This window comes from Ascaphus truei, chromosome 4 (genome assembly GCF_040206685.1).
Source record: "Ascaphus truei isolate aAscTru1 chromosome 4, aAscTru1.hap1, whole genome shotgun sequence".
Classification (NCBI taxonomy): domain Eukaryota; kingdom Metazoa; phylum Chordata; class Amphibia; order Anura; family Ascaphidae; genus Ascaphus; species Ascaphus truei.
In genome coordinates, this window is record NC_134486.1 from 84,588,123 (window position 1) to 84,704,653 (window position 116,531).

Here is a 116,531-nt window from a genome sequence, read left to right on the forward strand (position 1 = left end):
CATATCTGGATAATAGTAATTTTGACCATTATTGTACTGTATGTGTTAGGGGGTGGGGGGAGGGGGTGTATTAATTTGAAAGTATTAGCTATTGTGTTTTATTAGGCACAGGATTAGTACCGCAGGCCAGCGGGGACACTGGACACCCGCAGGGATCACCTGAGGGCCCCGGACTTCCGTGGGATCACCCAAGGGCCCCGGACACCTGCAGAGATCACCCGAGGGCCCCAGACTCCAGCGGGGATCACCTGTGGTCCCCAGACTGCCGTGGGGATCACCCGTGGACCCCAGACTCCCGCGGTGATCACCCGGTGACACCCGCCAGCCTGTTGTATTAATTGTGTGGCGAAAAAAATGTAAACAATGATTTTCTTTATGGCTCCATTTCTTTTGCGCCAGCCTTTAGCTGATGCAAAAATCTGGCGTACTTATCACTGCTTAGTGAATCACGCTGACTGGCAAAAAACGGTCGCGTTTGCTGTTTTTTGCCTGATCGGACGTATTTTTTTTCCCTGGCTGAAAAAATGCCTTTTACGGCCGATAAATCACTGTTATCGCTACTTAGTGAATCGCGCAGCCGGTAGTATCGGTCTTAAAAGGCATTTATCGTACTTAAAAGCAGTTATCACTGCTTAGTGAGCCGCCCCCAATGAATCTGAAAGCCAGCCTCTTTCTTTCCATTTCCTCCCCTACCTGTTTATTTAGCCACATTGGTTTAGACTTGTTTCTGTTATATTAATTACCCAAAAGTATACACTGATAAGTGTGCTTTTCTAACAATGTTTTAAAGAAGCAGTCCAAGCTGCCGTTTTTTTTTTACATTTTCTTCCCCCCCCCGTTAATATGTGCATCAATACAATCCACACAATGATAAGTAATTAGCTAAGTTGCCGATCGATCCATTCTCCTGTGATCGATCGGCGAAGATTCGGCTCGGGGGTTCACTAAATGACTGCAGAGGAGTATTGACTCAGTATCTGTGACTTTGTAAATGGTTGCTATAGAAACAAAAAAGGCTTGTTACATTATAATACATTACAAATGTAATTCAGAGAAAATGCTATACTGTAAGTATTTTCTCATAGTACAGAAGTGATTTATTTAAAAAAACACAGATGTAGATATTGATTGGTCTGCAGCTTTAAAGACTGCCTATTTATCGCCCACATTGTCCCCTGCAAAAACGTCAACCCAATTTATTCCTTGTAAATTATTCCTCAATTTATTAAAATCTGCCTTTCTTAAATATAGTCTTTGTTGAACCCATATAATATGGTTTTTCATCATTTATTTCAAATGAGACCATGTTATGATCACCGTTACCCAAATGTTCCCGGACTTGAATATTTGTTATTACTTCTATATTGTTTGATATTGCCAAATCCAGCAATGCCCCTCTCCAGATTAGTTCCTCAATAATTTGGGTCATTTAACTGTATTTTAGCCCGGCCAAAAACATGTTTCCTTTCGTTGTAATGCTAATCTCATTGCCCCAGTCTATGTCTGGATAATTAAAATTGCTGATAATGCAAACATGACCCATTTTTGATGCCTTCACCATTTGCAAAAGTATTTTAGCTTCCTCCATCTCACAGATATTTGGTGGTTTGTGGCATATCCCCACAAACATTTTCTTTATACTTTTACCTCCACTGCTTATTTCTATCCACAAGGTCTCTACATTTTCATAATTCCCTTCATAAACATCATCCCTAATAATAGGTTTTAGATCTGGTTTACCATATAAACATACCACACCTCCTTTTCTATTTGACCGATCTCTCCGTATAAAGGGAATGCCCCTCTAAATGAACTGCCCAGTCATGAGTTTCATTGCACCATGTTTCAGTAATGACTATATCATACTGCTCCCTTGTAGCTATAAATTCAAGCTCCCCCATTTTATCTGGCAGGCTTCTTGCATTAGCAAGCATGCATTGCAGGTTTTTTACCGTCTCTGTTATTGTTATCTTATCTGCTCCTACCTTTCTACTCCAATTGGATTTAATCTAGAAATGTTCTAGTATTATCTATATTTAATATAGCTATTTCCCCATTCCTATCAATTCCGTCTAGTTCATTATCTGTTTCTTGTCCTTCCCCCTCCTTTCATAAATCTGATGCAGTGTTTTTGTCCCAATTTTGTAGCCGGCAGATTTTGATAAATAACTTGCAACATGCAGGTAAAACATAAAAAGTTGTTGCCACAATCTAATTATAATGGACAAAACAGTGCAGGAATGAACATCACAGAACCAGCAATAAATATATTTTACTTAAAAAAATAAAAACTATGAATTAACCATTAACGAATGCTGGGCAGTGGAAATACTTGTTTACTAACTAATAGGAGCACCAGACTTGAGGTGTTGGGAAAGTACCATAGGAGGAGTATGAGCTGGTTAGATTGGTGGAATCCCATGGAGTCCAAATGTAAAAAAATAATAATCTATGCACCGTCATTACTTCCTCAACTGTCCTCAGGGGCTAGCAATGGGACACGTTTTCAGGGTTTCTCTAACTAACATGATTAACCAACTAACCTTTTCTAATGATCATTAACACAACTTGCCTTGAAACCATAGCCTGTTGGTACCCCACAAGGGCCGACTTAAGATCTTTCCGCGTTAATGAACAGCAGAGACATAAAAACTCGCAAATAATAATTGCGGGCCACGTCTGATAGGACAACACCTACAGATGTTCAACAGATCATAGATGACCACTTTACAGCTAGAAGTCCCTGTCCCTCTAGCGGTAAAGGTGTCACCCTACGTCTCCCTAAAATATACATGAACTGAATAAAACTGTACAGCTCTCACTAGATATCATTTAGTTTACCTTTGTATAGTACATTCTTCAAAAGCAGACTACTAGCACTGACCGCTAACTGTGACTAGGGTTTAACAAAACACACATTGCCGATTTTACAGCTTTGGGAAGGGGGGGGTAAATATGTGTGCAGTATTATGCTAGGAAGCGGCTATTAAAATAAACAAGCTGTTTATAGCAACCCACCTACCAGCTTATTACTAAATAGAGGTGTGATGTGATTTACGTCCACTTCTTCCACCATCACGTCAACATATTTCATTTGATCTTGTTTACTAGGAAAAGTCATAAACGTGTTTATAAAGCCCATCTAACTCTGAGTTACATGCATTGGCTGAAGACCATATATACATGATGTTTCTATTAACTTTTTATATCGCTATAAAAAGTTCTTTATATACTAAAGGGAAGCTCTTCGATTAATTTAACACCTATGGGGCTGGATTAGAACCTCGTGTGGCAAAGGAGTTTGATCACCAGTACAATGTACTTACAATGTCACTGATTGGTGAGAAACATTTTAGCAGTCTAACCATTTGCTGTCAAAGACACCTCTGGCAGCAATGGGGGGGGGGGGGGGGGTAAATATTTTGAATTACAAATGTCAATTTAGTTGACATGAAGGGCAAAAGTGGCACACAAAAAAAAATCAGATTTATCAAAGGATAATTCCATTGAAAGAATGGAATTCTTTTTTCCCCTTAAAGCTAGCATGATTTTTGTCCCCCAAAGACTGCCTGTTGTTTTTTTAGAATTGCATCGTACCTCGCTTTCCATTATTATCTTCCATTTTTTAAACCCGCGTAGCTTTTCTCCTTTAGTATTTCTCTGTTTCTGATTCTGCGGAGAGGCTGCACCCACTACTACAGATGGGCAAATCCGCCGAAATCCGTTTCCCCGGATTTTCTCGCATTTTCAACCCAAATTCCGTTTCGTGGTGTCAAATCCTCAAATTTGGTTGGTTTTATCCCGCACGGATTCAGAAAGAAATAAAATGCCATTGGACAGTACCTGTGGACAGATTTTGTATCATCCGATCCGTGGATTCAGCAATCCGTTGGTGGATTGTGGAATCTGTGGAGTGTATTGGTAATAATAATAACAAATCCGCAAAACGGGAATCGCCCTTTTTGAGATTGATCCGCTGAAATCCGCGGACCAAAGTAACCGGCAGATCGGCCGCGGATCCAAATCCGTCAAAAAAAATGTGCCCATCTCGTCCCACTACCTATGAAGTAAAATAAAGACCTGAGTGTTCACCTCCATCAAATTGCAGTGTGGGGCTCTGTGTCTGGCATGCCTACTCCTCGTGCCTACTCCTCGTGCCTACTCCTCGTGTCTACTCCTCATGCCAACTACTCAGAATTTTTTTTTCCCTTGTTCCTTATACCAGCGTTTCCCAAATGGGGTTCTGTGGAGCAGTCCCAGGGGTTCCGCCTACGGACCTACTTTTAAAAATGTATTGGGGCGGTGGGTTTTTTTTAAAATGTATTGGGGCCGTGGGGGTCTTTTAAAATGTATAGGGGCAGTGGGGGTCTTCTAAAAATGATCTTGAACCAAGAAAAATTGCGGCGCATTCCTTGTTTTTTCATGTGCTACGCTAAAAATATTTAAGGGGTTCCAGTCTGTTTTACAAAATATAAAAGGGTTCCACGACTAAATTTAATTGGGAAACACAGTACATACCGTTGAAGTAATTTATATCATATTCTTCCACCTGTTGATGAGAGAATTAATACAGAGTAGACAAATCCTGAAATGTACCCTACTTTCTTTTTACAGATCTACAGAGCAATAAAATAACACCAGGTCAATTAGGGTGTAACAATATCTCTGTGGTATTTCACCCTTATGAATAGAAAGCATGCCACACACTGGCTTGCCACACACTGGCAAGCTTGACACTGGCAACCCTTTTCCAACCATTCAGATCTCCTCTACACTGAAGAATAGCCAGGGTCTTTAGGGAAGGACTATGAAACATGGCAGGTTCCAATTACATTAGTTAATACTACCAAAAGTGTTTTACTTGGCTACTCATGGTGCACATGAAGAAGAGAGTGGTGAGATTTTGAAATCCTTGCATATTATATTTTATCTTTGAATAATTCGAATATTAGTCCAATAAGATATCACAACCTATAATAATTGCACCCTTCTCCAGGACTTGTATAGCTACTAGAATCTTGTGCTCACTAGATCATGGGTCCCCAATGCGGTGCCCCGCTGGCACTATGGTGCCCGTCAAGCTTTTCGTGGGTGCCCGCGATTGCTGACCAACCAGTTTATAATACGGTGTAGATCAGGGGTCTCCAACACGTTGATTGTGAGCTACCGGTAGCTCGTCGGCTGCCAGTGAGTATCTCGCCGCAGTGCCGCCAACAGCTGCTGCGTGCATCTCTCTCGTATCGGTCCTCGCCGGAAGTCGGGCCCCTCTGGAATTCAGGCCTAAATTCCGTATCCGCCAGCGGAACCAGCACCGCACTGGAGGCCTCCCCCTAAGGTAAATGTATTTTGTGTGCGCGTGTGTGTATTAATTGGTTGGTGCCTGACGCTCTCCTGAACTCTTAAGTGTGCCCTTGGGCACATAAAGGTTGGGGACCCTTACACTAGATTTTACAAACAAAAGGATATTTTGGTTGGGGTCCATACAAATGTACAAATCTAAGGCTAAGAAATTGGAGGGCTAACCTATAGGTTTGTCAAAGGATCTTCTTGAGATTTGTCCATTTTATTGGCGTTCTGCGTTCTTTCTGTGATAGAAATGAAATACCGGGGATATCTCTCCTAATTCTGGACCCAGCCATATACAGACCTGCTCTCATCCTTGCCTCCCTGCCACCTCCTCCCTTGCTAACGGTGTTAACCTATCTGATTGATCTAATACTGACTAACCTTAAAACTGACCTGCACTCATGGCTACTTTCCCACACCCACAGTCACTCCTACCACCCATTGTGACCAAGCGCTGCCTTCTACTGCAGTTATTCCCCACCTGCTGTCTCTGTAAGTCTGAACAAAGGAACATAGGGCACAACGGATTTAGCATATCCAAACCCATTTATTGAGCCAACACAACGTTTCGACCATGATGGTCTTTATCAAGTGACAATGGCCATTGTCACTTGATAAAGACCATCATGGTCGAAACGTTGTGTTGGCTCAATAAATGAGTTTGGATAAGCTAAATCCGTTGTGTCCTATGTTCCTTTGTTCATATATCCAGGACTGATTGCAGGCTTTCGTTCTAACACTGGAGCACCGGTAACTGTATCAATTTTTTCTATTTTGAGGTGTGCAGCATTTCTCTCTATTGTCTCTGTAAGTCTCCCATCATACCACTTAGATTGTAAGCTCTTCGGGGCAGGGATTTCCTTTCCTGTTGTCTGATTTTGCTGCGCTTATTGTATTATTATAATTCCCTGTACTGTATTCTTTATGAAGCGCCGAGTACACTTGTGGCGCTATATAAATAAAGATAGACCTACATACAAATACAGCTCTCTTTCCATTATTCAATATGGCGGGAAGTGGGGTAGCACACCGTTAATAATTAGCTTTCACTTGCTTACGTAGAAGTGTATGCATCATTAACTGAACTTCACATTAACCTTTCTCTCAACATACTAAATAGGAGCCTCTGTCTTTTTCTTAGTGACCCAGTTCAGATAGGAGAATAGACATAAATGGGGGAAGGAAGATAAGACTTGTCTTCAAAGCCTGCAAATTATAGGCTGGCTGTGAAACACACATTCTCGGGATATAGACGCTTAAATATTTGAATATATTGTAAAGAACAAGAGAATAGTTACATTGCACACCACAAATACAGCGTGCTTCAAACCTCCTTTTTAGACCGTTGTAATGTGAAGTACAAGTTGGTGTCCTGTGTGCACGGTGAGGCTCATTATCGCTTGCTTGTTAACATCTGTTCAATCAGGGGAATCTCCTTGCTTCCATCAAATGTTATGGGAGGCATAAAAACTCCCACATTGATGGAATCAATCTTCCTCCTCACAAATTATCACACTGAGCTCCTGCTGGTTACAGGCTGAGATCTGTATTCCGTTGCACTATTGTCATGAACAGAGAACTCACTATGCATGTCCCTCGTTTCTTATTTCAACTATTTGGTGATGTTTCTATATCTATACAACAAATATGCAGGTTCTACATCCGGTGCGGGGAGAGTGAGCCTCTCGATCACAGTAGATCCCGCGAAGATCCGTCTGCAATGCTGGTGTTTGAGATTTATCTCATACACTGGCGACACACTTTATTCGAGCTCGGCTAGTCCCACGAATTCGGGTATACCCGGGTGTATTGAAGTTTGTGACTGTTTTCTGCCCGAGTGCATTGAGGTATTTTCCAGGCAGGGATTGAAGCATTTTATTCCCGCTGGCTGCAATACTGCACAGTATATATATATATACTGCATTACAATTCATGAATTTATGCCATCTGGTAGACACGCGAAGCATTGCAGCCTATTAAATCCTAATCATTATCATTTAACAGATCAGCCGCCCGTCAGCCAGGCATGAACCCAGGCTGGGAAGGCAAACTCAACGGGGCTTGTCAGAGGTGAGGAGCGGCGCATTCCAGGTATCTGCCAGGTACATACTGGGTATTTGCTCGAATAAAGTGTGTCGGTGCAGTAACTGCTTATGGTCAAGATGCGTTTGTGAGTGTGCATTTTTAATGTGTCCAGTCCCATAACATTGTTTTAACTTTATTACACTAGGAGTGTGCCTGTTTCTTTTGATTTTGTCTGTAGATATCTATGAGGGATTGGTGATTCCTGTATCCAAGCTGCAAAGACTCCGGAGGATTGTGCATTGGAACTGTTTTTTTTTTACTATTTTTCTACAATTTGTTATATATTTTCATTTTATTATTTTAGGATATTTTGTTGGTATTTGTGTATTGTTACATTGTGTCAATTGTAGTGTTTTAGTATATCACTTGCTCCATTGTAGACTATTTAGTTAGTAATATTGATACTAGTCACTTTAACATTTAATTATAGTAGTCTTTAACATTCAGTTATAGTATAGTTCAATATCATATTGCATGGGGTACAAATAGGCGCTTGTTCGTTTTTTCGTTTTGTTACATGCTAACCACCAATTGAATTTAGCTGCCTTAAATAGCACCTTTATGCAATAGTTTAGTATTGTCAATTAATTGAAGGATTGTAGTATTGTAATATTTAGTATATACTGATAGTACTATTTTGGTATTAAGATGATGAAAAGCTGTGAAGAAAGACTTGCTAGAAGGAACACGTTTGCATCGATTGTAGATACAGATCCTGTAGCAGTTTTGGAGAATGACATAGATTTAAAAAACAATTTAAAAAAAATTGAGAGCCTGGCGAAAGATGAAATGCGTAATTGGTGGGATCTACTTTCTCTCCAAGAATATTTGGAGAAAAAGTTAGTAACGAGAGGACTAAGAATAATTAAAAAACCTACATTTGAGACCAATGAGCTATTTACCACCAATTGGAATAATGCATTGGAAACTTGTTCTTACTCTTAGATCAAGCTTTTGATCACATATAGGGAGGATAAATGAAAGGTTTTGGCAAGTGAGATTGAATTCATTCTGGATATTATCAAGCCATTTATAGAGACAGAGGAGTTCATTGAGTTGGACGATATAGTCAATAAGAGAAAGTATAGGGGCCTATGCAGTAAGTGTTCATAAGTCACTTATCAAGCACTTATCACCCTAAATGCCTACTGCTATTCAGTAAGCGGTGATAAAAGACTGAATTGCCCCCAAAAAATTGCTCATAAAAAAAATCCCTGAGGCAGCGGTGATAAGCCACTTATCGCCGGTTTTCGGCATGTTCATAAACTCGCGCAATTCTACTGTAGTAGCAGTGATTAGGCTATGAACGCCTATCGCCACTCTAGAATGGTGATTTTATAACAAAATCCTCACGCCAGAAAAAGTTGGCGTAAAGGTGTTGGAAACCTGCAGAGAAGCGGCGAGATGGGACTTGGAAAAAAAATGCATTTTTCCTGCATTGGATTGATGCCCGGAATCTCTGGAGCTGATATCCATTAATATTAGCACCACAGACCCCTGGCAGGAATCGTATGCAATAAAAATGCATTTATAGTAAACTTCATTACCATAGCGAGATACGGGCCCCCTTATGGGGTGCCGGTATCTCCTATGAATTTAAATGTCCACGTCACGTGACCATGGGAATAAAATGCATAGGAGATTCCGGCACCCTATAACGGGGCCTGTATCTCAGGAAGTAGGGGTCCCCTAGGCTGAAACCAATGCGTTTCAGCTCAGTATATCCCCTGCTCATCTAAACGATTAACAAAATAAAAATGTATACACATACATTTCGGGCGAGATTTGCACAGGGAGAGGCGGCTCTCTCAGAGTAGCTCTCTCTGCAGCAGATACAACTCGCCGGGTTAGGCCTTTTTAGAGGGTCGTTCATCAGATCACCGGCTAATCGCCTGTTTTGTGAATTTTGCTATGACAGGTAATGAAGGCTTTCTGAATACCGTGATAGCAACGCTCATAAAAAGGGTGATTTAAATGGCCCGGCAATTTTTTTTATGAACCTTTAGTGCATAGGTCCCATAGAGTTTGAGAAGGAGATTATTGGATGGAAGAAGAACAAATATGCCCTGGACAAAGATGATTATGCCAACAATAAAGTTAGGGATTGGAGAAGAAATAGGGATAACTATCAGCCCCGTAAATATAGTCCCTTTAGGGGTGAAAATTTACATCCTAATTATAGGGAGAATAGTAAGGATTATAAATATCAGAATAGATTTAAATTAAATGATAAAAATGACAAAGCTAATGGGGGAACAAAACATGTGGAGAGGGATAAAGATCAAGTTTAGGATTTGAAGAAACAAAATACAACTCCTTCTGCACTTTTTCACCTCAAACCGCTATTCTGCTTTGCAGGATCAGCATGACGAGGACTGTAATGGTTCCGAACAAAATGCAGAAGGACAAGCAGAGGGAGCAAGACCCAAAACCCACTTCAAGGGTAACTATGAACAGCAAAATGTTTCAATATCTAAAGGTACCAAATAATTTTCTTTTTTAGAGAAAAGTTCCCATCAAAAAAACAAAGAGAAGGGAAAACAGTATCCATTATGGGACAGACAACCGAGCCAACCATCACAGACTACATACCAAAGAAAAAGAGATTCAGAGGGGTCAGAGGAGGGAAACATAAGCAAAGACAGAAGAAGAATAGACTGATGGTGGCCATGCCGGTAAAACATGGTTTATACAATCTATCATCACATATCCTGACACCATATCATATCTCTCTACTTGCCAAGGGACTTTCATTTTCCCCGAGTAGTCTACCGAACAAATTTGCTCTGTTCGTAGATCTAAATCGGTATATTCGGAAACTCACCTTGATGAGGCACTATGCACTTAAGGACAGGGCGGATTTTGCCGAACCAGAATTCAATACACAAGAGAGGGAGTGCATTAATGCACTAACATTATTCCTGACTCCTGAGGAAGCCGTTCACCACTCAACGGCGAAATGCGTAGAGCGTGGCTCTGAGGCAATTTGTGTGAGAGAGGGAGCATCAGAGGCATTCCCGAGGTGTCATGTATGCAGCGGTGTCGCGGCGACCAGAAGTGACGGAGAGGACACAGACGGATGCGGAAGACAGTGTCAGCACGCGAGACGGGGCAACCGAGCGGTGAGATCGCTACTCACCTGTACCCCTTGCATACTGCTTTTGTGCCTGTTTTTCATCTCTATTGTGTAAGCCTCCACTTGTGAGTTTGTTTTATTGGTATAAATTGTGTTTGACCCGCACTATGGTCTGCCCTCTCTTTTTCCGAGACTGCTGAGACTTTCTACCCATTTCAACAAGTGCCACTTCCAGCACTTGGTTGATTCATCACCTATCTCGGCTACACCACTCCTGTATATCCAGGGATACCACCAGCATTGACTGGTACACTGCTCTTCTCATTCCACGTTATTGTGAGTAGGAATTTGGGAGCCTTTCATACCTATCACCATTAGTTATAGCTTTTTGCACTATATATATATATATATATATATTTTTTTTTCTTTCCTACATGACTTCCTCGCTCCCCTGAGATTTGGAGAATCTATACCTACCCAGACTTTGGAAACAGTCTATCTTATAGGGTTGAGAGAAGTTGTATTTTGTTTTATTCACTGATTCACATATCACATTATTTGAATTATTTAAGATTTTTTCACTGTGTATCAATTTTCACTGTATTCACTGATTTATTTTCACTGAGCACCTTTGGGTATAGATAGAGCGCCATCCAGTGTCTTTTCTATATATCATTCCTGATCAAACCAGGGGAGACCAATGTTAATTGGACCAGTACTCAAGATCCTACAAAATCAAATATTCTTTTGGGTCCTTTGAATAGAACACCTATTCGAGAATCAGAGTTGGAAAGGAATTCTCTGTCTGATTTAACATTGTATTCAGAGATATATGATCCATTAGTCGACTTTACTATGAATTTGGGTAGTACTAACTCCACAAGTGCAGATTTGGTATATAAATATTATCATTCTCCATTTGCACTGAAATCCACGTATTTCCCATACCAGTCTAAAGGGAACTTTATTGAAACATTTAATACGGTGGTCCTTAGGGACCTTGAATAGTTATGTCAGAATACTACCATTATGGGTAATAATAAAAACTTAACCAAAGAAGAAGTGATGGCATTTAAAAACATTAGGGACAAGGACGATCTCATTGCCAGGCAGATAAGGGGGGAGCAATTGTCCTGCAGGATCGACAGGAATATATATCTGAGGCGGACCGTCTCCTGCAGGACACTTCATCCTACTGAAAATGAGATCAGGATCCGGTAATTGATTTTCAATTGGAGTTCAAAAATAGGCTATGCAAATGGAATCCGTGAATCACGTTTCTCCGGTGTTGTAGAAACTGTGTGCTCAAGGCCCGTGATGTTCGCCCAATATATTGTAGGTCGCATTGGCATGATACCAGATACACAACATATGCGCTCAGACAATCAATTTAGCCATTGACTTCATATGTTGTGCCATTTGCAAAAGGTACATTTATTGGTCCTGGTAATGTGCTTGCATTTTATGCATCAACTCCTCCCACAACTGAAATTACCCTTGACGTTTCTGACAGTAGTTGAAGCTTCCATTGTCTTAATAGATTTGAGCTTGCTAGGGGCCAACATTGTTTTAATACTCCTAGCCTTCCTAAACACAATTGGAGCTTTAAGAGGCAATTTATTACCTATAGTTTGATCATTCCGCATAATATTCCAATGCCGATTGAATACATTCTTAATCTGATTGGCAGATTTATTATATTGGGTAATGAATTTTAGAGCTGACTGACCAACATTGCCCCCACAAGCTGTAGTATTAACCTTTTTGAGCAACATTTTAGGGTGCTATTAACCTCTTCCCCACTATGGCTGCCAGTAAAGCATTACCATACAATGCATTGTTGACTCCTCTAGCAGAAACGGGTTAAGATAAAAACATACTTTAGTAATGTTGCTTGCAAATGCATATTTTTCTTTTATTTGTTTTGAAGAGAAATATTTTCTCACAGCTGGAAGCTGCAAATACACTCATGGTATATTTTCTCCGTTCAAATAAGATCTAGCAGCTCCACCCTGTGACCAAATGTGTTGACGATGCTCAATTGAAACTACTGCAGATTTGGCCATTTTAACATCTACAAAGACATGCTAAGATGCTTCACAGGTTGGGATACCTTTTTAAAGGACCAACATGCCAATTGTACATCTGATGGAGACTTCTGCAGTCTCAAAACTTATGCACAGAAAACTTTATACGATCGATATGTTGGTCCATTAAAGATATCTTACTCTTTCTGGAACCAATACAGCTACTAGCACTTTCTAACACACACTACAAATTCACTGCAATATTTACCAACTTCTTCACTACTAAAGGGTCCTACCACCTATTTCATGTCTCTTCAACACCCAAGCTTGCCCTGTGCTAAAGCAATGCTCATGCTGTTTTGTCAGCACCGTGATAAATTGATGCAAATAAATAATGCAACCGTTTTCTAAGTCTGACGTTCCCTTGATCAACGTTGGAGTAACAGCGTGTTTTAGTGCATTTTAAAAACAGCCACACTTTTATGATCTTTTGTTTTAGGTTTTGTCACATTTGTATCCATATTTATGTACATTTTACCATGCCTTATTCAGTTTACCATTGTGTACACCGCCTTCGTTTCATTTCTGGCCCCAGAACAACTTATGAAAAATTCTGATAAATAACATTTATTTTAAACTCCACTATTTTAACATTTTAAAATGATGCTCAATTATTTATTGGTTCATTAGAGCAGCATGACATCAAAAGTTAACGCTTTGTCTCTTTCAGAAGCTCCTGCAAAGCATTACCTGCACACTACATATGCATATTGCCTGTTTCTTGCCTTGCTTGTGAGAGTAGCAGCCCTGGATTTGTAGCCCCCTTATTGGTGAAGGGAGTGGAAGAAGCTAGTGTGGATGTTATATGATGGACTAAGGCCTGGATTCACTAAGCTGCCATTGACTTGAACTCCAATACCACCAATTCCAGCCACACTGCTGCCTTCTCTGCCACCCACACCACAGGTACTGACTGAGGGAGGAGAGTGCGAGAAGGGGAAAGGAGTGAGAGAGGAGGTGAGTGAGATAGGTTTGAGGAGAGCAAGGAGTAAGTGAGCAGATTGATGAGGGAAAGAGAGATAAAGGAGGGAGGAGAGAGGAGATATAATTAAAAGAGAAGGGGGAGAATGTGAGAAAGGGAGGCAGAGTAAGGGGAGGTAAGCGAGAGTAGGGGAAATGAAGGTGGCGAGGTGAGCTTTGGAAAGTTTTGCGGGCCACAGACAATGTAGATTCTACATTGTATGGCTCGTAATGCTTAGCAAAGCTGGTCAAATGGCCCTCCAGTCAAAATAATTGCCTACCCTTGATCTGCAACTCTGCTGTGCAATTATGGGGTAAGGCAGGTTTGTGGACCGGTCTCGGACATGTAAACGTGATAAGTGTTCATCATCATTGCTATACCCAGTACCGTGGAGGGTTTTTGTCATTTGTACTCCCATAATTTACTTGTGTACCTGCTGTCTAGCAACGACCAGTTTCACAAAGCCAGCAACCATCCTCACACTGATAAAACCCAAAAAGTTGAAACAGCTGTCGGTAAGTTTACTGGCCATGCACTTCTTTAACCCAGTGCTTAAAACCCATGTAAAAGAGCAGGCATAAGCTTGTAGGGGTCCATATTAAAGTGGATAAGTAGCAAAAAGCGTCCCACGGAGGGGCAGATCCCCAAAACGATGCCAAGCTTCACAATTTGCTTTCAAACAAATGTGAGTAAAGGCGTGCTAAAGCTTAGCATCCTTTTGTGGATCTGGGCCCAAGTGCTCATTTCTATGTCTTTACCCACTTTTTTGTGAAGTGACGCGCCTGAACATTAATGGTGCTGTATAATGCGGCTATCCGAATAACTCTACAAACTCTGTTCCCAAAGCTGCTTATAAAAAAAAAATATTGACTTTAGCAACAATTTCATTGTTGATCCCTACATCCCAGAGGTCAGCAAAGCATTTTGATATGTGTATGAGGACACGGTTTATTTTTAGTGCTGGTTAAAGCACCAATAACCATTCTAATTTTCCAATTATCCTTCCTTTTCTTGCACAGCTGCCCCCACGTATTTTCCTGCATGAGCAAATATTTACACTTTGTCTTTTCATTTTTGTATGATGTCCATCAACAGCTGCAAGAATTCAGATGAACAGCAAACCAATAAGCAACGTCAATGTCTTTAGGATGTGCCCAAAGATCAAAATGCAGATGCATTACACTAAAGTGTCATAGTTTACCATGCCTTTTTTTTTGCAGCATGAATACACCATGGGGTGAAAAAGTCAAGCAGAGTTTTTGGTTTCTGCAGCAAAAACAACACACACACACACACACACACACACACACACACACACACACACACACACACACACACACACACACACACACACACACACACACACACACACACACACACACACACACACACACCAGCATTGAATAAGACGAATTAAAGCAGAAGTCCGTACTGATTGCAGTTTATTATGCATTTTTGTGTTAAACTCATTTGCCCCTTACATGGGATGTTTTTATCTTTTCTTTTAAATTCGATGCTTTCATTCAGGAGATATGAGCAGCTGAGTGACCAGCAAGGTAAAAATGGATGTCTCCCCAGGACAGTCTGAGCTTGCCCAAATAGCACGAAACCTACATTTATGTTCTACTTCCAAGATATCAACAAGCACATCACGCCTGAAAGAATGCTACACTGAAAAGGCAGCAGCCTGGCGATGGAGAGACACGACACTTGTAGATATGGAAACTAGAAATAGTCAATATAAAAATGGACTGAATTAATGAAGACCGCTTTAGCCCATGGTCAATTTTATACATTTGCAAATTGTCATGTGGTTATATTAGATATTAGATATCCCAGGGTGCTTTCTCCCCCACCCCCTCCCTCCCCAACCCCCTCCCTCCCCAGGTTGAATATAAATATGACTGTCTTTTTACGTGAAAAATACTTCAATAATGTTTTTTCCAAGTAGCTTTTAAAGTGTCTATAACAAGAGCAGCTGCATAATGTGCTAAAGATAAAAACCCTCAGGAAAAAAACACCACAAGTTATTTTAAATTATTTTATTTCTGTGTAAGCTAAAAGAAAATGTACACGCTTACATTTCAAAAGAACTTGGGCATGCACGTGGACCTCGTTGTTACAGATCAATCTCGTTTTTTTCCATAGGAATTTCCCCAAACATTTACATCCCAAAGTCTTCCCTGTATGTACAGCCTAAACCATAGCGACCTATGATTATACCTCTTTACACTGTGCAAAATCAGAAGGATAGTGGTACAACAGACAATAACAAAAACAAGCTAAATTATAACAGTATTTTTAGATAAAGACATTCATATTAGTTTGGTCCTTCTTAACCCAAATCAAGCGGATTATAACCAGATCTTTTCATAAGCCCCATATCATCTGTTCTTTAAAATAATTTTAATTTGCAACACAGAAAAAAAAAAAAAAAGTGGAGCGAGAGAGTCGAAGAGCAAGTTATGGTTGAATCCTAAAAACACAGCAAAGGGTCACTGAAATGGCCCGCTGTAGCTGAAGAGGACGTAACCCTTTTGCCGCCAGATGGGCCTGCACCGAATTGCAGTGAAGGGGTTAAGCAGATTTCAGGAAACCTTTAGCTCCAAATTAAACACACGGAAATCAACAACACTTTGAACATTTAAATGTAACAGTTGGCTAAATTCAATACAACTGGAAAAACTAAAAAAAAAAAAAAAGGACATTCATTTCAATTAAACCTGAAAACAGGATTTCACAGGCAGTGAAGGTTTGAATGTTCACATTTTGTCTGCTTTTGATTTCATAAGAAAGGATCCACCAGTGTATGTACCCCCAACACATCAAAAAAGTTCACCCTTGCAATTATGTACAATTGTTTTGTAATTTCTCATATAAATGAAGTACTTCAGTGTTGAAATATACATTCAAATGTATATCCTCCTAGTTCTGCTTGCCAACAAATCACCCGAACTGTCGATTTTATTTAAAAGCAAGAATGCTTTGTTACGTCTTAAAAAGTTAGGATATAAAACGCATTTCGTGTTATTTTTTTTGAATGGGATTTTTCTAATCAGTGTACATGGTCTTGAGAACTTGTCGAAGGAGTTAATGTGGCTGGAAACATCAACACCTTGGCATGCATGAAAGATAGGTCGGGGAGGCTGGCAATGACCTTGGCAGACTCTTCGCTAAGATTCTCATCCCTTCTAGGCTTCCTGTGAAGAAGTAAAAACGGAAGTGTGTTAGTACAGAACAGAGGAGAGCAATGGAAACAGCAAAACCGAACGGGGAGGGCAAAAAAAAAAAAGCATTTGTTCGTTTAATTCCGGTTTTTAAATTGGGAATAGAGCCATGTTGGTTTTTTTACACTGGTATAGTTAGACTGGAACCATCATCCAGAATAGATTTTCCTGCATTTGTATCATACAGTATATGCTTCCTTCATGTTCTAAAGCGTTTGTCATTTTTACAAGCCTGTGGAAAAAAGCTCTTGGTGCCATTTACCGTGTGAGGACGGGATGTATGGATTACCATCTCATCATAAGATTCTCTCTACTTGTGCTATTTCTTACTCTCCTTGCAAGTGTGCCTAGATGTTTTTTTTAATCTTTTGTATTAATACATTTTAAACAGATGTACGCTGTGCGGTACGTGCCTTTTCTCTTCCTTTTCTTTTAGATACTCTTTGGATGTGTTTCATCCTTTTATAAAGTTGTGGAATTGCCACCGCCATCATATGCTTCATTGAACTCTTAGGCTGCACTTATAGTGCCGGCGACTGCAACACGATGGCGCCATCGCGTCAAAACAAATGCATTGTCGCCGTCGCGTGCGCTTATAGTGCACGCGACGGTGACAGAGCAACAGTGCTACCAAAAATGTGGTAGTCACGGTTATTTGATTTTTTTTCGGCGACAGTCTCCCCTTGCGGCCAATCAGGAGCTTCTCTGTGCCTCTGCCCGCCCCTTTTATGACGTCACTGGCCTTGCAACCAGTGCGGCCTTAGGCAGAGCTTGTACTACCTGCGCACACACTCCTGCAGCCCAAGCGATATGTGAACTAGGCTGCAGGAGATTGGGGAGGCGTGGTGGACGCATCACAAATCTGGTTCGCCCTCATTGGCTGAACCAGCTCACGCGACGCTGACATCACATGGCAGCTGCCTGAAAAGACAAAATGTATTGTCTCCTCAAAAACGCTGCCACGTCAACGCGCCTCTTCGCCGGCAGGCGCGCATGCAGATTGATAACACATATGCCAAAACAGTGAGTGCTTGTCATGCATGCATGCATGCACGCAGCAACTCGGTAAGTATGAGCTCGGCCTCACACGTCAAAGGACACATTCGGGATTATTCAAGGACATCATATATCACTGGTTTGAATTTTTTTGCCTACTACAACATTTTCAACCTTCTTATGGCTGTCACCTTTGTATCATTTTCTATGTACATTTTCTATGTTTACAATCTTGTGAATGGCACATTTGTTATTAATTCCATTTTTCTTTATTTAACATTGGGCATATCTTATTAGCGCTATTTCCTTAGTATGCATCTAATGTTAATTTCAGCTAACGTTATGTTAAATAGCCTAACAAAATGTAGTGCATCAGGGCCAATGACCGCAGGGTAACTTTTAGCAACCCAAGCCAATGGAAATATCCCCCACCCATGATATAGAAAGATATATATTTAAAGGCACAGGACACAGTTCACCACATTGCACTTTGTTGTGGACAGTTCAACAGGAATCTGATCATGGTTAAAAAAAAAAAGCATCGTCTTTAAAAAAGACGACTTACCAATATGGAAGAGCCACAATACTTTTATATGGGACACGGAGTAATACAGGTATTCCTCGCTATCCAACGTTTCACTTTACAACGAATGGCATATCAAACGCTTTACAATTCAACTCTATGGGACGTTTTTCGACACCGGAATGCGTTATCCAACGCTCACCGCCACTGATTAACATGGGACTCACTTTCCAACGCTACTTCCAGAAGGGATTCCGTTGGATAACTGAGGACTGCCTGTAATTATGGCCACACAATGGAGCTCTATATAGGAGTGTTTGACTGATATTTTTTTTTTAATAAGTTGGGGGATTTAAATTTGTGCATGTAAAATAGACATTTTTTTTGCAATTACACTTCCTGTCTGTTACAATTATTTTTGAGGGGTCTACAGCCTCATGCTTTGTCTTAAAAATATATGTATTTTCAAATTCAATGAGGGAGCAGTGCTTTATAATGAAGAGGTGAAGTCACTCAAACTCCCTGTGTCTTAGTAACCATCATTCAACTAGAAGCTCTACAGGGCAGCGACTCATCATGGCCTCATGCCCATTTGAGTAAAGAATACTGAATGGATGCCATACTGATTAGGTTATAAAGCCGTTTTCAGAAAGTCGCACTGCTGACCAGTTTTTAAAAGTCCAGAAAAAAATATAACAATATTTTACAGAGAGAAAGACACAACTGGAACTTCAATGTCCTTACTAATAGCTTGAGGTCATTAGGACCAAATTAAACGAATGGCAGTGGCCTGTCCACAAGGTTAAATGCAGGTGGCCGACACCATTTTAAATAAATAAGACCAAGTATTCAATAATTGTTTTAACAATGTCTCCCTAGTAACCAAATGCTTTGGAGTTTGTTTGATTTTCCCCACCTAATCGCTTTTGCGATAACACCATTGTATATGCAGGGAGATTGCTCATCCATAGCCTTCCCATTGTGTGGTTTGCCTGGGTAATTGCTGCGGCATAATTAGTTCAAATGGATAATGGTAAAGAATAATAATTACAAAAGAGATCCAAAGAATATAGAAGAATTCAACCCTCCCCACCTCAAATAAATAGAATAAGTTTCTAAGGAGGCAAATTACTAAGGGTGTTATCAGCACGAATGGTTTATAAATACAGTACTTGTTTTTCTATATGTAGCCGAAGTTACCCAGATGTTCACAGTAAAAATAGAGCTGCTTTTGTTTCTTTGAAAGTAAAGGGAAAGTCTGGCCTAGAATTAAAGTGAACGAAGGACAGTGGCATATTTAATAGGACGGAGTTTTTGTTTTTTTACTGCAAATCTTTCATGGTAAACAAAGGCTTGTGATAGTTTTTACAATATTTATGAAGTCATAATTAGAACATTGATCAGTTACTTTAAAAAACAAAACAAAAAGCAGAACAAAAAACACTTTTACGGTTACGTTGGACTGCCCCGTTTAGCAAGTACTGTATCACTTTCTCCAAAACCTCTGAACGGAAGAAAGTTTTTCCAAACAATTATTTACACTTAAGTAACCCTAGCCAACCTTGTCCTTAGAGAGCCAAGATAAGGTAAGTGGGGGAAGATAGTGTTTGAAATAAGAGTTTGCACAGGCAAAAAAAACAATTATACTTCTAGGTGTTTGATTTTAATAAAAATGTACAATTATGCATATTTAACCCCTTAAACATGATGCTGCCATTGGTTCATTTTAGCAGGGACTGCATCTTTAAAACCAATCCGTTATATACACGCATCAAAATTGGAATATATATATACATATACATACATACATGCACACAATTCCTGTAAAAGGTATGAGGACCTGGTTATACAAAAATATATCATTTGAATTTTGTACATTATTCATAGAAAACGGTCAGCAGCTGCAAATCTGTGAAAATGCAGCCAATGGAACAGCTCCCATCATGAATAAAGCTAAGGCCAATCAATATACTGTACATGTACAGGAGTTCAATGAAAATCGCCAGAGAACTGGATTCTGTTGGCTCCAAACGCAGTGTGTTCTCGGCAAAAATATGGCTTTACATGGTAGACCATCACTTGCCATTTTAATTAGCAGTGTCTCCATGGAAGCTAGATTCAGAGCGCGACATATGCAGCACAAATTTGGTGGTACTATACTTTACCTTGCCGATGTGCTTGTCGTCTCCGCGGTGGACATGAGTCTCGCAAATGCATCCGTCACTTTGCTGCTTGAGCTGGAGCATTCCAGCTTTGAGGTGGTCAACTCATACAACTCTGGATCCACACCTTATGTTATAAAATCATAAAATCAGTGATGGCATGGTGTGATGCGGACACATCATTACTTCGGTTCACTACAAAAAGTTAAGAACTCTTACTTCTTTAAACATCTGAGCCACACAACATCAGGTCGGACATTTTAAATATACTGGGACTAGGAGAGACCTGAAAATGGAACCCCCCCCCATAAAATAGGTACGTAGTTCTCACTAGAATGACATCTGTACATTTTATGTACTACATTTTATGTAGTAAAATGCTGATTTAAGATCTTACTTCCTTAACTCCAATATGGGAAAGATACAAATCTGAATTATAATGTAATTAAACCAAATACAAAAAGGTAAATGTTTATAAATTGTTCCCATGATTCGTAAATCCTGTGCAATTAAAATGGTATGCAAGGGGCATAATATTACCTATATCCTATATTATAAATTTGAATTAAAACAAATGTAAAAATGTGGCAGAGGTGTAAAAATAAATAGTTTAAAGCAATAGCTTTTTTTTTTTTTTTAATTCCAAGCCTGAATTGATAGTAAATTACATTTTACAAATGTTTTTTATATATTGTGCACAAAAATGAAAGTAATGTGCCTTGTGTTCCGTACGTGTAAAAAAAAAAAAAAAACTACAAATGCAAGTTATATGCAAAATCCCTAATAAAGTTGAAATTAAAGTATTTGCCTTACTTATTGATATTCTTGTATTTTAAAACAAGGTGTCAGAAAATGTTAGGTTTTACAGGTTACATCTTACAAATGTCCAGAAAACTTCATTTACTAGACCCAGATGTTTACAGAAATATGCAGAAAACACAGAAAACTTTAGATTTCACACTAGCAGCAAGCTTGCTGAAGCATAGATACCATTAGGAGATGCACAAATATTGTACCAAATGTTCTGGCTAAAGGAGGTTTCCCAAAAAAAAAAAAAATCCAAGCAGTAAATTATTTTGCTTTTTTAAAGCTATATAGATATACATTATTTTTTTAAATTTGCTTTACTAGGTATTTAAGGATTTTTTTTTTAAGTTGTAAAAATATGCACCTAAATGGTGATAGGTTTAGATGCCCTGGACAGACTAAATGACTTCTGTAAATCCCTCATCCTGCCCCCCAAAAAGTGAATTCCTCGCTTCGTAAAAAAACAAAAAGTTACAGCAAATAAAAATACCACTTGTGAGCACATTCACGTCTCAGACAGCTCTGCAAGCTTATCCTTCCCTATTGTTCCTTAGCATACAACCTCTGTTCTCACAGACAAGAAAACAAGGCTCTTAAAACCTTCCTCCTGCTTGTTCTGTTAATAGTAATTAGAACATAAACGGACATTGTCTGTTTTATACACTATTGACTCTATATTTACGACACAATGTTCTCTGCACCGATTCTGTAAACAGTCATGTTTGATTTTGAAACAGCATAGATGAAGCTGTATTTTTTTCTTCTTTGTTTCCCGTGAAAAAACAATCCCATTCTATTTTCTTTGGGTCTGTGTAATTCTAATCTTATCCTTATTAGCACTTTGGCCAACGAAGACCGCATTATCAGTTTGCACAAAACAAAAAATGGATTCAAAATGTGCCTACAGTACGTATACAAGACTTTACCTCATATTTCATGATAAAACTATTGGCAATGCTTATAAGAACACCTAGAGGATTTAATTAGTATTGAAACATTAAAAATGTAAAAACATTAAAAAAAATATTCTTTAGGAAGTTATCAAATCTATTTAAAGGTATTGAAATGCCCCAACCATTGGTTCACTGGAGAGACTGCCCCCTTAAACAAGAGCTGTACAAGCCATGCGGTAAGCACTGCGTTCAAGGCCCCTCCACCAGCAAGTGTTACAAACTCAGCTCTAACCCATACAGGAAGTGAGCTGGAACATTTAGTTTACAACTAAAAATGTAGAAGTACTTTCTTACATAACTCAAAGCTGAGCTACAGTGATAGCATCATTGGCCGGCTACAAACCATTTGTACACAAGAAAAGAAACCCACGCCCAAATGTTCAGCACGCTCCGACCTGTGACTTTCCCAGAAACAAGTAAGAAGTTACTGTTGGCTGTTCTATCAAAGTGACATCCACAGTGACTTTCTTTTTTTTTTCAGGTCACTTGATATGAATGCAACAATGAAAAAAAATTATATCCATAAGGCTTTTTTTTTAATATTAAAATATTTATTTAATTAGTATGTGTACATGAGGGGACGGGGGGGCGGACAATAAAGGATTAAGAATTTAAATCCTGTATCGCTACTCCACACAATTGTTATACACACCTGCGTACTAATAAAGTACAACGTACCAGATGCCTCATGCTTTTTTTTATTTAAAGATCTCATTTGTAATGGAAGGGAAAGTGAGTTTTGCCACAGGACAGAAAAGCAGTCAAAATGCATTTAAAGCAACAATTCACCCGAAAATCAAGTGTTTATTTTTTACCTTATATGAACCTGGGGGTCCCCAGACCTAAACCTCTGCACTCAACGCTCTGGGGAGCTCCTGATTGCGGAGATACAAAATGTTGTAATTTTGACCACACTTGCAATTTTTTTTTTTAATAAATAAAAATGGCTGTGGTATCACCATTGGAAGCTGCAATGTCATCTCATGATGGTGTCACAGCTTTCTTTTGGCTGCCACAGTGAGGCTGACCCCAGTGACCTTATTGTTTCTCCTGAGCAAGAATTATTGTAAGGGAATTTCAAAATTAAATATCTCAGTAAGTGGTGGGTCCTTGTAGCTTGGAGTGCTGCCGTTGGACTCCAGGAGACCACTTCCTTTAAAGGATGGATACATACACATGTTGACTAAGCCCTCAATTATGACTTGTTCATTCTAATGCACCCAGGCAAGTTTTATTGTTACAAAAAACAAAACAAAAAGCAGCACGGATTGTGGTCTTAATTTGAAGTATTGAAGGAAGAGATACTTAATGTGGGAATCTGGGATACAAGTCACCACATGCTAAAGACACATTTGAGTTGCCTGTGTGTCTGTACTATAACTTGCAATATATCTGCCAAGTTGAAAGCCGCAATACGCGCTGCTCGCAATTTTCAGGGTAAACTGGGGGTGCCAGAGGAGTTGATTCAGGGATCTTCCAGTTGCAAGACATTTTGTCTAGTATACCTGTCCAGTGGACACAAAATGGCCGTGGGGTAAGCCTTGCTTCAGTCTGCCAAGTCGTGGGTCTATTGGTAACACTGGCAGCCATGTTTGAATTATTATTTTTTTGCTTCTTTTTCGAAAACTAGAAAAAAAAATAAAGGTCAAACATGTCGTTTGGTTGGCAGGAAGTCGGGGTAACACAGATCAGCTGAAAGACCCTCCAGTTCAGGCAAGCTATAAAAAAAATATTGGGGGGTGGGGAGAATGGGGATATTGCTGCTTTAAAATAATATTTGACACCATGAATTACAATGCTCTGCATATCACCTTTCCAGAGCTGATGCTGGGTCACTTGATCCAACTATATCTCTTAATATCAACTCTAGAAATATCACATTTCAAAAATATAGAAGCACCTTCAACTGGCAAATCAAACAGAAGTGATTAATAGAAGTGTAGCTAACAACTGTACAATTCATAGAGTGCGTGTGTGCATGTACAGTTAAAAATAATATAACAGATTTGTTTACAAAGCTATTAAAGATAAAATGTCAAGTGTCCTTTACTCATCACCAAATAATGCAAGTACTGTATAGAGAAAAATGCAAAAAAAAAAAGTCTGCTTTGTATGTTCAACTAATTAAGTTAAAATGTCAAAGTGACTGGTAAGAGGACAAATTACAATATAGCAATAATGATGTACTTGGTTGCATCTCTTTATTATTGTTTGATAAAACATATATAGAATATGATTTTAAACAAATGAAATGCATTTCCCAAAACATTTTTTGCAGACTATTTTAACGCACATCTTAAACATGGTTTCTACTTTTAAGCATGACCGGACCAAATTGTCTTTAGTGATTGAACACATTCAGCTCTGAAAAGATGAGCAGTGCATTGAAGACCACTCCAGTGCTAAATGTGGTCCCTTAAATGTGCTCACAACACTGGTTGAACATTTCACATACAGAAGGATTACAGGCAGGAGACAAAAGCCTGTGAAAGTGCAAAACAAACCCGGTTTCTTGTTTATAGGAAAGCCACAGTGATGTGCTCATGCTTTCTAAGCAAACTGATAGAAGTCTAATTTGCGGTTTCACCACTCAGCTGACCTGGGATTGTGGTGGTGCTGTTAGAGCCACTGTCATCCACGGGCCCAAAGAAATCAAGGTTCAGAAGAGTGGAACCTCCACTAGCTTGAAATTCAGTGACCGTGTTGTAGGCAGCCATAAAGAAGGTAAGCCAAAGGAAGGGGGTGGTGTGTAAAAATGGGTAAGACACACACTTCAACATGCAAGTTAACACTAGTAGGCATTGCACAGTTAAAATAAATACTGACATCAGAAAAAAGCTTACATTATTAGTTATAATGGTTAAGACATTCAATTTTGTGTGCATTTCCCACCTATACAATCCATACATTCACATCAGAAATGTATTTAGTAGACATACAGTATATGTCTGCTGAATTGCAGGTATTTAGGAAAGAGAAAGAACAAAAAGATAACACTACTGTTTAAAGGGAAACAATTCAGTTTGTGTGCAAAGTGAGTAAGCCTCGGATAGTATTTTAATACTAAAAAGCAAAAAATGTAATATGTAGTTCTCCTTTGACTAACACTCGTAAAAGTGTAGTTTGGGATTTTGAGTAGTTGATTTTATACACAGGTTTTTTTTGGTGTTTTTTTTTTTAACAGTTCTTAATTCTCACTTAAAACGAGTTTCATCATTGAATGCAAAACCACTACTTCTATAGTCAGAAACTGCAGGTATATTTCAAATTGGCCACAAAACCTTAATACATACAGAAAATGAAAAGCACCATATAAAATATATATATATATATATATATATATATATATATATATATATATATACACAAATACAACTGTATGCTCAGTGTATATATAATCACTGTAGGAGATGCAATAAGATTGGTACAGAATAAGGGCATAATTAATCCCTTTCACACAAAATAGGGTATGAATGAAATGCTGTCTAAAATGCAACGTGAAGATTCATCCTTGAGACTAAAACTGAATTGTTCCCGTTTAATATGCTAAAAGTAAATAAATCTAACATAGGATGCATTTCTTTAAGAAGAAAGAAAAAAAAAAAAAAGGTTTGGCTGAAGTTACGTGTCACCAGACAACAGCAATAAACAAATCTAAAACAATCCAGGCTTTCCTTCCTTAATCTGACAAAGGATCATTTTTTGTTTTGCAGGTACATGCCTAGGGGTGAGCACATTTTCAGTGGTGTTTTTCACTGAAAGATCTGCAGATACATTAGATGTCAGTGCATAGGACTTGGTGGATTAAGCGAACAGAATCCATGGACGATGAAATGTGAAAATCTAGATACTGTATTCTCTAAAGTACAATAAAAGACTTTCCATGAACTGTGATCATAACCAAATTTTCTATGTGGATATAGATATATATATATCCCTATCCATAGCAGTATGTGAGATAGGGCCATATTTAAACTGTGTAAAGCCATAAGGTACATAATGATAATGGCCCATTTACCTGAATGGGATGTAGGGTGCCTTGCAGCTTAGCAAATATGGCCAGTAATACTGACTTGGAGCAAAAAGAGGGAGGAATTACTATAGAAGGGTGTAGTTGGAAATGTAGGAAAACAACGCAAGATATAAAAAGGCACCAATCGTAAACGGTTCATAACATACCTGGTTCTTCATTGTGTAATACAAGAAAGAAAAAAAAAGAAAAAAAACAAAAAACTTTCCATATATAAAGGTGTCTCTCAAAATACGTTTACTAATCGCTTTGTAATATTAAAAGTGTTTGAGAGATGTATATGAAAAGTTCCCACAGAAAACTTCCACTTTCGTACTGTAAATGTAATGTAAAATAGCTAGATAAGAAAATTCAGACCATACTATTTTTTTTTAACCAAATGTGCTCCAACAATTACTTTTTTTCTATTTCCGTGTGCATATTTGTACTTCTTAAGCTTAATTGTGAATGTTGAAATAGCAAAGCAGAAAGAAAGCCTGAATTTTCAAAGATAATACTAAAAAAAATAAAAAATGAATAAGAAGATCAGCAGAGAGAGGTGTGTCTGAACTCTGAAGCTTTCTTAAGCCTCGCTCTGGTGCTAGAGGCTCTACGGAGAGACGTACCATCTAAAGGGTTGGTAAGGCCACTGCTACTCCAGTCAAACTGGACAGGTGGGAGAGATTCCTGCAAGGGAGATGAGGGGAAATCCTAATTAGCCTTCATATTACTGCATTTCACAAACAGTCAAAGAAGAAAAAACGACATTCAACTAAAATGAAACTTAAATGTGTGCAGGAAAGTACCATCACATGTGGCTTTAAGCTACTGTACAGTGCAACCATAATATAATCCCCCTTCAAATACAGAAAAGGTGAACACCACCAACACAAACTGTTCAATTGTAGAAGAGCATAGTATTTCAACACATTCATTCAAATGTGACCCTTTATAGGAAGGACCAAGCACATTGCTGAACAAATTAATTATCACTATTATTATTCAAATTTAACGGACACGTGGACCAGTTAATGCTCCTTTGGCAGCATATAGCTTGGTTCACTTGTAATGTAAAAGCGCGATTAGTCTTAGGCCACATCCATAGAGGGGGTAGCAGAGCTGAGGCTCGCCTGCTGAAATCTGTGCGATTTCATGCACATGCAGGCGAGCCAGCGGACGCGATCGGGAGACGGGGGGAGGCGGGGCAGTGACGGCGCCGTGACGTTGACGCTGCTTCGCGCTGATTGGATGTTTTCAGCCGACAGCGCTCTGAAAAATAGCTTGGCTGTCGGCTGAAAAATCCAACTCCTCAGCACGCCTGCGGGCGTTCGCGTGAGCCCCCTCTAAAAAGACATCCTCATTGAGGATGCAGGGGCTCAGCGCGGCACGTCCGCACGGCTCAGCACGGCTTCCCGTGCTATGGACGCAGCCTTAGGCAGAGTCCCCGCTGGCACTGAGCGCGCTCATGCTTGGAGAGCGCTCCAAGCACGAGTGCCGGGTGTCCTGGCATTTACGCGGGGGATAGAGGGGGGGGGGCATTGCGGGTAGTTGAGCGCGCTAGAAAGTTCGTTTTTATGCCGAGTGCGGGTGAGCGTGTTTGCCCGCTCATGAGCGCGCGCGTGGGGACTTACATATATCTATATATGTAAGTAACCGTGGCAAGCGCCACTCGCTCAGCGCAAGTGGGAACTCAGCCTTAAGACTATATGTTGTCATATAAGACATGCAATTCATGGTGCTATTGTGTATAACAAAAATAAAATGTTCTCTGAGGGGGCTGGGAACTTCTTTAGAGAAAATAAATACATTTAGGCACAAAAGGTAAACTTAAAGGGGCAACCCCCTCCTTGGACCAAAGTGAATTAATTCCAGTGACATTTTTAAAAATACATTTCTTTATTGCATGTGAACATAATATAAGGCAGGTGTTGACAATTATTCACGGTATTAGCACTTAAAGGCTAAATATCAGCACCAATAAAGTAATGGATGGCCCTTAAAAATTACAAGTACAGAATGAATATCGCATAACGACTATAATTACAGATCAACAAACTATATCTTGGCCATAAAGCAGCCAGGTTTAGTGACATGTTTAAGGGGTCTCTTCTGGGTAATCTATACCTTTACTTACCCAAAGCTAAAATAGTATTTTTATGTATTTGTTAAAGTTAGACTTGGGAGGGGCTGGATTTCCTCTGGCTGCTCCCTAATGTGTGAGATCACTGCGAGATCAGTATGCGCTTGTGCAGCCAGAGTCCCTCCTCCCCTTAACGTGATTGGTTCTCTGATAAGGACAGGGTGGGGATAAGGGTAAAGAAGACACTTGATTCACAAACACTTTCCCATTCAGAGGCCCCTAAGAAATGTAAATGGCCATTGTGGAATTTAATATTTGTATTGATTTTTATTGCATAATGTGCTAATTGCTTTCAGCTTCAGTGACGACCTGCCTCCCGACATACTTCAAGTTTTTGTTTTTTTTCCCACTCCCTCCTGGTAAAAATTTAAAAAGGGCCATCAAACTGTAGGCCAACAGGGTGTCACAATGGATGACGTTGCAGCATCTTATTACATTACCACAGGCATCATCTTTGAAAATCTGGGAAGTTCACCGGCACCAAAAACTGTAAGCATCGCGGAAACCAGGGGGCCTAGAGAGCGATTTTGGGAAGGATTGCTGCGTTAATTGGTTTGATCTCCGGCAGTGATGTGATGATCTACGCTCGAAGGAACCGCACTGCAATTCTTGACGCCCAGCAAAGGTTTCCACGAAACACTTCAGAGTTTTCCTTTTCTACAATATTGCGTACATAGGAGAACTAGAGGGTCCAACTCTGAACAGGCTGGGGGTGACGAGGGATCCCTCAACTCATTCACAGGTGTAGTAACCATATGTGAGCAGCAGTATAAACCAAAACCCATTCACTTGAAGGTCTTATTAGGCAAAGTACCATGGTGGCTTGGACTATTTCATGTAATCTCTCTCTACCGTATGCATGTAGTAAATGGTAAATCCTTGGGAGATTGTATTTTTACACAATAGGGAAGAAGACATTTGGTTTGTTTTATAAAATGTAAGAGTCGCTATGATTAAAAAAAAAAAAAGAGCACCGAAATGAAGTTTAGGAACACAAATATTGTATGAGATAGATATCAGGCTGCAGTTTTCTTGAATAATATAAGGAGACATATGTTCCTTAGTACTAATGTTTCAGGTAAAGTCAGGAGCCATTTATATCCAGTGTATTAAGGCTTTAGGAAGAAGTTCTGTACTTAGAGTTGTGAGCAAAGAATATCTCAAGATCCGATCGTAAAATGCCATTTGAGAGTCCGAGCCAATGTAATATTACAGAAATTATTGGAATATTTGATGCTCACAAACACTGATAGGAATTGTACAGCCACATTTCTGCAGCCAATGATTTTTAAATTCAAAATGCCAAACAACGTATTGAACCAAGAAAAATTGATTATAATATTAGAGACCCCACTGATTTGGTCTTTAGTTTTGTGCAGGGGGTGGGGGGTGGTGTTACACACATACATATTTATTACACACACAAATAAAAAATATAGGTTACTGTATAATCCCATCGTCGTCCTTACCTGGAATTGATCAGATGTACAAATGCTCTCATCTGGACAAACAGGTGACGCTTGTCCTATTGATGTTATTTTTTCTGCAGCAGATAAAGGCTTCAGAGGTTCCTTGGTTGGTTCTAGCATGCCCTGCATCAGTGTTAAATAACTGGATTACAGTATATGAAAGTGAGAAAACGTAGTCATTTCACACTTTGTTCATACGCCCCCTGGTGGCCAGAAACTTCCATTTCAAACCTCAGCACAAGTGAAGTGTAATAATTAATACAGTATTTACCTACAGGACCAACATGTTTTATTTTACGTCAAAGCGCAACTAAAGGGTTAACTCCCATTTTGCACGGAAAGCTTTCCAATGAAAATGTGGCAGTTTTATCAGCATAAATACACCATTATCTCTGACCAGAAACTTAAGTGAATAATTTATACAATAACTACCGGATACAAGGGAAATGTACCATAAGCATTTTACATCAAGAACTACATTCTTAAAAAAAAAAAATTCAAGCAATTTATGTAACCTAGAAAGGTTCAAGTGCCCTTAAAGTGAAAACATGTTTATTTTCTGTGAACCAATGAATACTTTATTTTCATCAGGTCCTATGCAATACATTCTTATCAGATACTTAGTGTTGTTCTTATCTGTTTGCCTACTGATTAGTCATAATGACCTTACAAAAAGGGCATTAAACAATTTGAAGACACAAAAAGTTAATCACAAGAGATTTAGTTATCATCCAAACATTAGACGTTGCAAAAAGTATTGTTAACGCATCTCAAAAATTTGAAAGGTGCCAACACTTGAGTATATATGGTAGTGATGGGTTAACAAATAAATATTTGTATTAACACTATAGCGCTTACCAAACCAGCTGCATACATGGGCACAATAACAGGTTGCTTCTTGTTACCTGTAAAAAGCTGCAGAAAGTATACAATTACTTGTATACACTGACATTTTGTAAACAATAATGTCATTATTTTTTATACCAGCTCAGTCCCCATCAGAGTAATAAGGAGAATGCACATGCAGACTTTGGGCGTTATCCATTAAACTGCAACAGTGCTGATTGGGGCACTTAAATCCCCCCCTGGCTTTGGTTGGGGCAGGGAGGGGAAGACCTTGACCCTTTCACTTATGTGGAAGGAAATGTCACTCAAGGGAAGGAGAGAATGAAAGTGGAAAGCATTAACAGGCTTTACAGGGGTAATTGAAAGCAAAATACGAAAAACAGTCCCATTAAGAGATAGAGGTAGATATAGATATATACACACACAAAACAAAAACTAACTACACAAAAAGAAAAAAAAAAATGTAAAACAGAACACACTTGTTTCACTAGAATATGATAAGGAAAGTTTAAATGTGATAATTTTCTCAGGGGTCCTGTGAAAACTGGCCAATGGAGGGATATTTAACTGATCCATGGGAAAACAGTATCCTAGAATCTACTTAAAATATTCAATGACATTTTCAAGTTAATAAAGTACGTAATATATTGTGAACTAAATTACATGTAATATATTAATAAACAAAAACAGAGGAAAAAAAAAATCCTTATGGCCATATGGATGGCCCATGGCCAGAAAAACTTTTTGAGAGGACTCGGGGGTTCTTAACACCTTTGATAGCCTCTCAGGCAGTGAAAGTGTTCAAAGGTTAAAATCATTGGTCCAGAACACCATCAAGAAGTATACTGTACGAAGTCTGCGCATGAACACCGGCTTAGCTGGTTTACTTAACCGATTCCTGCTTTCCTAGAGAGTGTGCCTATCAGGAACTGTTCTTTTTCTATTATGTACAGACACAGGAGGATGTGTAATACACTCACTATGTTCCTCGTATCGATTCCAAGGGAGCAAAGGAGCTTTTTGTTGCTGTGTGAACCACCCCACTGGTACTTCAATCCATAGGCATCATGAATATCCTGCAGCTCTGTCCACATGTCCAGCACTTCTCTGTGTACGCCACGGAAAATGAAAAAGGTCATTAAGAAGCGGCTTCCACAGCGTATCCACCTCTAATTCACAGAATACATAACATCTGCCAATTACACATCTGCTCCCAAATACAGTCACTTAAGGGAGAGCTAGAATTATAAGTGTCCTAAGGACATTATTATCCGGAATTCTAATTGGAAAATGATGCCCATGTCAGACAGTGGAGGGTTTACTAATGAGACTTTATCAGCTTTCTAATTAATATAGCAATCTGAAGTGTACGTAATAGGCTACATCCTAATTGCCCATCTCACACGGGCATCATTAAAAGGCAGAACACACACAATACCTTTAGCTTGATGAAAATACACCAGGCGGGGGCAAAAGGATCATGTTGCAGTTGAAGGGCTTTGTAGCTCTTGAATGCAAATGTGCAAATAGTAAAAAGCTGGCCAAGTGGAGACTATACTTCAATAGGAAAGTGAAAGGAAAAACTGGTGGGGTGTAATGTACATCTCCGTAAAATGTTTTTGAAAGGAATGCAGATTTTAAAAACGTTCAGTCCCTCTCAAAAACAGAATCTGCTTGACTGAGTACATTCATTAACCTGCTGGGGTGGTGCAAAGGAGAGAATAATATAAATCAGCAGGAAATGCCTAAAAGAATAGAAAAATAAACTGTTCCCCGATGCTGCAGTCAGACATCAAGTTGCACACTTTCAAACTTTATTTTTAAGAATGGCTTGAATTATAAAAGAGTAACCCTCAAAAATCAAAAAGGATGAAATAAGTGTTTATGGACATAACAGATAATGGGCAAACAGAAATTACTCCCGCAATAAAATAAAGAGAGTTAGAGTCTGTCAGTCTGTGGTTACCAATTATCAACATACTGTATATTGGTAATTAATTTTCTTATAGCAAGTACAGTAGATGCAATTAGGAGCCCGTTAAAAAAATCCTACTGGATAAAATCCTTAATTATTATTCCGGCACCCTACAAAAATGACCTGTCTTGAATTTTTTTCCTACTCGGTTTTGATTGCATTTTAATAGGCTCTGTGCCTGCAGCAGAGTTCACATGGTAAACTGAGTGACTTCTTCAGGGACGGTGAGCATACACAGCAGTGTTACTGTGTCATTGTCTTTGAAGCCGGTTCAGATCACCTAGTGACCCTAAACAACACACCCAATCTGCGTGTCTCAGGCACCAAAATTCGATTGTAAGCTATATGGGACAGGGACTCGTGCCTGATCAATGATCAGTACAGTGCACAGTACAATGTAAGCAATATAGGAAAACAAATATTTATTATTTCTCCACTCCACCAGGCAGCACAGCGCTGTTTCGTCCATGCAAACTGCAGGGGATCTCATCAGTGAAGCCATCTTTCCTTAATCTTCTCAGATAAGGTACTTCGAAGTGGACTAATGTCACCAAGTTACAAGGGCCATTTTAATTTAGGTAAAAAAAATTATTTTTATTTTTTTAGAAATAATATATAGTTGACAGTATTCAAAAATATTTGTACAGTGTTACAAAAATACACCGCACCAATGCTGTCAAGTACCCCTTCAAAATTAGATCACAACAGCTGGCCCACAAGATTATAGGAAACCAAAATGTGCCGGCACACCTAGCAAAGTATATTTATGTTGCAATTAATTCAGAAGCATCCAGCTATGCAACACACACACACACACACACACACACACACACACACACATGCAAACTGGTCAAGTGATGAAATTAAATCATGCTTTAAGTAAAGTATTGCCTTATTTGGCTCCTGTGAAAACGAATACATTTTTATTTAGAGTGTGCCCTGTAATTCTAACCTCATCTCCTGGTGGCGGCCTCGCAATTACTTTACAAGGAACAATAAAATGAAGAAAGAACTGAACATATCTGTAGGTCCGAGCGATTCAATCTGATCACACAAAAAAAATTAGATAGACCAATGTTTCGAGGTCCTAAACATTCTTTTGAAGCCGCAATCCTGTGCATTTTACGTATGAATTTTTACATTTAAACCTCTGGAGCTGAACGCCTTTATTTTTAGCTTTGGGTACACCCTGGTTACCAAGATACTTGCCGGTTTAGTTCCTCCTCCGATTTGCAAAGATGGCATCCACGGTCAGCCAATGGGAAACCCCCGTTGTAGCTTCCTATTGGACCGAGAGACCCACCGGATTTTGATTGCCTGGATCAGAGCTGAAACATCCGCAACTAATCCGGTAAGTATATTGGGAATCCCGGATCTAAAAGTAGTGGGAATCAATTCTGCAGGAACCCACCCTCATTTGAATACTGTACAAAATGTCAGTGAAACACATGTAACCTAGTCAAAATGTTCAATTCGGTCCTACGCGGGTCTCCCCCTTTCAACAAACCTCTATTAGATCTACATCCTACGGGAATAATTGTTCCATGATACTTTGTAGTTTTCTTACGTGACCATTACATATTGAACATAAGACAAAAAAAGTCATACTTTTTTTTCAAAATGCTCTCAACACCCTTAAATTGCCCATTTATTTTAGAACTGTCTGCATTACTTCCTTCCCTTTCTGCAACGTGTGGCTTCAATGGGATGTATTTGTACAGCACTAGCCATAGATGTTCAAACAAACACACAAAAAAATGTATTCTTGTACATGGTAACATGAGCTGTACTCCAGGGATAACCATCTACTGTACTTATGAATCCCCAAGGATGAAAAGTGACCTCCAAGGCAGTATCATTTTGCAAATAACAAGGACTGTATCTTCATTAACATCCCTTAGGGTTCTGAATGAATTACTATGTGGCTTATTATATATGCACATAGGGATTACTTTTATGTTTTTATAAATGTTTTTTTACTCCAGGGTGTGAAGCAGCAGACCACCAATTATAGCCTCTTGCAGGTTAAGCCGTCTGGCTGGTGTAAAGCCATAATGCTTTATTAGGTCAATTAAATACCTGAAAACAAAGCAAGAGACATTTCACCATTTTAAATTCGGGAGATGAAAAAGCCGGTGGGAGGTGAAACCAAACTAGCCGTACACATCTGGGAAGCCATTTAAAAAATATATTATTTAAACTCCCCAAAATGAAAATGGGCAGTTTCGAAAGGCCTGGTTCTTATAAACACTTCAGACATGGACAGACTGCAATATGCAAGCTTTTCAGCTCAAAACAGCTGTAACAATTACACAAAAAGGAACACGTGGATTCTTACCTAGCAGTAGACAAGGACTTGGAGGTTCTCTCACACTTTTCTGTTTCTAGCATATGATCCAGGGGTGATACATTTTCATCTATTTCAGCAACAGGATGAGGAGGAGGAAAACACACTTGGATAATTCGCTCGAGACGACTCAGTAATGATTGCTACATAAGAGAAAAGATCAAAGGCAATTTACATACAGTATCCTCATTTAGATTTCATTGAATTGCTTTCCTGTCAACTCCAACTTTTGCACACACAAATAAAAAGATATGCAGCATTAGCCATTAGTGAGTTTAAAAGTGAAAACACGTAGTTTCTCGAAAATTTGCTTTGGAGGGGGATAGTTCATTGCTTCCGTGAAAAGAATGCTGCAGGGAGTTCAAAAGTTGCAGAGATTAGGGCCGAGTTACAAATTAGTTAGTAGAAAATACTTTGCGTTGGTCATAAATGGAGACACTTAGAATCTGTTTTTTTATGCATTTATAGTTGTTCTAACCTTATCTTCAGCTACTTGCAGTGTTTTAAAACATAGGCAACTGAAGAGCCAACAACTACAAGAATTACACATGGTGTTTGCTGATCACGTGATCAAGTTAATTGGCACAAATTAAATGCATACTGCATGTTTTTCTGTAGAGAACATGAACTAATATTAGAGCTACATGGGAATGGCTGACTTTCTGTGCTGTAATTGGATATATGATACTTTATCCCATTTCACTAAAGAGGAGACGGCAATACACAGAGGTGCTGTAAATTGCTTCAAGCGATTACTAAATTCATGCACTATTTCTTTTGTTCACCAGTTATTACACACTTTCAAAGTATCGTTGGTGATGGTCAACAACAAAAACATTAGTCAAGCAGGGTTAACAAGGAGGTAATGAATAGGTAAACAGATAAATATAAAAATACAGATGTATTAAACTACAGAAAAATGTTGCACAGTGGGAAATTAATATGCTGAGCTTCACCTGGTGCCTCCAAGAAAGCGAAACAAAAAAAAGAGACACCTCTAAATACATTAATGCAACAGCCCCACCCAGTGGTGAAAACAAACAGTGACATAATGCAAATGAAAACTATGTTAAATAACACAGATAAAATGAATAAAATAAATTGTCAACTAATCAACCTTCAGAAGAAAAAACAGCCAGATTATCCAGTAGGTATTAGCACAAAAGGATGAGGGAGCAGTCAACTTCAGCACTGGCAATAAGTACATCAAAGCCCATAAAGTTTGTAGCAGATATAATGTAGATCTTAACAGGAAAAAGAGAGAAGGGACTAATTGCGCAGTATCTTAAACTTTTAATAATATTAAAAATCACTTGCATGTGTTCCCTCTGTATGTGTCCGCCCGGAAACAGTCAGCTTGCAGCACAATTTCCACCAAGAGTGAAGCACAGGATAGAGAGACTGACCGGATCGGGAGACATGACGTGGGAACTTTGCTGAAATGCTGACTGTTTCTGGGTGGCCGCATACGGAGGGAACACATGCAAGTGAGCAAGCTACCACATACACCCGAGCCCAGTGTCCGAGAAGGGAGGAACTGCCTCCGTAAAGAAACTGCTATATGTCCTGAATGACATAACGTCTGTAAGTGTTCATTCAGGGGCGTCTGTTTGCGTGTTGTACTATTAAAAGTTTTAGATTCTGCGCAATTAGTCCCTTCTCTACTTTTCGTGTTAAGATCTACATTGTACCTGCTATTGCATCTGCTACAAAATGTATGGGCTTTGATGTACTCATTGCCAGTGCTGAAGTCAACTGCTCCCTCATCCTTTTGTACCTATACCTCCAAGAAAGCAACATATTAAAATGTCCAAAACTCTTGCAGTGCACATGCAATGAACTCTATAAAACACACATACAGATGCAGCAACTTGTATCCATCAGCTGCCACAGCACATGTACTGGTGCACAGCGTGCCAAGAGTTGAGCGTCCGCAGTATAGTGCTTGACAAGGGGTAAAGGCCCATCAGGATTAACACAGAGGACGTCCCTGCTTCTGAATGGGACTCGCGCTGTGTGGAACTTACCGGGCTGCATCAGTCTGTAAGAGATGCGCATTGAGAGTAGACAGACTCAATCACACTCCCTGCGCACCTCTAACATGCAATCACGCGTTTTTTTATTTTAATAACAGTATTGAAGCAGGGGGTCTCCAGAGCTGAACCATATTAATTTCAGCCTCGGGGAACCCCTGCTTCGGAGTTACAGGCCCCGGCTAGCCGCTACGGTAATGAAGGGGGTTAAACAAGAGTACCTAGTTTATTGGGGGGGTGGTGTAATGGGGATGATTGCTCCAGGGTGGGTGTTTTTAACTCCTTCATTACCTTAGCAGTAGTAACCGCAGAGGTAAAGAAGGGGTTAACCCTCCCCACCCCAGAGGCCTAACCACCTACTCCGGGTCAACTACCCCCTTCACCCACCCCCTCTACCTCAAGTAAACATTAAAATACAACACAGACACCAATACGCTCATTGATTGCCAGTGTGGTTACCTATGCCCTCAATGGGAGCAAAAGATAACCCCAATGGCAATGAATGGGCACCCTACTATCCACCCCCAATACAGACAGTACTGTAATGGGTAAAATCCCTATTGTCAAGATCTGGATAATAGCGCATTTGCCCATTAAAAATAAAACACTACCGAGCCAGCATATAGTAAATTAAAGTTGTACTTATCCCTGCCAGGATGAAGGCCATCCTCGTCCTCCTCATCTTCAGTGGGCACCGACAGTAAAATAAAAAAAACTAACTACTGGACTGTAACCCCTTAAAATCACCATAGTCGTTATTAACCGATACGGTAATTAAAGGTTAATCCCCCCACCCACCCGGGAGGCCTAACCACCCTCCTCCGGGGCAAATGCCCCCACACTCTCTACCCGTGTCACATTGGTAAAACAGGACCACAATATGAGCATGAATTGCCACAATAGCAACAAATGGGCAAGTTGAAATGAAGAACAACTAAATAATAAAATATTTGCCAATAAACCCATTGATTGTCATGGTCATAAACCATGCCCGATTGCCACTATGGCAATGAATGGGCAAGCTAAAACATTGACTATTAATGCGTTTTTTTGGCAAATGTGGTTATCTGTACTGTCAAAGGGGCATAGATAAACACATTGCCAGTCAATGGGCAACCTAAAAAATAACAAAATACACAATCAAATAAAATATAATCAATGTGTTTCTTACCTTCGCCGGGATGAACATTCTTCCTTTTCATCCAACAGCGGCATCAACTCTTGCCTCATGACACAATGATCCTCATTAGCATGATGCAAAGAAGTCCATGATCCTCAGTTGCTTGAAAAGAAGTCTCTGGTGAGTAGTTCTTCTCTCTTTTCTTTCTTCGCTAACAGGTCTAGTAAATGTTGATTTGGAAGCCATCACACCAATCAGATTGATGATGTACCATGTCAGTCAAATGTGACGTCACAGGCCTTATATAAAGGCCTGTCACATCTCATTTGACCCCAAGAAGCCATCAGATCAACATCTCCTTGAACTATTGGAGAAGAAAGAAGAAAAAGAAAGAACTACTCACCGGAGACTTCTCTTCAAGCAACTGAGGATCATGACTTCTTCGCATCATGCTGATGAGGATCCTTACATCGTGGGTCAAGAGTTGGTGCCGCTGTTGGATGAGAAGTATGAAATGTTCATCATGGCAAAGGTAAAACACATTGATTAGATTGTGTTTGTTTTTTTAGGATGCCCATTGATTGGCAATGTGTTTATCTATGCCCCTTTGAGAGAGTATAAAAAAACACATTTACTATCAATGTGTTTTTTGGCAAATGTTTTAATTTGCCCATTCATTGCCATAGTGGCAATTCATGCTCACTGTGGGGATGGCATACCACTGTGACAATCCAGGTGTTTATTGGCAAATGTATTTTAACATTTAAAAAAAAAAAATGTACTTTATTTAGTGGTTGTTTTTAATTTTTAGTTTGCCCATTCATTGCCAGTGGCAATCCATGCCCATATTGTGGCCATTTCACACACCCTGGGGCAACTAACCCCTTCACCCACTCCTCTACCCTCAATAAACCAGGTACTCTGGTTCAACACATAGCTGCTATGGTAGTGAAGCTGCTTTTATTTTAATAACAGTATTGAAGCAGGGGGTCTCCGGAGCAGAACCGCATAAATAATTTCAGCGCCGCGGACACCCTGCTTCCTGAGTTACAAGCCATGGTATGAGGTGCCGGTATCGCCGCCATGTATAAATGTCCCGGTCATGTGACCAGGACATTTAAACATGGCGGAGAGACCGGCACCCCATACTGCGGCCTGTAACTCAGGAAGCAGAGGGTCCCCGAGGCTGATATTTATGCGGTTCATCTCCAGAGACCCACTGCTCCAAAACGGTGCTATTAAAATAAAAGCCGCGCCATCGCCTGTTAGAGACGCGCAAGGAGAGTGACTGTCTACTCTCAATGCGTGCCTCTTACAGACTGATGCAGTCCGGTAGGATTCACATATTGGGAGTCCCATTCACAAGCAGGGATGCCCACTGTGTCAATCCTGAGGGGCCATTAGTCTCTATACCGGGACTCCGCGAGCACACAGGATAAGAAACGTGCCTGTGTCGAATTTCGTGAGGGCAGCGAGACCAACCATGAGGCTACATCGGTACCACCCAAAACAAAACAGCGGCCTGGAGGGGAAAAAAGCGAATTATGAAGGTTTTAGTAGGTAAGAGGTGAAATCATTTACAGACGCCCCAAGCACCTCTATGTGCAGTGTTTCCTGCTATGCCTCCCAGAGGCACCAGCAGATACAGGGACCCTGAGAGTTAATTTGCCGAGGTTTAACGGGGACATTTTTATATTAAACTTTACTCTGACATTGTGCAATACCTGATCTTCCAAAATGATTACATATGTTGCAATCCAAAGACGGACTGAAATGATTGAAAATACTTTACACAGGTGAATACTTATGGGAGCTCGAAACCAGTTTGAAAAACAAGTGACCGTGGGGTGAGTATAGGGAGAGACGTATGTGAAACAGAATCATTTTGGTGATGAAGCAAAAGCAGCAAGGGACGGGAAACTCATCTATCTAGCACAGACTAGGACAGGACAGCTAATGTGAAGGTACAGGCGGAAGGCAGCCGAAAATGTTACGGCATAGTTCTAAGCAAGAGGTGATTGATTAAATCAGTCTGCTATATAGCACAATTCAAATAGCTATTATTAAGTTTGCAAAAGCAGCAGGACTCAGGTTATGACAGATAACTTTATCCATGAGATAAGTGCACTTGCCCATATAAACAAGGTTCTCAGACCATTTATTAAAAATATACAAGACTATATCTTTTATTTTCAGTTTTTATATTTTTGCAATAAGGGTGCCTCCTAGGAATAAAAGCACGAGGCATTTGGAGAAAAGGGTTTGTGAAAACAGAAACGGAAGTATTCCTCGTGATATTATAGATACAATTGTAAAAAACACTTTTAATTGTTACCCTTTAATTAAATAAAAATAGAACCAAAAAAAGGGGAGGAGTAAGGGAAAACAACAACAACGCACAAAAGAAAAAGAAAGGGTGTCAGGCATGTAACTGCAAATTGAGTGGCGAGTAAAAAAAAAAAAAAAAAAAAATTATATATATATTTATTATTTTCTATTGACTGGTGCTCCATGTGACCCAGACTGCTGAAAAGGGCGTTTAAGGAACATACAAAAATATGGGCATGTCATGTATATGCTTTTCCCGAACAATTAAGGCTTGTTATATAGTAGGCACGGGTGCCCGGCGTTGCGCATGCACGTGGCACGCGCGTTTCGTGTGTGTGTGTGTGTGTATATATATATATATATATATCTAAAAAGAAAAAAAGAGGAGAGAGCGCACGCCCATAGCGTATAAAAGTTTTAATGAGGGGGAAGGGGGAGAGAGGGGGGTAAAAAATGCACTTACAAAAATGCAATAAAATCAAGCATATGTGATATATATAATCACCACCATCCGGTTTTTCTGTAGACTCTTGGGGCAGTCCCAGGCTCCGTTGGTAAGGGAGCAACGTCACAGCAGATTCCCAGGGCTGGTAACACCATCCGGTCAAACTGCAGACTTTTGGGGCCGTCCCAGGCTCCGTTGGCAATGGAGCACAGTCCCAGCAAATTCACAAGCCAGGTGTGCTGTACAATAGTCCAAGAAAGAGGTCCCGTAATAGTGGTGCCTATAGCACTCGCGCCTGGATCAATACGCTCCAGCGCTTAGTGTAGACTCCAATGTCTGTGCGTCTGACGTCACGACGCTCCCTGACGCGTTTCGTCAGTCACGGCTAACTTTCTCAAAGGGATATCATGAGAGGGGGAGGTCCGGTATTATATATGCAACCTCATGATGGTAATTAAAAGAAGTCCCCTCCCCTACTCAGCTGCAATCGTTTTTTGTGCTGCTACACACTTATACACACACATTTACATGTAATACAGATAATTAACCCTAAAAAGATTGGAGGAGATAGTTGGAGTAAAAGCAAGATTTACACTCTGAATACCAGTCTAAATCCCAATTCATTTTAGATGAATGGCACATATTGTACAAAAATACATATATATACCAGATCACTATATAAAAACCATAAATGTATACTATATGTATATTACCCATAGACTGGTATAACATTGTTCATAAGGACAGAAAAAAACCGAAAAAAATCCTAAAGGGATCAAACCAAAATAAAAGCATTCAGCCTGCATGTGGATCAAGACCTCGTTAGCCAATAGTATATAAGTGTATATATGGGATATGTTGTGATTACCCACAGGGTGCATCAGTTAATTAATACTTGAGCACACCTGTATATAGAGAGGAATGACTCACATACAGGCTAATACTATATAAAATTACTGAAAAACAAGAGATCACATAACATCATATACAATATAGATAAAATGCAATAGTGTGTACATATACAAACACACACAGTCAAGTGCAAATATTACCCTTAGCGGGTGTATGAATAATTTAAAATTGAATATAGACAATATCTCATGTGATCCTAATAGGAAAAAACTGATCAGATTGGGGATATTTTGAAACATCAGTCTGGAGTCTGTATGCCACAAACAAGGCTAGGACCTGGGGAACTATTTTATTGTGAGTGCATATTTTAATTAATTGTATTGTTAAGTTATATGGAAAAAAGTGTATGTATATAAAATATATAAAGAGGTGTGTGTATATATATAAAAAAAAAAAATATATATATAATGTATGTATAGAAGAAAACTTTACCCTTTATCTCATTCGCCAATATTTACTACCCAGGCCCTAAATGGCTAAACTAAAGTGAGTGCCTATTCAAGTGAATGTTAATTTATATGAAGGCTGTACAATAATTATAATAGTGTATGTGAGGATTAATGCCTAATACCGTCTATTAAACCCTGTGATAATCTTATTTTTAATTAAACCACATAAATGTGCAAATATAAATATTCATAAATACATCCATTATTCAGACGGGGGGAAAGGATGGGAAGGGGGTGGGGGGGGGGTGGGGAGGGGGGGGGGGAAAGGTGAATCCCCCCCTCCCCACCCCCCCCACCATCCTTTCCCCCCGTCTGAATAATGGATGTATTTATGAATATTTATATTTGCACATTTATGTGGTTTAATTAAAAATAAGATTATCACAGGGTTTAATAGACGGTATTAGGCATTAATCCTCACATACACTATTATAATTATTGTACAGCCTTCATATAAATTAAAATTAACATTCACTTGAATAGGCACTCACTTTAGTTTGGCCATTTAGGGCCTGGGTAGTAAATATTGGCGAATGAGATAAAGGGTAAAGTTTTCTTTTATACATACATTATATATATATATTTTTTTTTATATACACACCTCTTTATATATTTTATATACATACACTTTTTTCCATATAACTTAACAATACAATTAATTAAAATATGCACTCACAATAAAATAGTTCCCCAGGTCCTAGCCTTGTTTGTGGCATACAGACTCCAGACTGATGTTTCAAAATATCCCCAATCTGATCAGTTTTTTCCTATTAGGATCACATGAGATATTGTCTATATTCAATTTTAAATTATTCATACACCCGCTAAGGGTAATATTTGCACTTGACTGTGTGTGTTTGTATATGTACACACTATTGCATTTTATCTATATTGTATATGATGTTATGTGATCTCTTGTTTTTCAGTAATTGTATATAGTATTAGCCTGTATGTGAGTCATTCCTCTCTATATACTAGGTGTGCTCAAGTATTAATTAACTGATGCACCCTGTGGGTAATCACAACATAGCCAATAGTATATAAGTGTATATATGGGATAACGAGGTCTTGATCCACATGCAGGCTGAATGCTTTTATTTTTATTTTGGTTTGATCCCTTTAGGATTTTTTTCGTTTTTTTTCTGTCCTTATGAACAATGTTATACCAGTCTATGGGTAATATACATATAGTATACATTTATGGTTTTTATATAGTGATCTGGTATATATATGTATTTTTGTACAATATGTGCCATTCATCTAAAATGAATTGGGATTTAGACTGGTATTCAGAGTGTAAATCTTGCTTTTACTCCAACTATCTCCTCCAATCTTTTTAGGGTTAATTATCTGTATTACATGTAAATGTGTGTGTATAAGTGTGTAGCAGCACAAAAAACGATTGCAGCTGAGTAGGGGAGGGGACTTCTTTTAATTACCATCATGAGGTTGCATATATAATACCGGACCTCCCCCTCTCATGATATCCCTTTGAGAAAGTTAGCCGTGACTGACGAAACGCGTCAGGGAGCGTCGTGACGTCAGACGCACAGACATTGGAGTCTACACTAAGCGCTGGAGCGTATTGATCCAGGCGCGAGTGCTATAGGCACCACTATTACGGGACCTCTTTCTTGGACTATTATACAGCACACCTGGCTTGTGAATTTGCTGGGACTGTGCTCCATTGCCAACGGAGCCTGGGACGGCCCCAAAAGTCTGCAGTTTGACCGGATGGTGTTACCAGCCCTGGGAATCTGCTGTGACGTTGCTCCCTTACCAACGGAGCCTGGGACTGCCCCAAGAGTCTACAGAAAAACCGGATGGTGGTGATTATATATATCACATATGCTTGATTTTATTGCATTTTTGTAAGTGCATTTTTTACCCCCCTCTCTCCCCCTTCCCCCTCATTAAAACTTTTATACGCTATGGGCGTGCGCTCTCTCCTCTTTTTTTCTTTTTAGATATCTTGTGGACGTGGTTGGTCCATATTGAGAGCTGCCGGAGACCCTGCATACCAGCACCTATACCATTCATTGGACTATTTGAGGACTGGTTTATCCTTTTTTGCATTTTTTTTATATAATATTGTTCATGTTTTTGTGGGCCTGATATTATTATAGGTCCACATTACTACATATGTGTATATATTGCTTATATAATTAAGGTATCTATCTATATTTACATCATATTGTCATAGCATATATATATATATATATATATATATATATATATATATATATATATATATATATATATATATATATATATATTCATTGTATATGTTCCTTAGAGGCGCAGCTTTTTTCTTTGTTGTGTATATATATATATATATATATATATATATATATATATATATATATATATATATATATATATATATATATATATATATAACATTTTATGTGTATTGTGGTTTTTAAAACTATTCAAATAGTTGTCATTTTAATGGAAACAAGGAAGCGAACCTATGCGCAATTCAGCTAGTTTTTCTCAATCTGTATTGCAGCCTCACTGATTGGCTAAAGAGTGACGTGCAACGGCAGCAGCGCGAAAAGGTACTTTTCAGGTCTTTCCTCCAATCTCACACGGGCATATGTGGGCAGGATCCCTCAGCGTTGTCTTTGATGTTCTTGATCTGGTCACGAAGTGAAGTCATCTACTGAAGTGGTTGTTGTCTTGTGTTGATCGCTTGTTGATAGTCTCTAATAGCCGTATGTTCTGGCTCATATGAGCCGTGGTGAACACGCAAGAGACACACACAGAAGGGATCAAAAGGTGAGTGGACACATGCGATTCCAATACACTGGGGTGTCAGAGAGAATGAAATAAATAAATAGATACACTCACACGGGCTTGTGAGAGTGATGACAGTTAGGGCAACTGTTTGCAGCGTGTGGTCAACTGTGGATGGTGCCTTTTGTCTGTAGTCTGGGTGTCTTGCAGTAGACCACAGGGAACGGACACACACACATATATATATATATATATAGAAATCCAAAATAAATGGAGGGATGGAGATTGTGGCTACATTTTGAAGTGTAAATATAATATAATAAAATAGACTCACACGGGCTTGTGTGAGCTGAGGTGATGAGGGCAGGGGTTAACAGCGTGAGATCCGCTGTAATTGCTGTATCTGCAGTCAATAAATAATGCAGTCTCCGTGGCTGGAACCAGTTCTGGTGGCAGTGAGTCCCTTTATCCGCGTCCGGTGCGGGGCTGTTTCCCAGAGGCTGGAAGCGGCTACGGGAGTAGTGACAGTACAGGAGGGCTCCACGCTATGCCTCGAAAGACGCGTTTCGGAAAGTCAATTTCCTTCGTCAGGTTCAGGTCATAGCGTGGATGATGTGGAGCTTTAAATACATTTCTACTGCTGGGCAACTTAGCTGTGGCTCATTGGGAACGTTGATTTCTTCTTGCGCTGATTCTATGATGCTCGTCGTCGGTGCCATGTTGTGCGCATGCGTGGGGCGGCGTTGGATACCATATTCATGGGAGGCTTCTGCACATGCGTTGAATACTGCGACGTCAGTTGAGATGACGTCCTGGTCTGAGGCATACTGGTGTCGTGCGCCACTAGGTGCAAGATATAAATGCAAATGGGCAGCGGGATAGTATTGCAAGAATGTCTGTGGCCAGATATTGTACATAATAAAGGAATGATTAAAAGGCTTTAATTAAAAAAGAGGGGGGGGGGGGGGGGGGGAGTGCGAATGGGCAATGGGATAACAAGGCAAAATGTTGATGCTAATGTCTGCATTAAGACCTCCTGGGGCCAATGTTTTAAGTTTGTATATCCAGTATGTTTCTTTACGGGAAAGTTTTAAAAGCCTGTCTCCACCTCGCCAGCACGGGGGTACCTGCTCGATAGCGCGGTACGTCAGGCCTGTCACATCACTGTTGTGTTTGGTTTGAAAATGTTTAGTTACACTCATTCATTTATTATGTACAATATCTGGCCACAGACATTCTTGCAATACTATCCCGCTGCCCATTTGCATTTATATCTTGCACCTAGTGGCGCACGACACCAGTATGCCTCAGACCAGGACGTCATCTCAACTGACGTCACAGTATTCAACGCATGCGCAGAAGCCTCTCATGAATATGGTATCCAACGCCGCCCCACGCATGCGCACAACATGGCGCCGACGACCAGCGTCATAGAATCAGCGCAAGAAGAAATCAACGTTCCCAATGAGCCACAGCCAAGTTGCCCAGCAGTAGAAATGTATTTAAAGCTCCACATCATCCACGCTATGACCTGAACCTGACGAAGGAAATTGACTTTCCGAAACGCGTCTTTCGAGGCATAGCGTGGAGCCCTCTTGTACTCTCACTACTCCCGTAGCCGCTTCCAGCCTCTGGGAAACAGCCCCGCACCGGACGCGGATAAAGGGACTCACTGCCACCAGAACTGGTTCCAGCCACGGAGACTGCATTATTTATTGACTGCAGATACAGCAATTACAGCGGATCTCACGCTGTTAACCCCTGCCCTCATCACCTCAGCTCACACAAGCCCGTGTGAGTCTATTTTATTCTATTTACACTTCAAAATGTAGCCACAATCTCCATCCCTCCATTTATTTTGTATTTCTATATATGTGTGTGTCCGTTTCCTGTGGTCTACTGCAAGACACCCAGACTACAGACAAAAGGCACCATCCACAGTGGACCACACGCTGCAAACAGTTGCCCTAACTGTCATCACTCTCACAAGCCCGTGTGAGTGTATCTATTTATTTATTTCATTCTCTCTGACACCCCAGTGTGTTGGAATCGCATGTGTCCACTCACCTTTTGATCACTTCTGTTTGTGTCTCTTGTGTGTTCACCACGGCTCATATGAGCCAGAACATACGGCTATTAGAGACTATCAACAAGCGATCAACACAAGACAACAACCACTTCAGTAGATGACTTCACTTCGTGACCAGATCAAGAACATCAAAGACAACGCTGAGGGATCCTGCCCACATATGCCCGTGTGAGTATCTATAGTATTATCATCCCCCACCTATTGTTCATTTATTTATGCTCTTCACATGCGCTCATCTCCACTCTTTTCGCTAACATACCAAGGATCAGGCGTTGATCCTATTTTGATTGAGCTGCAGTACCACCAGGGCCAGTAGTACCTTCTGCCACTCTGAGCCCTGCATCTTTCTTCAATTCACGCCACCTTAGGGGGCTCTAAAAAGATTCATTTGAGGGAGCGCCACTGTCTTTTCCTTTTTTTCCCCCTTCCTTTCCTTCCTCCAATCTGCCGGCTCAACCCTCACTGCCGTGCTCGCGGCTGAAGTATAGAACGTCAGGCCTGGACACAGCCAATTCTAATTGACGCACGCACTATATTACACGCCTTAGAAGTTTGACTACGCAGTGTAAAAGGGGAATTATTGGGGACCAATCTTTTATGTATGAAATGACCTTTAAACGGGCAGTGGCACTTAGCTCATATACAAAGAACCTTTTCTAAACAAATTAAAATAGTGATTAGCATCGTAAAACAAATGTAATGATCATTGAAGCAAATAGTGTACAACAGCAAGTCTCAGTTTCTGCTTCTTTGATGTGTATTTTTGTACTGGAGACACTAAAAAGAACATTCCATGTTGTATATGAAGAGTTTACACAATCCTTGATCCAGTCAGTGTCTGAGAACCAAGAGAAACAGGAAAGGACACTTATGCGATTCAAAACACTTGCCTACTGTTTCCAAAAGCAGTGCATCATACAGAAAAAAAATTAAACACTTGTGTCAGATTTAAAATAAATTAAAACCAAGCATCAAAATCACCCAGATTTATCCCTAAAATCATGTCCATGGCATTACTTCATTTTGGTTCAAAAGGGATTGCACCTTCAAGTGTCCCCAATTTAAAATAAAATATGATTCTTTGCCTTTGGAAAATACAGACGGCTCCAGTTAATAAGTACCCAGAGGATGACCTTAATAAGCCAAGAAGAAAAATAAGGGCACAGATTCTGCAAAGCTTTTGATTCAAATACGTAAATCAAGTTGGTATCAACTGCTGAGAAAGCAATAGCAAAACAGGCTTTGCGTTATGATAAACCTCACCCTGCTGCTACTGCAAGCATTACACTATAGACATACAGTACATACATACAATATGTACTGTAATGTTTGACACTACTTGTTCTTAAACTTTAGAGTGCCTTTTGGCAATATGATTGCAGTTGACAACAGGTCTTGCTTTCTTGTTTTTGTTAGTATGCCTTATGGTCTGCAGTACATTTTGATTCTCTCCCTGGGGCAATATATTTCTCTCTGGTTTAACTTGGATAAGTTCAAGAATGCAAGATCACTGGGCCCCTTAAATGTATGCAAATGTGTGAGTGGCATGTTTATCGCAGTTATTCATTGTACCCTGTATAGGATGTTGCTGCTGTTTGCACGTTATTTATGTATTAATTAGGAGATTATGATTATGTAGAAGTGGTATCTTGAAAGCTTTGTTCAGATTATTTACCACCTCCTTTATGTTTTTTACAATAATTGTTTTTTTTTGGGGGTATATTTATCACGCCTACAGTGCTCCCATATTTTTACCGGATCCTCTTCTTATTTGGGTGTTCTGGGATTTTTCTTTTATACAGAATCAAAATGCAAAACATGGAAGATTAAAATAAATACAAGTACAGTGGTTACAGTCAAAAATAATCAATCTTAAGCCACTTGGACCTCTACACATGTACTGTACAGCACAAGAAGGGGGGAGGAAAATGGTGTATTACCTGAAAGGCATATGTTGATTCTTCAGAAACAAGAGCAGATTCAGATTCATGAAATGCAGGCAAAGCAACACTGTCTGTGTTTATGATTTGGTCACCAGAGGTAGGAGGCACATCTGTCCTATGTGACTGCCAAGCCTCGGAGTCTGGGAGAGAGTTGGCAGTCTTCTCATCTACAAATGCAGCCCACGTGGAACCCTCTACCTGGCTATCCTCAAAGGCCTTCCAGTCTGAAGCCTGGTTAACAAGACCAGCTGAACTGAAGTCTGCAAAATCATCAGTGTCTTGAAAAGTGCTGGATTCATCGAATTGTGGCAAGGAACTAAAGTCTTCAAACTCGTTAAATTCTTCCGGTTCTTCACAAGGCCCCACCTCCGAATATTTGTCACCAAATCCTTGAAACTTCAGTCTTTCATTTGAAGTTTGTTTTATTTCCTCTTTGAAAGAGGCAATGTTTGTATCCTTAAAATCACCAAAATCATCACTTAATTCATTAATATTTGCATTCTGTTCCAACGGCTCTTTGAATATATTATTTGACTCATTATGGTTTGTCAGAGGTGGATCTTCACTAGCATCAAGATCTCCAAACTCATTGGGGCGGTGATCGGGAGACACATACTCGCCTGAGCTGTTCTTCATTACAGAAGATGAACCATCAAAAGCATTGTTGGTATAATCAGTTTCCCCGTTTGAACTATGCTTAATATTTTTAGTGCCTGCCAATGTTTTGAAACATTTATCATTTGTAGAACAACCAATTTCATCAATTGTTTGTGATGTTTCTTCCTCATTTGTTTCACCAGAATGCACACGCTCTGTAAGCTCTCCAATGGTTCCATCAGTGTCTACTGAAGCCCAGATGTCTGATTGCATGGTAACACAGGCAGAAATATCAAACTCTGATGTAGACGCAGCCTTATAATCCTCAACACTGTCAATTACCACTACATTTGTTTCTGAAGAGCAATTTCTAACAGGCAGGTCATTAGGCCCATCGCTATTCTCAGGTACTAGGTCAACAAATACTTGCTTTGTAGAATTGATCTCATCAATTCCATTTAATTCATTGTTACCCCTAATACTTCTAGTCTGTCCTTCATACAAACGCTCATGTGCTTTCAGTTCTGTGTCCTCTAAGATTGCAGTGTCTGTTGTTGAAACTGTAGCAAAGTCTGCAAAGTCCTTACCAGGACTGGGTGTAAAGTCTATGTTTAACTCTGCAGAGTGAATGCTGATCGTTTTAAATCCCTTTGAATCGCTGATGCTGTCCAGATCTTCTATTCCCTGAGGGTTTACAGAATCGACCACTGCGAACCCATTTGTAAGATTCTCCAGACAGTGCACCTTCTCACCATTACACGTACCAACTGCTTGGTCCTTGCTTCTATTTAATTCTGTACTGTCGACACAAGTGACACTGCCTTCTGATTTTACATATATTTCTGTCTTTTTCACTTTCTCTCCTGAGTTCCCTTTATTATCAAGTGCAGCAGCATTAACAAACTGAATTGTTTCATTGCTGGTGTTTGTCTCTAACACACTGGAGGGCCCCTTCTTAGTGGGAAGCTCTGAGAAGTTCTCTTTGTCTTTAATAGAGGTAAGGCTAGTAAAGTTATTTACATTGTCAGAGTACTCGTGAATTGGCATAAAGTGTTTTGAAGGGATAAAATCATCTCGGGAATTAGGATATTTAACTCCATCAAAACCTATTCCAGAGTTACTGACTCCGGAGAATCCCCCAAATTCTCCAAACTCATCATCTTCATCATCGTCTGCAACACTGTCAAGAGGGGGAGGGGATGAAGAATACATTCGAACCACATCAGGCTCCATACTTTGACCTTTGTTGTAGAAGCCAGCTTACACCTATAAAACAAAGTAAGAGAGAGAAAGGCATAAGACTTCAAGGTACAATATATAACAAAGACTACTGGATATAGATTCAATGAACAGGTTACAGGACACTTCAGTATTGAAACTATTCGTATGTTCAATGTTACATGCATTACAATTGCCTCTTTCCCCCCACACACACACCATTATCTACTTTGCACAAAAATAAAAATAAAACGACATCTATAACATAGAGAAGGAGTGGCTCAGTGATCAAAGACACGGACTCTATATAATGATACAGAGTTTGAATCAGGTAAACCTGGTTCAATTCACAGTGTCAGTTCCTTGTGACCTTGGGCAAGTCAATATCTTACTGTGCCTCAGGCACCAAAAACAAATTGTAAATTCTACAGGACAGGGACTCGTGCCTGCAAAAGAATCCTATGTACAATGCTGCTTACAGCGCACTATGCTGTAATTGTAAAGCGCTTTGCGTCCCATTGGAAGAAAAGCACTGTGAGAAATAAAGTTATTATATTTATGGAGGAAAGCGTGCACAAGTGTACCCAGGGAAGAAAGTCCCTTTATGGTGCACAACTAGTAATAATGTAATCTAAAAAATCAAACTTTAATTGACATTTTAAAATAGAAATGAAACATACATCAAAAAGAGTGTAAACTATATACAGTGATATTATCGAAGGGTGCACACTCCTTTAATATGTTTAACTCAGATACATGATACCACATAAGTGTGTATATAAATATAATTATTTTAAACAAACTAGTATGTGACAGTATGTGCAGCTATATACTTGTGTAGCAGAATCCTCAATTTGTTTAAAGTAATGAGATTGTGCCTAATATAAATCTCATGATCTAACCTTAATGTTGTAACAAATAAACTGGTTAGTACCATGTATGTCCAGAATCTCCTATATACTGTATCTTAATGTAGGGCAGGCTGTCAAGAGCAGTGCAACGATAGTATCTTGTATTGGTACATGTAGCAGACTTAAGAAAATACTCCTAGTTAATACATATAGATAGCTACACCATCAATTGTTAGTTGAATGTATCTTTTGATGTGACCACATAAGAGGTAACAGTCAGTAGAAGTGAAATAGAAAAGCCTCTCTCTATATACAGTGGTCTTTAAATTGTTATCATTGACAGCGAGCTATGTATCTAGTGTTGATTTAGCGGTTATTGTAAGATCACAACATCTTGTGTGTCAAGAAAACCCCCCAGATATTTGCGTGCATCACGGTTTTGCCATCTAAATATAGTGTGGTTATGTGTACAGTTCATAATACACATTCCCACAGTGGGCGATGAACAGGATGCTATATAGTTGATGTTACATCCAACAAGATAGATTTTATGGTCTGCTGCTTCAGCAAAATTGAATATTTATTTATAAAACATTTTACCAGGAAGTTATACATTGAGAGTCACCTCTCGTTTTCAACCATGTCCTGGGTATACGTTCATATATCCATACAGATTCCACGTGAAATCGTTAATCGTTTTAAACCACACAGTATAAGAGGCAAAGCCCTTCTTGATATTCTGCTCGGGCCCCAGCTGGAAAACCTCTATGCAGAATGGTCCATTAAACACATGGTTTGTATGAACACATACATATATTTACAGTAGAAGCAATCTGGTATATATGAATTATTGCCGATTGCTTTAAATGTTTCCCCTTATTCCGTTTACCATAGCAGTCTTGTGTAGTCTGTATAGTCCGTCCTATGTATGTTGCAGAGGAAAAGTTCCCCGGCTACACTATTTTAATTCTGCTACGAGTCGAAGATTGTGGCGGTGAAGGGGTTAACTGGGCTTCTAATAAAGTTCAGGCCCACTTGATTAACCCTGACTCGTGTGTTAGGGTCTTAGAGTGTCAGCTCTGGGACCCAGATGTCAAAAATTTATTACTGCAACTGTATACTGATTTTGCGACATTAAAGAATGATGTGATTTTATTTCCTTTCCGGGGATGCTGGGATCGGGAGATTTCTAGGCTGGAAGTTTCAGGGTGGGTTTGGCGGAGAAAGTCTTTGCAGAATGCGTCTATGTAGCGGGGTTCCGGGTTATGGGATACCCCAAAAGTTGTATACGGAGATTGAGTGATATCCTCTGATACTGCTAAGCGCATTACTCCGCCAACCTTGTACCCTGAAAACGCTCTTACGACTCGCGAGAGAGAGCGAGAGAGAGCCTCCTGCAAACTGCACATATTGAGTTCCTTAAATAATTCCTGATACGTGTCATCATGCAGATTGTAAATCATTTTAGTAGTTTTTCTACGTGCAACCAACCACTAATCTCTTTAGCTGGGTAGCCTGAGGCCTTGAATAAAACGATGTAGTTTAATCTATAGCTGTAAAGAAAAGAAAAATACAACTAGCACTTTATAAGTCATATAAATTGAACTGTACTGAACTCATTGTAAAGTACTGGACACATAACTTGGTCAAAGCATTTGAAGCTTGGCTTGCATTATCGTCTTACGAGGCCGTCAAACAAACCAGACTACATACACTGGCAGACCTGCTCTTACCCAATAATAATTAAAAGAATACACCAAGTAACGAAGAACTAGCACATTTAAAAATCACTTAATTTGCCTATTCTATTATAGGCCCTTATAACCATTATTTCAAAAGCAATGCTAAATATATATAAAACTCGGTTTCCATAGAAAACAATATGTTGTTGGACTATTCGAGAAAACATAAATTTGACCCAGATCTGTTTTGGATTACCAATGGATACAAATCAAATACACTGATTGAAATTTAACACACTGGCTGCTTTCACATTTATTTATTTTTTAGGTTTAATGACGGAACTTCAAATATTTGGAGTTTTCTCAGTTTAAAAAAAATGATACTACAATCTAAAAATATTAGCTACCAAAATAAGAAAACATGAAAAAAAACATCAGTTAACTTGCCATCCACACAATGAGGGACACTAATTTGCAGAAACAGCATGTGTTGCTCACCAAACCTCCATGGAAGGAGAATACAAGCCCTGCGTTTAACTAGCACTCCTTGTTTTTCCCCTATGGGATCTCATACAGACCTCACCAAGTGCAGACTACAATATCTGTGCTTGTTTCAATCAACTGGTGATGGACACTCGAATGACACAATGGCCTAATACTGTCACTTCATTGTGTACCAATTATAGAGAGAGTGTGAGAGCCGTCATTCTCCTCTACATCAACCCGCGCTGTTGACCTGCCTTTAACTGAGCAAGCAGTTTGAATTGCTTGGGAGAAAAAGAAAACGCTGATAAAAAAAATGGGTTATTTGCAGTTATTGCAACCAATTATTGTGCAGCTATAAAAATGATGCATCTTCATGGCTCCCACTACAAATGTATGTATTTTTACTAAAATGTATACGGGTTGCCATATGCATTTGAGAGAATGATTTTTGTGGTCTTGAAAAAGGTGTGGAAAATCAATGTCAATTTATTTTTGGTCATGTATACTGCTTTTTCTATATTCAATAAATCAAGTTACTGTAGGTAAATCAAAAGTATTGTTTTGTGAATTAATTTGACCCAATGGTTTGTTTTAAAACACTGAAGTTCTTAAAAATAATGATTCAGAAAATGTAAATTGTAATGTAACACAGTGCCTATATTTGGTATGGAAGATTTGAAAATACATGAAAATAAGTGTCATATGCTTAAATAAGTTTAAAGCAGTTCCACCAACTTTTTTATTTTTAGTCAACATTTTGAGGGGGGTGGGGGCTGATGTTTGTTAACATGGTTGGAACTGGGAGTCCCCCTCTATGTCCAACCACTATTTTCAGCTGCAGGAATCCACCGGTTCCCTAGATATGGAACCATGAAGCTACCAGGTGTAAATCTCCCTCAGGGGAAACCAAATTGCTGGCAAATCTCAGGCCAATAGGAAGCTGCAACATCAGTTGCGGCTTTTTATTGGATGGCCATTAAGAACCCCTTTTAAACACCAAGACGTAATACTGGTAAATTCACCAGTATCTCGGGAACCAAGGAATCCCTGTAGCTGAAATGAGTGCGGTTCTGCTCTGGAGACACCCTGATTCCAATTCTGTATATATTAAGAAAAGAAAATTGGGTGGTTAATTAGGGTGGATTGCACCTACTGCAGGTCTCGCTGGTTATGACCGCCCCGATTCATGAGTCCGATATCTCCTCCTTAAAAGCTTTGGCCTCTGAGGATGATGTCAGGTTCTGGAAAAAGGAGGGTCTGACCATCGATGAACATTCTCTATGGTCAGACAAGGAGGGTAAGGTGGGGATACCGCGCACGGCGGCCCCCATTTTCCCGGTTTTGGTCATATTGGTAAAAAGCAGACATGTAAAAATATTCAATCTCGTTTTGCTATAAAAGATTTACCTGTATTGGTGGAAATACAATTATCACGATGTCTCACATGTGCAAGGAACAACCCCACAGGCACCATTCACGGAATACACAAACATTTGCCACCCCCTGAGGGCCCTATGCAACAGTTGCAGATAGATTTTACACACATGCCCAAGGCTAAGGGAAGTTTGCAGTACTTACTGGTTATTGTGGATCAATTTTCTAAATGGGTAGAGGGATTTCCTACATCTAAGGAAGATGCCAAGACGGTAGCCAAGATTTTGTGCAAAGAAATTATCTCTCGTTTCGGATGCCCTTTAACTAATCAATAGCGATCAGGGAACCCCTTTTACTGCAAAACTTACCCAGCATATCTGTAACATGCAAAGCATTGATTGGAAATTCCACATTCCATATCATCCTCAATCCTCAGGCCAAGTGGAAAGGACTAACCGCACAATAAAAGATAAGATTAGGAAAGGTACCGGAGGGACTTTCCATAATTGGCCAGATCACCTGCCCGCTGTACTAGCGGAAATACGGATGACCCCTAATAAGACCACCAGGCTCTCCCCATTTGAAATGCTAATGGGTAGGCCATTCCCTACCCCATGGAAAAAGACTCATGGGGTACCAAAAACAAAGGGCGAACCTGAATTGTATAATACAGGAATATGTAATACACCTTGTTGACAAGTTGAATGGCATCTATGGTGATGTATCTATGTCTCTTCCTTGTGCCACAGGTACGCCAACACACCCTTTCAAACCAGGTGACACGGTCCTGGTCAAGCAACTGTTCAAAAACAAGACGCTGGATCCTCCCTTCGGCAAACCAACCACCATCATCGCCGTCACCCGTACTGCAATCTTGACAGAAGACAGCCCAGCATGGATACACGCAAGCCGTGTGAAGACCGCATTAATTGGTTCCCGTGGTCCACCCATCCTGGACCAGTCGGCAAGCTCCTAATATTTACCATGTGGTTATCTATTATAATAGCTATAATCTGGGGACTAATTGCGGGACTAACTGCCTGTTATATGCAACACACGGAGACATACAAATATATAAATGTTATACCCACCAGTTGTATGTTCAATTGTACAGAATATTCTGAGCGACACAAAAGGGAGTTACATACAACCTCATGGGAACAAGATAATATATATATCAAAACAGCAATGGCGGTGCATAAAGAGGTTAGACCAAATGAGTCATGTTGGATTTGTGGACACGGGCCACAGTCTAAATTTTGTTTACCCTTATGTGCCCATCCCAATTAGTTATCAAGAGCTTAGGATGCTCACTTCTGATAAACTGTCATGGAATTTTACAGCAAACCATTCTACTCCAGATAAGAAAGAGCCAGCCAAGTTACACCTTAGTCAGAAAGTACAGGAAGGAGCTATATGTTATCATAATTTCCAAGGGAAGGTGTTACACCAAGTATGTCAACACTCACCTGTTATGTTAAGGTACAATCAACCAGTTCAGAAAAGAGGTGAAATATACATACTCCGGGACTCCGTAGAAATAAAACTAGACGATTGTACTGATTTTTGTAATCAATATGTAAACAGGAATAATATAACTCATACATGTTCATACCATTCTTCTGTATATGAATGGTTTGGCCATCAGAGTTCCAATCTGTTTGCATGGATTGCAAGAGATAGGGTCCGCGAAACAGCATGCAGGTGTTTTGGAAATGGAACCACCCGTACAAAGTTTAGACCCAGCAATATATATGACGACTGCTATTTTCCTTTCTATAGGAGTCCAGAGGAGAGAGCAAATAAAGTATGCCCCCCCCCAAAATACACCTTCCTTATGGGTATTTTTGGCTCTGTGGCACATGGGCAACAAAATTGATCCCATGTGACCACACAGAAACCTGCTATTTAGGTTTTATTTTGCCCGCTTTCCAAATAATGTCCACCCTACCTGAGGGAAGAATACGAAATCGGAGGGCGTTAACCATTAAAACTGACTCAGCCAAGAGAATTGCAGGAGGTCTAATACCTTTCCTGGGAGTATATGACCTATATGCAAAATTAGATCTTTTAGTAGTCAATATAGATGCCCCTTTTAACGACACTAAAGACGCTATTTTTAGGCTCAGTAGCGAACAGCAGCAAATTAGAGCAACAGTATTGCAAAATTGTATGGCATTAGATTATCTTTTGGCAACGCAAGGTGGAGTGTGTAAGTTAGTTGGAACACAATGTTGCACTTTTACTGAAGACCAATCTAAAAGTATCCATCATGATATGGAACATTTAGCAGAAGTGCAGGCCCGATTAAGGCAAGATCCCCAAGGGTTTGATTGGACCTTTGGCAATTGGCTTGGTACACTGGGAATGAAAATTCTTTACGGAATTATGATAATCGCAGGTTTATTACTCACTATTTATGTACTAGTGCAAATGGCTAAGTGTGTGATTAACTCTATCTTCTCCAAGAAAACTGTCTCTGCTTCTGGCTCCACCCTTATGTATATGTCACCCACCATGGTAGGGAGAGATGCCAACCTTTGCGGTTCTCTCAGACCACCCATATAATCATCTCTAATCGTTACACGAGATACCTAGTAAGAGCTAGGTTTCTGCACGCCCATGGTCTCTTGGAGGTTTCTCCCCCAGGAGTTTTTCCTCTCCTGAGTGGTGAGCAGAAGAATAAATGGGTTTGGTCAAATGGTTCTTTTAGAACAAAAGTAGGGAATTGAAGGGGTTAAAATTATATGTCAGCTCAGGGATTGAAAGAGTGAATATAATCTGCTATCTTTAGCTTTCTTATACGGGCTGTTCCAGTACTGAGAGAATTAACTCACTATGCTAATTGTAATCTTTATTTACTTCTGTTGTTCTCAGTTTGTCTTTTATACAATAGCACAAGAGCAGTAAAATGTCATAAACAATACAGCTGCATGCTCTTGAGAAACATTCCCTGTATTTCTCTTTGTAATGTAGAAGTAGAAACTGCTGGCCAAACACAAGCAAGATGTAATGATTTACTAATGCTTTGTCCAAAGACACAGATACATAACCTCTACAGAAACTTGTTATTTCTCATTGTTAAACATGATATGTTATGTATTAATATGCCCTTAGTTTTTTGCATAAATGTCGGGGCACAACTGAATAAAACTTTGAAGTGTGGAAGCAGCAGCCCTGTTGTCCGACTCCTCTCTTCCCGAGCTCGTGTTTGTCTGTGTTTCGGAGACTGCTAAACCAGTGCTGTCCAAATCTCCCTAGGTTGAGTAAAGTGATTCCTACCAAAGTGAAAAAGTAACGCTTTCACCTACTATAAAAAATATATATATATACACACACACACACACACACACACACACACATATATACACATCTTTTAGTGTCAGGGTTTGTTGAAGTGACTTTGGTGGCCACTCCTCTCTCTCTAATCCTTGCTGGCTCTACGATTGAGGCCTTATTCATTATGCCCTGGAGCAGCTTTCCTGCGTTGGAGAAGCTTGTAGTCCCATTCATTTGAATGGAGCCGATCTCTTCTCCAGTACGGCGAAGCATCTGCACAGAATATTGAATAGGGCCCACATAGGGGGTGGACTGAACACTTGAGTAACATTTATTGTCCTTTTCAGGGTCCCCAATATTTGCCTTAAAGACAATAGTTCAAAGAAAATGTTAATTTTGTTGGAGGAACCTAAATACATACCATTCCCAGAAGGTTTTTGACAAGACTCAGGGATGCCCTTTAAGCAAAGATAGAATAAGTGCAAAGAAAAATGTTTTAAAAAAAATCTTGAGACCTCATCTTTAAAAACAAAATATTACTAATGTTACTTCCCCCCTTTTCTCCATCTGAAATCCTCATGTACTTTTCCTTTCCACGATTTCTGAAATATAAAATGGTGTACATTTGCATGTACTTCTGCGTGGTTTCAGCCCTTTAACGAAAGCAGTGTGTATTCTTCCGTTAAGATTTCACGCTTACATTTGCACATCAATCAAGCATGCCAACCACCAAAAACGTTAGGGCAAGTGTTACAAAGAGGAGTGTTTTTACTGTATGGCAACTCCAGCATTTGCAGCTACGTGGGACTGCACGACTTGATCATGGTACAGGATAACATTGAAAAAATGATTTGCGTATAGATATTAGAGAGAGGCAGTTACTAAGCTTCAACCCACTAAATAATTAAACTAAGGCTGGGGCCATGGTGCCTTTGCTCGCGGGGAGGCTGTGAGGTAAGCGGGTGCTTTCCCTAGCCATGGTGGATGGGCCGTGGGGGGAGGGGGGGCGTTCTTATGGGCGTCAAAGAGGGGGTTCGTCCTCATTGGGCGAAACGCTCACGTGACTGGCCTGTCGCGCCAAGGCAGTCTGTTCAGACCATGCAGAGGCGTCCGCACGCTAAGTGCGGTACCATGGCCCCAGCCTAACTCGGCGGCCAGAATAGACCAATGCATTGTAGCCCATTCTGGTAACAAAAGAGTTGAAGAAAAACTGCGGCAGTAAATAGTAAGGAAATGTATTAAACAAACACCATCAGGAAACCCCGGTTTTATTTGTTGTACAGCAACATGGATAAAATGGAACGCATTTTGAGTTGTATAGATAAGCAATAGCAGTGTGTTTCAATGTACAGTTAGCAAGCAAAGTGCACTATCAGAAACAAAACATTTTTCAAAAAACGTGCTGTTCCGCTTAGCGTTTTGTTTGTTTTGTATAGGTGGGAAGCAGGGGGTCTCCAGAGCTGAACTGCGTTACATCTCAGCTCCTGCTTCCATAGACATTTAACTCTGAAGGTGCCCCCAGTACCATCACCTGCTGGGGAAACCAAATGGAGTTGTAAATCTCCCTCACCATGAAGGCCAATAGGAAGTTACGTCACCCATCGCAGCTTCCTATTGGATCACTTGCTGCAGAAGATTTAAGAAACAGGAAGTAATTACAGCACCTACGGAGGGAGGGCAAGGATCTCAAAAAGCAGGGGGTCTTCAGAGCTGAAATGAATGTGGTTCAGCTTCAGAGAACCCCTGCTTCCCACCTATGCTGAACAAAAAGGTGGCTCATTTATATGGAATACACCTTTAAGATGTGTAAATTGGTAGTATAAACCAATGGTGCTTAACTCCAGTCCTCAAGCCCCAATAGGTCAGGTTTTAAGCATTTCCCTGCTTCAGCAAAGGTGACTTCAACTGAGCCACCGCTACTGAAGCAGGGATATCATTAAAACCTGACCTCTTGGGGAGGCGGGGGGAGGGGTACTTGAGAACTGAAGTTGAGCACCACTGGTATAAACATGTTAAAAGGAGCAATCCTCCTGCGTTGTGGCTTCCTATTGGTCCCTATGTTTAGGGCGACTTAAAAATATGCGCCAGTACTGTACTGACAGTACACGACCTTCGCTAGTATGTGTCTCGGGAACCAAAAGGGGTCCCCTGAGCTGAAACGAATGCAGTTGCTGGGAGGGAGTGTGAAGTTCGGGGGCAGTTAGCTGCATCCTAAAAGGTGTTCTCTTTTAAACACCAACTACCACATTACCTCATATGTCACAGATCGCACAACTTCCCATCAGAAAGTAACTTCATTATTAACAGGTTAGATATTACAATTTGTAAACTAATTCCTATACTTCAAATGTAGTCCTCAAATTCCCATCTACACTCACCTCAGCCTTCAAGAGTGCTAGATTACTCATACACATAGCACGAAACAACGGGGAGGGCAATATTAAGCCGTTAAAGTTGAAAGAAGGAAAGCAGTACTGAGGATCTTATCTTCACGCATAGCTATCTTTTACAGAAGTGTCTATGCGTTTTTCTTATGATGCGAGAAAACAGTATGAATAACTCCTTTAGTGGTGTACGGAAGATGCCGGCAAAAGATCAGTAATGAGGTCAAGATTTTTTTTACCCAGCATACAGTAGTTACCCTCCATCGTCTTCATACGTGAACAACTATTTACACAAGGTTGTACATACAGCGTTTCAAGGGTTCTGAAAACCGGTCTGTCAATATGTGTTAGTCCACAGATCACAGACCTGAAGAATTCCAGTGGCGAGAACTGTTTGGCATGCTGCAGCACCGCTTCCCTACAGCGCTGGGATTTCTTTGTAGACCAAACAAACGCAAACCAATTAACTCACATGGTACATTCTGTTTTCCAAAAAGGAAAAAAAAAAAAAAGGACATCAAGATTAACGGTCTCAGTTATGCAGTAAACATTTTAGAGTGTTTTTCAGGGGAAGACAAGGCTGGTTAAATGCTTGTCTGTGGGTCACCAATAATTTGTTCGGTTTTGTCTCTGATGGGAAGAAAGCAAACACCAGGGCTTTTGTTACAAAAGTTTTAGTATGGACTAGCACAACAGACGAGCATGACAGAGGAAGTCCCAAAACATACTTCATCAGATCGGGAAAATGGGCTACATCAAAACCATGAAAACAAACAATAAAAGCGCAAACACCACTCACTTTTTATGATGAATAAACTAAAACGCGATTCACTCCTCAGTGATGCTCCCCAGAACGGTCTCTAAAACCAGTTGGGCAAAATGTGAACAGTACAAAAAAGGTACAAACGTCTGACGTGATATTTCAAAATGCAAAAATGAATAGTGTAAAGTGCTTGCTATCCTTCTAACCGATGGGATGTCTTCCGCATTGGCGTTGTGCGCATCTGCGTCATCAGTAAGGGAGTCCCGGATTGCGTATTAGACTTGGTGGTACGGTGTGGTTCCTCAGGGGTAGCCGACTATATTGGAGAGGCGAAATGCGTTGGGATTTGACCCTCCGAGGACACCGTACCACCAAGTCTAAGACATAAACTGGGACCCTTTGCAGATGATGCAGATGCACACGAAGTCAGTTCGGAGGCCATGCCACCTCTGAGGAGAGCAAGTATGCGGACGCATCAAAGATTGGTTGCATATTACAGACTGTCCGGAGTGGGTACAGAGTACCCTTAAGACACTCACTCCTTGCGCTTTTGTACCTGGGAAAGTGTGAGTTCATTCCCTTTCTCCCACCTCAACCCCTTTTAGTAAACAATGTTATGCCATGTTCTTTTTGTGTTTTCTTTGTGAGGAGATATGAAGCATGCAGTAATTTCCAGTATCCATGCCCATCTCACATTGGAAGTTATACTATAATGATAGATAGATAGATAGATAGATAGATAGATAGATAGATAGATAGATAGATAGATAGATAGATAGAATGTGAGGGCTTAATTTGTTTGAGCACTAGTCACTATTGCATTTTGCAATATTACCGTATTATCACTTCAGTCATTTGCACTATATCAAAACCAGTCAGATTATTATTGACAATTCTAACTAGAAATGGAGCCTTAAAATTGCAAATGGAAAAAGAAAAAAAAACCTTATAGAAGAACATCCAACAGCATTTGGTTGCTAAGGAAACAAACATTTTTAAATACTTCATGTTTAAAAAAATGAAAACACAATGGTTGCAAACATCTATATTTACTCCTATAAACATGCCACAACCTTTAGTTCACTGACTCTAGGTGGGACTTGCCCGGTGGATGCCAAATGGCCCTGTGGCTCAAGATCGCTCCTTTCCAATGGTGACTCGGCAGCCATATTTGTGTTTTGTGACACGCTGCCACAAAAACATCCTAATATTTCAGGAACCGGTGTGTCAAGGACCATGGTTGAGCTCTGTCGGTCCCCTAAGTTTATGTAAATAAAAAAACAAAAAAACGAGGGGGGAGGGGGAACCACCCATCACTACGCAAGGAGGCTGAATCGCAAAGTCCTGCTGCCCGTGAAGGAGTTAAGTGCCAAAACAGCAGCAACACAAAGATTTTTATACTACATATAACCCCCATAATGTTTACTTCTCACATGGCAGTGAATAGGAAAGAGGCCCTGCTAACTCAGGGAGAGCGAGATTACAGCTGAGCAAGGACACCCACCGTGGTAACCAACACAGCAGACAAAGCATGCAACCATTTCCCAGCTTTACATTACACAGATCATGCACTCCCAAAGTAGATCTGAGAAGCCTCTTACATAAGTAATAATCATCAATAAAGATTGATATGTTAGAAAATGGTTTCTGTGATTCAGCCAACTAGTGAATCACCAATAGCTACAGTGCTTGCGTCACACGTGTAATTGTTTGACGTTGGGCCTCTTACCACCCACAAAGCTCTAAAAGGTGAACCAAGCAAAAGAGCAGTTATAGCTCAAGGGCCTTATTTAATATTGTATAAGAGTCTTACAGGAGTAAACACTCAAATATATAAAAAGGTTTCAACAAAGGACAGGTGGGAAGCATATTACAAGCGGCCGTGCTCTGAAACTGGAGGAAGGCAGGCTCCTGGGAATGCAAGTACTTCTGTTGGGAGGCTATTCCATGAATCCACCACCTTTTCCATGAAGAAGTGGTAGGGACTGATAAAGTAAGGGAATTCAAACATGCTTAGGATGTACATATGCTATCCTAAATATGAAAGAAAGTCCACAACTGGAACAATCTACCGAGACACTCACAGCAGGCACAAGTTTAAGTTCTTTCAAAACTAAAACGGTCTCGCATTTTAATGTGGTCTGTAACTGTTACATATGCCTATAAATGTATTTTACCTTTACCTGTTCATGCAATGTCTTCAAATACAATGTATAACCCTGTTCATCTAATGTACCCATGAATTTGAAACCATGTATGTATCTGTCATCGTAACTCTGTGCCCAGGACATACTTGAAAACGAGAGTAACTTAATGTATTACTTTCTGGTAAAACATTTCATAAATAAATAAGGACCAAATATGGTCTGAGGATTTACAGCCGATGGGAAATTGTACATAATAGGTGGGACAAGTTATTCTTATCTGCCACAAAACCTATATTTCTAGTCATTCATAATGCACGTGATTTAAAAAACATTATTATTATGCCATTTATCCAACTGGTTGTTATTTTTACAGGGTGGCAACACAGGGCTTGCATGAGCCAGCCTCCACTATTTTCAGCTACGGGAACCCCCCAGTTCTAGAGATACTTACCAGGTTTAAATCTTCCTCAGGGGTACCAAATAGATGCCAACTCGACGGCCAATAGGAAGCTGCAACATCAGTTGTGGCTTGCTATTGGATGGCCATTTAAATCACCTTTAAAAAACAGGAAGTAATACAGTAACTTCGCAGTAAGTATCTCGGGAGGTAGGGGGTCACCGGAGCTGAAAATGGTGCAGCTCAGCTCAAGGACCCCCCCCCCCCCTTCGAATCCCGTAAAACAGAGGTTGAAAAACGTGGATTGCTCTTTTAAGTCATCTCTCAAAGCTGGTTATACTTTGTACATCGATTCTTACTTTCTTATTTATGCTACAGGACTCTAGAAATATCTACTTGGATTACAGATTTTTACAATACCTTGCTTTCAAGAAAGCTCCTGTTTTCTTGACAACAACAAAGCTTTGATTATGGCATTTCCATGTTTACATATAGAAGAATTTAGAAAAATGAATTACTTTAATCTAGACAGCAGGACCTAAAAATTTGACAACAGCCACCTCATGAAAGAAAAATCAGTGGTTCGATATGATCCAGAAATTAAAGAAATGTACACACCCAAATTATATAAAACCATGCTGATAAAGCATGTTACGTTAAAAAAACAAGGTTGCATTCTTTAACCATACTGAAGATCAGCATGAAAACCAATACCTACCCTCTTTCAAGAGACAACAGCAAAGCTTAACAGTTTCCATCACGTCAAAAAAACAAACCTGTGATGGAGTTACAGCAAAGAAATACAAAACCCAGGAGATTTTATACAGATCCCAACTGTGATCAACACCAGTTAGCTTCTATGATGAGATATTTACGTGGACAAGATGACTACAGTAAGAGACGCATGGCAAAAGTGTCCATAGAGCTTAAATGGGAACAAAATATATATCAATAGCATGAGAAAGAACCATAGTATTGTGTCAGCCATACTTGAGCGATATAATCCGGATAACGTAGGCACTTCCACCAATCAGGTTGGTTAAGGTCAGTAAATTACTATGAGAGACGGTTCTGAAAGAACTAGCGATATTGTAAAGCCAGTTGAAAAATATATCAATTCAAAGTTCATTTTCAGAAATCATTGCCATGGAGATCTTAATTTGCTTGTGCTTACACAACTGACATCTCATGGGCCACAGTGAATTGAGGAAGTTGAGAGCTTTTCGAGAACAGCAAATTTTTCCACCATTGCAGTGCCCCAATAACGTATCTGGCACAGCATGGACCCTTACGACGTACCATGTATATCATGGACACTTGCTTACTTCCTATGGGCAGAATGGGTTGTCTGTTCCAAAGGAGAGGTCAGCACCATCCAAATGAAAGTGGCGACCCCTGCACTTCTGGCGTGCGGGGCCTAGGCGCATCATGTGATCACTCAATGAACAAACATGGACGCGCAAAAATGCCGGAGCGCTAGTGGCACTGTAAAGGTTAAGCCATATTTTTCTCTTTTTCCTCTATTTTGTGCTAAAAGCATATTAATTATACTTCACAGATTTCAATGAATCAATCATTAACCTTCGAATTCAGACCTCACACACAATGATTAGTTATGTCTAGAATTAATAAAAAAAGGAGACTAAAGTAATATGAAAAATTAATAGAACAGAGCAAGGAAGAGTTATCTTACAACTATATTATAATTAGAGTCTACACTAAGAATGTGTGCAAATATGATTCTTTATGGAATAAGATATTCAGTGCTCCAGGAATGGACATCTCTCAGTCACACCTCATGAGTGGAAAAACCTACCAGAGACTCTCAAAGCCGCCATGGCCAAGTTCTTGCAAGACTTCAGCTGTCACATTTTTATCTTGTCTGTAACTGTTACATACGCCCACAAAACATATTGCCTCCAACTGTTCAATAAATGTCTGTAAACATACATTTTAACCACTGTTCGTTCAACACAACCTTGTGTTATCAACACAACTCTACCCAGGACAAACGTGAAAACGAGAGGTAACTCAATGTAAATATTTTATAAATAAATCTGGATGGATCACCTCAAAGCAAATCCTTATAGGTATATATTATAGAAACAGAACCTACCGGAGGAGTCTGTGCTCCACCTTAATGTACTTTTTGTGGGGACTATCTGAAAACCTCTCCATTGTGGACACTGTAAAACATGCAGCTTTCTTTATGCAGATAAATGTATTACCGGTGTGGTTACCAACAAAATGTATGACATCTTCCTTTTTTAAATTCTTCTACCAACTATATAATTTACGCCTTACAATGTACATGCCCAAAACAATTAGTAGGCAAAACCACTAGACCATTTACAATCAGTCTTCTTGAGCATATTAGATTGATAAAAATGGGAGACATGCATCATTCCATTAAAGAGTCACTAAAAACCTCATAATTCTCACCCAACTCTTTGCTAAAGCAGTCGATTTTGTGCCTCTTCACCCTAGTAAGGGAGACATTCAATTCTGTGATTAGAAAATAAATTAGGTGGATAGGTATATGGGTTAAAACTAGAGTTCCCTTTAGCCTCAATGTAGAATGAGAGTTGAAACACTTCTTATAAAAATGAAAAAATAATACCAATAAATCAATATAAACATGAATGTCTTATACAGCGGTGCGCAAAGTGGGGGGCGCGGGCGGTTGCAGAGGCCCCGCGCTCTTCCCCGAGGCATTTAAATTAAACGCCGGGAGATCGCGTGAGGCCTCTGCAAATGACTCTGCGGTGTGACTTCACACGTCTGTCTCCATGGCAACTAAGTCACGTGACGTCATTTGACGCCGCCAAACAAGGTGAGGGGGCGCGAAAGCGAGGGGGAGCAGCTCAAAAAGTTTGTGCTCCTCTGTCTTATTAGATACATTATGTACTACTCAATATGCTTCTGATTTCTCATGACAGTTTTAGCTTCTATAATTGTTTTTTTAAACTGATTGGATTTACAACAAAAATTACGGATTTTTAATTGATGTTCCCTACTAGGTTATTGTTATACAGGATACTTTTTGGTCTCCAATTCTTGTGTCACGTATTGTTTTCAATATATTTAGATGTATTCCTAGTTTTTCTGTGCTCTGATTTCTGGGGACATATCTTATTTATTATGGAGATTGGGCTTCCTAAAGCACTACACTACAAACATACGACTGTTTGTGATCTCTTACCTACCGGAAAATTGGTAATCCATCATTTATTTCTTTGTTGTTTTGTGTAAATTAAGGAAAATGCCATAATTAGCTAAACAGTTAAAAGTGGAGCACAAGTATCAGACAGGATTAGAGGTACACAGAATCAAATGTACTGTAATCATCTTAAATTAGCACTTCAGTATTAGGCGATACCTATTTTTCGAGATTTCCAATGCGGAATTTAAATTACTCACCTTGTCATGCTTTATTCCTACTAATTTCAAAATGTAGAAAACATAAGACTGCCAATGTGTTTGAATATCAGATTGTTTAAAGTTGCAAAGTTACCTTTCAAAGCAGCTAATAACAAAATCATATATATGGTTTACAAAAAAAATCATAGTAAGTTCTGTAGTATTAGATAGTGACTGTCTTTTTGTTTTTATTCAACTCTTAATGCCATTATTTTAATGAGTTTTAAAGAACTGATTTCTATGGCAGGTGTTAGCCGACCTCCCAAGCACGACAAGATCTTTACAACTTTTCTATTTGTGGTAAATTGTTGCTAATATTCCCAGCAGTTTCAGCTGTAAACTAACAATAGATAATATTACCGTAGTAATTCAAAGATACATTGTAGCTGCTGAGTTACACTGACTGAAGCAGCCATTATGTTATAGGAATACAATCAGGATTTTGACATATTTATAACAGGAACACCAAACGATTGTCAGTATAGGTAAGGATGTAGAATTATACATTGTCACATGACACACACACACACACGTTGGAAAGTAGTATTGCTGATGTACGAGCATATGAATGTATTGCACGGCTGACTGGCAATCAAAGGAAAAAGTTGAAATAATGTAAAAGCAGGAACAAGAAGTCAGGGTTGGGAGAGTCTACTGGATTACACCAATATAATGCAAGGATGAGAAACTTAAATAAGTAGAATGCAGGGTCACCTAACTACAGAAAGATCCCCCCCCCCAATAAACCCCTACCACCTGCCTATTGGAATGCAACTAATCTAGTTACTGTACTTCTCCACAGAGCCAGACACTGGAGAGCAGGCAAAGACCTACTGAATATTTCATAGGAAAAGCTCAGGTCTCAGCTTCCAGTCACCTGAGCCAAGAGAAAACTCCCACCTAAACACAGGCTGCATAAGGAAGTGAAGCAACATTTTCCAGTCGTCCACTACTACACCCCCCCCCCCCCCCCCAAACAAGAACGACCTTCTGTAAGGTTAGACCGCTGTATCCAATAACCCACCCCATATGGTGACAAAAATACAATGTGCTTTATCAAGCCGTTACAAGTAATATACACCGCATTAGATAAATATATTTACCTGGAAGCTTAAACTGGTAGAAGTGCTTCATGGTCACAGTTGTGTCTCACGTCATTTTCAAACCATCATTTAATCTATTCCCTCTTCTAACCCCAACTGTTAAATTCCACAAGTCCAGATGATTTCGTATGAGCGTAATGACCAAACTTTCAACTCAGGTCATGCCTAATAACATTATGCAACAGAAACCCAACACTCACAGTGCATATGACCTCTGCAAAAAGTGTACAAATCCTCCCGCCCCCCCCAAGAAAAATAAAAACAATAAACAGAAATTGCAGGGAATAAGAAAGGAACACCTTAAAAATAAATTAACAGTAAAAGGTAAAATTGTGTCAACTGTTTAATAAAAGTAGCTTTCTTAGAGGTGCTCTTTCTACATGACCACCCTAACTATGTACATTTAGAAAATACATGTACATTGATAATAGGTAGCCTAGTCACATTAAATAGTAAACAGTTCACCAACTTCTCTTAGAGAATGCATAATGTGTGTGGGTTTATTTACGGCATAACTTACACTTTGTAAATAACTGTACATGAGCGAAATGTACACGTACACATTATTATTATTATTATTATTATTATTAATAATAATAATAATAATAATAATAATAAAAGACAGTGACCAAAGTGTAACTCAGCGACTTCCCCTTTTGTTGTTTTTTTGAAGAGACAAATAGAAGACATGTTACCCCCTATAGAAGTTGGTCAAATAAAAAAAAAGTTACTAAAAAGATAATCCTCTATATACAAGAACAAGACTTATTATTATTGTATTGATAGCATCTGCACCATTAGCAGACTGGCATACACACACAACTCACCCGAACAAGTGAAAGCACATCTCAGGCAGGAGAAGGAGCCTGCATGCGTGCATACATACGCACATATAAGAGCACAGACATGTCAGTATAGCACCGCCTGCCCTGTGGGAGCCACTCACACCGGTGCTACCCTCTGGGCCGCTCTCCTCACCCCGCCTCACCTTGTCATCCTCTCCCGGGCCGCATAGATCTGGTGTGCTGCTCATGGCGAGTCTCGGGGACCTCCTCCTCCTGTCACCGGGGAGTCGTGACAGACAGCGACTAGCTGCAACTGCCTCCACCACGGGTAACACCGGGCTCAGGAAGCCGCCGTCACACTCTCCCCCTCCCGGATCCACCTTCCCGTCAGCCACCGCGGGCAGCAGCGGGAGGAGGAAGCCGCGTACGATGGCGGAAGTGGGGAGAAAAAGACGGAGCTGTCAACAGCCGTTTTTTGCCAGCCACCGCGTCACTTCCGACAGCAACTGCCAACGCGAGCGCTCTTGCAGCTGACGCGTTTTTTTGTGACAAAAACTTTATTGATAAACAACAATGCGAGATATACAAGAGGAAAGGGGCGGGGTAGCGTGAAAGGGTGCTGACGACAGCGGTTAGTTGTTGGAAGGCGGTGATGCAGGACGCTCGCGGCGGTGCAGGGAGCGTGGATGATAGGATGTGTACACAGGTGATTGGGGAGGGGTGGCCGGGTGACGTCATTTCCAGTGCGTTTGGGACTGCTGCTGTCCAACAGACCGGAAGTGACGTATGGCCCGTGGCCGGTGTCATGGCTGGAGACGTCAGAGCCCGAAGCTGGGAGCAGAGTGGCGGTCAGTGACCCGTGTGTCCGGCAGCAGCAGTGTCAGCATCCCAGCCCCCCCGCTCTTAGTATGTGACACTCACTGGTACATCATCACAATAACCAGGGGTCTGAGTGCGGTGATACTCGGCACTACTGCTTACTTCTTCTGTACGTGGTGAGTATGTGACACTCACTGGTACATCATCACAATAACCAGGGGTCTGAGTGCGGTGATACTCAGCACTACTGTTTACTTCTTCTATACGTGGTGAGTATGTGACACTCGGGGGTACCTAGTAATCATTATGCTAGGAATGTGTGAGTACCAGGAGGTACTATTTAGCGCTGCTTTTAATCCAACTCATTGTTATAACATCATTATACTTAATGTTATAAGTGGGACACAACCGGTGGTTAAACAGTACCACTGTTTTATTAATCCTGTAGTTACTATGTGAGACTGTGCTGTCCAACAATCACATTGAGTTACCTGAGGGCATGCAGTACCACTTATGTATGCAGTGTGTCTATGGCATTCATAATAATTAGTGCAATGGCACTTCGTATTAAGGCTTATTTCTAAACGGGATGAGTATGTGACGAGTGCTATCTATTCGTAGTACTGACATTCGTCATTATTAGTGATCTGTGTGATGGTACAAGGGATTAGGAAGTAACTCATGAACGTGCTGCGTTCTGACACTCGTTGCTATAAAGACTTGATTATGGGCATGTGGTAATAAACAAAAGGGCTCGTCACATTATATTTTATTCATTTGAAATCAAAAGTGTCTATGCTTGCAAAGCCAAAGTAATATATCTTAAAATATGTAGATTTGATGTAGGTTGCGTTGCCTTCGCGGGACCAACATCATTGTGTGTATTAGGTTTAAGTTATAATGTACATAGTTTTCAAAACCTCATGGGTCTTTTTAAGTGATCTCTCATAAAATGTATCACAAGCTACCACAGATCTACAATTCTCTATTAACCCCAATAGGCAGGTCCTACTCTACAAATGTCAATATGTACACATTGAGCTAGTAAGTCATTACCTATTTAAGATAAATTCCCCTGCTCTGTTTCTTTTTCCATAGAGAAAAAGTATCAGAATTATGAGTTTCAGTTTTGTGCCAATCGGCGCATTAGTTGGGATAGGTCCAAGCTGATCACCATTTTTTTGTATTACATATTTGTCCAGAGATCTCTTGCCCTTTTCCAGCGCTGTATTATTTTTCAAATCTGATGCTGTATTCAGGAGATATACATGTTTGAAATATTAAGTGTCCGAGATGTTAAAATTAAGTTCTCCCCAGAGCCCAATGCAGTCTAAACCCAAGGTGCTACAGATGAAGAAAATCATGTTTTTTTCCCCCCCCCCAAAGAGCAGGACATGCTCAGGGGGCAGAATACCAACTTTATGTAGTAAACTTCTATATACTTCTATGAATTGAAAGAACTTAAGTATTATTAACCTCTGCCTAGTATGTTTCTGTGAGCTGATTAGACAAACCCCTCCCTTAATTATTAGTCAAGTGTATGTATTTAAGACCGTCTATTTTGTCTGTGTGCCATTTGGCTGTGTGCAACATCTTAAAGTGTCTGTGGAGTTAATTTTGGAGGTGAACATTACAAGAAAATCTGGACTCTGCACCACAACAACCACTTTGCAACTGTGAGAACTTGACTTGCTAAATGCCCTGATAATTTGTACTCTTCCTATCCGCCAATTCCTGATTTTAGTTTCACCTCCTGCATCTCACTATGCCCTCACTTATTGCCTTTTCTGTTTGCTGTTTCCTCACTCATTTGGGAACGTTTCTGTTCTCTCCAACTTCCCCACTCCCCTCCTATCCACATTTCTTTCTCTCCTCCCCTCCACCTATGCTTGTGCCCATACACAGCACCATTGTTTATACACCTCTATCCCAACAACTTCTTTACCCCTCAAAAAAAAGCACCACACAAATCCTCTATTCACACCCTCTTATCTACTCCTTCCTGCTGCTGGGGATCTCCCCTAAGCCTGAACCCAGACACACACACCTGATCTAACCCACGCCTCCCTGGCATCTCTTCCCCTGTAAATGGTGTTAACCTTCTGATTTAATACTGACTAACATAAGGCTGCGTTGATAGCGACCTGACGTTGCGTCAAAACAAATGCATTGCCGCTGTCGCGTGCGCTTATAGTAAGTGCGGAGCGATGGCTTGGTCGCGATCGCTGGAAGTCATCTCAATTTGATTTTTCCAGTGACCGCAGCCTGCCGGCACTATAAGTTTTGCCTTAAAACTCGCCCCACAAATCACACATCCCAATAGCTGGCACTCATGGCTACTGTCCCACACCCACAGTCACTCCTACCACCCATTGTGACCAATCACTGCCATCTACTGCACTTATTCTTAGGGAGAGGGAGTGGCTCAGTGAGTAAAGACACTGACTGGCACAGAGTTTGAAGCAGGGGAGCCTGGTTCAATGCCCGGTATTGGCTCCTTGTGACCTTGGGCAAATCACTTTATCTTCCTGTGGCTCAGGCACCAAAAACATAGATTGTAAGCTCCGCGGGGCAGGGACTTGTGCCTGCAAAATGTCTCTGTAAAGCGTTACGTAAAACTAGCAGCGCTATACAAGAACATGCTATTATTATTATTCCCTCGCCTGCTGTATCTTTAAGTCTCCCATCATACCACTTAGATTGTAAGCTCTTCGGGGCAGGGATTTCCTTTCCTATTGTCTGATTTTGCTGCACTTATATTATTATAATTCCCTGTACTGTATTCTTTGAAGTGCTGAGTACACATTTGGCGCTATATAATTAAAGACATATAATACAGTAGGCTTCTGTGGGGACTTCTGCTATAAACCAATAGTGGGGGCTCATTTCATTCCCTTTATAGTGATGAACATGTTGTGCAGATGTGGAAGGAAACGGAGGATATTTCTTATCTTCCTCTGACATGCACAGAGCGGTTTTGCTGTGCTCCTGCCCCTCTTGCAGTGTCAGGGTTATTGCTTATTTTTCTGCTGTACTCTGCAAAATGAGATGTGTGATTGTTTGTTTAAAAGAGGAACATAGGACATGTGTGAAGCCAGACCCTGCTGTGCTGCCCAACTCTCACCATTAGTCAGGGCTATTCCCTGGTTCTTTATTTCAGATATTAGGGCGCTGGACATTAATACTATACTTCCTGATGAACATTTTAATGCATGGAAGATGAAGGTATTTTTCTAACAAATAACAGCATTGCTAGGTTGATATTGTATGTTCCTTGCTCCGAGAGTTGATAATCTAATGTCTTTTTTTCCTGTCCAGTTTAGACTGAGCTATAAGCTGGACCTCTGCTGCTTTGTTTAGCTACCTTGAAAATAGGGAATAATACCATTGATCATATGTAACTGTACTTCAAACTTTCAATCTTTGTCCCTTAAAATGTATATTTTAAAGAGGGGAGCAACCAGAAAAGCATAAACATTTTTTTGAATGTTATAAAATACATATTGATGGGTCAGACAAAGGCCTTGCTTACCGTGTTAGGCCTCGTTTATAGTACAGCTGGCAGTGCGCAACTGCGTCCGTGTCACGTCACTCAAGCGTTTCGCACTCGTGAAACCTGTACAGGAGGCGACGCTGAGATGTGGCCGTGACGTCATGTGAGCGGTTCGCCCACATTGGCTGAATCGCTCACGTGACGTGGCCGTCGCGAGAGGAAATTAATTGGGGAAATCTGTTCAAAAATCGCACACGCGCCACCACTATAAACGAGGCCTTAGTCGACTGCGCTGGGGATGACTGGCAGGACCATTTGTTTGCGGGATATCACCAGGGTTGTCCGTTTGGCAGGGACTTTTGCCGGTATGATAAAGATCATGGTTCAGGCCAGACCGCTGGCAGCTGACACAGTGATGCGTGTATGGATTGCTCATGATGTCAGAGGATGTTTTGATCTAACTATGATCACGCTATAATAAGCCCTATGTTGCAATATACTTGACCTTAAGTTATTGCATCGTATTCCCCCAAGTGTGGGATGGAACTGTTCATAAGAAATTGCCTCTGACTTTTTTGGATTATTTATACTCCGGAATATGAACACACAGGTTTTTTATCTATATGTGTGGAATACATTTTTGTAAGGTTTAGAAGGTCTAATACAGTAGTTGTTCTCTACTAGAGTCCTAACTGGGGCTTATTGAAGTGTCCCTTATCTGTTCTATAATTTTATATTTCCCTGTTGTGGGCTGCAAATGATGTAGAGTACCCACAAAAAATAGTTTTCTTGTTTTTGGTAATTCTTAAATAGAGATTTTTTTAAAATTTATTTATGCATATATAGATCTGCTTGGGAATATGGTTCAATGATACTCATACAGATACATTATCTTATTGTATATTCATACTGTTATGCCTTTTTTGATATGTTTCTGGTGTTACTATGACAGCGGAGACGCTGTGAGTGGGGCGGATTTGTAGTTTATTGAGGAAGAGCGGCTCCAGCCGTGTATCCTGCGGCATGACATATATGCGTCGTCATCGTGGTGACATCATGCAGTGTGCGGCCAGCCTAGAGGGCGCTAGGAGTTTTGAGGGGGGGGGGGGGAGGTAGGCTTTTCTGGTGCTTGGTCATAATTATTTATAAAATGTTTTACCAGGAAGTAATACGTTCTGAGTTACCTGTCGTTTTCAAGTATGTCCTGGGCCTGGAGTTATGATGACATTGTTAGATTAAATGAACAGGATTCTATATACATTATATTTAAAGACATTGTATTAACAGTTAAAGATAATGTTACAGGTGTAGGTATATTAAAGTAGGTAGTGTTTGGGGAACATCAGGCGGTATCTGATGAAGTGGTTGGTATCCCGAAACTTTGTGAGTGCCTCATTGTCATTGCTAGAATGTAACACAAATTTTCTGCAATTTTTGCTTTTTTTATATTTTGGTTGTTGATTTTGTTATATATCGATTCATTTATTGTTTACACACACACACAACCTATTTTTCAATTCATATATTGAGTGCATTGTTATCTTTTGCTAATCTTGTGATTTAGGTTGTGTAGGTTCTGATAATGTACCACATCCTACAACTGATCTAATATGGAACTGAAAAGGGTCATTTGACCATGGAAATCTGATACCTTTAACTGCAGTGAGTCCCCTGTATTGCACACGTAGCCAGATATTACAACGACTACTATAATAATCCTTACTGTAGGTTGAGCTTTAAACGTACTGTTTTTTGTGTTTGTTTGTTTCTTTTAGGTTTGATACATCTGACAAGTTTATTACGAAGACTAGGCCGATGATAGGTGAGACACAGCGTTTTTTTTAATGACGGAAACAAATGTATAAATACAATTTGTGCACCAAATGACTCCTAGTGCTCTTCATAGCCGTCCTATCTTTGCTTACTGTATACGGATGCTGATAATGTGGTACTGTACACTTGTGCAACGATCGGTTCCCTAATGCCTTTTGAGTCAAGTGACCTGTTCTTTAAAACCATTTAACAATTGTATTCCTAATAGTCCAGTGGTGCCCTAAAATTACCAGGCAGCAGCAATATTATGTATATGTATATATTTATGTGTGTACAGTACAGGTAGTCCTCATTGTTCAATGTTTCACTTTACAACGTATGGCGAATCCAACGCTTTACAATGCAACCTTAAGGACTGTTTGTCGTCGCCAGAATGCGTTATCCAAAGCTCACCGCCACCGATTAACATGGGACTCACTTTACAATGGTTTCGTTAAAGTGGGCTACTTGCTTGACGTTGTCTAAATAGGTAATGTCCGTCAGTTTCCCTGGGTTTAATGGGTATCCCTGAAGCTAAATACATGCAAAACCAGCGGTCGTTCGTGATCCGATTAGCATACGCCTAACTCCATGTCAAGTTAGCACTGCCTCGCGTTAGCTTCAGATAACATGGTGTTAAGTCTGTCTTACCCAAAGGTGGCGTTACTTCTGTCAGGTCCCTGAATAGGTGTTTGTACTTTAATTAAAGAGAGGAAAGGAAACCGGTAAATAACAAAACGATAGTTAAATCTTACGTAATGGTGGTCTTGCACTTATCCCGACCCTGTAAAAGACCTATTTCAGGGTCTGGATGTGAGTTACGCCACCTTCACCTCTAACCTAACCAACGTACCGTTAAATCCCTGCGGTAACTATACCGGAGCTCTGGGGATATGCGTTGTTAGAGGGAACGCCTCTTTTACATATTAGCACGCACGTTCTTTATAGTTACGCAAGGGCTAATTACAGATGAAAACAGCATTTATCACATCATTGGTGAGCTTTGAAGATTCACGTTGGCACTTAACAATGCATCTGGTTAAGTATTTAACGAACTTTAGAGGATCTACCCCACATTAATAAACCTAAGGTAAAATCATTATTTGAGTCTGAAATAATTTATCCTACATACATACAATTACATTTCACAGATCTCACTAACTTCTAAAGTGAAGATTCAGTGTACAAATTATGCACACCTTTTATTCACTGGACTTCCCATCTATGCAACAAGTCTTTGCAGTTTATTGAAGTGAAACTTCCTTAGTGGCACCTCATTCGTGATGGGGCAAAAAAGAATTGTGGAGACAGAAATGAAACGGATGTGACGTCAGTGCTGGCAGTTGAGGCCGGGCTGTGTTCTGGCTCAGCCCGACCCCAACACTGACATCACACCCGCTCCACAAATCAGATGCGGCGGCGATAGCCGCCGGCGCCGCTCCTAATCACCCCCCCCCCGAGCCCCACACCCCCACACACCGTGACATATGCGGCGGCAATAGCCGCCGCTCCTAACGGCCGCTGCCATGCCGCGCAGCCTCTCTCCTCCCTACCTCCGCTTTCCTGCGTCCCGCTGACTGAGCGCCGCCGGGGTCGGAGGAGGAGAGGAGCCCAGGGATCATGGAGAGTAACCACCGCCGCAGCTCCTAACGAGCTCTGCTCCCCCCACCCGCTGACATGCGGCGGCAGCCCTCAAAATTTAATTGCCGCCACTCCCTGCTGACCTCCCCCGGCCGAGGCATGGAACGGGGGGGGGGGGGTAGAGTGAGCTGCGTTCCCCATAGCACCATCAGAAGGGGATCGCTGCAGCGCTCCCCTCGAAGCCAGCTCCCGCTGACGATGACGCGCTGCCCCCCTTCCCCGCCGACACTGCCTCTGCCCACGCAGCACTTCCGGAGGGGGGGGGCCTTTATTAAGGTATCTGCCCGGTGCGGCCGCGTATCGTCGGGGGGTTGTGGGGGGATTGGGGGGGAGGAGAGTCTCAGGCAGAGCCGCCACGGGTCCGCAGCTCTGCCTGTCTGTGAGGGGGGGGAGGAGGAGAGACTCAGGCAGAGCCGCCGCGGGTCCGCAGCTCTGCCTGTCTGTGAGGGGGGGGGGGGAGGAGAGTCTCAGGCAGAGCCGCCGCGGGTCCGCAGCTCTGCCTGTCTGTGAGGGAGGGGGAGGGAGGAGAGTCTCAGGCAGAGCCGCCGCGGGTCCGCAGCTCTGCCTGTCTGTGAGGGAGGGGGGGGGAGGAGAGACTCAGGCAGAGCCGCCGCGGGTCCGCAGCTCTGCCTGTCTGTGAGGGGGGGGGGGAGGAGAGTCTCAGGCAGAGCCGCCGCGGGTCCGCAGCTCTGCCTGTCTGTGAGGGGGGGGGGAGGAGAGACTCAGGCAGAGCCGCCGCAGGTCCGCAGCTCTGCCTGTCCTGTCTGTGAGGGGGGGGGGGAGGAGAGTCTCAGGCAGAGCCGCCGCAGGTCCGCAGCTCTGCCTGTCTGTGAGGGGGGGGGGGGGAGGAGAGTCTCAGGCAGAGCCGCCGCAGGTCCGCAGCTTTGCCTGTCTGTGAGGGGGGGGGGGGGAGGAGAGTCTCAGGCAGAGCCGCCGCCGCGGGTCCGCAGCTCTGCCTGTCTGTGAGGGGGGGGGGGAGGAGAGACTCAGGCAGAGCCGCCGCGGGTCCGCAGCTCTGCCTGTCTGTGAGGGGGGGGGGGGGGAGGAGAGTCTCAGGCAGAGCCGCCGCGGGTCCGCATCTCTGCCTGTCTGTGAGGGGGGGGGGAGGAGAGACTCAGGCAGAGCCGCCGCGGGTCCGCAGCTCTGCCTGCCTTTGAGGGGGGGAGTCAGGAGAGAGGGGGCAGGACACAGAAAGAGAGACACACATACAGTGACAGACACACACACACACACACACACATACACACACACTGACTGACACATGCACACACACTGACTGACACATGCACACACACTGACTGACACATGCACACACACTGACTGACACATGCACACACACTGACTGACACATACACACACACTGACACATACACACACACTGACTGACACACACACACACACACACACACACACACACACACACTGACTGTGAATAGGTTAGGGGGATGTGTGAGGTGCAGGGGGGCTGCGCATACGTCACACGGTCACACGCACGCACACGGTCACACACACACACGCACATGGTCACGCACACACACACAGTCACACGCACACACACACAGTCAGTCGCGCACACACGCACTGTCACGTGCACCGTGCACTATCACGCGCACACGCACAGTCACACACAGTCACACAGTAACACGCACAGTCACACAGTCACACGCACAGTCACACAGTCACACGCACACACACACAGTCACACGCACACACACACAGTCACACGCACACACACACAGTCACACGCACACACACACAGTCACACGCACACACACACAGTCACACGCACACACACAGTCACACGCACACACACAGTCACACGCACACACACAGTCACACGCACACACGAGGAATTCACGCTTAGTGCAAATACAAGGGATGTGTACGCATGTTCTAAGTCAAATTTATTTGCGTTTTGTCAATGAAATTGTATTTTGATTTTTAATTAAAACATCACCAATACAAATACAATTTCTGTGACAAAAGTCAAAGAAGTTTCACTTACTATGCGCGTGCACAGCACACACAGCTTTTTTTTATTCTATAAATTCATTGGCCTCAGTTTAGAATGTTAGGATATTTCTCCTGCTACTATTGGTTATAAATTGTAAACTTAAGTTTCAGGTGCTGTGAGACTCGTCAAATATTTACTTTTTGTGAAGCATGTATACTGAATGTACAAAGCATTTGTATACATTGTTACCCAGATAAATAACACGCACATACACATTAGCCAATGTGTGATTATTTACAAGTGTTACAAATGCCATTTTTTTTTGTCTCCCCTCAGTAATAATCGGCTGTGACGCTTCACCCATGTCTCTTTGCTGGTAAACGGTGTTCTGAAAATGGCTGGACAATTCCGAAGTTATATATGGGACCCAGTCCTCATCATTTCCCAGATTGCTTTAATGCAGTCCATCTACTACAGCTTCCTGGCCCTCTGGCTTGCAGCACTGGACTTACTGATTCAAAACAGCCCTTCCCTCGACCAGATATTTAATTATGACATTTTGGGGTTTTCCTCTGTTCACGGCAGACTTTCCATGATAGCTTTCATCCTAAACTCTTTGACCTGTGCCGTGGGCCTATTATACTTTATCCGCAGAGGGAAGCAGTGTTTGGACTTCACTGTAACAGTCCATATGTTTCACCTGTTTGGGTGCTGGATTTATACCTCTCACCTTCCCAGTACATTCACCTGGTGGCTCCTAAACATTGTCTGCATTGCTCTAATGGCAGTGATCGGAGAGTATCTCTGCATGCGAACAGAACTCAATGAAATTCCTCTAAGTTCAGCACCCAAATCTAATGTTTAGACGGTTTTAACCTACTAGATGTTTACAACATACCTTTCAAAAATGTCTAATACGTCAGTATTCTCCCTTACACTGCCAGACATACTAATTGCTTTCCAGTATGATTTCTGGAGTTGGTTTAAAACGAAGCTTCTAGAGATTTCCCTAAAATGGCACGTCCATGTTCAGAACGCCCTCCTGAAGCCAGCACCTGGAATACAAAGGAGCAAATGAATGCGTAAACCTTTCAAACCTTTCCTTTACACACAGGACAGATTCCTTACAGTGTTCACTTCTGGGAAATGTTACTGCTGCTGGGTCTCTCTGTTTGTCCTGAGTGCTCTTTAGCACTTTCCAAACTTACACAGAAACCCTTTCTATAAAAAAGGACTTTCCTGCGGATTTTTGTATATGCTGTTGGAGGGGGGGTGTGGGGGGGAAGAGGGGCTGGTTATTGATTTATATTCCAACGTCAGCATGTCGGCTAAGAAGGGGGAAACTTCAGGAATAGCAAAGTGCAGATCAGTAATTGCACACCAGTCTCTCAAAAATAATTTGAATAGAAGGCATCACAAAGGAGGAGTGGCACCTGTGACACAACTAGTGTTTATAAGTGGGCATTTGAAAAATACTGTGTGTTGAAAGGAGGTTTAGCTTTAAAGCGGCAAACCTGCCTGGGAGCATTTTTTTTAATTAATATTTTGCCTGAAATCTCCCACCGTATCAGTGGTCCCCAGACACCAGTCTTCCCCTCCCCCTGGTTACAAAAATATTTGTAGTTTTTTTTTTTTGGTTTAAAAAAAAAAAAAAAAAAAAAAAACTACAGATGTGTTGGCAGAGTACAAACATGGCCACTAGCGCCACCAATAGAATCCTTTTCTATGGGCCACATGAGCGAGCCCAGACATTGCGTTTCCCCAATTTGTTCGCTTGATCTCCAGTCCATCCCTGGCTCGCCGCTTCTGTAACAGGGTGGGAGTCGGGGGGGACCACTGATGCGTTCCTGGTCCACAAAAGATTTTTTGTGTTTAAATCTTGCTTTTAGCTGGGATTGCTCGTTGAACAGCGCACGTCTGTGATCATGTATTCTTTCAGACTAGAACCTCCCCCAAGGGATTTGCCGGTGTGCATCCTTAGGCTCCATTAACCCCTTCCCTGCCGGGGGGGGGGGACTTTCTGTCAGTTAAGGCGTTAAGCAATATTTATTTTTGTAATGGATAGTGTTAACCCAGTAGTTTCATACAACTCAGCATGCACATATTATTAAAAGGAGAATGTGTTCTCCTCATTGCCGATGAATTACTTCTTTAAACACTATACTGAAATTAGGGTGTAATGCTGATCTCTCCGGCATGTGTGGGAATAATCCCATTCACTCAGAAGCAGAGCTGACCAACTGGAATAATGGAATGGGAATTTAAAAACCAGTGCATTTTGTATTGTCCGAGACATCTTAGGAGAGGGGCAAATCGTAAGGAGCAAACTGTATTCAGAAAGACGAATGAATGTATTAGCATGTCGAGATGTAATAACAAATATGTGCAAGTTTAAACCCCTTCCAGTGCTGGGATGTATCCAATACATGGCAGTGCTGGTAGCACAAAAGCACGACTGTCGGTTAGGAAAAGGGGGCGGGGCAAGCCTACATCCCCAATTTTAGGACAGTCCTGCATTTATTTTCACGTCAGCTACCTACTTCAAACTCCTAGAATGATTTTATTAAAAGGGATGAAATAGTTTCTTCTGAACATATGACAATGACTTGAATGAGATGTCATGATTTACAGGGAGGGAAGGAGAGGGGTAAAGAATGTAAAGACAAAGGAAACACCACCGTTTAAAATATATATATTTTCATTCAATGGAAATAATACCGGACGCAAAGATCATCAGACTTCAGGCCTTAAATTAGCATTTTATTTTTTCCTAGTGTCGCTGCTTTAAAAAAAAAACAAAAAAAAACCAGGCTCTGACCTTTTCATTTTTCGCCATGTTCATTTCTATTTTTAAATAATGATGTGAGTTGTACAAAACCTTTTAAAGTGGTTCTATAATAAAATGTTCTCCATGCATACTACTGTATTTGAATGCGCACAAAGGGAAGGAATTTGAAAAGAGCTTTACTTAAAAAAAGTTTAAGTGCTGTTAAAGTATGTGGTTTCTGATATCGGTAACATGAATGCACACAAAGGGTTAATGCTGACAATAATTGTTATACATTTTACGTTGCACTTTTTTTTGGTAAAGTACTTACAAATGTATAGTATTTGCATTTTGGGGGAGTTGTGTGTATCCTAATGATCAGGATTAGTAAATATTTGACATCCCTGCATATTTCCCGTTTTTTCTTATTTAAAGCGTCTGTGCCAGGGGTGGGTGTAGAGGGAGAGGGGGGTTGGCTCGGTATTAAAGGGGTTGCAGCCCATATGGCCACCCCCAGACCTCACTAGGAAGGCAAGGGGTTAACTGGACTGCAGTCCAGGAATGTGGTTTACACCTTGTCATGTCATGAAAATGTATGTTCCCCTGTTCCCATGTTTCATTATAATCCTGTATTTTAATGTTTTAAAGTGCATTTCTGTATCTCAAGTTCTGGAGGTCACAGAGAGTTGAAATTTGGCCAATATGTGGAGTCACTGTAGGCATTAAAAACTGGCAAATTTCGACCCACTGAGCCCACCAGAATGGATCTTATTAATATGTGTAGATATTAAAGAGTATATGTATGGTATTTTGGATCTGCTCTGAAAATGCAGACGCCATCTGCTATGCTAATAGGCCATGAAGGGCAGCCGGCTGATTGAGCATAAGCACTCTAATTGTTACCTGAGGGCGGAGAATCATCAAACTGGAGTGGTTTGTAAGTGTTATGTCTACACCTACAAACAATGAAGCTCCTGCAAGATACTTCATTTGGTAGACTGGTCGTCGCCCCTGATTTAATTATGGGGCTACAGAAATAAGATTCTCAGAGTCCCAGTACACATGGGCTAACTAGCTGGGGGGCATGGTTTAAACTGTGTCTCCACGTTAGGGATTGGATACAGATAATTGTTCACCAATAGTCTGTGTTCAATGTTAAGAATAGGGTTACACAGGTATATAAAGTGTGTCAACCCTACAGTTTTTAGTTGGAGTTGTGCTTCTGATTCCACCTGGAATGTCACCGGATTGCTGGAGAATTGCTAGCTGATACTTCTCCATCCCCCAACCCTAAGTAAGTGTTACCTTCTTGTCTGTTAATTGTACTATATTGCTGTGTTCACCTTTTTAAGGAATAAATATATTTTATTATATCTAAGGCTCGTTCAGTTCAACCCAGATATTTGGTGTTTATTATATCTTGTCATAAGTTACCGTGACAGTGGGCAACTCCAGTCATTAAGGGCCACCAAAAGGTCAGGTTTGTAGGATATCCCAGCTTCAGCACTGTATATCTCAGTCTTCGATTGAGCCATCTGTGCAGAAGCAGCGATATCGTTAAAACATGACCTGTTGGTGGCCGTTGAGGACTGGAGTTGCCCACCCCTGGTCTATGCCCTTTATTGGGTCCCAAATATTCTTTTTCTCGCATGTACTGTCCTAACTACCGGCAGATGTCATTGTAAATTATATAGTTATCTATTTCAATTAATATTTCAATAGCAGGTAATAATTCCTTTTTTGACTAACAGAATATATTTTAATGAGTAGCTTTTGGTAGCAATGCTCTTTCAGGTCAAGCACTACTTGCTCAGCTGGATTAACATAGAGACCAGCACCTATTTCAGTGAAGAAAGCAGTTAAAATAGATGATACCAATATGCAGGGGTTAAACAATACTCCTTTTTTGGGGGGCGCTCGAAAGCAGCAGGTCTCATTATGTAGGCGTTGGCTGTCCTGTAACAAGATGCTCCAGTTCCAAAGATTTTATTTGAGGGTGTTTTTTCATTTACAAAGATTGCTGCAAAGGTCACTGTCACGGTAGCTTATGACAAGATATAATGAACACCAAATATCTGGGTTGAACTGAACGAGGCTTAGATATAATAAAATATAATTTATTCCTTAAATAAGGTGAACACAGCAATATAGTACAATTAACAGAGAAGAAGGTAACACTTACTTAGGGTTGGGGAATGGAGAAGTATCAGCTAGCAATTCTCCAGCAATCCAGTGACATTCAAGATGGTATCAGAAGAAGAACTAAAAACTGTAGGGTTGACACGGTTTATATACCTGTGTAACCCTATTCTTAACATTGAATACAGACTATTGGTGAACAATTATCTGTATCCAACCCCTAACGTGGAGACACAGATTAACCCATGCCCCACAGCTAATTAGCCCATGTGTACTGGGACTCTATGGGTAGCCCCATAATTAAATCAGGGGCGACGACCAGTCTATCAAATGAAGTATCTGCATTGTTTGTAGGTGTAGACATAACACTTACAAACCACTCCAGTTTGATGATTCTCCACCCTCGGGTAACAATTAGAGTGGCAGTCTGTTGATTAGTACTTGATCTGTTGATTAGTACTTGATCTGTTGATTAGTACTTAGTGTAAACAGTCAGGCAGTTAACTTTTGATCACGGTGCTTAGGTTCAATCAGCCGGCTGCCCTTCATGACCTATTAACCTAGCAGATGGAGTCTGCATTTTCAGATCAGATCCAAAATACCACATATATACTTTAATATCTACACATATTAATAAGTTCCATTCTGATGGGCTCAGTGGGTCGAAATTTGCCAGTTCTTAATGCCTACAGTGACTCCACACATTGGCCAAATAGCAACTCTCTGCGACCTCCCGAACTGGAGATACAGAAATGCACTTCAAAACATTAAAATACATGATTATAATGAAACATGGGAACAGGGGAACATACATTTTCATGACATGACAAGGTGTCAACCACCTTCCTGGACCGCAGTCCAGTTAACCCCTTGCCTCCCTGGTGAGGTCAGGGGGTGGCCATATGGGGTGCAACCCCTTTAATACCGGGCCAACCCCCTCTCCCTCTACAGTCACTTCATAGGTCAGTGCAAAAAGTGTCTCCCGTTTCATGCATTTTTAGCGCTAACGTTTCTGTGACATATCCTAGCTCTTGGGTTTCTGTGATATCAGGACCTGGAAAGGAAGTCCTGTTTTGATTTGCAGCGGTAGTTTTTGGGCCTAGATGCATTAAACTCTGTCAGCCACTTAAAGCTGCAGTTCAAGCAATATCCTGCATGTTTTTTTTTTTTTTTGTTTTTTTTTTTTAATAAATTAGTTCTGTAGTAAGAAAAAATACTTTTAGCATTTCTGGTTTTTTTTAAAAAAAAAAACAACTTTGAAAGACCAATTTTCTTGTAGTCTATTTTAACAAGCATGCTTATTCCTATAGCAACCATTTACATTACCCATATTTAAAGATGTCGCCAAACTTCGCCGATCAATACAGGGAGAACGAATTGACCGGCAGCTATGCAGTTCTTTAGGTAAGTAGAGATTGCCCACATGAAACTATTGGGAAAAATAAAACACGGGGAGCTTGAACTGCAGCTTTAACCTCGATCTGTTAATGTTACATTTAATAGTAAAGCTGTATCCACAAAGGACAACATAATGTTAAAGAGGCAAGCAGCTTAAACAAAAATAAAATCTTTTTTAATTTTGATATATGCACACATTTTTATTACCCTTTTATTGAAAACAAATTACCGATGCTGCCTATAGTTTGGTTCTCCTGTGATCGATCAGCAAAATTCTGTTTCCCAGGTTTCACTAAATGGTTGCCTTTAAAATTGACATTGAGTTGAAGTTTAAAATAAAAAAGGTAGTAAATATTATCTAATACTACAGAACTGATTTAAAAATGTAGGATATTGTTTGGATTGTTCCTTTTAAGTTAGATTCACCCGTAAAGAGCATAGCGTTAACTAGAATAGACGTTCCTGATAATGAGATGCAAATGAGGCATTCTGTCCTATGTACTCAAGTCTGGTAAGGTTAACACAGTCTTAACTTGATTCCATTTAAGCTACACTTAAATTTGGGATTACTCCCATGAAATGGGGCTTTTCCAATGTCTTGGTGGGTGCATAATTTTAGTAACCTACAGTATCATTATATTGATATTCTACATTTTCTTGAACTTTTATTTTCTTTAACCCGTCTACATTTTCTTTTGAAGTGTTACTGTACTTTTTAATTAAAATACAATTGTAAACACTACAGCCCACCCTCTACACACAGTCTCACTCACTACAGACATCCCTTCTTTTACACACACTCTTTCTGAACTGCATGGCCAGGGCTGCAGCTCTGAAAGCTGATTGGTTGATTGGAATTCAAAACATAGAGAGGTGCCCACATTACTGGAAGAATAATATCCTGAAATCGGCTAATCCGCTTTCAGAATTGAAGGGATGATCAATCTTCGCCTATAGTGGAAGATATGTAATGTTAGGCTACAATAGCTGGATGATAAGCCTACTGTATGCTTAATGAGCTATACTTCAGGTTGTTTTTTCACAAATTTAGCTTTGTGGATACTACATTAATACTGGGAACATATCGTCCGGACTTGTTAAGTAATTCATGTTATGTTTCCAGATTGAATAGTGTTTATTGCATCTAGGCCACAGGGAACCACATCTATATGACCTGATGAAGGGAGGGACTTCCCCTCTGAAATGTTCTTTTTGTTTTCTGCACCTATGGGAAGGTGAATAAAGTACGGTACCGACCCATTGAAATAGCATAATTCCTCTTTGGACTGCTTTATTCTGCATCTGCAGAGAGCCACAGTCCTGATCAGCCCCAGATACAAGCAGATATGACGTGATTTGATAAGAGTGATGGCCATTGTGATATACACTGAATATCCATTTGGGCACTGAAAAGGTTAAGACAGTAGTTATACACAGGCTAGGGGCTTATGAAACTTCTTATCACCATTGGCCGTTTTACAGGTAAGAATCGTATGAAAGGACACCATATTTACATAGCTACAGTATGTTTATAGCTTTATATAATTGCAAAATAAATAATGCAGGGCCAGTATCCAAACGCAGCCTTTTATTAACGAAACTTCAGCACTCTTGTGCTGGCAGTGCTACAAAAGACAGGAAACGGCCTGTCTGATGTGAACCAGTGGGGGCGTGGTGGACATCACTAAAGTCTTTGGGAACTCCATGTCCTCTGCAGACCACACTTGCAAAATATTTTCATTGCTAAAAGTTCCACTCTTTTCAAAATGTTAAAACCTGTCTGTGCTTTATTAAATCAATAGATGAAACCATTTTTTTGTTATTGCTGCTTAAGAGCAGTCCTCTTGAAATACCAGAGAGGTATATTGAAATTCTTTATGAAATACCTCTGTACTTCTTCCTGAACAGCATAAACATGCTTGTATTGGTTATACTTGCTTGATTGCCCTAAAAGTGGTTTTGTACATTGTCTTCGTTTCATATCGGTTTTAGTGAACAATGTGATGAATCAGTTATATGCTCATAACCTTTATTCTTTGGAGGCTGTGATTTCCTATTACTGGCTCACGATAAAAAAATAATGTAGAACTCGTACTGAAAGAAAGCTTTTAATAGAAAGCAATTGAGATTACATGCATGATTTATTTATATGACTGAAGTTGTGAACCATGTAAATGTTAGTTACAATATATTTCGTTTAAGTTTCAACCACTCCAAAGTTGAATACGTTTACTAGAAGTCTAAATTCTGTCCCACTTTTCTGAGGGGCTATGCTATCGATGTTTTCCAAGCTGCAGTCCAAATAGACTTGATACTTCTTTCACAAGGTTTCTCTTCAACCAAAGACATGAAACAACATTCTATTAATCTCACTCTAGAACAACGGAATGCCATGAAAATCTTAAGCGATAATCTCTCCATTGTTATAAAAAAAATGCAGATAAAGGTGGAGCTGTTGTCGTCATGGATCAGGACTATTACACCCAAGAAGCACATTGACAAGTGATTGATCAACACGCCTATACCTTACTAAAATCTAATCCCACCAATTCACTTTTGAATGAATTACTTGACCTTTTGGATATGGGTAGGGATCTTAAGGTTCTCTCAATCAAGGAATTTGAATACTTACACTGCACTCATCCTATTATTCCCATATTTTACCACCTTCCGAAAATTCACAAATCCTCCACATCACCACCTGGGAGACTCATTGTTTCCAGTATTGGGTCCTTGGGTGAAGACATCGATTTTACATAGATCACTTTTTGCAGCCACTGATTTCCAAACTACCCTTTTATCTTCTTGACACTTCAAATGTACTTTCACTATTCAATGATTTTACATGGGTACCAGGTTGTCTATGGGTGACACTAGATGTTTCATCACTCTACACTGTTATATCACATCATCATGGTCTCACTGCAGTACGACATTATTTAGAAAATGTCACTACACTTTCACCTGCACAAATTATATTAATTCTAGATAGCATTCAGTTTCTCCTCACACACAACTATTTTATGTTTGAGGGGAAATTGTATCTCCAAACACGTGAGACCGCAATGGGTACATGCTTTGCACCTTCTTATGCCAACCTTTTCTTGGGTTGGTGGGAACAGTCCCACGTGTTTGGAGATGCTAACCCCTTCAGACATCTCATAATTTCATATCATCGATACATAGATGATCTCATCATCTCATCATCTGGACAGACACTATTGAACAATTACCCTCATTCATTGACACTTTAAATACTAATCCTTTCAATCTCACTTTCGCACATCACTATCACTACCATCACATTCACTTTCTAGACCTCTATCTTTATTTGGATTGGGACATGAGGGTCTACAGAGATATTTATAGAAAACTTAATTCCCATAATATACTACTACACACTGACAGTTGTCATCATCGCTATTTAATGGTATCCCCCGTGGACAATTTCTACGACTTAGACGAAATTTTTCCACCATGACCGACTTTGATTTAATATCTTCTGAGTTATTCCAAAGATTCAAGGTCAGAAGGTAAAAGCTGAAAATACTCAATGAAGCATATCATAATGCAAGATCACAATTGAGAAAGGACCTGATTGACTCTGATCCTACTAAATATTAAAACGGATAAGAAAATCAAAGCTGGGAGTGATCTAATCAAGAGTCTCACTTCTTTATCACCAGATACAGCAACCAAGCAAATTCGATTAAATCTATCGTCAAAAAATAATGGAATATTTTGGCGACAGACCCATTTTGTGGGACATGTCTCAATGGATCCTAGATTCGTTTTTAAGAATCTGAAACGGCAAATATAGTATCACCCAGTATGCCTAAAACTATTGCAAAATCCAATAGAGAATTTTTCCCAAATTTGCTTGCCTCTTTTTCATGTGGCAAATGTAAGATCTGCAGATATGTGCAAAAAACAAATACATTTGCCAATAAAGAAGGGACAAAAGTATTTCATATTTTGTTGTTTATTAATTGTAATACTAATTGTCATTTACATGGTAACTTGTTGATTTAATATGCGATACATAGGCCTACCCACTAGACCTTTCAAGGAGAGAGTATTAGAACACGTGGGATGGATATCTAAAAAAAGATCAAACACATCCTGTGTCCAAACATTTCAGTGTTTGCCAACCTGGCAGCCTGAATAACTTTAAATGTGTAGCAATTGAGCATGATAAAGAACATCGACGAGAGGGAAATAGGTCTTCTACTTTATATCAAAGAGAAGCCTATTGGATTTTCACGCTAGATACTTTGATACCAAAGGGTTTAAATACCGAATGGGATTTAAAACACTTCCTTTAATCCAAATTATAGGCTAAAGATGTAAAATTCCGGGCATTATTGAAATCCCTGCTCTCTGATTGGTTAAAATTCTGGGCATTATTCATTCAGTAATGCCGGAATTTTTGCAGCTTGCAATGTGTTTATTTCCAATGTGTTTATTTCCAACCAATCAGCTTTTTCCTTTTGTCAGAACAGCTCTGAGACAGGGCAGGGGATTGGTCAGGAGGAAGGAACAGCTCTCAGACAGGGCAGGGGATTGGCCTGATAGCAGCAGCAGGCAGTGACTTCTCCCCCTACCTCCGTGAACACAGCTTCATTTTGAGTTGACGAGCGAGAGAGAGAGTGTTTGTGTAGCTGCAAAGTAAGTTGCTCTCTGCAGTTTGTAGCTGCAGTTTCTCTCCGTGTGTGTATATTTATGTAGCTGCAGCTGCAGAGTTTGTGTGTGTAGCTGCAGTTTGTGTGTGTGTAGCTTCATTGTGTGTGTGTGTGTGTGTGTACGTGTGTACACAGTGTGTGGACATAGATAGCGACAGTGTAAGCATATATAGAGGTGCTTTAATGTATTTAAAAACACAAAAGACACAGCGCACAACGCTCATAGTGCATTAAAGATATATTAAAACAACAAATTAATAAGGTAATTATTGTGCGTACATCAATAAAAAATCAATTAGACATTTATGGGATATGTTACCCATCCACCAGCAATGCGACCCGGATCAGATGTCTTCAGCAGAGATCTTGCATCACACTGTGGACCGGATCAGCAGTCATCCACTGTTACTGGAGTTGGTGAGAAAATCCCAGATATAGAATGGGTAGATAAGGAGTCCTTTAAATGTCCCCGGTGAAGGTGAACAGTGTCTAGCCACAAGTGGCTCACTGGGGAACGGCCGTGTCCCGCGGTCCTCGCGACGGCTGGTCTCTCTCCTTCTCCCCACCGCACCGGCACTTCCGGGTGATGACGTCACTCCAACTCGCGTCGCGTCACGTCAAGATTCTCCTCCGGTGGCCGGATCAATATATGTGGGGGCAGAGAGTCCAATAGTACACAATCCTACGCGTTTCGAAACCGTAAAGGTTTCTTCATCAGGGAATAAAGAATGGCATGCTAACTGACATTGAAATACCCTGCGCTAGCAGCCCATTGGTCCGTCACACGGACGTCTTATCCAATGGGATAGCGACAAAGGGGGGAGTGAATCCTTACAGAAAAAAACTATCAACAACAACTTTATTTATAAACAACATGTATTAATGTAAAAAACGATTCTAAAATAAAAGAAAAAAGTATTAATGCATCATAATATCAATTCAATCTATAAACATATAATATAATATACACTAGCAATCTAAAACTGATGGAATTGGAACATCTATTTTGCAGTATACTTTTTGACTAATAAGAAACTTTTAAAGGAGAAGCATGAACTATAGTAAAAAAGTTAAAATTGAACCATGGCAAGAATGAATGGTAAAAGTAAACCTACATACATCCCAAAATGTTAAAATTATTAAAATTAATTTCCTATATCCAAAATATATATATATATATATAAAGATTATCAGTATTCATCCTATATACTTTTACAACATTAAAAAACCTTAAAAAACTAATCTTAAAAAAATTTTCTCTAAAAAAGATCAAAGGAAGGAATTACAATAATAGACCAATTTATATGATGTACTTAATACAGGGACCAGATATCAATATCCTCATTTAGACCCCCTGGATGTAGTGTGTTCAATTTATGTATCCAGAAGGTTTCTTGTTTTGAAAGTTCTTTAACTCTATCCCCTCCCCTTCTATTCCTCTGTATATATTTAATCCCTTTAAATAGAACAGAGGAGGGGTCCCTATTGTGGTATAGAGCATAATGTTTGGATAAGCTATGTTGCATATACCCTATTTTTATATTTCGCAAATGTTCTTGAATCCTTACTTTTAATGGACGCTTCGTGCGTCCCACATATTGCAAGGAGCACGGGCATTCTATTACATATACTATATGGTCTGTATTACATAAAATAAAATCAGTAATCTCGTGTTCTTCTCCAGTGGAATTACAAGTAAATGATTTCTTGACAGAATGCATGTGTTTTTGTCTAACGTTCTAGGGGGTGCCCTGAGCCATCCCCGGTATCACAGCTGCAGACGCTCCAATCTGAATATTAGGTCACGTAATATACCTCTAATATCACTGTATTATCACTTCACGTGTGTGGTATTGTTTAATAGTTGCGCACTCTCTGTTCACTTTTGTCACTTTAATGTATTTACCATTTTATTTTAATTAAAAAAATCTATATAACAATACAAAAGTGACTAGTATTTATGAAAAAGCCTATAATAGTAATAATCCCCTCAGAACAGGGCATTACTGGCCAATAATGCCCTGGCTGGGTTAAAGTCCCTCGGCTTCACCTCGGGCCTTCAACTCTTCCAGCCAGGGCATTATTGGCCAGTAATGCCCTGTTCTTCTGGGATTATTACTTAATTATCATATATTATAGGCTAAAGCAGTCAAATGCCGGGCATTATTGAAATTCCTGCCCTCTGATTGGATAATGCCCGGAATTTTAACCAATCACTAATGCCCGGAAATTTAGCTGCTTGCAAAGTGTTGATTTCAATGGGATTATTTCCAGCCAATCAGCTTTCAGAAGAGCTGAGACAGGGCAGGGGATTGGTCTAAAAGTAGGAACAGCTCTGAGACGGCAGGGGATTGGTTAAGAAGTATCAGCCACGGGTTGACTCCTCCCCCTTGCTCTGTGTCCTGGAACCAGATTCCACATTCTCTGTCTCCCTTTGCAGCTCATGGGATTCATTTATCCCTAGTTCAGCTGCCTATGCTGTCAGCCGAGCTCCCCGGTGCGCTATGGAGGGAAGGTGCGGATCCCGGAGAATGGGGATCGGGGCCGGTTGCCAAAACTGAGCCCGAGGAAAGAGAAGCTATCGGTCAGTGTACCGTCTGAGAAACTAAGCGGCGGTCACCCCGACCGGTGCCCCCAAGCAAGGTGGAAGTGGATTCCTCTGACGAGGAACCCGTGGCGTCGTCCGGAATAGCGAGCCGGCAACCATCAACCTCCTGTGGCGGTAACGGGAAAAAAGTGCCACTTACCGGGGCTGTCGGTGAAAAGAACCTGGTGTCACCAGTGCAGCGGAAGACCGAGAGACGGAGTCCTTCGATTCCGGGGACCGGCGGGTCCAGTGGTGAGGGTCGATCCACACCAACACCCAGGAGCGGTAAGAGCAGCCCTTGTTCTTACCTGGCTCTGACGGCGACATCGGCGGAGGAAAGGCGTTACCAGGCCCAGGCGGTGCGACAGAGACAAGCGGAACTTCCGGATGTCGTGGTGGAGGAAGAGGTCCCGCTTGGGGACCCATCCCAAGATGGCGGAGCGTCCAGCCTCGTAGATGACGTCACTTCCGGCAGCCGTGGCAGACCAACTGGAGAGACAACTACGCATCACGGATCGGGCAGTGCTTCCCGATCGCCCGGTCCCAAGAAGAGTTGGCAGGCGGCGAGAAAGGAGAGCGGTGAGACCTGACCAGCGGAGAGCCCTTGCGGTAACTCTGGACAATGCAGTGGGAGAGAGCGGGTCTGAACCCCGCAGATACCCACCGTTCGCCCTTATGCCCAACCCCACGCGCTAGCTAAAGCCCCAGTCCCGATCACGTTTTCCCGGGGGTCCTCGTCAAGTTTGGGAATGTCCGGAGGGTCCCAGGGTACCTCCGACGAATGGACTGGGGAGTTTCACATCTGATGACGGGTCGGTGGGTGGAGGTTATTCGCGGGAAGTGTCAATTTCTAGCGGGTGCCCTAGCGTAGTGAGCGTAACGCTAGAAAATAGGCCCAAACGAGTGGGGCGGCCTAATTCCCGATCTACCGGGACATCTGGGGTGTCCTCCTGGGGAGAGCAAGAGGAAGGGGATTCCATAGAATCTGCCCCAGAGGAGGTTAGGGAGACCCGGTGGTGGGCCCCCTTATTCGAAAGTTACGTGGGGTGGTTGGACCGTACTCGGTTCCTACTAGAGAAGGAGGATGTGGTCGACTACTGTTGGGCTTGTGTGGAGTTTACTGCAGAAGAGCGGAAAAGGGAAATGCAGGAGCGGTGGTACCAGAGCTGCCACCATAACATGGGTCCCAGTAGATTAACGGATCCGGTAGAACCGGATGAGCCCCTATCGTGGGTGTTACCCGGAAAGGCGGGCAATGCTAAGTTGACCCGTGTCAGTAGGGCGGAGAGGGCCATTATCACCAAGTATAAAAATTCCCACGGCCTGGAATATCCGTATGTTCCTGAACCCCTCATGCAGGAGATTGAGGACAATAGGGACAAGTGGCTGAGGGAGACGATAGAACATTATATGGTGAATAAGGGTGGCGCAATTACTGGGCACAAGGCCGAGGAGAGAATTGCGCAGCTCATGCGGGTATGGAGTATAGGGCGGAGCATCTATAAGCACAAAGTTGTATATAGGCCAGAAAATGGGCTACCGCGTGAGTACTGCATCATGGTCCTGGATATGGGGGGTCGGGAAGTTAAGAAGCCCGACCCACGTCACTATTATTAGGAGGTACAGGACAGCTGTTGCGCGAGTTAGTGCCTGCTGGTCAGGGCGTGCTTGGTGCGATACTCTTTACTGATAAAATGCAGTAGCGGAGCATGGCGGGGAGGAAGGAGGAATCCGTTGGGATCCCTCCCAGGTGGAGGCACTGCACCACGAGATTGTCATATGTATGTACCCCAGGCTCCCCGAGTGGAGGCTTAGGCTCCTGAGAGCCACACAGGTATACACAGCAGTAGTAGCGTCTGTATTCACAGGGAATACCCGTTACATTTGGAGGCGCTGCTGAGATAAGTTCTGGGGTGCCCTACTCAGTAGTTAACGAATTATCCTGTCATTCAGCATGTCTGCGCTCATGCCCAAACAAGTGGCCGACTGGGCCGAAAAGCTAGGAGAGCTCCTGCGACACGTAGTCGCCGTAGACGGGGTACCTGCCGATGTATCCATGTTTACTGTCTGCAGCGCAGTAAAGAAATTACCTGGTCTGCGGGCGCCCGCCTCATCAGCAAGCACTACAACATTGACCGGCAAGAGAACACCCTATTGCTGGCTACTGAACAAGCTATACCCCCTGATAGAGGCTCACGAGTAGTGTATCTACCAGAGACTTTACCGCAAGGGTGCCCTCTAATTTACCCTGGAACCGTTTCCAGTCACGTAACTTCCCTTACCAGACATGAGGGTTGGGAAGACAAAGATATGGCCACCAGTACACCCATCAGATCAGACATATCTCTACCCCGAGTGACCTCTTCTGATGCTAGGCAAGGGCCCACCAGCTGGGTCGGTAGCCCGCCAACATCACCGGTCCCTAACCGGTTAGTGAACAGGTTCACCCCAACCCCTAACAGTCAGGAAGCGGGGATCGCAAGTTCCTCAGACAGTGGTGGCTCCATGCTAGGAGTGACATTCCCGCAGCTTGTGGAAGCAATAACTACGTCCGCCCAAGCCCAAAATTACAGGAAGTTGAAGGCGTTTTCAGAAATGGTTCCTGTCCCCGCAGGCGAGGAAAGCATCGAGTCTTGGAAGGAACACACCCTCAAGGTGATCGATGAATGGCCCTGCTCTGAAGTGGTCAGACATCAGAGAATCCTGGAAAGCCTCAGACCCCCAGCAGCCACCATGGTCAGCGCGACCAAGACCCTGATCTCTCTGCTCATCAGATGGTTGACTTGTTAGTCCAGATCTATGGCAAAGATGAAGAGGAGAGTGCGCTGTGGTTCAAATATTACGGTCTCCGACAGAAGGAGAAGGAAGACCTGTCAGACTTCCTTCAACGAATCCAGCTGGTCCTGTGGAAATTGCGAACTTGCGACCTCATCCTAGCCTCAGAGATGGACGAATAGCGGCGCAAGCAGTTCCTCCGAGGGGCCATTCCCACGCATCACATAGTGATCATGATCAAGTGCTCACTAATGAATGGGCCTCCCCTACCTTCATGGACATTTTGGGGATCGTCAAAGGGCATGAAGCGTATACCAAGCTGCATACAGGCACCAAGGTCAAAGATCCCCCTGCGAGTGACATCCCGAGAGTATCCGCTTGCCGGATCAAGAAACCAATCAAAGAGGAAGAGGAGCCACCCAAGTCGCCCTCACCGAAAGGCCGGACTTCGGGGAGATCCTCCCCCACTTACCCAAGACGACTGGATCCTAGAAATATCGTCTGCTATGGCTGTGGACAGAAAGGCCATTTCTCCAGAGAGTGTCCTGATGGAGTCACCCAAGAAAAGAGAACGCCCAGTAAAGGAAGCCTGGCTAGGTCCATGATCTGTCGGATACAGACCACAGAAGCCAAGACATCCGAGGCCACCCCTGCGCCTCCCGAAGCTCCTACTGACCTAAGCCCAGACGATGGAACTCCGGCCGGAGATGGTTACTGTCAAGTAGGCCCCTCTGCCATCGTGCGTGTGGTAGTAGAAGGAGTCTATGCCTCTGCTTTACTGGACACCGGGTCCCAAGTGACCATAATATACCACCAATTCTACGACCAACACCTTAAGCACTGTCCCCTGCAGTCGGCGGAACATATGAAGGTGAGGGGGTTGAGCAATGAAGATTACCCCATCGTTGGGATTGTGAGAGTTCAACTGGAGATACTTCAATTGAATACCGGCAAGAAACATCCCATGCATGTGGAGGCAATGGTATGCCCGAAGCCTCAAGGACAGTGTCAGTATCCGGATATAGTGCAAGCCGTAATCAGAGCCTACCTGAAAGAGACCAATGAATTGCCGATGGCCAATCCACTCCTTGACCCTGTACTGAGAGAGGAGTGCAACAGAGTATATGTCTTAGAGCATCACGGGAACCTCTACAATCGTCAACGCGGACTGACGACCATTTTACCAGGGGGAGTGCAACGCCTGGCCATCTGGTGCCGTTATCCGGATCGAGATGAGACTGATCATCTGTTCTCTCTGGAGAGTGCCCCTGAGGAAGAGATCCAGAGAGGGTATAGGGTAATACCCGAAGTGAGAGAGTGGACGACCCGAATTCCTCTACGAACCTACGTGTATGTTCAAAATATCTCTCCATTTCCGATGGACATTGATGTAGGACAAAGCCTGGGCAGCATATATCCCGTCAGCCCTGTAGAAACAGTGCCCCAGGTGAACGCCGCTGCAGTGGGTGAACAGTTAGTCGATCTGGACTTCAACTGAGTGGAAGGATCGACTGACGGCCAAACTGAATGAAAGAAGGGCGGTATTTTCCACCAGCGAGGTGGATGTGGGTCGCAGTCGCAGCGCCCAACACACTATTAGGTTGAGTGACGCCACTCCGTTCCGTGAACGCTCTCGTCGCATCGCCCCCAGGGATGTGGACGATGTAAGGAACGTCCTGAAGGAAATGGAGACCGCTGGGATATTGACGGAGTCTCGGAGTCCTTATGCATCACCCATAGTGGTGGTAAGGAAGAAGAAGGGATCTGTAAGATTGTGCGTCGATTATCGAATTCTGAATAATCATACGGTACCTTATCAATACAACCTCCCTCGCATTGAAGAAATCCTGAATGCTCTAAACGGGAGCCAACGGTTTAGTGTGCTCGACTTGCGATCTGGGTACTACCAGGTACCTATGAGTGAAGAGGACCAGGAAAAGACAGCCTTCGTCTGCCCCCTGGGCTTCTACCAATTTATGCGTATGCCCAAGGTATATATGGAGCTACTGCTACCTTCCAGCGACTGATGGAGAAAACAATTGGGTACGTGAACCCTCGGGAGTGTCTTGTCTACCTGGACGACATCATTGTCTTCGGGAAGACTCTGGAAGAGCATGAAGAGAGGCTGCTGAAGGTGATAGACCGTCTTGGAAAAGAAGGATTGAAGTTATCCCTCGACAAGTGTCGGTTTTGTCACACCTCGGTGACCTACGTGGGACACATCGTGTCTGCTCAAGGATTTGAGCTACCGATCCAGCCAAAGTAGAAGCGGTAGTGAACTTGCCGTGTCCCGAGAATGTCACGGAACTGCGATCATTCCTCGGTTTCTGTGGGTATTACCGTCGCTTTGTGGAAGGGTACTCTAGTCGAGCTAAACCCCTGAACAATTTGCTGAAGATATACCCTGAAGATACCGTAGTTTTGAAGTTATGTGTTCCAAGCGAGGACGTTGGGGTTTTTACCCAGGGGAGGATGTAGCCAGGTCCCCCCTGCCTGCCAAGTTCCCCCTTCACCTTCCTGGCGATCGCGGGTGCTGCTGAGCCAATGGCGGTCCCGTCGGCCGATTGGAAGAGTGGGGGCGGTCAGAGTCCTGCTCGGGGGTTGCCAGGGACGCGTGCGGCCGGTTGCCAGGGCCGCGATCGCGTCGTTAGGGCTCCCGGTGCTCCCGAAGCAGGGCGACAAGGGTACCGCCATCTTCTAAGTGTTAGCGCATGCGCTGTACAGATCTTGGTGCGGTGGCCAGCCAGGGACATTGCGCATGCGCAGTGATAGTGCGCGAACCCTAGCCTACCAGGGACAGGCTCTTGGAAGGGACTACAAGTCCCATGAGCCTCAGCTGCACCCCACGTGACTCCAGGGAGCCAATAGGGCTGAAGTATTGCCCTGCAGGCAAGAAAAGATACATTTCGCGGGCTTGGAGCACGCTAGTCAGTCAGGACCAGGACAAGCTAAGAGAAGGAGGTGAGTGCAGGGGTCAGTGACCCACTGCATTAGGCCAGCAGCCCCCTAGGTCCCAGTTAGGTCCTGAGCCACTGTGTAGCTTGTGGTACTTTAGGGACAGGCCCTAGATAGGGACACTGCCCCATTAGCTATTTGCATAGTCAGGGACACAGCGCTGAAGCCGTGCAGCCCTGCGAGGTGGGTTCTGGGCTCAGAACGCCACCAAAGACACTGAGACTAAGGTGATATTATCCACGCTGGAATTCACCCCACGTCGGATTGGGCGGAATCCCTGTCGTAGTCTGCGGAACCCAGGGTGGGAGCCCCGGGCAGGTATCATATCTTCAAGTGCACCAACACTGTACAGCAACGCAAGAAGCACGCCTAAAGGGTGGGGGTATCACTTGGGGACACTTACGTGGAGAGTGGCCAAGGGCCTTTTATAGTGCGATTGGACACGGTGTGGGGATACATGGTGGTGGGAGCGGGGTGTATGTTATGCCTTACCCAAATGCAACGTGGAATGATATGTACCGTAGAGTATAAGTTATGCAGTAAAGCCTGTCCTGTTTACAACTGTGTGTTTACCGTGATTGTTTCCTGTGAGGGCCTCCTCCCACTCCGTTGGTATCCCTCCCAGGTGGAGGCGATGCACCACGAGATTGTCATATGTATGTACCCCAGGCTCCCCGAGCGGAGGCTTAGGCTCCTGAGAGCCACACAGGTATACACAGCAGTAGTAGCGTCTGTATTCACAGGGAATACCCGTTACACTTAGTTGCCCTGTTATATGCTTTTCGTGTTTTATGTGTCTTTTATGTTTTAATTATTAATTGACATCAGCTGTCTACTCTGTTTTGGGGAGGTATAAATCTCATTCTCGTCCCCCAACTGCATACTCCTTGAGAACGCGCCACAGTGGGCGTGAAACGCGTGGGAGGAGGGTTTTTTGTTCTGTTCTTTTCATGTAGTTTAATAAATTGATCTTATTTTTCTACGCTGGTGAGTTCCCATTTTTTCCTTTGGAGCGGCCGTCCAATCGATCCACCTACTTCTCTTACGTTTAATAGAAGTCTGGTTTACTGTTACTAGAAATCTGGTTTACTGTTACTTTAATAATGGGTTTACGTTGATAAAAATTATCTAAAAGTGCTATCACAGGATATAACAAGCTGGTTTATTTAATTTTTGTTCCCAAAAGAGTCACATTTTTTGAAGGTCAACAATGTGTTTCAAGAGAGCAGTACAAACCATTTCATTTTAAAGGGGTATCTAAAAGAAAAAAAATTGTAATCCACCTTACAATGTGGTTGACTTTCTTTGTTTGCTCCAAAAGACTGCGCCCCAAGTTTAACAGGCAAAAAAAAGAAAATGACAATCAATGTATTTGGCTTCAATAACGCATGAAAGAAAAAAAACCTACGTTCTGCCAACATCACCAATTTCTGGTAGGTGCGTTCATAGGGGTTAACACAATACATATACAGTTCCAGGAACAGAAGAGAGGAAAGGCCCCCCTTATTGTTGCACTCAATACCAATAGAACAACATTATTATCTTATATAATTAAAATATAACTTTTAGTGGCCATTTAAAATTGTAGATTAACATAATCAAAATTTTAAATTCCACAAAAAAGTTCAGTTACAAAAAAGATGAAAACATTTATTTGTTCCTATCATTAACCGTTATATTTAAAAAAAAAAACATTCAATATTTTACGTATTTGTACAGATAATGAAATAGGCATCATATAAGTTACAATGGTTGTTACAAAGATAGGTCACCATTATTTCTGAGACTAGAGAGCTGTGTGAGGGAAATTGGGGTGCGTTCAAGTGCAGTTGGATTAAGTGCAGAGTTCTATCCAGGAGTTAAAAGAAGGAAGGTGTGAAACAAGGTGGTATATAGAAGTACAGTAAATTGTTAGCGACTATAATTTCATGGTTGCAAAATGAGCAGGGTTGAGAATGACACTCAATGTACATCTTGACACATGTGTGGGCACTTGGAGTAGCTGTTCCAGGGAGTTTACTGTGGGAAGTGTGAGCAGGTGGTCTCTTTGGTCTCAGATTACTGATTTGAAGAGGCAACTTCCAACATTGTCAATCTTGAAATTAGTTTATTGCTCGCTGAACAGGCCCTGGCTCCGACTAGTGGTGCGGAGGGCAGAGCTGTGACTGAGGACCAGAAAGAGGTAGGTAGCTTTGTAGCAGGAGGAAGAAGCAGGCCCATTTTGAGCTGACCAATCCAATAAATTTGTCAGATTGAGTGTAGATATTGAGGGAGTCAGGGCAGGGATGGGGGAGACTGATTCCTCTAGCAGCCAGGGGAATAGTTCCTCCAGCCCAGAGGGGACTTAGGATACTCAGAGAACATGACAGGTTGTCGTAGTAGGGGATTCCATTATTAGGAATGTAGAGAGGGCAATCTGTTGCCATGACGACATGACCCGAACAGTTTGTTGTCTCCTGGCTGCTCGAGATCGGCACATACTGGAGCAGTTTGACAGATAGTTAGAAGGGGCTGGGACAGACCCAGTGGTCTTGATACATGTTGGCACAAATTACAAAGTTAGAGAAAGATGGAGGGTTCTAAAAAATTACCAGGGATCTAGGCCTCAAGCTTAAGGCAAGGACCTCCAAGGTAGTATTTTCATAAATACTACCAGTGCCCCAGGGAGGCAGTTGAAGCTTAGTGAGGTTAATGCTTGGTTAAAAAAGTGGTGTCAAGGAGGTATTTGTTTTTTTAGAGCACTGGGAGTCCTATTAGAATTGCCATCTTTATAGTAGATCTATTTGTAGATTGCACCTCAACGAAGAGGGATCTTCTGTGTTCGGGGCGAGGATGTTTAAAACATTTGAGGAGATTTTAAACTAGGAAGTAAGGGGGAGCGACAAAAAAGAGGTAATGGACTAGACAATAGATAGGAATGGGTAAATAGCTTGGGGTCCAGGAAGTAGAGGGGGGGGGGGGAGATGTGGTAGTTTGACAAGACGGAGGGCACCCATATTAAATACAGATAATACTAGTAAACGTCTAAAGACTAAATCCAATTGGAGTAGAAAGGCAGGAGAAGATAAAATAACGATACCAAAACCTTAAGTGCATGCTTGTTAATGCAAGAAGCCAGACATAAAATGGGGGAGCTTGAATTAATAGCTACAAGAAAACAATATGATATTATAGGCATTACTGAAACATGGGATGAAACTTATGGCCAGGCAATTAATTTAGAAGGTTATTCCATTTTTCAAAGGGATCGAGCAAATCGAAGAAGTGCTGGAGTATGTTTACAGTGGGAAAAAAGTTTGTGAACCCCAATGATAATTACAGAATTTCCATAATTTTTCAATGATTATCTTGAATCAAAGCCAGTCTTTTCCCATAGGGTTTATATTAACCAATTACATGTATTTTGAAACAAAATGATGTATGAATTAGACAAACAATGAGTAAATAAGAGTCAGGGTATGTGTAAAGGTAAGTGAAACCCTGGTTTTATCATCTAAATTGATGGGGATAATTAGAATCAGGTGTTTAAATAATTAGGTAGATCTTCAGGGGTGAGTTTGGGAGGCCCCATCCTATATGAAGATCAGAAATGTTGTGAGTTTGGTCTTCACCATACATGTGTGTGGCAATATGTCATGCAACGATCAAAAAAAATCTCAGAAAAGCAGTTATTGATGCTCATCAGTCTAGGGGGGAGGGACAAGAAACAGATAACAAACTAAATAGAATATATAGGGATGGTAAAATAGCAAGGGGTCATGGAGGTAGAATGGGGGCAAGTCAGAGTTTGGCAAGCAGGGAGACACCCATAGTAAATACAGATACTGTACTACTAGAAAACGTCTAAAGACTAAATCCAATTGGAGTAGAAAGGCAAGATAAGATAATAGTACAGACTGAAAAAAAACTTAAATGCTTGCTAATGCAACAAGCCTGACAGATAAAATGAGTGAGCTTGAATTAATAGCTACAAGGGAGCAGTATGATATCATAGTCATTACTGAAACATGGTGGGATGCAACTCATGACTGGGCAGTTAATTTAGAGGGTAATTCCCTTTTTCGGAAGGATCGAGCAAATAGAAGAGGAGGTGGAGTATGTTTATATGTTAAACCGGATCTAAAACTTATAAGGGAAGATGTTTATAAAGGGAATGATGAATATATTGATACCTTGTGGATAGAAATTAGCAGTGGAGGTTATAGTACAAAGAGAATATTTGTAGGGATATGCTATAAACCACCAAATATCTGTGAGATTGAGGAAGCTAAAATTCTTTTGCCAATGGAGAAGACATCAAAACTAGGTCATGTTTGCATTATGGGTGATTTTAATTATCCAGACATAGATTGCCGGGGCCTTGAAAAAGGCGCTGTTCCATCCCCTGAAGGAAATGGGTCTAGATGTTTATGTTCTCGCCAAGTATCATCCAATCGCCAACCTTCCTATGGTAGGGAAAGTGTTAGAGAGGGTAGTTTTCACCCAGCTGGAAGATGGTCTGGAAAGGGCCGACGTCTTTGATCCCAAACAGTATGGCTTTAGAGATGGTCATGGAACGGAGTCGGCCCTGATCTGTGTGTGGATGATTTATTGATAGCCATGAACAAGGGCTGTATTTCAATCTCATATTGGACCTCTCAGCGGCCTTCAACATGATTGATCACATGGTTCTGCAGCACCACCTGAGGGACTGCACTACCTGTCATCATTATAAATAGGTATACAGGTAAGAAGGTTGTTCAAGGTGCAGTCCCAGAGTGAACCAGTATGTGTAAAGGGTTAAACCCAGGTGTTTAATAACTTTTTTTTTTTAAACAGACAATTACTGTTTGCAAACAACTTTTCAATGCTAGTTCAGGAATATGTTATCCTGAAACCTTGAAGGGGTTTTAACTTTTTTTTAGCTCCTCCCTAATGTGCGATGTCACTGCATTGCAAATGACCTGCTCTCCCATGTAACAGGTAAACCGCTGCTCCCTTCTCACCTTCTCTCATGCATATACTAAAACAATGTCATAATGGGGACAGGCCAAAGAATAAAAAGCTGAAAAAAGAAAAGCTTTGAAAAAAAAAATACATTTTCGCGCTAAGGGGGGCTGTCCCATTGACCCTTTACCTGGCAAAAGGGTACAATTGCCCTTACTTTAATTTTTTTTTTTTTAAACATACTGTATTTTCTTTGGATTTTTTTAAATACAAGAAACCTCCCCTGGAAATTACCACTGTCTGTTTTAAAGCAGAAGACATGGAAGAAAGCATAAAATAAAGTTTCACTTTCAGACTGAAGATGTCACTGTCCTCACTTGGGAGGGAGAGACTATATAAACAGTGAGGGGATATGGCAACTACAGTCTCCCTGATACAATGGAATCATTACAACTGGAATTGTTTGTGGGTCACTAGATTTTTCCATTTATTAAGCCAGCACCCATAACTGTCCACTCTTACAAATGACATATTTGATTGTATCCGGGGTTGCACCTGGAATCATTTACTTAAAGCAAATAAAATATCACTTGTGAGCATATTCTCATGTCTCACACAGGTCTCAGACAGGTCTGCAACCCTGCTGTTCACCATGATCTCCTACCATACAGTGCTCCCACTGCAGCCAGGGATTCTGGGTAATGACATGCCAATGAGCACAATAATGTGTTGCTTGAAGCAGAAATTACCCCTAAATGCAGTGTGTAGTTTCTTCCATAAAATAATTCTGCTTAAAATGAAAGCTCTCTGGAAACGGGGCATCATCGCTTGGTGTGCGGGGCTCACTTCAGGGAGACCCTTTATTTCAAATAAAGTACAAAATACATTGTGAGGGAAAAAAATCTCAGCAGCAGGGATTGCTTCTTTACATGTTTAAAATAGCACATTCCTACTTATAGACATCTTACACATTTGATACCAAAAAGATTAAACATTTGAAATGTCTATGAGATCTTATTTTAAAAATGTGTTTAATTCAAGACGTTTCTCCCAATACCGTTAAAAAAAAAAAAAAAAATGAAAGGCTTTTATTTCAACTTCTGTAGGTAAAAACTGTTAACCACCAGATTGGCCCTTCTGGCGTTTAAGGAGTTAAGGTAAAAGTACAAAATATACATTTGTATGGGCTGGTGGATAGTGTCACCTGGCCAGAGACCAAGAACTTATTGTCTTAAGCGACTTTCACATCAGCGAGGGCAGTGAGAACAGGCTCAAAACAAAAAGCAAATCATTTCAATGGAATTGTTAATCTTAAATATGTTACAGTCCCTGCTTTAAAACAAATAATATCTATTAAATAAGCAAGAGAACAATGTAAAATGTACCTGTACATGTTTATTACCGTCATATGGAACACCAAATAAAATGACCAGGGTTTAGTTTATCAGAAAAGGCTATTAGTGACTTTTGTCTCTGCTGTTACGATTGCAAATTTGTTGGCGCAATTCCCTCTGTCATTAAAGTCTTGCTATATCTGTAGCAGTCATTTTAATTTGGATCTTGGGCTGATATTTTAGGAATACAATTAAGTTTAAAAACTAGTGAGCCATCTTAAAACTAGAGGTGAAATCAAGCACAACATTTAAGTAATAATCCCCGAAGAACAGGGCATTACTGGCCAATAATGCCCTGGCTGGAAGAGTTGAAGGCCCGAGACGAAGCCGAGGGACTTTAACCCAGCCAGGGCATTATTGGCCAGTAATGCCCTGTTCTGAGGGGATTATTACTATTATAGGCTAAATGTAGGCTTTTTTTTTCATAAAATAGACACTTTTGTATAGATATATAAATCGGAATTACGCTGATGCACCTTTGTAGGAAAAATAAGTAAAGTAGCAAATGAGAGGGGAGATAGGTGAGGGGGGAGGGGTGGAAAACGAGAGAGAGATGAGGGCGGGGAAGAGAAAGAGGTGAGGGGGGGAGAAGAGAGAGCGATGAGGGGGTGAGATGAGAGAGGCGAGGGAGGGGAGGAGAGAAAGGTGTGGGGAGGAAAGAGGTGAAGGGGTTGAGAGGAGAGAGAAGTGAGGGGGGAGAGAGGTGAGGGGGTGGGGGGAGAGAGAGAGGTGAGGGGTAGAAGGAGAGAGAGAGATGAGGGGTGAGAGAGATGAGGGGTGGGAGGGGGAGAAAAGAGAGAGGGGAGGAGAGGGAGGTGAGAGGGTGAGAAGAGAGATAGAGGTGGAGGAGGGGAGGAGAGAAGGGAGGTGAGGGGGGAGAGAGAGGTGAGGGGGGGAGAGGGAGGTGAGGGGGAGGAGTGGGAGGTGAGGGGGAGGAGTGGGAGGTGAGGGGGGAGGAGAGGGAGGTTAGGGGAGAGAGAGGTGAGGGGGAGAGAGATGTGATGGGGGAAGAGAGGTGTGAGGGTAGGGGGTGAGGGGGGAAAGGGATGAGGGGGGAGAAGTGGGGGTATGGAGGGAGGGGAGAGGTGGGTGAAGGGGTGAAGGGGAGATGGGGGAAGAGAAGTGGGGGGACAGTGATTTTCACTACACACTAAATAAAAGCCAAATAAAAATTACCTTAGCAGAAGCTATACAAATTGTGGAAGAAATATTACCGGTACTTGGTTGCAAGTAACAAAGTTACTATTTGGGACTCGTCAGCTTCTGACGGCACTAGCAGCTGTGAGAGAGAGCCTGCATATGCTGCTGTGCTGTGAGAGAGGAGAGGAACGTACCGGAGCTTGGATGGGCGAGGTACTTACAGTTAACAGTTTTAAATTTGGCAGTTTTTTTATTTCAAATTCTCAGCGCTCTCCCCCTGCATCTCTGAAAGGTGAATTGGCAAGTTGCCAAAAATTCTGGGCATTATTCATTCAGTAATGCCCGGAATTTTAGAGCTTTAGCCTATAATGCATATTATAGTCGGGAAATCGAGAGAAAAAACATGCATTATTGTTAGCACCAGATAAGCTTTAACATACCCACCTGTCAGCTCCAATTAGGAGACTGTCTATGTCTTTATTGTACCTAATATATTAAATAAATATTCAGAAATGTTCTTTGTATTTGTATTGTGGTATTATATAAAGTTTTATGTAGAGTTTTCACTGAAATGAATCAACAGAAGCAACGTGGATAGTAGCACTGCAACAACAAGGAGATATGCAACAACAAGGAGATATGTAACTTCCCTTCGATAGAACATAAAGTACAACACTCCTGGGATATTTGTGGAGACACTGTAAGCAGTAGTGTGTAAGAGAATCAAATCATATACTTCAAGCAGATGATAATAGTGCCACGGTCACCTTATGTTTTCGATTCAGCGTTCTCATAAACAGATTCCTAATCTACAATCCTTGTGTTTCCATCCACTGTGTGATCCCAACCCAATGTTCCCCTCTCCAAAGCCAGTGCATCCTGGGGCTGATTCTCTGCAGTCCGAAGAGGCCGCTCGCAGAAAAATCCTATTCAAGTTAATGGGACTTTCAGCTGATTGTTTATAGTCTAATACAGCCAATCTTATCACAATCAGCCCCTTAGCGTGAGTGTGAGAGAGAGCAGGATTAGGTCTGAAATTAAATTAGTGAGATATTCCGATTTCTGTTTTCTTCCTTTTTTATGAAAATGTACTTTGTTTACACTTGCTTCTTTGTTTGTTTAAAGGATCAGCCCACCTCCTCCTCTACCCCCTCACCCCCTATTTTATTTTTAATAGACTGGAAGAGCAGGGCTTCCCCAGAACTGAACCTTACTAATTTTAGCTCTGGGTGTTCTGCCTGGTTACCAAGATACAGGGAAATGTGTAGTTTGTACTGACACAAATTTAAATCCCCCGCTTCATGTAAGCCAATAGGAAGCTGCAACGCATAATGTCTTAGTATTGACCCATGTAACAAGTCTGCCATGTTGTTTCCCTTGGGGGGGGAACGGCACTTGTGCTACCTTCCCAAGTAGGTATCTTGGGAACCAGGGGGTCCTTGGAGCTGAAATTAACACGGTTCAGCACCTAGAAAACAGAAGGAGGGAGGGAGGGAGGGGCCAGGGGAATCGGGCAGGGGGAATGCTCCTTTAATATGTATAATTGCCAGCATGCATTTTAAATTCCCTGTGTGGAATTTGTTGATGAAAATGGTAACTCCTCAACTTACCTCGAAATTTCTCTACCAAAATGGAACTATTTATTCATGCCCTTCCAAAAAAAAAGGAAGTATCTGAAGGAAGTCAAATTCCTGTCAAGTGTTGTCTTGTTGACGTAGCAGGAAGGAAGCAACCAGGTCCCTGGTTGCTTCCTTCCTGCTTCTTGATGTTTTTGGGGGGTAGCACAGGATCTCCCCAGTCTCCACCGGCAAGTTGCCTTTATTATCACCTTCAATTGTGTGCCTGTAAGGGCCGTTCTATACTGGTTGCGGCCGTGCGCGCGCACGCTTTTCCCTGTTATAGAGCCGGGAGATACAGGTATGTATATGTGTGTATATATGTGTGTGTGTGTGTGTGTGAGTATATGTGTGCGCAATGGTTGTGTGAGTAAAGAAAGTCCTAAATAAGATTTTTTTAAAGAAATAAAAAGTTTAATAAAATATTTTTATTTTTTATTTGTGCAATCATTGACACACACACACACACACACACACACACACACACACACACACACACACACACACACACACACACACACACACACACACACACACACACACATCCATACAAACACGCATACATACAAACACGCATACATACAAACACGCATACATACAAACACGCATACATACAAACACGCATACATACAAACACACATCCACACATGCATGCATACATACAAACACATCCACACATACATCCACACATACATGCATACATACAAACACACATCCACATATACATGCATACATACAAACACACATCCACACATACATGCATACATACAAACACACATCCACACATACATGCATACATACAAACACACATACATGCATACATACATTTGAGCGCCGGTAGCGGCGCGAAATCATCTTTCCCAACGTCTTTGCCGCTGTCTGTCGTCTCCCTGCTCCCTGCCGTGCGCGCGCGCGTGGCCCTTGTATAGAAGGGCTGGCTGACCTCAGCCATCTATAACTGCCGTGCGCGCGCAGAACGGCCCTAAAAAACCCTCTCTGCATCTTGTTGACGTAAACAGTATTTGGAAATGTATCAATGTGAAAAAACTCATTCTATTGTAACGGCTGGACCCCCCTTGTCTGACCCACCCAATCTCACATTGGCCCGTGTGGTCTAACCGGTCCCCATTACAAGGTCGTGTGTGGTGGTGCACCTGCAAGTAACAGGACTCCTGAGTCTCCCGCTTGGTGTTATAGAGGATATCATCAGGACAGGTATCTGAGGTAGTGGTTACGAGTCCAACTTACTTCACGTGCAGCGCCTCCACCTCATCAGGATCTATGCTTCCGCAGGGAGATGGTCCTGGTGAGGAACTCCTTCTCGGTGGTGACTGCCACTGTTGAGTAATCTCACACTCACACAGTGGGGGTTTCTTTGAACATGGCATCTTTATTGTAGATTGGGATGTAGCAGACTGCCCCATGCAGCTGCCGGCTCTAGCCGCACATCTCTCCGTGCTGTCCCTTTGCCAGGTACGCCCTCCCGTATTGAAGTGGGATTCCCTTTCTCCTAGGGAGATCACCCCTGCGCCAGGTCCCTGGACACAGGGTGGCTTGGACAGACTTGATTGGTCACTCTGCTACCGCTAGTTACAGCACTAGGGTCACAAAAGTATTCCTCCAATCCCTTATGCCGTACACAGGCGGCACACTTTATTCGAGTGCGGCTCATTCCGCAAGCCGGGAAATGTCCCGGCTTGCGAGCCGCACTCCCTCAGCGTGCAGCGCATCACCGATGCGCGGTCACGCATCATCGGGTGCCTGTGCCGCCTGTACGCGTGCCCAGGGCTCCCCGAGGGAGCCCTGGTGTCGCGTGGATCTACTTACGGCGGCGGGACGTTCCGGGGGACCCGGCGGACCCGGTAAGGAGAGGGGGAAGCCCCGATCGGCGGGCCTCTCCTCCGAGGCTTCGGCGCGCGCCCGGCACCCTCCGGCGCAAGCCAGGTTACTGCTGCGGCCGAGAACGGGCAAATGCTCGAATAAACTCGGCCGCAGCAGTAGCATACACTTTTCCAGCTGCTTCACACAACTGCTGGCTAACTCCTTGCCACTTTGCAACAACACTAACTGACAGTGTTGTGCCCTTTATACCTCAGGGGGCAGGCGCATCTCTGAGGTCACTATCCAGGGACTCAGAGCATAAAGCCACTCCCTTCCTTACACAGGGCACCACACCAGGGTGTGAGGGAAAACCTCCATAACTACTGTTGGCAGGCCTGTATTTACCAGGACTTACTGCCAACAGGGAAGATGTATGCAGTCATTATTATGCATGGCCACACTATTATTTAGAATCTTACTATAATCTCCAGAGGGTACTTTCTCGCATTCTTTCAGATGCAGAGATACAGCGTCCAAGACAAACAGAAATGTAGCAGACATTTACAGCTAAACGAGAAGGTTCCTCATGTATTGCCTCCTTTGAAGTTGAAGGATTATACACAAGATCTTTGGTTATGCAATTAGTCCATTGATCGCGGAGCTTTCTGTATTTCATAAATGTACAGTATGGCCACTGATGGATTCTGTTATTAGGGTAGGTCCGAGCTCACCTAATTCTGATTCTCTAAATTGGTTTATTTATAAAATGGTTTATTTAGCCCCTCCTTTTAGGTTCTATCTCCTTGCCATTTCTCCAATTAGCAAATAGGTATAAAAGACCTCTACAATGTGATCGTCTGTAGTTCCCACTCTACAGAAGAAGGTGGTGAGTGTCTGTGACTGACAAACAGGAGAAGAGTTTGTGTGTGTATACTGTATACATTTTAGACATTTATTCATAAAATTACATATGTAAGGATGTATTAACCTGAAAATGTTTAATAAAAAATAAACTCATAAAAATGGGACAAGGTCTAATTGCTCATTATGACCTTTGGGTACTTTGGTATCTAACTCGTAGATCCCGTAGTGCTCTTTTTCAGGGTTTTGCCTCTATCGCCACCTCTTTTATTCAATATGACCTGTTCAGACCCATAAATTTGAGATTGTCTACCTCACAGTTGTGAAAATATAAAAAATGTTTGGGCAAGTTGTGCAATTTTTTTATGGTTTTGCAAGTGAATTTTAGCATTATTTATGTTATTAACATGCTCCTTGAGTCTTATATTTAACTATCTTTTACTTAATATACTTAAGACTGCAAGGGCAAGTAATACAATAAACAATGAATTGCGATTTACAATTAATGAATTCGTTAACTTGATTAACTGTTCCAGAAGGAGAAACGAATTATTTACTAACATTCATAAATTTGCATACAACACATTTTCCACATTTATCATTTCCATGTGGTTTGGAAGGTAGCCAGGTAATGGCTTTGGACTAAAGGGGGTATTTAAGCATACTAGGGCTTAATACTGTATATTTGTAAGTGTGTTAGATTTTTTTTTTAAATTAACTTGGAATTGTCTCCCAAAAAAATCTAACACACTTAAACATATGTAACCATGCTGTAAAATGGTTGCAGTCATCTCTCCTGCTGACAGTAAGGCCTGGTAAGTTATGGGCATGCCAGCAGTAATCATGGACGTTTGCCCTCACACCCTGGTGAGGTGCCCTATGTATGGATGGGAGTGGTCACAGGCTCTGACTCCATGGTTAGTGATGTCAGAGTTGTGCCAGCCCCTAGAGGATACATAAGGCACAGCACTGATTCAAAAGTTAGTTCAGAAGTTGAGAGAAGGAGTTGCTGAGTGGTTAGAGGAGGAGAAGAAGTAGTTATGTTATAGTAGCTGAAGAAAGAGACTGTGACCAGGGACCTGGCACAGAATAGATATCCCTGCGGGGATAGGGAATCCCTACATTAGGAGGACATTACCTTTCCAAGGGAAGTACGGTGAACAATGGAGGGCTAGATACACCCCATTGTGGAGGGCAGTTGGCCCGCCATACCAATAAAGATGATTCTGATAAAAGAAACCCTCGTGTGTAAGTGTGGAGTGATTACACAGGGGCTGCACCACGAGGAGTTCCTCACCAGGACCATCCACAAGCTCAAGCTGGGATCCTGATGAGGTGGAGGCGCTGCACTGGATCTAGGTAGGACTCAGCACACTACCTCAGCTGCCTGTCTGGGTTGGCAAATCCCCATACACCATCATGCGGGAGACTCAGGAGTCCTGTTGCCAACAGGTGCACCACCAGACACTACACCGTAATGGGGACTGGTTAGACCACAGGGGCCAATGTGAGATTGGGTGGGTCAGGCCGGTTCAGAAAACCCGTTACACATATATTAAGCCCTAGTATGCTTAAAGAACCCCCATATCCTCTTGTATCATGTATGACAAGGGCCATAAATATTGTTATGTGGGGGATTGGTGTTTATTGACTCAAAAGGGCTTTTGCTTTTAGACAGTAATGAAGAGGTGGCATAAGGAGTGGGTCAGTGTATTGTAAAGTGGTTCTTTAGTTTCAATTGTCTGTAACTTAAACAGTGTAACTTCCCTGTCAAATGGTTCTTGATTGTGATGGGCACAATGGACAGCCCTTCACTTAAAAGGCACATTTGTGCATCGGATAATGTACAGTATAGTCAGATTATACAACGGTATTCACTAAGCAGCTGTATACTCTATACATCTATATACTCTGTGTTCCTTGTAATTACCTGATACTGTACTTGTTTGAGCTTATTCTTTTTATATGTAAGTACATTCTCTCTATAGCTTTCTACATTATTTTGGTAACCTGTTGAACCAGTCGGAGTAGATATCATTAGTTAGGGTTTGTCTATGGTAGGTCTGCTTTCTTGTGTCTCTATTTCTGTATTTTTTTGCGATTCAGTTCTTTGTCTGATTGTTCAATAACCAATAATACAAGGTCGAAGGAGCATTTAATAATAATGCGGGTGGGGCCTCGCTCAAACCTACCAGTGTGATGATACAATGTGCTGCCTGGGAAGCGTACAGAGCAATATACTACTAGTATTGTTTATGTATTTGGATGTCATTTATTTTAGAACATTTTTTAAATAAAAAGATTTTTTTATGAATCTAATTTACACATACTTTGGTGCGCCGCAGAGGGAACCTTTTTATCAAGTATCCTGGTGTACTTATTTTGCGAAGGAGCATTTATTAAGAATACTGCAACATTTCTTACAGAACTCAGGGTCATTTTTATCAATTGTAGGCTGGGTTTTGATCCGAAAACTGCACAGGATGAATTTCTTCCTATGGTAATGTGACAAAGTCACGTAATGTAAGTAGAAATCAACTTCCTTTTTCTTTCGTTTTACTAAATCATTAAATATCTCTTGCAGTTTGTTCAGACCAAAAATAGCATCTATGAGTCCTTTAAACAGATTTTCCCTTAATTCAGAGAAACTAAAGGCGACTGCGGCGGCCATTACACATAAAAGTCCACAAGGGATCTACAACACCCAGCATGCACTGGGGCTGCTGGACATGTGAACATGCACAGCGAATAGGGCTACAGTATTCCCCCTGCACCGCTATTGATACATTGGCACGCCAGGGACCACGCCAGTCGGAAGAGGGACCTCTGAGGAGCAGGTAGAGTCCAGGGAGCAGTGCTCCCCTGGACTAGGCCAGATCTTCCCCCGTAGGCCCTGACTCACTTTCACAAGACAGAATACAGAAACATTGGGTGCTTCCCAGAACAGTTTGAACAATCTTGTCTAAAACGACACGATGTTCCCCACTTACATGCGCCTTTGCTGAAGGCCCTTTCTGATTAGTGTCTAAGAAAGGGGTAAAATGTCATATTCATCTGTCCGAAAGGAGAGGTTTTTGAGTACTTCATACTTTTCAGTCCATAGCAAAAAGAATCGGGGTGCCATTGGCGGTAGAAAAGACTGAAGACCCTGAGCCAGTTATAACATTTTTGGCATCGAATTCGATTATATGAATATGGTTTATTGTCTACCGCTTCAAAAACTCTGGGATCTGCAGGATCTAATTGATTTTGCACTTGACGCAAAGAAAGTTACTTTGCATATGCTTCAGTCCCTTTAAGGTAATTTAGCCTTCATGTTTAAAATGTTCCCAATGGGGGTGCGGCGTTCTTTAGGCGGCTGTCCTTAGCAATGGTGGGGGTGTAGAAACCACATCATTTTGTCCTGTTGCAAAAAGATCTTAAGGAGGATTTGGAAATATTTTGGGGCATCTTACAGGAGATCTATCAGGAAATAAAGAGCTGGTTTGGTTAGAGTACACCTTCTGTGGGGGCTGGGGGGTAACTCTGCTGTCAGGTATTGTAGCAGCGGGAGTCGCAAGCCATGGCTAAGCCGCTAAGCTCTGAACTATGGGGTGGGAGCCTGGCAGGGGTTGGTTAAATGGATTGAATATGTAAGGTTTATAAATTAATATAAACTGTGGCCGTGTTCATTCAAGAAACCAGGTGTCCTGTGTATTTATGGGTTTGGGTGAGAGTGCGTGTGTTAAAGTACTGATTCAAGCCATTGGGAGAAAACTTTCCCAATTTTAAAACGTAACTATATATGTGTTAACCAAAATACACAAATATCTCACAACCCTGCGAGGGAGACCCATCAAATCTGCATGTCAATCACTATGTCAATCACAGGTTAAGGCAGGAGTGTTTGTGGCAAACACAGTTACATCCAAGTGAATCTTGGTTTATGCACAGCCATGAGGGAAAGGGAGAGCCCAGAATAAGAAGGGAAGGGAGACAATCAAAGGACAGGGGTGTGAGGGCATTCCTCCAATGACGGAGCACAGAGACAGAGCTGCAGTGATTGCAAGCACAGGTGATACTGATTGCAGAAACAAAGGGGAGTTGTCTAGAAACTGCATAGTTCTGTAAGGAACAGGTTTCAGCCAAACCCAGGAGCGGATTCCTTACAGTCCCTTACTATGGGCTTTCCCTATAGCAGCCACAAGCTACAGTGAGTCAGGGCCTCCGGGGGAAGATCTGGCCTAGTCCAGGGGAGCACTGCTCCCTGGACACTACCTGCTCCTCAGAGGTCCCTCTTCCGACTGCGTGGTCCCTGGCGTGCCAAATGTATCAATAGCGGTGCAGGGGGAATACTGTAGCCCTATTGGCTGTGCATGTTCACATGTCCGGCAGCCCCAGTGCATGCTGGGTGTTGTAGTTCCCTTGTGGACTTTTATGTGTAATGGCCGCCGCAGTGTTCCCTTCTACGCATGCGCGAAGTGCTCTAATATCCGCCCCGCATTAAATCGTTCTGCGCATGCGCGCATAATTCAAGATGGCGGCCCCCGCTAACCGGGTGCGCCGCAAAGCTCCCGGCGACCAGCGCGCCTCCATGACTGCCAGCAAGGTCGCCCGCTGTAACGGAGGTAAGCGAGGGGACCGAGGAACCAGGGAAAATCCAGGGGGGGCTACACTTGAATAAGGCCCTTAGACCATTATTGCATATGCTGGTATGCTGTCTGTCCTTTTTTCTGGAAGATTTACATTCACTCAGAATGTTTTGGGATAAGTAGCCTGTATTAAAAATGTAAAGAAGTCACAAACCCCTTTTAAACACCAACGTGTAAACATGTTGAACTGAAAAGGCTGCATAAAGCAACATTCCCAGACACCAGTGTCTAAAAATAATGTGGCAATGTGAAACAAACTACCTGTCTGTGTATAGTCTCCCCACAGCTTGGTAAGAATTGACATTCTAAAAACAAAAAGGGATCAGTGAGGTTTGCAAAGCTCTGATCACAGTTACATCTATTAAGAACCATCTCGCTGGTGCACTAAAAGACATTCACAACCTGCAACAAATAAACCATTAAAGGTGGGAATAAAGCAAGTCTTAAAGGTGACGTAAAGTGCGTGGCAATAACTTCCATGCGTGGTGAGCAGAGGATGTGTAGCCAATTCAGTATGTAAACTAGTGTGATAACTAAAAGGTAAATAATGTCTGACTAACTCCCAGATAAGCCCCATTAATTACAAAAGTAACTGCAGAGAGAAAGGAGAATTTTTTCTTGGATGCATGATTTACAAGGTTAGAAAAAAAAAGGTGTAACTAGTTCCAGTTTCTGCATCCAAGAACCCCACAAGCCTGCTCTCCCGCTCTCAGAGAAAAGTGCTTTTTTATAAACTGCTGCTAATTTGTCTGTTTGCAGAAGAGACAAATTCTGTTCAGTGAGGGTGCAAACCTTCTTGCACCCAATTTTACAAAGGTAACACATGATCTTGGAACCTTCGATTAATCGTCCATCCCCCATTACTTCCCCAAACATAACCCCCAAAGAACACCAAGGAGCCGAGATTGGAGATAAACTTGAAGTGCCAAGAAAAGGTGCCGGCTTGATGTTTAAAATGTAGAAGAAGACTCCTTTTAAAGAATTGGGCACAACTTTTTGGACACCATTTTTAAAATCTTTGTAAATAAAAATATCACTTGTGAGCACATTCACCTGTTTCAGACAGATCTGCAAACCTGCTTTTCACCATTATCTTTTAGCATACCGTGCTTCCGCTGCAGCTAGGGATTCTGGGAAATGACATGCAAATGAATTTGTGGAACAAAAATGGATCCAATACATTTTTTTAAAAAAAGATCAAATGTTAAATTTGAAGTTATCTTCTAAAGAAAATAAAATCATTTTCAAATACACTGCTAAAAACACTATTTCCAAACATCAAAATAATATAACAAAGGTTAATAAAATTAACTTTTAGTTTGGTGGTAGCTTTATTGAGAGAGATTCAACATAATTTTGGAGACACCATTGGATGATATGTCACTGGTTTTTTTTTGTTTCACCTTCCTCTGGATAAAAATACTTCAAATACAAACATAGGCTAAGTATCTGTCGTCTACATTTAACATATGGACATTAACTCGATGGACATATGTCTTTTTTCAACCACATCTACTATGTACTTATGTACCTATGTAACATTGTTTTTGTCTTATCGGTTTGCTTT

General features: G+C 41.5%; 2 protein-coding genes across 7 annotated transcripts; one reads left to right on the forward strand and one right to left on the reverse strand.

Moving 5' to 3' along the window:
* Positions 1-15,582: 15,582 nt before the first annotated feature.
* AFTPH (aftiphilin) lies at positions 15,583-70,062 on the reverse strand. Of its 5 annotated transcripts, XM_075596121.1 has the most exons (10): positions 69,757-70,061; positions 49,065-50,930; positions 35,001-35,152; positions 31,668-31,794; positions 30,700-30,756; positions 29,842-29,964; positions 26,859-26,919; positions 24,823-24,906; positions 20,467-20,590; positions 15,583-16,755 (listed from the first exon to the last, which is right to left on the reverse strand). In XM_075596121.1, the coding sequence occupies exons 2-10, from the start codon at positions 50,895-50,897 to the stop codon at positions 16,611-16,613; spliced, it is 2,706 nt and encodes a 901-aa protein (XP_075452236.1). In that variant the 5' UTR covers positions 50,898-50,930; positions 69,757-70,061; the 3' UTR covers positions 15,583-16,610. The 5 variants fall into 5 exon arrangements, 3 of the variants coding, with proteins under 3 accessions (XP_075452236.1, XP_075452237.1, XP_075452238.1); XM_075596122.1 differs by lacking the exon at positions 24,823-24,906 and having other exon boundaries at positions 69,757-70,060; XR_012800936.1 differs by lacking the exons at positions 15,583-16,755; positions 24,823-24,906 and having other exon boundaries at positions 20,515-20,590; positions 29,842-29,983; positions 69,757-70,062.
* A 52-nt stretch (positions 70,063-70,114) lies between these two features.
* On the forward strand, positions 70,115-82,521 carry SYS1 (SYS1 golgi trafficking protein). 2 transcript variants are annotated; one of them, XM_075596125.1, is made up of 3 exons: positions 70,115-70,641; positions 75,641-75,687; positions 79,609-82,521. In XM_075596125.1, exon 3 carries the CDS (start codon positions 79,667-79,669, stop codon positions 80,135-80,137), a length of 471 nt encoding a protein of 156 aa, XP_075452240.1. In that variant the 5' UTR covers positions 70,115-70,641; positions 75,641-75,687; positions 79,609-79,666; the 3' UTR covers positions 80,138-82,521. The 2 variants fall into 2 exon arrangements, with proteins under 2 accessions (XP_075452240.1, XP_075452239.1); XM_075596124.1 differs by having other exon boundaries at positions 70,116-70,548.
* The last annotated feature ends 34,010 nt before the right edge of the window (positions 82,522-116,531 follow it).

Bases quoted from the DNA above. Each gene is read 5' to 3' on its own strand.
- AFTPH (XM_075596121.1), bottom strand. From the start codon at position 50,897: ATGGAGCCTGATGTGGTTCGAATGTATTCTTCATCCCCTCCCCCTCTT. The intron at 29,965-30,699 runs GTAAGCGCTATA...ACACTGATGCAG, and splicing joins CCATGTATGCAGCTGGTTTG to GGCATGCTAGAACCAACCAA. The intron at 24,907-26,858 runs GTACGTCTCTCC...CTGAATTTCAAG, and splicing joins CCTTACCAACCCTTTAGATG to CTAGTGGAGGTTCCACTCTT.
- SYS1 (XM_075596125.1), top strand. From the start codon at position 79,667: ATGGCTGGACAATTCCGAAGTTATATATGGGACCCAGTCCTCATCATT.